This window comes from Pinus tabuliformis, chromosome 8, assembly GCF_031772625.1.
Source record: "Pinus tabuliformis cultivar Carrire ecotype Pingquan chromosome 8, CPIR1, whole genome shotgun sequence".
Taxonomy (NCBI): Eukaryota; Viridiplantae; Streptophyta; class Pinopsida; order Pinales; family Pinaceae; genus Pinus; species Pinus tabuliformis.
The window spans coordinates 750,687,714-750,831,892 of record NC_142294.1 but is presented as its reverse complement, the minus strand read 5'-3'; the positions used below and the strand labels follow the sequence as shown (position 1 = coordinate 750,831,892).

Sequence of the window (144,179 nt, the reverse complement as noted above, 5' to 3'; positions counted from 1 at the left end):
TGAATAGGGGAGTCATTTCTATCTTCTCAGAGGCTACAGCCTTGCGTTTCTTCCCCATTTTTCTCAACGCTCTTCTCTGTGGGTTTTTCCTAAAATGAATAAGAATAGCTATCGGACACTCAAAGATGAATGTAAAAAATGAAATAATGCAGATAACTTGTAAAGGTGGTAAAAGAAGCATTATTTGAACACACGAAACGAGATATCGTATCAAGCTGAATGGATTTTCACACATAAATGCAATTATTTCCCACTAATTCCCACTAATGATTCGTTATCCCTTAGCTTTATTTCTCATAAATGTTTGCGTCGTAAAACGGGATGAAAGCTTCTAGGGTGGCGAGCCACTGTACTGTGATGATAGTGATTGTGCAATTTGCGAAGCAATATCGCAAGATGTGCCTTTTAGCATTCCTACCTCCTGTTGTGTATCTGCGAGTTGCGAGATGCGAGTTGTCCATTAGTTGTTTCTCATATAGTTAATCACTAGGTTTATACTATGCAATAGACTTGACAGACTCAAAATATTTACTTTTAATATTCTAAGGTGTGGGTCCAGGCACCAATCGCATTTTGCAATATCGGTTGATGGTAAGTGCAAAGTGTTTGCTTGAATGCCCGAAATGTAATGCGATAAAAGTCAAAGTGCCATCACAGTTTCGCAACTCGCAAATTTCACTATATCATTTTTAAGAGAGAGTTCTTTATAAGTTGTGATATGTGATGCGAGACTTAAGCCTAAAAAATCTTAAGGACTTTTGTTTTCATCAGATTTTATGATAATTTAGACCATGGAGCCCTTATTTAATCATTTTTCTTGATTTTGGAGGTTTTTTAGAAAGGTCCTTTGGTGGGTTTTAGACATGCTATATATGAAAAGGTAAGTCTTTATTAGTTCCCAAAAAGGTTTTGATTGTTATCTTTGCTTTATTCAAAAAATAAAAGAAATGACTAAATGTTAAGTTTTGTTTTTTGGATGAAACTTTTTAAAGGGTCCCCATTTATAAATGTAATATTAACTACTATCATTAACAAATGGGGGGTTGTTGAATACCACAACACCTCCTCGTCTTGTAACTTTGCGGTTGGATATGGATGCCACTTCTCAAATTGGTCGAGAAGGATGGATGCCCTTATAGACAATATCCAGAATTCATTGACTAGAATTGACGTCATTCTAAATCGAAAAAGAGCACGAGATGATGCACGTGCTAATTTTGTATATAAAACAGATGAGTGGATACATAATATCAATATTGAGGATCTTAAAGCTTATGAAAAGGGTTGTCGTGATGGTTGGCAAGACCTAATTGCTCATGAGGAAAAGGGTGTGGGATTGGTATGTGTTAATGGTTAGGGTGGATATCTTAATGTAATGTAATATATGTGTTAATGTGGATTCACATACATTTTTTTAATTTTTTCAAATATAATCTAACAAAAATGCATAATATGTTCACCATTTGTAGTTAACTCATTTGTTGAATGAAAATTTTTATAATATCACGGTCCCAAGTTCAAGTTCCAACCAAGATATGTTGAGAGATGTTAGTTTTTTTTTTTAAGAGTTCATGTTGATACTGTTATTCTACTTTTACTATATGGGTATCGTAAGTACATATTTTTAAAGAAATAATTACATATATATAATTAAATGTTAACATATTTTGATTCCATCTTATGTTTTTGACATAACCCTACTCTCTTCCTACCTATTAGGATATGTGTCAAATATTCATTTGTCACAAGCATTAAATATTTCACTTTTGTTTTGTTATAAATTGAAGCAAGTTTCATTAGAAAATGAGATCTCCATATCACAGTTTCAAAATTTTCAAATTTTAGATTTGTGGAGACAGTTTCTTATCTCCAAGGACTTTAGCAATGGACTCGGAGATGGCGATAGGATCATCTAAACAATTTGAAAAAGTTGTTTAACAATTTTTTTAATATTGCAAGTTTATGAATTTTCATGTGCAATTTTAAATTTTTAATATATACATGTACATGTATTGTACAGGGCATCCATGAAGGATAAATGCAAGTGGAACAACATGAGGTATTGCATGGAATTTGAAACTTGGGTCAGTTACAGGAATTGAATCATCTAGACAATTTGAAGAAGTTGATACTTGATTTTTTTAATATTGCGAGTTTATTCATTTTAATGTGCAATTTTAAATTTTTAATATATTTACATGTACAGGGTATCCATGAGGGAACAATGCATGGCGAACACCACGAGGGGGCAATGGAGGGGGGACACCATGAGATATTGAATGGAATTGGAAACTTTTTATAAAAAAAAATTGATGATCTTACATTCTCATTTAATTTTAAAACATTAAAAATTAATCTTAAAGTACAAAATCTTATGTATATATGCAATTACATATGTTGTGTAGGGCACCCATGATTATGATGAGAGCACGAGGATGTTGATAGATCGTATATTTCCTCGAGATTCTCTTTGATGCAACTTTTTATTTGACAGTCTTTTTATATTATATTTACTTTTATCATGATATAAATTTTGGGCATATTTCAAGTAAAACTCTTTATTATGAATTGATCTCTTTGATGCATTTTTTTATTTAACAAATTTTTATTATATATATTTACTTTTATAATGATATAAATTTTGGACATATTTTAAATAGAACTCTTTATTATGATTTAATACATGCTAATTTTGGAGTTTATGTACATTTTGCATGATGATTCTTATAATTATGCATTATAAAACATGGTACAATTTGCATGATACATGGTTTGATGCTTACATGTTTTACATATTTAAGTTCATGAATATGTAGCAACGAAATTAAATTTACATTTAGTTGGTACATTTTGCATTATCATTCTTATAATGTTAGTAGATGATTCTTAAGTTTCGTTTAAAGTTGTTTTTTCAAGTTATTTAAAATGAATCTAGTAAAATTGTAAATTACAAAACATGGTACATTTTGCATTTGAATGAATCTTATAATTTGGTGTATATATCTAAAACAATCATAACTTAAAATTGCATTATAAAATATGGTATACATTTTGCATTCATGTATGTAAAGGGTACTATGGATGCTAGTTGATAGTTAATTTTTAATATAAAGTTGTTCATGCAAACATTTTATAAAATTACATAATAAAACATAGTACAATTTGCATGATGCATGGTTTGATACTTAAAGGTTTTACATATTTAAGTTCATGAATATGTAGCAATGAAAGTAAATTTTCATTTAGTTGGTACATTTTTCATTATTATTCTTATAATGTTAGCAGATGATTCTTACGTTTCGTTTAAAGTTGTTTTGTCAAGTTATTTAAAATGAATCTAGTAAAATTGAAAATTACAAAACATGTTACATCTTGCATTTGAATGAATCTTATAATTTGGTGTAGATGTCTAAAACAATCATAACTTAAAATTTCATTATAAAATATGGGATACATTTTACATTCATGTATAGAAAGGCTACTATGGATGTTGGTTTATAGTTAATTTTTAAAAGTAAGTTATTCATGCAAACATACTATAAAATTTCATTATAAAACATGGTACAATTTGCATGATGCATGGTTTTATGCTTATAAAGGTTTTACATGTATTTAAGTTCATGAATATGTAACAATGAAAGTAAATTTGTATTTAGTTGGTATATTTTGCATGATCATTCTTATAATGTTAGTAGATGATTCTTAGGTTTTGTTTAAAGATGTTTTGTCAAATTATTTAATGAATTTAGTAAAATTGCAAATTACAAAATATGGTACATTTTGCATTTGAATGAATCTTATAATTTTGTGTATTGTCTAAAACAATCATAACTTAAAATTGCATTGTAAACTATGGTATACATTTTGCTTTCATGTATGGAAATGCTACTATGGATGTCGATTGATAGTAAACTTGTAATATAAAGTTGTTCATGCAAACATACTATAAAATTGCATTATAAAACATGGTACGATTTGCTTAATGCATGGTTTGATGTTTTAAAAGGTTTTACATGTATTTAAGTTCATGAATATGTAGCACTGAAAGTAAAACTGCATTTAGTTGGTACATTTTGCATTATCATTATTATAATGCTAGTAGATGATTCTTAGGTTTCGTTTAAAGTTGTTTTGTCAAGCTATTTAAAATTAATCCATTAAAATTTCAAATTACAAAACATGGTACATTTTGCATTTGAATGAATCTTATAATTTGGTGTAGATATCTAAAAAAATCATAACTAAAATTTCATTATAAAATATGGTACACATTTTTCGTTTATGTATATAAAGGCTACTATGGATGTCGATTGATAGTTAACTTTTAATATAAAGTTGTTCACGCAAACATTTTATAAAATTGCATTATAAAATATGGTACAATTTGCATGATGCATGGTTTGACGCTTAAAAAGATTTTACATGTATTTAAGTTCACGAAAATGTAGCAGTGAAAGTAAATTGCATTTAGTTGGTACATTTTGCATGATCATTCTTATAATGTTAGTAAATGATTCTTAGGTTTTGTTTAAAGACGCTTTGTCAAGTTATTTAATGAATTTAGAAAAAATGCAAAGTACTAAACATGGTAAATTTTGCATTTGAATGAATCTTATAATGTTGTAGATGTCTAAAACAATCATAACTTAAAATTACATTATAAAATATGGTATAAATCTCACATACATGTATAGAAAGGCTACTATGGATGTTGGTTGATAGTTAACTTTCAATATAAAGTTGTTCATGAAAACATACTATAAAATTACTTTATAAAACATGGTACTAAGATAGTAATACAAATATTTAAAAGGATAAAAGGATGGTCCATAAGAAATAAAAATCAATGCAAAGATGATAGTTGTACAATCAACAACAAACAAGAAAATCGTGTTATGCTACATCCTTATGTTATAGTAGTATTTGGGAGATCTTTGAATTTCTTTTTAACTGAACAACAAAGTCATGCCATATTAATGAAAACAATTTTGTAATACTTAGTAATATCTAGAATGGACAACTTAAGAGTGCTAAAAAACAAAGGCTAACAATGTACTTGAACTTTAAGTTCTCGAAGATGAATACAAGGAGAAGAAATTGTTGGGCAGTTCAATTAAAAAAATTCTAAATGGAATGCTATCCTCAATGAAACGTTCATGGTCAGCTTTTGACATTCTCTATTTTTTAACTTTCAATTTTTTTTATTGAACTTCTATCAACTTTATGCGCATTGCGCACACCAAGTGACTATATTTACAACTTATGGCATCATGTTGATAGTCTTGAAAGTAAACATTACTCTCAATTTGATGAGTGTCTTGGAAAAATAACTTTTCACTATAATAGACCCTCTTTCATATATAAAATCATTAACATCATAGTCTTCCAATAACTTCATATTTCGTTCAGTGCACCGCATCAAATAATACTTGACATTTTCTATGTTGTTAATGGGTGCAACTACAACAAAAGCATCTCTTGCACAATAAAACAAGTGTAAATTCAAATCATAATTAAAAATAAATTAGTTATCAACATGGACTTGATTTTATTATCTATTTAGATCTATATTTTAACTATTTTCTAGATACTTATACACAATGATTTTAAAAACATAAAACACGCACACACACACACACACACACATATATATCCTTTGAAATCAATTGAAATGTTACCTTCTCTAACAAGATTAGAAACTCGATCACCTTTAGATAACACTATAATCTCCTCTCATTCCATTTTTTCGAAGCTTGCAACCAATATTTTCCCCTTTGTATTTAGTTATGCATGTTGCCAAGATTTTACATACATATTGTTTTCACAAACATCATTGAATTGTATCTCCTCTATGCAAACAGGACAAAAACAAAATTATTTTCTTTTATCAAATGCAAATGCATTTCGATACTCCTTTGTTTTAATTAAATACAATTTTCGAGTCTCTTTTATTGTTTTAGCTTCGTATGTAATGGATCTATCTACATCTTCGACTCTGATATGCCAAAAAAAACCTATAGTAAATTAAAACAAGAATTTAAATATGTTATTTAAAATACAATTTATATATCAAAGATAATCACCGTGATATTATTTAAACTATGTAATTTATAAATGCTTAAAATTAAAAAAAAATAATAAAAGTTATCATATATTAAAAAAATATACAAGTTAATGTATATATGTACATACCTACGTGAAACAAGATTGTGACGGATCCCCCGGATGCGGGTGATCGCTAGACATGTGGCACACAAGGCTCGTCCAAAGGGCAGGTGTCCGCCCGGACGAGCCAAGCATGACGGAAGGACACGCATTCATTCCACCACCCTGCAGCATTTAAGGAGGGGAGTAAAGAAGGTTGACAGAGGAGTCCTGTCGACATTCAAGGCGAGTCTTGAGAAGCGCATCATGGCGCTTCATAACAACATTCTCCCAGACATTCTTCCGCCATTCCTTCCTGCAACTGTTTCATTCTCGCCGGAGGTGACGGAGGTTCTGAACTTTGATTGTGAATGTGGGTGTGTTGCTGCGGAAGAGTGGGGCAATTGGCAAGCTCACAAGCATGCCAATTGCGCCTCTGAGAATTTGGTAACGCCTCTCTGTATGCGTCTTTCCTTAGCTCCTGCTCTGGCTTCGTTAGAAGGTGAGGGGACTCAGAGCTTCAGCTCGTATCCGCGTCCATTGTTAGGTCCTGTTCTGGCTTCGTTAGAAGGTGTGGAGGCACAGAGTCTCAGCTCTCAATCAAACATTAAGAAAGAGGGTCAAGGCTCTGCTGCCACTGCTCTCGGCAATTGGGAAACTCAGACCTGGTCTGGCAGTATTTCTAGGCCGACAACACTGTTTCACTGTGGAATTGAGCGCTCTGCTCATAAGACCAGCATGCATCGCACTCGGGGAAGAGGCAGCAGCGGCAGGGGTGGATATAGTGGCAGAGCCCCCTCGACTTCTTCCTCAATTGAGGAAACCTCTGAATGCAGAAGGCCGAGGGGTAGGCCCCCGGGCAGAGGCAGATTGGGGGAACCTCCTGTGCGCATGGATTGTGGGCACACGGAACACCCAATGGTGAGATACCGCCTCCCCTGCACCTTAGCCAATTCTACTTTCTTTGTGACTGTCTCTGTTGAGCATTGTAGCAATCCCTGGGAAGATGAGGACGACAACCCTCGGGCCAACCCTCCGCGTGTTCCTGGGATCGTTCCCATGGTGGATATGGAATTCCCTGCTGTTGAGATGATGCGGCCCTTACATGACCCGGGAGCGAGCCTGAGAGAGCCTGTTGGTGACTCAGGCGCTGGCCCAAGCGACCATGGAGCGCGCAACCTTGGCAAGGCTATCCTACAGCCTCCACGCTGCAAAGCAGAAGATGAGCCGCAGACCACTGACGAAGATTGACATGCCCAGCTCGCACTCCAGGTTCTACAGCAAGAATTTTTCTCAGTCTGCTTCCTATGCGGTTATATATGAGTCTGTCACTCTGTCTCTATGTAATTGTGTCGGTTTTATGTTATCTCTGTTCTGTGTCGATGTTCTGCAAGTGTTTATGTCCATGTGTCAGCTGCATGAATGTGGCCCTAAGTCTTTATCCATGTGTCCTCTGTCCATGTGTCCTATGCAATTCTGGCAAGAATTCTCAAGTGTCTACTGTCTGTCCACGGACAAATTTTACAGGGCCGCGGCCCCGTTGTAATTTTCACAATGTAACTCTGCTCTTGCTGTAATATAATAGTTTAGTATTACTTAGAAAAAAAAAAGATTGTGACGGATCCGCGATCGATTCCGGAGATGGCCTCGACTGTTTGCGCCTGCTGTTCCTTGGGCTCTCTAGAGGGTTTAGCGCATGGAGGATCCAGATCCATAGTCGATCGTCCGCCTCTACAATCCCTGGCTCAAACGAACCCGGATCAAAACGAACCCCCTGTCCGCCAAGATCTGACAGATACGGTTAACACCCTGAAGACGAAGATCGCCGACAATCTTTGGGTTGAAACAAGCGGTTCGAACGGCCACTCAGGATACCACCAGGACTCAGCTGACGAGAACAAGCTCGGCGGAGAAGCGGTCTTCTGCAATAATGGAACTCGCAGGATGGAAAATCGTAGTTTTTGTTCAAGGTATGGAAGAAAAACCCCTTTCATTGAATTTCAGAACGCTGCTCTGTCCATTATTGGCGTAGATCTGGGTTCCCTCCTACCATGGAGCTCGAATTTGGAGCCTTTCCCACCGATCCGTGGCATCCTGTACAGAGCATGCCCTGAACTAACAGATCTAGACCCTATTATGGCATATCGACCCCATTTTGTCCCGATCCAGGGGAATATGCGCAGATCGAGACCTGGGATCGTCAAACCAGATACCAACATGGCAGATCGGACCCATCGGACTCAAACCATATCAGATCTGGTCGCCCATCCATTGATATGGGACATGAAAAAGCCACAGAACAAAATCTCTGCATCAGATCCATCAATTACAAGAGTTGGAACTCCGGCAAGAGGATTCCAAGTATTTATAAAACTACCTGAAGGAAAATCGAAATTTATCTGGGTACAAAAATCGGATACTGTTAAGCAAGTGCAGGAAATGATCATGAAACAATTAGGATTCCCCATCAGATCACAAAATCTGATATATGAGGGCAGAGCTCTTCAAGATACTAAATATCTCTGGGAATATCAGATTGAACCCCTGTCAACAATCATACTCAATCTGAGATTGAGAGGGGGAGCATCTGTCAATGGCAGAAACAATAATAGAGCTGAAGGGAGTGGCACAGGTGCAGGGAAAAAACCAAGTAACACCTCCTTCAAAGACATCCTGCAAGGGAAAAACAAAGAAGGAACAACGCCAAATCAAACAGGGATGGTCGCCAGGCCATATATCGTGGAACAGCTGGATCATACCCCAGTATATAACATAGACACACCAGAAACAGAGGAGTACTGTAATATATATGAAAGGCAAGCAGTTATATGCAGATTTAACAGCTTTTGGCCCAAACCAGTTGATTTATTCCACTGGATCTTCACGAACTGGACCATGCAATGCGAAATACACCTCTGCTCCAAAGGATTCTTTATAGTAAACTTCTTATCAGCATCTGACAGGGACACAGTAATGCAGGAAGGACCATGGTTCTGGGGATCCACAGGACTTTTCATCACACCTTGGTTTCCAGAATTTGACGCAAATACAATGGTTGTTACAAAAATGCCAGTTTGGGTGCGTCTACACAACCTCCCAATACATCTCTGGACTGATCAAGTACTAGCTGGAATTGGAAATACCATCGGACGCTACATCAAATGGGACACACAGCGATTGGAGGAAAGAATTTACACATATGCTCGGATATGTGTAGAAGTAGACCTCAGCAAAGGCCTGCCAGACCAGATTCAGCTGAAGCATGGGCAGAGGAGCTGGACTCAAGGTTTAGACTTCGAAAATACTGCCTTCAGATGTCGAATATGTAGACAAACAGGACACCTACAAAGCACATGTCCATCAGCCAAAAAAGACAATCGAAGAAAGAAGAAAACAGAAAAACAAGTGAAGGGATGGCAATTCTCCTCACCTGATTCAGATGACGAGGAGGAAGAAGAGATGGAGACCACAAATCCCAAACAGCCCAGCCAGACGAACGAAGTACCAACAGCGGAAGACAAAAGACCACAGGAACAATCAGAAATAACACAGGCAAATACAATAGATACTATGGACATGAGCAGAAACAAGCGACATCACATATCAGATTCTTCAGACTCTGATAAAGAAAATCCACAACCTGTGGCTGAAACTGCACTGGCATTGATAAGTCCAACAGAACCACAGGGGGTTTGGAAAAAAGTTGAGAAGAAAAAGGGGCGAAAACTATGATTTTCCCCCACATGTACATAATCATATATGCATAACATGATATTTTCTTGCACTCGTACACCCTGCGCGGTGTTGACGGATCACTGCTTTCTTTTAAAAAAAAGCACCATTTTTTACGGATCACTGCTTACAGCATATGCCGATGGCATCTACAACATGTAATTTTTCAATATTAATGAAAGATTACGATTTTTCCAGTGGAAAAAAAAAATGTACATACCTACGTACCTCCCTTGGTGGGTTAGTCTCATGGCTTAGTGCAGAAATTCACCATTGAACAACCTGTCCAACAAAGACAAGTTGGTTTACAGAGTGGTCCATTTGATATATTTGAAGTGCTTGTTTTATACATGCCCCTGCACCATCATGTTCTCCTTTTCCATGACTAGTCTCAAAGAAATTCCAACAATGTTTAATGTTGGTTTTAATATGAAGACGACACAACCAAAAGAATGATCGTGAAGATTTGAATTGACCTATGCATCCATCTGACCATATCCAATGTTCATTGAATTTTATTCCATGACATTTCAATGAGTCATAAATCTTATCAAAGCAATGTTGTACAAAATGTGTATCATGTGTACGATCATCGTTGATATAAAAGTGATATTCTTTAATAACATGTCGATTCTCACCGGTGCTTTTTATATGATCAACATTTTGTTCAGCATGTCTATATAGAACATGGACAAGCATAGAGACTTGGTCAGAATGATAATATTCACTTTGTATTTCATTTTGTGCAACAAATGTGTAATTTTATACAAAATCACTTATTGACAAAATGGTCCCTAGTGGAAAAATTTCACGAGATTTTTTGAATTGTAGGTCCTACCATCAAGCTCTATGAGAATGCTTGGTGTATTTATAAATTTATGTCTCAAATTTCTTCAAAAACTCTATCACAGAAGTTTCTTCTTCTTATAAATCAATCATTTTAGCACTTGTACTACTATTTGAACCAATCGATGTATGGATATATTATTATCTCTTCCATTTCACTTTTATATTGGACATTGATTTATCATTCATATCAATAGGATATTTTCATGAAACAAAGTCAAACTTCCACAATGATCACATTTTTTTACCGCCAACGCATTTCTTTTGGTAAAATAATTCATGATTTTCTCTTCCACGTAGAATTTCCGATATGAAATCATGGATAATGGACGAAGGAGGTGAATTTTTCCAAATGTTTTACCAAAATTAAAGAAGGTGTCATAATATAATTAAAATTCCACATGATAATGACAACAACATCGCATACAATGATAGGTTTAACATACCATGGTTTTTGTTGCACAAAAGTACTAATTGAGACATTAATTCCACAAATCTCCTCTATGAACTTATTGAACAAATCTATCTTAGTGGTGTCCAAAATATCTTTTGCAAGTTCTTCATATTGATTTCATGTTATTCTTCGCCGCATCACATCCCTTACTTTTGGTGAAACACGTGAATTTTTCATCCAATATTCATATATTATTTTTTTAACATATTATCCGAGTCTATCTTTGTATGGTTTCCTACAAATAACTGTCCAACCAGCTAGCTCCTCGTTTGCATCTATTTACAATCGAAATTTCCTATGTTTGTGCAATGTTTTTCATGAGGTCCCTAATGTTTTTCATGAGGTCCCTAATGTTTTTGCTATATATTTTACCAAACGATTTTCTTCAGTACTTGAAGAAACCATTGCCATTTGTATTGCTCTACATGCATCTAGATCACTTTTTTTTCTAGATCTCCCAACTGATTTTAGAGCACTATTTATATTTTGAATCACATTTTCCTCCACCTCTTTATCTTTCGTTGATTTTTGAATACCCAACAGTGTTGTAGCTTCTTTTAATTTCTTTGATGTTAAGAGGCCTCTCAAAATTTGAGCTTGAACTATCACATTTTTATCTCTGAATAACTTATAAATAATGAGCTTAATATGATATCATATAACACGATCAACATTTTTATCTTCATATGTGTCATTGTCAACATTTTCTAACATCTCATCATCGATAATTATTTCATATGTACAAATGAGAATTTAATTGTCAACATTTTCTAACATCTCATCATCGATAATTATTTCATATGTACATATGAGAATTTAATGTAAATGGGTATAAATATACATTAAATAATTAAAATATATATATATATATATATATATATATATAATGAATGAAATTGAAACTAATAAATATGTATAATTTCAATAATACACATAACATATATATACATACCTAATGGTGATTCAACTTCTTCACTTGAATCTCTTTCAACATTATCAATCATTGGTTCATTATCTTTTTCACTTTGTCTTTCAACATTTTCAATCACATCATCAATGTTATGAGGAAAATCTCTCTCTGTTTACATTGCAAAATATTTTTCAAATTACTTCATCAAATAAAAATTAAATTTTACAATACATTATTAAATTTTAAATATAATTTATAATATCTACATTTACATCTATGCTTCAACTTCTTGTTGAGATTGATTTGCCCTTTCAATATTTAAGTGTTCTTCCTTCTTTCTTTTGTAATAGTTTCTCGAGTATTCTCTACGAGCCTCAATGTCTCTTATTCGATCATATTTTCTATTGCAATTTCTTTGATTTCCAATGATAATTCATGTAAATTTTTAAAATCAAACCCAAAAAAGTCAATTTCAAAATCCAATGAAAAAAACTCATTTTCAAAATCCAGCAAAAGAAATTATCTTTCTAAATTCAACCCAAAAAACTCACTTTTAAAATTCAGCCCAAAAGACATTCTTTCAAAATTCAGCCCTAAAATCTTTCAAAATTTAGCCAAAGACTTACTTTCAAAATTCAGCCCAAAAAACTCACTTTAAAAATTTAGCCCAAAAGACTTGTACTTCAAAAATTTAACCCAAATGAAGAATGTGAGTGCAAAAATAATGTTTCGGCCAAGTTTATTTATAGTGTTTGGCCGAAACAATTTTTTGGAGAACAGCACCATTTCAATTGTGCGACCAATGGAAAAATGGGCATAATTTTTCGGCCGAACTGTTAAAAAAAATCGATCGAAAAAATTTCCCGTTTATTTTAACGTCCATTTGCAGAAAACAAAATTTTGACCGAATATTTTTTTATTTGGCCAAAAACCTGGAAATTTGCAACAACTCAACTCTGATCACCTTTCTCGAACTTCGGAATGGTTAAACTCCATCAAATATGGTGAATTTACTTTCAGAACTAATACCAGCATTTGCAGAATTGAATCTATTTTGAGTAGATATAGCTTTTATGGAATTTCATTGATATTTGTTAATTTTAATTAATTTTCTAATAAAATGTGTGCAAAAAAATTCTGAAGGCCATAATGATTCAGTGGAATCAAAATTTTGCTTCTTCCAAAATACATTGTAAAAAAATATGAAAAATTTATAGTGCATTATGTTGGCCCATCTTCTTTAATGGGCAGTTTTTATATTTTTAGTTTTTGACGAATATGTTGAGAAACATGACGCTATGTTAAACATCTTCAAAATCTACAGTTTTTTCATATTAGTTCAATTCAAAAAATTCTAGTAATTATGATGTGCATCAGTTGGTTTTGTAAATATAACCATATCGAAGTAGAGATTGTCTAAATTGTTGCAACATTTTTTTGTTTCAAAAACTTCATGTTAACAAAGAATAGATTAGTGCCAAAAAACATGACTTTTTATGAATCCCTTGATTTTTAAAGAACACACAGTCAAACAATTGTTAAGTTGACATATCAAATGTGAATTAAAAATTTCTAAAAATAAGCAATAGAAAGCTAATAAAATTTCTGACAAGTTTCATTTTATTGTAAAATGAAATTCTAAATAAAAAAATTGCTTTGGCTTGCCGAAAGTTGAAGAACTTCTAAAAATGATATTTTTTCTCAAAAAATGGAAAAAAATGTAACTCAATTTCACATTTTCACCCATTATCTTACGTGTATATATTTGTACCCTATTAAATATCCTGTAGATTAATGTCAGATATTCGACGATAAATGAAATAATGGCGAACGACCGTCGGGATTAAAAAAACATTAACTTTCAGTAGTTTTTTTTATTTATCCGTAATGTTGGATTCCGCCATCGGATTTTCCGCCAATGTGTATTAGTGTTCTATCTACTTCTTTGAAAAAACTAGGCTTTTGTGCCAATTATATTGTGGTTTAGTCTATAAATTAGGTGACATCATGGAAAATGTTTTTGATTTTATTTTATTTTTGGTTTTTTTTCTCTGAAAAATTCAAAGTTTATTCCCTCTAGAATCTTGAATTGATGTCAAAAGGAATTAGGGATGGTATTTTTAGTGGGAAATATATATGAACTTACTCTAACATGCATGTTTATAAAAAATAAAAAATACAACTTTAGTCTTCAAAATCTAAAGAAGAAATTTTTGATAATGGAAGAAGATTAAATTTTCCTTGTGCTAAGAAACTTGGGGTGAGACCTCGTGATTGGACCCTTTGTCAAATTTTCTTGTCTACAAGATACAAGCCACCACTCTTTGTGATCCAAATCCAATTGATTTGAACACAAATTGGAGTAATTTTTCATTTTTGAAAGGAAGGGGCTTCAAAAAAATTGGACCATTGTTTAGTGTCCAAAGTTCAGTCTTGGAAAGAGTATATAAGCTTAGCTCCTAGATCGATTTGAGGGCTATTTTAGGACATGTCTCAATCTACTTCCAAATGCAAGGAAAAGATGGTAAAAAACCTATATACCCCTTCAATTTACAAAGATGAGAATTCATGTTGCTTATTAAGAATGAGTCGAGGAAAATTTATTATGAGGAAGAAAAGGGCCACAATGCAGTGGGCCAAAGTAATGTAATAACTCCCAAATAGACATCTCCAATATTGAGGGGAAGATTGCAAAATTGTTGGAAATACTAGTGGGATTTTTTAAAATGAAGAGAAAGAAACTTTAAATGTGTTGGAGCACCAAAAATCAAAATTATTAGAATACGAGGAAGCTAAATGGAGATTGAAGAGTAGGGCTCTATAGTTGGGACAAGGAGATCAACATATGAATTTCTTTCAAAATTTTGAGAAATGAATGAAGCACAAGAACACGAAATGGGAAATGCTAAAGGTTGGTGGCATCAAGGCTTTCACTTCACAAGAAATTGCATAGCTTGTAGTTAACCATTTCTCCTAGTTATGTTTAGTTCCAAACAAGGTAAACATAGCAAAAATCATTTGTACTATGAAATTATTTCCAAGATTAAGTAGATCAAGCAATAAATGATGATTTGTGTGCAAAAGCGTCAAAAGAGGAATTATTGGACTTTCAAATAGGCAAAATCTCAACACAATATGGTTGATCAATGGACTTTTTTAAGCATTATTATTTGAGTGGTCATAGAAGAATGTATTTGTAGTTGCGAAGGAATCAAGAGTCTCAAGTAATGTGGTAGGTAAATTTATTGCAATTTTATAGCACTTATTCCTGAAAAGGATTTGCAAAGATTCGTTGATGATTTCCATCATTCCTATGTGACTACATTAATAAGGTTATCACAAAGGTGATAGCTTGAAGACTCAAGCTAGTCCTCTCTAATGCAATATTTATGGAACAATTTGGGTTTCTAGAAAATAGGAAAATTCGTGATGTGGTGGGAGTATCCCAAGAAAGTTTACATTCAATTTAGACTAACAATATTTTTTTTCAATGGTTATAAAGATTAACTTTTCAAAGACTTGTGACAAGATTAGTTGGTTATTCCATATACTAATTTTAATTCATTCTATGTTTAGACTTTGTGATGGTTATTCCATATACTAATTTTAATTCATTCTATGTTTAGAATTTGTGATGTCAATTGGATGAAGGATGCTTGAGTTTATACTCTTTTTCTAACCTAGTTTATGGGTTTGCTAAAAAATTCTCCAAACCCATTTGAGCCCCTATGCAAGGGTGTCAATTATGCCCTCTTATGGTCCTTTTAGTAGCTAAAGGACCAACTAGGATCATTGAATCCTACAAGAGAAATGGGAAATTTAAAGAATAAAATTGGGTAGCAAAATCTCTTTCAGATGTTTTTTTTTTGTAGATGATGTCCTTTTACTTGGAGCTAGTTCTATTAGAGCAATTGTTTATATTAAATAAATAATTTCTCTCTTTTGGGAAGCTATAAGAATGGAAATAAATATATAAAAATATTTTATTTATTTTTAATGGTTTCTCTAATAAATGAATAATGGTTGTGGCCCAAATATTTCCTTTTCAAGTATTATAATTTAGCTAAGGCATCAATTGGTTGGGATTCACACTCAAATCCAAATAATGTGCCTGTAAGTATTGTGCTTTAGTGTATAAAAAAAAGTAGAGAGTGGAGTCTAAGGATGGTGTTCACATTGGTTATCTATGGGGGGTTAACTCGTAAATTTTGTATTGGAAGCCACCCCTATCTATTGGCATGATTTAAAATACATTCTAATTGGTATATTAGAGAAAAGAAGAAAATGTTTTAGTTTCATGTGGAAGAAAAGAAAATAAATAGAGATGTCACTAGTAAAATGGATAAGAATTGTAACAACAAAATTCATTGGATGTTAGGGATTAAAAATCATTCACAACCTTGGAAGAGCCTTGGCCATAATGAGCCTATGGATATTGATCAAGGTTCATGGTTTATGGCGGTAGCATATCGCAACCAAATATATTGATCCTTTGTCCATAGAAGAATGCAAAAGGCAGAGGTATAATTCCTATCCAATGCTTCAATCATGTGGGAAGCATTGGTGTTGGATTTCCCTCCATTAGGGAAATGAATGGCTTTAAAGATATGTAATGGTTAAAGTAGAAATAAAATGGTTGACCCCTAGATAGGGTGTAAAAATAAACACGTTCATTTTAAAGATATTAAAGAAAATATAAACCATTAGGGAATCATTGATATCATAAACACTACATCACAAGTAGAGACTTTATGGCATCACTGAAAGGAAACCATGGATTTAGCACTAGAAGGAGAGGTGAACAAGCAACGAAACGCATTAATATGAACACTAGAAGAAAATTAAAGGATGAATATGATTCATTGGCTTGGCCTTGTAACCCATCAAGTGATTGCTTTCCCAATATAGGTTACAAAGCCATGTTTCTCATTGATGATACAAACGAATATGGGTGGTGGAAGCCAATATGGAAGTTGAAAGGTCCATTAAAAGCAAGTTTTTATAATTTCTTGCTATGAGTAATAAGTTTTAACTTGGGATAAATTTTGAAAGAAAAACTGGCATTGTCACTAGTAGAAAATGAGAAATTAGTGACTAGGTGACTAAAAAAATTAGTCACCACAGCTTTTCCAAGTGAAATACTACCAAAAATGAGCAATCTTAAGTGACCCAACTAAAAACGACTAACATATATCACTAATTTAGTCGCAGTTTAAAATATATAACTAGCTAATAAGTAATACAACTAAAAATGACTAACATGAATGATTAATTTAGTCTATGAACAAAAATACGACTACCTAACAAGTACTACAATAATATGAATCAGTTGTTTATGTTAGTCATTTGAATTGTGTCAAACAATCTAAACCTACAAGTGATAGGGGATTGAAAGGTTGTTAAAAAGTGGCTGAAAGGTTATCCTTCTTTAAACACTTTTTCATCCTCACATGGTGTATAGGTGAGCCAACTTTGCATTATTTATCTCTAATAATTTGTAATTTTAAAAATATATTTTGTAATAATAAAAAAATCTTTTATGTATTTTTTAAAAATCTATTCATTGAATCTAATTGGATCTACTTTGAATTTGAAACTAATTTGAAGAAAAAAATTGATTTTTAAGATTATAATATCAAATAACAACTACTTTAATTTTATATTAACCGGCCTAGATCCATCTTAATGCTGGATCTATCAAGCACCGAGAGGGATCCAATCTCTCGAGGTGCAAACTTATTTTTTTAGTGTGAAACTTGGGGAAAGGTTTGCACCTTGAGAGATTGGATCCCTCTCGACACTTGATAGATCTGGGGTCGAGATGGATCCAGGTCGGTTATATAATACTATATAATATCTATATTTGTATTTGTGTCTCTTTGTTATTCCCTCTCTCTATCTCACCCCCAAACATAGACACTCTCCCTCTCCCTCTCTTCCCCTTCTCTCTCTCTCTCTCTCTTCCCATTCTCTCCCTCTCTATCTCTCTCATTCTCTCTATTTCCTCCCGCTCTCCTCTCTCCCTCACTTTCTCTCCATGGATCCCTTTTCACCCCTTCTCTCTCTCCACCTTTCTCCCTCTATGTTTTTCTTGTTCCCTCCCTCTCATGCCCCCTTCAATTCCATCTCTCTCTTCCTTCCTCTCTCATCCTTCTCTCCCACCTCCCTCTATCTCTCCCCCCTAATCACTCTCTCCCTCTCTCTCTCATGTACAACTCTATCACTATCTCCATTCCCCTTTCCTTCTCTATCTCCCCTCCATCTCTCTCCCTTCCCCTTCTCTCCCTATTTCTCTCTCTCCTCTTCTCTCTTTTCCCTCCTCTCCTCTCTCCCTCACTCTCTCTCCATCTCTCCCTTCTCACTCCCCCTCTCTCTCTCTCTATCCACCTCTATCTCTTTGTCTTTTTTCTTTCCTCCCTCTCTCTCCCCCTCCAACTCCATCTCTCTCTCTGTCTCTCCCTCTATCCTTCTCTCTCTTCCTTCCTTTCACTCCCTCTCTCCCCCTATCACTCTCTCTTTCTCTCTCTCTCTCTATGCCCTCCAAATTTTTCACTATCTCCCTCCCTCTCTCCTCACCCCCCAACCCCCAACTCTCCCTTAAATTTGATCACAATGTATTGTGTTTAATAAATTACATAAATTAAGAAAACTTAATTGGTTTTAAAATATTAAACGATATTTTGGATCAATCATGTCAAAGAAAATAGAATAATGAAAACTTTATAAAATCATGCACTATGTTTAATATATTATTGTTAGTCACTTTGTTTGCTGTCATCCCTTGGATCCTTAGCTAAGATGGATGTATGTTGGTTATATATATATATATATATATATATATATATATATATATATATATATATATATATATATATATATATAAAGAACCAGTATAGATCCATCTTAGCTTAATTTTATTAAAACCTTAATTTAATTTCTATAAGAATATTTTTAGTCGTGAGGAGAGAGGGTTTAGATATATCTCAAATTGTAACGTTATCCCTTTTAGGTTCAATTAAAAAAGTGTTATAAAATTAAATTAAAATAAAATATTTTTACTATGAAATAAGTTTTGGTTTTTTCGCGTGTATTTTGATAAGTTGTGGTATTGGCCCATGGTATTGTAACAAAGCCTATTTACAAGTTAATATCCATGGTAAAGTGAGAGTGAATATCCATGGTTAACAATCTTGTCATCTTGTTATAGAATATTTTGATTGTAAAAAAAGTTTTGATTTTTGGGCATCTGGCATTGATAAGCTATGGCATTGTAACAAAGCCTATTCACAAGCTCGTAACATCAATGGAAAAGTGGGGGTGAATATCCATGGTTAAGAATCTTGTCATATTGTTATAAAATGCTTTGATTGTGAAATAATTTATGTTTTTTTGGCATGTGGTATTGATAATCCATGGTATTGTAACAAAGCCTATTTTTTACAAGTTAATAATATATATGGTAATTTGGGGGTGAATATCCATGGTTAAGACTCTTGACATATTATTATAAAATATTTTGGTTGTCAAATAAGTTATGGTATTCACAAATTAATAACAAAATCAAAATATATATATATATATGTGTGTGTGTGTGTGTGTGTGTGAATTTTATTATTTTTTTTTTTTTTTTAAAGTCGGTTGCTATATATTGATTAAAAAAAGTGATAAGGCATAAAGCCGTACAAAATTTGCTTCAAGAGCATTGCATGTCCAAGGATAGAGCATGAGTTTCCTATCCCTGAGGTGATTTCTGAAAATTCTAACTACTAAAGAGCTAATACTACTATAGATCCGGACGAACTGATGACACAAAAATTTGCATTTGCAATACATAATTAGTCAATGGAAATATGACTGATATTTCTCGCTGTAGAGTCCTCGGGGTGCTGCTCTTCTTCCATTGGCTTCGCGCTTGAAGATGTTGATTTCTCCTTCTGCTTTGTTTCCAAAATTTCCCTTAGAATTACCAGCGACTCCTCGGCATGGATGCATCTGTTGTTGAGCCCGTTGAACTGCTCCTGTAGTGAGTGAACCCTGTGGAGAAACAAGTTCATTTCTGTACGGTATTTAGCGTGGAGATTTCTGAACTGCTCCTCGAATTTTGCTTCCACACTTCGAATCTGCTCAGCATGCCTAGCTTCCATATGTCGCACTTGATCTTCCAGAATGCGTTGTTGAGTTCTGACCTCATCGAATTCAGCTTGGAGGTCGCGGCAGTGAAAACATTGCTCAGAGCGAGCCATTGCAAAAGGGGGATAGGTTCTAGGAGGAACAGATTCACAAGGATGGACTGTTGATTCCTTCTGACTGCAAGAGGATAAGGGCCGGGTAATAGTGCGCAGTTTATTGGCAGAAAAAGAACAGAGAATCGATCCCGCCGCCTTCACTTTCAAAGAGAGGTAGATAGGAAAAATATGAGAGATAGCGCGCAGAACTGAAAGATAATTTCTTGAAGATATGGGAGATGAGCGCGGGTTCTTGGCAGAAGAAAGACAGAGGGGCGAGCCCACCGATCTGATTTTCAGAGAGAGGTGAATAGGAAGAATCTGAAATCTTGAAAATAGGGGATAAGAGCCGGAAAGATGCGAGCTGAGAGAGCAAAATGAGAGGCAGGGGGACGGCCAGCAAGGTAGTTGAGAGAGAAGAAGGGGATCTGGATCTCTAGGTTTCCCTTCAAAGCTTTCCCTGAAAAAGACCGAAGGATTGATTAGAGAAAAGTTATGCAAAGGATAGAGAGCCGATACCAGAACAAACGGTCTCCGTCGTGGCTGATCCTGAGCGCTTTCTCCACTTTCACGGGGCTGCTCTTGGTCGCAGTGTTGATAGACAATAAAGTGCCTTCCTAGACTCGAATTTATGGATCGGGTCCAGCTGCAGCAACCTGGATTCTTATCAGAGATCCGATCCTCTGTGATAATTAGATATTTTCCTATATCTTTAGGACGATTGTCTGCGGTAGCAGAATCATTCCTCCGTCCTTCACTATAATTATGAAATTTCCTTGGGATGTCAGCTGATCTGAGGGCCGTATTCTGAGTGTGATTGCTTGAGATTTTCGAAATTTGCCCAAAGGCTGTTTTTGCCATTCCCTTCACGCGCTTGCTGAATTTGCATGCTTGGGTTTTTCCGGAGTCGTCCTGGTTCATGGCAGAGGTTGGAAGAAGGCTCGTTGACTGTGCCTCAGTGTTCCTTCCTGTTGTCCAACTGCTTTATTAGCATGTTTATCCGCTTCCCCATTGTATGAGCGAAGGATATGGCAGAATCGGATTTTTTCAAAGTGATTGGTGAGGAGGCTGATGCGTTGAAGATGTTGTTGAAGACTACTGTTTGAGGATATCCTGTAATGGTTCATGTAGCCAATGATTATAGAGGAGTCTCCTAGAACAAGTGCATTTTTGATTCCCCTATTTTTTAGTTGCAGCAGTCCTTGATACAGAGCAAGAGCCTCGGCGTTATTATTTGTTTTTTCCCCTAAACTCCATTCGTAGCTGCATATTTCTTCTCCTGATTCGCCTAAAATAATACCTCCTGCACCTGCTGGTCCTGGGTTGGACTTGGAGGCTCCGTCAAAGAATAGGATTGGACAGTTATTACTCGTTAGCCATCTTTTGAATTCCTGAGATGGTAGCCTTATTTCCCATTCTTTGGTCTTATGATGGAGTTTCATGACTTTTCTCTGAGTTCTCTGATGTTGGCTTGGATTGCCTAGAATATGCCTGATCATGATTCGCTCTTCAATTGTATAATCAGTTGCTTTAATTGTTCCTGAGCATTTAACAGTCATCGTCTCCTGAGCCAGTAGGTGAGCGCTGCTACATGTTTCCCAGATGTTGCCTTCTTTATTTTGGAATATTTTCTTGTTTCTAGTGAGCCAGATTTTCCAGAGGAGGTTGTGGGGGATGATGTCCCAGGTTCTTTTAACAATCTTGCTTCGCTTGTCTTTCCAAGGACAATTCCTTCTCCAGTGTTGAATTGTCTCAGCAATGTTTTGCTGAGGATGCCAAGTTATGCTGCCCAGGTTGGCCATGATGGTCCAGCATTTCTTCGCAAAGGCACAATCAAGAAATAGGTGGTGGATGGTTTCCTCCTCGGAGCAGCAGTTAGGACAGATTGAGGGACCATGTATCCCTCTCTTTCTCAAATTTTCCGAGGTGAGAATTCTACCCTTGAGCAACAGCCAGATGAAGAATTTGACCTTTGGGATTGCCTCAGAATTCCAAATTATTCTCCAATGATTCCAGACCGGAGCCTGATAAGTATTATTGCAGAGGAATTGGTAACCGGATTTGATGGAGTAACCTGAACCCGTGGGATCCCATCTAAGCCCATCTAATGCTCCTTTTTTTATAGGGGCTCTGTTTTGAAGATTTTTAAGAAGGACTTGGAAGCTTGAATCCAAGTTTGGGGGAATATATGGGAATTCCCAGCTAAGCCAAGCACCGCTCTCAGCATCCCATTTTGAGATTTGGTCCAGCCTTTGAAGGCCTTTGCTATGAAGGTAAAGGATGATGGGAATGGCTTCTTCAAAAGTGTTTAATGGTTGGAGGCCCATGATTTTGTCAGTGGCATAATTGATACTGCTTCCACCCCCCGGGATCTTTGAGGTGTTTTGAATAAGAGTGGGGATTGCTTTCTTGCAAAGTTGCCAGATTTTGGTGGAATCTCTTATAGGAATATCAGATTCAAGAAGTCTTTGTCTATGGTCCGAAAGATATTTGCATTCAAAGACCTGTTTCCACCAGGCTTTTGGTTCACTTATAAGTCTCCAAGCCATTTTAATCCCAAAGGCGAGATTCAGAATCTTGGGCGTTCTGATTCCCAATCCACCTCTGTCTGGAGATTGAATTACACTTTTCCAGTTGACCAGATTGTATCTATTTTTTTCTTTTTTCCCTCCTTGCCATAAAAAATTGCGGAGTGCAACTTCTAGCTTGTTATGGAACGAAGCAGGAGCTTGGTAAAGAGTGAAGCGATATAAAGGTAAGGAGGAAATACCTGATTTAAGCAGGATAAGTCTGCCCGCTGGGTTAAGCCATTGGGTCCCCCATTGCTGAACCTTCCTTTTGACTTTGTCGATTATTTCATTCCAGGTGGACGCTTTGAGAGCACCCAAGGTGACCGGCATTCCAAGATAGGTGAAGTGATCCCAGTTTTCTTTATAGGCTACTCCAAAGATATTGGCAATATTGTGAGCTGTTTGATTAGAGATGTTCCATCCATAGATGCAGCTTTTCTGAAAGTTAACTTCTCCTCCAGAGCACTCCATAAATTGATCGAGGAGATTTTTGAAACGCCTTGCTATTGTGGTGGAGGCCCCGCCAATGAGCAGGGTATCATCAGCAAATTGTGAATGATTGATATTTTTGACTCCATTCCCAAACTTGATACCAGAGATGAGACCGACTCTTCGGTTGTAATCAAGGTTGCTGCTGAGGGATTCAGCCATCAAGATGAATAGATAGGGTGAGAGAGGGCAGCCTTGCCTTAGTCCTCTTGAAGATTGAAAAGCTTCACAAGGGCGACCATTTATGAGAGGCGAGATCCAGGGACCAGAGATGCAAGCGGCAATGGTGCTTATGAAGTCAGAATTAAAGCCCATTTTTCTCATGACAGCGTACAAGAAAGAGTGTCTTACTCGGTCAAAAGCGTTGGCTAAATCAAGCTTGAGGACGAAACCTTTCTCATGTCTAGAGGTGCTAGAGTGAATAGCTTCTTGAACCAAAGAGATGGAATCATGAATTTGCCTATTGGTCATGAAACCCCCCTGATTTTCAGATATGATGGAAGGAAGCAGAGGCTGGAGTCTAGCTGCTATGATTTTTGCAAAAATCTTATAAGAAGTGTTGCACAAGGAGATTGGTCTAAATCTAGAGAAGGAAGTGGGCCTGGTTTCCTTGGGAATGAGGGCAAGAAAAGTTGAATTTGTGAAACCTCCCATTTTCTTTTTTCTTTGGATTCCTTTCATCATTTTTACAAGATCTTTCTTTATCAAATGCCAATGGTCCCTGTAAAAATTAATAGTAAAGCCATCTGGACCTGGAGATTTGTCTGGTTGAAGAGTCCAGATAGCTTTTCTTATCTCTTCCTCAGTTATATCGCTGTTCATCCTCTCATTCTCCTCAGCAGAGATTTTCCCTGGGAGGTGCCGAAGAAAGGCCGTATAGTCCATGGCGCTTTGATTTTCAGTGAGAAGGCACTTGTAATGATGGAAGGCAGCTCTTTTAATAGCTTCCTGATCATCATGCTGGTTACCTTGACTATCTGTAATAGTAGTAACAATGTTCCTTGATTTTTTTACTGTAGCCTGCTTATGGAAGTATGCCGTATTTTTATCACCTTCCTTTAGCCATACTTCTCGCGACTTGAGCCTCCATTTGATTTCTTCCGCCCTCTTAATTTGAGTTAGCTGTCCCTGCACTTCCCATTCCTTACTTTTTAGTTGATTTGTGTATCCATGATCTTCTATTTGTTTGTGAATATCTTCCAAACTCTGCTGCATTTTTTCTTTTATTTTTTCTGGTTCTTGGTAACTGACTTTTGCCCAATCCTTAAGAGCTTTCCTAGTGTTTCGAATTTTGGTTTCCCAAATGTAGTTTGGAGAACCTTCCACGTGATTCTTCCAGGTATCTTCTATAATTGACTCGGCCTCGATGCTATCTCTCCACAATGGATTGTATCTGAAAGGGATTGGTCCCAAATTAGCGTGAGATTCCAACGTTAATAAAATGGGGAAATGATCTGAGGCTGTGGCGCTAAGAATTTTGGTGTGACCTGCTGCAAAGGAGGAAAGAAGGGTAACATTAACCAGAATTCTGTCCAGCCTTTCCATAATGTTACCTGGTCCCAGACGTCTATTGTTCCAAGTGTATTTTCTATTTTTAGGAATGATGTCCATCAATTCGTGTTCAGCCATGATAATTTCCAGCTGCCTTCTGAAAGGGTCGGGGTTGAAGGCGCCCCCCCTTTTCTCATTAGCATGGAGAATTAAATTAAGATCTCCAGCAAGGATAACATTTGAGTTCTGTTCCTTGTCTATTTCCTGCTTCAATTCATTCCAGCATTGTTCTTTTTCCCGGAATTGGTTGGGAATATAGACATTGTAAATAATTAAATCCCAACTTTCTTCCTTGTTGACGAGGTTGGTTCTGATCCAATTTGGATTGAGGACAGAGGATTTGCAATTCCATTGCTGCTTATTCCACATGGTGGTGATTCCTCCAGAGGCTCCTCTGGAATTACTACTGATCCTTGTAAAGGAATTTTGTGCTTCTATGATTAACTGCATATCAATCTGATTTTGCTTGGTTTCCTGAATTAGAACAATTTCAGGTCTTTCTGAATGAAGAAGGTCTCTTAGGGCGGCTGATTTAGAGGGGTGCCCCATACCCCTGTTGTTCCAAGATAAGAGCTTCGTCATAAAAAGTTCGAGCGAGGAGGTGCTCGCCTCTCAAATTCTTTAGCTGCTGTGTCTTTCTCTTGAGAACCTATAATGAAGGAGTCCATGGGGGTTTGTAACCCTAAAGCTATGTCCTTTTGCGTGCTTTCTTCCCGATGCTGCTTGGCTGATTTTCTGCCTGGTCCAGATTTCTTGAGGATATCACCGGATGCACCAAGGTCCTTGGAGGAACTTCTGGTAATTCTGATGGGCTGATGTCCGTGGGCTGGCTGAGATGGATTCGAGGCGATCAGAGGGGGATCAATACAGGTCAGCACTGGTTGATCAGGATGAGGGCCATCATCGGGCATTTTCGATTTGTTTTTGGATAAGTTCCTTTCCACTGATTGCGGGGGGGAAGCTTGGTGGGGGGAGGAGGGAGAGATTCTGGGGCCTTTGGGGGAGGGTGGGGGAGAAGGGAGATCCTCTGAAGCAAGGGATCCAAAGGGGTTGGAGGACGAGGGGAAGACAGGGGGGGAGGGAGGGGTTCCGGAGTGAGGCACCTCAGGCTCAGGGGGAGGGTTTGATTTCTTCTTTTTCCTTACTATTTCCCATGCTTCCTCATGAGTTCCAGAATTATTGATATTGGTTTCAGATTTAGATTTAGGACACCTATTAGCAAAATGACCGTACTCATGAAATACCTTACACTTGAAGGGAAGTTGTTCATAGTCCACCTGTTGAATATGCGTCCACTGGTCCACTCTGAGTTTAACAGCTTCTGGAAGACCTTTGCCCAAGTCTACCTCAACACAGATCCTCGCACATGCATACATATTTTCCTTTGGTTCAGATCTGTCCACATATTTACCTATTGCATTTCCAATCGCCCGAACAGTTTCATCAGCCCAGCAGTGAAGCGGCAGGTGCGGAAGGCGAACCCATACAGGGACTGCGTTGGGTACATCCATTTCTGGATCGAAATCCGGGGTCCAACGGTTGAGATAAAGGCCTCTTGTGTCCATGAAGTACGGCCCATTCCTGAAAATTAGATTGCGATCCTCCACTGATTCGAAGAGGAAGGTGAAAAAACCTCTTCCACAGAACCTTATGGCAATTTTCCCCTGGACCATGGCATTCCAATTTCTCTCCACCCAACGTTGGACGGTTCGAGGGGAGGGCCATAGCCCCGTAAACTGGCCAACCAATCCCCGATCGGCTAAGGCTACAGCCGATCTCCTTGGAAGAGAAAGAGGAAGAGGGATTTCCGGAATTTCATCAAGTTTTTTGATAAATTTAGAGGCAGAAGGACGGATCCTTTCAGAGTTGTTCTCAGGGACGAGAGAAGCAAAGGCTTTCTCAAAATCGGGTTGAGAAGAGGCATGATGGTCCATCGAGCTGGATCGCTCAGCAGGAGGTAAGAAAAGGAGGGGCAGGAGCCCCAGGAAAGAGAGGCGCAACAGAGGGCTGCCCTCAGGGTAGCTCGAGCAGCAAGAATCGGGCAGGAGGCCCAGGAAGCAGACCAGTGAGGGGGGCGCAGCAGGGGAAGCCCGTAAGGGCCTGCAAGCCCGGCAGCAGGGCTGCCAAGCTCGAACGGGGGCGGTCAAGGGTTACAGAGGCGGGGGAGCTCCATCTCCAGCGCGCGCGATACACAAATTCTACCCACCGTGAATTTTATTATTTTTATTAATTTAAATTTTTATTATTAATTGAGCTAATATTTAAATGTTTACATTCATCCCCCATATCCCTTTTAACTTCTTCTTCTTCTTTTTAATTTAGCCTCTAACACAAAAATAAAAATTTCTTATTAAAAAATAAATCATTTAACCCAATTACAATCTATATCTTTCATTTTTCTATTATAAATATTTCTTTTATTTTTTTCCATTATAGATATTTGTTTTCTTTTTCATTTCAAGTTTAGCGTTGGGTTCAAATAAAATGTTCACAAGTTACAACATCACATTTTAACACTGCATTTTGCTCTGGCTTGTTGATATCTGCATATTTATTTTCTTTTTCATTTAAATTTTAGCGTTGGGTTCAAATAAAATGTTCACAAGTTACGACTATCTTGATCTAGTTAGGAAGCATTTTGGCAAGGTTCAAATTCTCACAAATTTTGGGAGGTACGAACAACTTTCTGATAATGGGGTAATTGTTGGAAGGCCACTAAAGTCTAGACTATGTGGATATCTGGAGATAGATCTGCAGGGGTGGGATAAAGGCAGTTTGGATCGGACTTCGATGAATTCCTTTCTTGGAGGCTTCCTCCCTACGCTGGATCTCTCGCTCAAAACCCCAAATACATCACCCTTATGCAATTTTCTTGTTGTAATGGGCTTGAACAATTTATGTGTGGAGAGATGGGTCTCAGTTAGTATGAATATTCCCATTTTTATATATCACACTTTTGTAGTCACAGATATACGGTTAACTCTATGCCTTTATAAACGTTGGTCGACTCAACCATATCGAAGCAATGGGAACTCGGCTTGATTTGAACAGAGGTGGATTAAATAGGTGAAAATATGTGGAGTTCTAGTAAGCGCCCTGATTAAGGTTTCAGATTCCTGCTTTTCTATAGAGAAGAGGCCGCTTAGACACAAGGTAATAGATAAACTAGTTGTTTCCCATAGTGGATCTCTATTGCACCAAGGGAGTTGAGTTAAAGTATTCCTCTGTACAAAATTGGTATGACAGGGATGAGGAATGCAGAGGTGGGATTTATAATTTTATTACGAAAAGAGGTTTGTGCCATGGAGACAAATCAAGGATTTCGTAGACCTAAGTAGACATTGGTTCGACAATCACCTGCAATTACGCAATCGTTGTTTTGAAAGGCGATGATGAAATTGGAGAGTTATATTTTGTTGCCTTGACAAATAACTATCAATAGGGAGATACGAGGACAAAGATGATCCATATAGGGAAGAATTGCAAGAGTAGGATTGTTTCTAAAAGTATATCTACAAGCAAGTCAAGGAAATGCTCCAGAGGATTAGTGCAGGTGCAACCGAATTCTCAAAATGCAAGGAATTTTTCATAGTATGATTTGATGCTCATTGGTGACCAAGTAGCTGCAAATACTTATCCTTACATTTAGGTACAATTTGAGTTGCATTATAAAGTCTCTAATTTCATTTAATGATAGTCCTTCTTGTGTCATTGTCGCTCCTCAACTATTTTCTTCTCTAGCTGGATTGGAATGGGTTAAAAATCAAGCATATCATTGTGTAAAATAGACACTCACATGTCACTACATGTCATTGTGCATACTCTCTGTTTTTATAAAATTAGAAGTGAGCAATATGATGTGTGCACAACTAAAAATCCTAGAAGGCATGATGAACCCAGTCTTGGCATGGAAAACGAAACCAAGAATCATAAAATATCAATAAATTTGTGACACAAAGTAAAAAATACAATAAAATATCCCATGCCAACATAGTTCACTTAGTGCAAGCTACAACTAATATTTCATAATTTTCAGAGATGGTGGATGTCATCATAAAATGAAGACACCCTCAAGCAAAGTTATTGACTTGAGGATAAGATGGTCAGTGCAACTATTTACTTTAAATAGGCAAAATTTGGGTAATTAAAACAAGTTTGAAAATCACTAGAAACGCCACCCCACATCATTTTATTCCTAGTTGTGAAAGATAATATTGAATAAAATTATGAGTACTTCCATTTCAATTGACCGTACATAAAATAACAAATAAGGTTGATGCTTTTAAAATCTATATCCATCATTAAAAAAAAAGATATGACAAGGATGGCTCATAATTTTAAAATTTATATCCATCACCAATTATAATAAAAGAGTTAATGAGATGAGAAAAAGTTTGTCTTAATATAGCATGTAAACTTTATATTACTTACATATGCATATTGTATCTTATTGTACATATGTTAATTAACATATGTATAACTTCAGTCTCGGTAATTTTTTACATTTAAAATTGTCAAATATGTAGAAGTTACATTACACATAGCTTAGATGAGAAAAAGTTTGTCTTAATATAACATGTAAACTTCATGTTCTCATGCATATTATATCTTATTGTGCATATGTTAATTGTATAACTTCAGTCTGGGTAATTTTTTACATTTAAAATTGTCAAATATGTAGAAGTTACATTACATGTGGCTTAGATGAGAAAACGTTTGTCTTAATATAACATGTGAACTTCATATTACTTACATTTGATGCATATTATATCTTATTATGCATATGTTAATTGTATAACTTCAATGTGGGTAATTTTTTACATTTAAAACTATCAAATATGTAGAAGTTGAAAAAAATTGTCTTAATATAACATGTAAACTTCATATTACTTACAATTGATGGATATTGTATCTTATTGTGTATATGTTAATTGTATAGCTTCAGTCTGGGTAATTTTTTACATTTAAATTGTCAAATATGTATAAGTTACATTACACTTAGCTTAGATGAGAAAAAAAATGTCTTAATATAACAAATAAACTTCATATTACTTACAGCTCATGCATATTGTATCTTATTGTGCATATGTTAATCGTATAACTTCAGTGTGGGCAATTTTTTACATTTAAAATTGTCAAATATGTAGAATTTACTTTACTCGTAACATAGATCCGCACACAAATAAAATATCATACATGTGACAGGGGAATAGAAGTTACTTTACATGTAGCTTAGATCCACACACAAATAAAATATCAGAAATATGGCAGGGGAATGAGTAAACATTTTCACACTGGTTTAAAATTTCCCCTTGGTTGGTGAATAGAACCAATTCATAACTATTGCTATTTTTGGTGGAGTATTAAGTTATTAACCCAAGATAAATAAAAAAGGTTAGTCTCTTTAATGACTGAAAAAAGGCTATTTTGAATGTTATATAGAAGTTACATTTCAGGTAGCTATTTCTACCATGACGTAACTATAATATTCCAACTCCATTTTTTCACACTTTTCAACATTTTAAAGGTTTGTTTAGTTTAATGTGATTATGCAATTAAATAGTCGATATTGTTTAAGTCATCTCCTATTTGCAACTTCCTGAATTCTTAAGTGGGACCTTGGGTAGGTTTTTTTTATTACCATATATCATGTTTTAACTAGATGGTGTTTTATAATTCACGCAAGAGACTTTAGGAGAAATCTTGAATTACATGCTTGTTTCCATTATGCATCTAATATTTGCAACTTTTTCCAGGTGAAGAACCCAACAACCCATGTTGAACATGAAGCAAGTAACTCAAAAATTAGGGAAGATCATTTATTCTATTTCTAAAGGGGGATAGATCCAGAGAAGGCAGCGACAACTATCATAAATGGCTTTTGTCGAGTTTTATTTAATGAGATCCCACTAGAATTTGCTACTGAAGTAAATCAACTGACGATTTTGAAGCTTGAAGGTAGTGTTGAATAAGTATTGCAAGGTCTCTTTATAGCACTATCTATCTACATGATTCTAATGCCATGAGATTGTGTCTCAATAACACTATTGTCCAGTGTCAGGTGGTAGATGTAGATAACTTTCTCATGTCTTACAGGTAAATCGTATCATTATATTTTCAATGAAATCTTAGAATGTGTTCAAAGTTTGTCCTAGATAAAGAAATATGTATGTACTCTTTAATTTAACTATGTTGTAATAAGATCAAGAATAAAGTTTTCATTGCAAATAATTGGGATCTACCATGTAAGTTTTCTTTACTACATGAAATTCTTGATTTTCTAGATCCCAACTAGTTATGGTTGAATTTGTTTTTGTTGTAATGAGATTAAGAATAAAGTTGTCATTTCAATCACTGGAATCTACCATGTAAGATTTCTTCACTACATGAAATCGTTTATTTATTAGAGCCCAACTTACTAGGATTATGAAGAGTCCTCTTTCATGAGAATATATGAATGTTGTATTCTTGCTCAAAGAATTACAGATTACAGAAAGGTAGAAAATATATTAGATGCAACGGAAGGGTTTTGTTTTCAAATACGTGGAGGGAGTGTAAAATCATTTTCAGTTGCCTTCAAATATTTTGGAGCACCCACTAAAGTGTTTCCTTTTCCTCCTAGTTAATTATCTTTCTACTATCCCAATGCCTCTAGAATCCCTTCTCCAAAGTGATCTCTTAACCATCTTGGAAGGAAAGTGATTACTTGATTGGAACCCACAGATTACAATTTGATTATGGCCAAGGGACGAGAAAGCTTCATATTCGTCAATCTCTTCCGCAAGCTAAAAGCATATCGAACGATTGCCTTTCTATTTAATTAATACGAAAATCACTTCAATATTTGTTAGGATTTTGAGACCTGTTTCAATGAATTATTTTTTTTGAAAGTTGTGTTCTCAATTAAGGAAATTAAAGAAAAGGTGAAAATGATGCAATATAAGGATTTTCTGTTTTAGTGCCTAGAATGCCTTGCTAATGTGAAGGGCTTGGTATTTTCTTGACTTAAGATTAGTCACATTTGACTTCCTAGCATTCCTTTTAATATCATTTTTGTCGTGTTTATATTGTTATCCTTGAAGTTGGTGATCTACTATGTGTGTAATAGGAAGTATTAACTATTAAGCACTCTCAAAGGTGATATTGATGATGGCTCACTTTAAATGTCCCTACTTGACACTCTAGTATTAAATGATCATGCAAAGAAATTATTAATCAATATTAAAGGGAAGATGATTAACGTGCAGTTTTTCTTGGCTTGTCATATAATTACTACATTTTGGCCCCCAATAATATATTTGAGGCTACTTTTTGGTTGTTACTTGTGGAGCTTCCCTTTGGCTTAAAAACATCCAGGATAAATGTCCATTGCATTGGCATTGGAAATCATCAAATAGGACTTCACCAAAAGCAATAGAGGACATGGGAGCAATTGGTACAATGGGCAGATAACCACTACAGGAACACTGAGACGCCATAATTTCTTGTGTATTTAGATTCACTCGAAATTAACTTGTCATAAAAAAATACTTTTTTTCGAATATTTTCATGTATACAAAAATACTCAAAATACAATTTTAGACTAATTATTCAAACTAATAATTATCTGATAGTCATAATTTTATAATTAAATAGTATAATATGATTAATATTATAGGACACAACTATAGGGTCTAACTGTGAAGGAAATTGTGACAATATATGTACACTTCTCATTGTATTAGATTATCATCTCTTAGAGTGTGATATCCATCCAACGAAATATACTACCAAAGGCCATTGTGGGATTGAAATTTTTTCTTTCAATGGACCGTGGTGATATATTTTATTGTGCCTTAATGTTCTTCTTCCAAGGTTTTGACACTACTCACAGCTAGCACCTTCATTCAACCAAGTGAGGTACTCATCTTGGAAATTTGAATCATTTTGTCTCCACAATCCAATATGATGTTGGATCAATCTGATGATCCTAAAAACATATGTCATAATAGCTAGGAATTTTTACCGTGGGCAAAAGCATCTCCAATTTTAAGGAACATGACTCTTTTAGGACAAGAAATAAGGATATTTTTTACACTGATCTTTTTTTTTTCCATTTGTTTTCACAAGTTATCTACTATCTGATATTCTTAGCATGTAACTTAGTTGGTATGATTGTGCCTAAGCTTTTCTTGAAGGTTGAATACTAAGTTCCTAAGGTGTTATTTTCTATGGTAACATTTTATTTTCTTTGTTTATACAAGTCATCTAGACGCATAGTGGCCATTATCGTTCAACTAAAAACTATTTCCCAACAGAAGAAAATTTGTTTGCGTTTTTTACTTTTCTAGGGAAAAAAATGGCATTGACATTGATGATGTTGAGGTATATGTCGTATAAATCCTTTATAGTCTACTTTAGTTTATATTCCAATGTTCATTGTCCTTGGTGTATTATACTTTGCATTGTATCTTCTTTCATTTTCAGAAGATAAACTCAATATTGATGGTAAGAAGGAGGAATTTAAGAAAGAGAAAATAACAATGGAGTGAAAAATGCAGAAAGAGAGAGAAGAGAATCGGTCTAGTGATACCTTTAAAGCCAATATCTTGCATGAGATACACACATATAAACCGATGGTCAAGTCTTTAGAGTTGATGAATTCACCTGCAATGCCTTGACAAAATAATGATAATGCTTTGAAGTGATGAAACATTATTTCATGTGTAAATTGTAGCCCGACTAATATTAAGTTGAAAACTCGTATTGTAATACTTGAAATTTCATATAATATTTATAGTTGTATTTGATATTATTTAGTATTGTAATAAACATATGTAACTTTGTGTTTTCACATTAGATGAACATGTTCATTGTATGACATTTTTTTAGTTTAGTCGCAAAACCATACTAATTAAATTATGTTGATTAATAATGAACACATAAAATCAATCTAAAACTTCTAAATTAATAGTTTATATTGATTAATGATGAACACAAATAAAATGAATATATGACTAAATTAATTTTTTATAATAATTATTAATGAATGTAGATGAAATGAATATAGACTACTAAATTAGGTGTTTATATGATGAATATGAAACTACCAAAAAAAGATAAATGAATACTGCAAATGGTAAATTTGTGATTATAAATGATGATTAAATTTTGCATATATACAACTATTAGTAGCTAATTTACAGTATCTTATAACACGACCAAAAATTAGTCATATTTCTTTGGTCATTAATTGGTTTTAAACGATGACTACAATTTATATATATATGATTATTTGTAGCTAATTTACAGTATTTTATAACACGACCAACATTTTGGTTATATTTCTTTGGTCATTAATTGGATTTCTCAGATGATCATATAGTAATATATTTTGTTGTATATTTGGTCATTAATTATGACAATTAATAACCAAATTTATGACTAAATATACTATTAGATGATAAAATTGAGACAATCAATTAATGACTAAGCTACAAATGACTAAAAGTTGGTCGTGCTATAAGATACTATAAATTAGCTACTATTGGTCACCAACTGAAAAATGGTCGTTTATATGCAAATTTTAGTCCTTTTTTTAGTAACTAATTAGCCATTTTGTACTAGTGTGTCCAAGATTCTATTACCTATGTAAGATGGATGAAGAGACCATATGACATATTCTATTGCACTGTGCATTTGCAAAAGAAGTATGATAGGAGGTATACAATTTATCAAGAGTGGCATGCTAGATTGGAAACCCACTTAGTGAATGCTTCAAGAACTAGATGAGTGATATGGCTTTGGCGTAGTGTAAACTCTACCCATGTATTGTTGCATGGGAAATATGGATCGCAAAAAACATGGCTTCGTTGAAGATAAACCCTTCTTTCCTCTAATAAATATATATGTAGCAAGACCTAAAACAACCTTACATTATGAGGAATCGCAAAAGTTCTAGCCCCCTTATGGTAGAAAAGTAATGTGCTTAAGGTTCTTTTAATGTTGCCCAAGAAGGAAATCCAAGTCCATGAAATGTTGAGGGTGTCTTGTATTCAGGTAATGGATCAATGTTCTCTTTCAAGTTGTCATTGGGGAGTGGAACCAATAATTGTGTTGAAGTGCATGCAGTCCTAAACCCACTGAAAATGTTTATCAAAAAGGATATGAACAAGAAAGTCATGTGCCAATCCACGTTGGTCATTGAATGGGTTTTAAGAAATTGTTAAACCCTAAAATCCTCTCTCGAACCCCTATTAGAACAAATTTTCAATGTTGTTGAGTTCGAGGTAATAAGTTTCAAAGTCTATTATCAATACAATTATAATGTCGATGGGTTATCCAAAGCAAAGGTCTCAAGGAAAATATGGTTCCTAAAAAGAGGGGGAGGTTGAAGCAAGGGTATAATCCCCTACAAATCCTTGAAGATGATAGCCGATGGACCCATATGCTTTTCATTTTCATGTTCTTCTTCATATTTTTCCAATCAATTTTAAAAGCAAAATTCGTTTTGGGATATGATTCATGTTTTAAAGGATGATGGCACCTCTTTATTTTTGAAAAATGGTTAAGGCATTACGCTATGCTTTCATCATCTAAGCATTATTAGAGATCAATTAACCCCGATAGGTAGACCTTGTGGATTGTTTAATGGACCATTACTTTTTATTATTTAGTGCTTCGATAAATGCTAAATGTAGTTTGTTTTTTGATCTGAATAATATAAAGTTACAAATGTTTCCCTTGACAAGGAAATACACTCCTATACATGCATACAGATACACATTGTTGATGTTCATCTCACTCGTGAACCAACGACTAATTGGGTCGTATATACGTGAACTACACATATATTCTACACACACACACACACACATACATATATATGTATACTATGAAATTTTTATCTATTACAGTAATTAGAAATTATTTTTCTAACTGTAAATTTAATTATGTAGTTTATTTGCTATGGAAAACAATGAATAAAATCACAACTGAAATTTTCACAAAAAATATTGCGGAAAATAAAATATCGAGGACCGAGAAATTTTAGCACACACACAAGAATTTTGACATAGTTATTTTTGGACAATTGTCCCCAAAAAAACTCAATGCGGGAAAATCGATGCAACAAATGAGGGTTTTATTATTATTCTTCAACAGCAATTCTGAGTACAATAATTTAGATGCCCAACTGGCAATCTAATTTGAGGAAAATACTGGAAAAATTATTGTGAGAATTTTCTCTCACCCCACAGCTAATTTTTGCCTCCGAAATTACCTCCCTAGCCTTTGCGTTGAGCCTCCTACGTCACCCTCTGCGCAGTGCTTACACAGATCCTATGGGGATTTCGGCCTTCCTTCCTTTGCCTCTTCCTGGAACTGGAAAACTTCCTCCCAGAATGTTGCTACCCTCCTCTTCCACCTGCTACTCACCCTCTGGCTCTATCTTCTCTGTTGAATTACTTCCACTAAGAAAATTGAACTGTCTGGGCAACTGAGTATCTGCACTGGTGTATTCTCCATCACTACATCGATCTCCTCTTATTATCCATTGTTAGAGCACCAACGACCAAGATTAAAACTTAATCAATGGCTAGGATTATCTCTCGATCGATTCGTGTGAGTTTCTAGAAGATTCTCGTCTTGTCTCAATTAATAGTGATTAATTAAGCATATTCCCTAAGTTTAGAATTAGCAAACATTTTAAAATCAATTAATAATCTAATTGAGACACTTCTAAGTACAATTTCCAGGAACGATTTATGGGTTTTGGATATCTCATGTATTCTACCCTCTCCACTAAATTTAGTGACTAGAACACATTTGATGCTACAAAAACTAACACTCCCTCTTAGCGAAGAATGTGTTCTAGTGATGCACTCCCTACCACAACACATTGTCTCTGCATCATCTTCTGACACACAATTGATGTTTGGCCATATTTCCCACCAACCACTGCGCAACTCTGATATATGTTGCATCTATGTTGTTGTTGACACTAACATATTGTTTCTAGCATTGCATATGCACTGCAACTCCCTCTCATCTGTTGTTGTTGCTGCTGAGAATAATCCAAGGTAATCTACCTCTACTACTGAAACGGGTTCTCCACCATACCCATATATTCTCTAAAATAAACAAACTTATCTCTTCCTATAGCTTTCGTGGGTATATCTGCAACCCGCACTTCTGTGGGAACACACTGTAGATGGACTACTCCACGTTGTACACAATCTCTGATGAAATGACATCGAATATATGTGTTTCGACCTGACATGAAACATTGGATTCTAAAAGAGATTTATGTAACTCTGATCATCACAATAGACATTGGTTGCCTCCATCCTCGTCCTGAACAAACTCACTAGCAACTTCCGAAGCCATATAGCTTTGCACGTGGTTGTGTTTGCTGCGATATACTCTACTGCTGCAGAGCTCAATGCTACTGACTTATACTTCTTGTTACACTAAACCATCCCTGATCCAACACTGAAGTAGTACCCAACAGTACTTTCCCTGTCCACTGAACTTCCTGCCCAATCTGCATTTGTGAATCCATATAATCTGACTCATCTCCTTGAGTATATCTCAACCCATACTCGATTGTGCCATGCGCATACCTCATAATGTGTCTTGGTGTTGCCCAATGTACCCTCTTCAACTCTACCATGAACTAACTAAGAGTATTGACTGCAAAACAAATATATGGCCTAGTATTGACTAGATACATGAGAGACCCAATAAGTTGTCTATACAAGGTGGGGTCGACATCCTTGTCATTTGATGCATCTACATTCTTCTAGTTGGTGATCATGGGTGTAGACATGGGTTTGCAATCCTACATTCTGAACATCTTCAAAATATATGTAGTGTATCTTCCTTGCCCAAGGAATATCTCCCCATTCTTTTGCCACACTTCCAATCCTAGGAAATAGTGCATCAACCCGAAATTCTACATGTCAAACTCTGTTGCAAAATTCCTCTTGCAGTCGTCTATGAGCTCTAATGATCCTGTCAAGAAGAGATCATCCACATACAACATTAGGATGAATGGCTCACCCTCTACCATCAAATAGTAAAGGTTGGGATCTACGTCACTCTTAACGAATCCCATCTACTGCAAGTAGTTGTTAATCCTACCATACCATGCTTGGGAACCTACTTGACTTTGTATAGAGATTTCTTCAGTCTTCATACATGAGTGTGTATCTCATGAGTTTCGAAGCCCTCTAGTTGTTCTGTGTACACTTCTTCCTCTATCACCCCGTTCAAGAAGGTTGTCTTGATGCCCATCTGGTGGATCTATCATCTTAGCTGCTAGAGATATAACTGACTGGATAGAAGAGTATCTAAAAACTAGGCTCGAAGGTATCCTCATAATCTATCCCTTCTTTCTGTGCATACTCCTTTGCCACGAACCTAGCCTTCTATTTTTCCACACTGTCGTCTCCAACATATTTGATTTTGTAGATCCATCTAGAACCTACAATTGATCTATCTCCTAGCCTTAGCACTATCGTTCAGATATCATTTGTCCTGATAGGCCTATACTCTTCTACCATGGCATCTACCCATACTTACTGGTGTGCAGCCTCCTGAAAGCTGGAAGGTTCTGCAATCTTAGCCACCAATGCTTGGTACGTGTCAAGATGTCTGCGTTGTCTTTTGTTTGTCCTTTTGTTCCAATAAACTCCTTCGTATCTCTCAATGTCTGACAAACCTCTCTATTGGCTCGGCGACCAGTCATGGGCGGTTCATCCAGCTCCTCATCCTTCCTCTACTGCTCCATTTGTTGAGAAATCCTCGAATTTCCTGCACTTGAGAAAATATTAGTATTGGTTACAGTGCTCAATCCTTGTGATTGTCCTCCTGCTTGTCCCATTGGTTTCCCATGTGGCTAGACCAAAGGATCTTCTGCTGACTAATTATGATCACCTACAGGCATCTCACGAGATCTCCTGAAAGCTCAGTCCTCCATGAACTTCACGTCTTGCCTCACTACAATCTTCTTATTTCTAGGAATGTAGATCATGTATACCTTTGAGGTTTCGTTGCACCCAACGAAGAACACATTCACTATGGTTTGATCCAATTTGGTACGTTTCTCATCTAGCACGTGGCAATAAGCAATGCTCCCAAAAAATTATAAAGTGACTAACTTCTAGCTTCTTCCTTGTGAAGACTCCTTCTGGTGTTTTCTTCCCCGATGCTCTATGAGGAATCTTTTTCTGAATATATATTGTCATGTTACATGCCTCTGCCCATAGAAATCTGGGTAAATTCTGGTCATATAACATAGTCTTTGCAGCGCCAACAATGGCTCTGTTTTTTCATTCCACTACACCATTCTGTTGTGGATTATATGGAGTTTTCCATTCTCTCTTTATGCTTTCCTTCGCACAGAAATCTATGAAACCTTTATCAATATATTCTCCACCATTATCTGAGCGAAGGGCCTTGATATTCTTCCCTAACGCATTCTCCACAAGAGCATTAAACTCTCTAAAACGATTGAAGACCTCATCTTTGGTCTTCAAAAAGTAGATCCAGGTTTTCTTGGAATGGTCATCAATGAAGGTGATGAAATATTTGGCACCGTTGAGAACTTCAATAGACATCAGGCTACAAATATCTGAATGTATGAGTTCTAACACGCCATCAGCTTTGTTGTCACTTCTTGGAAATGTTGCCTTAGCATACTTCCAAGTACGCATCCTCTAAACACATCATCATGTTTCGCACCAAGTTCTAAAGCCCCTATTATCGTTTATCTGAGCATCCTGAGTGCTCCATGGTGTAGATGTCTCATTCTCGTATGCCATAATAACTCATTCAACTCCTTCCCACTGCTACTGTGACTGCTTATTAGTGTCATTGGAGAGTCAATCTATAATCGGTAAATATGTTACTTCGAACTCCAATTTGTCTTACCTTTTTATAACTTGGGTGTTTGACATACACTTTCTTCCCTATAAAATGAATATCATACCCCTTATCATGTAACTGGGATGTTGAAATCAGGTTCATACCCAATCCTGGCACATGCAATACATCTCTAGCATTGGTGCTTGCTCCTCACTCCCTCTAAAAATCTATGGTACCTCTCTCCACTATTGTACATTTCGTCATGTTTCCCATAGTAATCTGGAAATCCATCTGCTCCTCCTTGTAGCTAGAGAAATATTCTCTAACCCCTATCATGTGAGATGATGCTCCATTATTTATATACCAGACACCCTGTGAAGTTGATCCTGATAAGCGAGAAAATTCATCCTCCAACCTAGAAGACAAATTTGAAGTCTCATTAAAGTCACTTATGTCCATGGTTATGTTGAAGAATTTATGGTGTTATTCCTCTTTCACCTGACACTAGTTTTGCACTAGCAATCTGTTGCAAAACCTTTTACATCTTGGTAGAAATTCGCCCAACGAAATAACTGAGTTGCTCCCTTTGCCTCTGGAATCACTTAAACTAGAAGAATCAAATTTTTCTGCCCCTTTCTCAGGAAAATCTGACTTTCTCAAGCAACTTGGCCTCTTGGCAAAAAGATTGTGTTGCCCTTGGGAATTTCAGCGTATTGCCCTTGCTGAGCAACAAAATACCTTTTCTTCATTTCTGAGCTCTCCAACTAATCAAATGTGCTCTAATACCAAGTGAAATTTTTATCTACTGCAGTAACTGAAAATTATTCTTCTAACTGTAAATTTAATTATGCAGTTTATTTGCTACGACAAATAACAAATAAAATCACCACTGCAATTTTCACCATAAAAATACTGCGGAAAATAAAACACTGAAGACTGAGAAATTCTAGCACACACACAAGAATTTTGACACAGATATTTTGAACAACTATTCCCAGAAAAACCCAATGTGGGAAACCCAGTGCAGCAGATGAGGGTTTTATTATTATTCTTCGGCAACAATTCTGAGTACAATAATTTATATGCCAAACTGGCAATTTAATTTGAGGAAAACACTGGCAAAATTATTGTGAGAATTTTCTCACCCCACAGCTAATTTTTGCCTCTGAAAGTACCTCCCTAGCCTTTGCATTAAGCCTCTGCATCACCCTCTGCGTAGTGCTTATGCAGATATTGTGGGGTTTCGGCCTTCCTTCCTTTGCCTCTTCCTGGAACTTGAAAACTTCCTCCCGGAATGTTGCTACCCTCCTCTTCCACCTGCTACTCACCCTCTGACTCTATCTTCTCTGCTAAATTACTGGCACTAAAAAATCAAACTGCCTAGGCAAATAATTATCTTCACTGGTGTAGTCTCCATCACCACATCGATCTCCTCTTATAATCCACTGTTGAAACACCAACGACCAAGATTAAAACTCAATCAATGGCTAGGATTATATCTTGATTGATCCATGTGAGTTTCTATAAGATTATCACATTGTCTCAATTAATACTGAATAAATAACCATATTCCCTAAGTTTAAACTTAAGAAATATTTAAAAATTGATTAATATTCTAATTGAGAAACTTCTAGGCGAAATTTCCAAAAACGATTTCTGGGTTTTGGAGATCTCATGTATTCTAACCTCTCCACCAAATTTTGTGGCTAGAACACTTCTGGTGCTACAAAAACTAATATGTACAAAGCCCCAATAGTTAACTCTATTGGTTCAATCATTCCTACTAAGGTGTAATGTCGATGGAGGTCATGGGATCCTTTCCCGCCAATCACCATTAGGTTACAAGGTCACAGGATCTATTTTTAGGTAATGTTACGAGATTACCAAGCACTATTGCCACTAACAAATAACACTAGTCTCCAATTGGATAAACCAAGGAGGAGAGATGGAAAATGCACATACACAATTACACATGCATATATCAAACCAAATCCATTTAGTGCATCACAACTTGAGTGGGCCTAATGGTTAAAAACATATGTTTCATCCTAAAGTGTCACAAGTTCAAGCCCAGAGGGGAGAAGAGTATGTACACCTCTATAAACTTTACCAGTCAAATCATTGCACGGCAATAGCTCCCTTGTCCCACAATCAAGGGGGTCTCATACACCAATTTAATGTCTTCACCATTGCACACCAAACTATATCCATTTAGCATGTCATTACATCATAACAACAATAGCTCCTTGGTCCCACAATCAAGGGGGTCTCATACACCAATTTAATTTAATGTCTTCACCATTGCATACTAAACTAAATCCATTTAGCATGTCACTACATCATATATTTATCCAAGCGTTGCATTTGAGTGCAAGAAAACAAGTAGAACTTATTTATGTAAAATATTAAATAGAAGCCACATATTTGCATATGAAACCAAATCAAATCATAAGTTCTCATCAGTATTATGCTTAAGTACCAATATATATATATATATATATATATATATATATATATATATATAACTAATTAAGATGTACTTCTATTGTCTTTACCATTGCATAATGAACCAAATCCATCTAGCCCATCAATGCAATATTCAGTCCACCACTACATGTTGCAAATAAGTTCTAAGGCAAGTACTTATTTCTCCCAAATAAAAATACACAAATGCACTAGTTTCCTCATTCGAAATGTGTGTGAAAGGGTGAGAGAATTTATTTTGTCCATATTAAATGCAAAAAAAGAAAATAAAACAGATACAAGCATATATCACTAATCAACATAAGATTGTATTTTCTTTACCAACACATCCTAAATCAAAGCCATCAAGCTTATTGTTGCATTATTTGTTTCTCCACTACATATTACACTTAATCGCTAAGGTGATAATGATTGATTTATGGAGGAAAAAAATCACAAAACACATGCATATATATATAACAAATCAAAATTACATTGTATTGTTCTTACCATTGCATAGTAAACCAAAATCATCTACTATATAACTGCATTATTTGTTTCTCCACTCCATGTTGCATGAAGCGCCAAAATGGAAAGGAAGATTTATCTCATGTAAAATTTACAGTTTTTATAAATAAAAGTGAAAAGAACAGAAAAAACAAAATGAAAAAAACCTTATCAACCAAACTAAATCATAATTTCTCCTCAGTACTATGCGTAAGTGCCAACAGACATATATATCTAATTACGATATAATTAAATGGTCTTCGCGATTGCATAATGAACCAAATCCATCTAACTCATCAATGCAATACTCAATTCACCACTACATGTTGCAGATAAGTTCTAAAGCAAATACTTATTTCTCCAACAACAAAAAAAAAATACGCGAATGCACCAGCTTCCTCATTCTAAACGTTCAAATGTGAAATGATGAGAGAATTTATTTTTTCCATGGTAAATGCACAAAAATTATTACAAAAATTTACAGAAATGATTTGTAAAAAAACATATTCACATATATTCATACATACATATATCACTAATCAAAATAAGATTGTATTTTCTTTGCCAACGCCATCCTAAACCAAAGCCATCAAGCTTATTGTTGCATTATATGTTTCTCCGCTAAATATTACACTTAATTGCAAAGGTGAGAATCCTAAACCAAAGCCATCACACTTATTGTTGTATTATTTGTTTCTCCACTTTATATTACACTTAGTTGCAAAGGTAAGAATAATTTATTTATCAAGGAAAAATTTAGTAGAACACACACATATATAACAAATCAAAATTATATTGTATTATTCTTATCATCGGAAAAAAATCGCAAAACACATGGATGTGGATATATATATATATAACAAAACACATGGATATGGATATATATATATATAACAAATCAAAATTACATTGTATTATTTTTACGATTTCATACTAAACCAAAATCATCTAGTGTATCGCTGCATTATTTATTTCCCCACTCCACGTTCAATGAAACACCAAAAAAGCAAAGAGAATTTATCTCATATAAAATTTACATTTTTTAATAAAAAGAGAAAAAGAAAAGACAAAAACACATCAACTTCTTCATTCAATACACTCAAGTGAGAAAAAAATAAAAATAAAATAATTTGTTTCTACATAAAAGTAAAACCAAAAAATTAAGTTAAAATTAAGTTTGGATTCTCTTTTTCATTGCATACCAAACCAAATCCATTTAACTCATATCTACATTAGTTATCTCTCCCCTGCACATCGCAAAAACATTTTCTTACTACATTTCTCATCCATTTTTATAAATATATTTGTTATCTCTCCACTACACACTACAAAAAAAATTAAGTTTGGATTCTCTTTTTCATTGCATACCAAACCAAATCCATCTAACTCATATCTGCATTAGTTATCTCTCCCCTGCACATCGCAAAAACATTTTCTTACTACTTCATTTCTCATCCATTTTTATAAATATATTTGTTATCTCTCCACTACACACTGCAAAAAAAATTCTTAGTACTTCATTTCTCATCCATTTTTATAAATATATATTTTTTTTAATCACCAATAATTTCTGTTGTTATCATACATTACATGCCAATCTTATACTCTCTGCAACCTGAACCCATTCCTCGATATATCGTCATTCATCATTCCAATTTTTCTCATTGTTAGTACTATTTTACCCACTACTTTCAAGCCTTCAAGTGTTCATCATCTCCATGGCCACAATTGTATTGTAATTTACCTACAGTTGTTTCTAATACTTCCAATAAAGAGATATTAACAAAAGTAGCTTAATAAGTAGATAAATTCAATACTTACAATGAAAATTCTTAGTTCTTTTTCAAATACGATAGGAATTTTGGCCCAAGTTATAGTTCGAATTCACGTAGACATGAATTTTAACCATGAAACTTTATTTTGGTTGGTACATACCAAATCGTTGAAATTTCAAACAAATGAATAAATTCAAGGGTAACTTTGCCTCGCGCCAGAAGAATTAGCTCACCAAAACAATTGAATTTTGTCCATTTATCAACTCCCCAACTAATAATTACATGTAAATACTAAAACATTATATATAGCACTATATTCAATATTTACACATTATCACCATGGATCATAGCAACTGCCGTTGCTGTTACAGATTGCTCTTTAGTGCTATTTTCTCCGGCAATCAAAGTCCTTGCAACCAACAATGCTTTTCCATATTAGGGTTTTACATAAAGGATATGAATTAAGCCCAGCTTTCCAGCACAGCAATGCTATCTTCTTGCCTTCCCCTTTAGGAATTGCTAAGATACATGGATGTGATATAACCTTCAAAGAAGCGGCAGCCATTTTTTCCCTTATCAAAAAGGTCATTGTGTACATCCTGCTAAGCATTGTGTATTCTGCAACCATAAACTTGTTTAAGGAAATTTTTGACCTGAAGGTGGTCTTTAGGTTTTACCGCTGAAAGCCATCCAACACTTGACAGGAATTGAGCTCTATTGGCCGCGGTCCCCTTTCCCCACAATGATGCTGCAAAATTCAACCTTTAGTAAAACTTGAGCCATCCGCCATAGTGAAACATTTTTTGGTAGGAACAAGAAAATAATTACTCTAAGTGGCAATATTAAGCAATTTGATTTTCCTAAGTGATCACTAAAAGATCGCCAAGAGCAACTTCATGTTGGTTGGAGATTATGTGCTTCTTTCAAAAAATGAGTTCTAGCCATGCACGATCCATGGAAATTGAATTCATTTAACATATCTGGTTGGCACTGCTTTGTTGATCAAGCTTGCACCTCCATGAATCACTTTGATGTACATGTAAGAACCTTGGTTAGGATTACAATTTACAGTCAGGAAGGCACTAAACGTTTGGAATGTATGTATTGTTACTCCTTTGGACTTCATAAATCAGAAAAGGTTGGGTGGCAGTGTAGAGTTCCAACAGCCTCTAAATGGTATTATGGTTTCATGAGATGTACTGGAGGAGCTTGTAGATAAATTTCAGAAATCCACATGTCCAGTTAAAATTCTCTCGAAACAGCCTTCCATATCATAAAAATAGAAAATAAGTGAGCAAAAAGTGTATCAAACATCATACTGTTCAAACTGTCAACTGTACCTTCCAAGTATCATACTTGCCTAAGGTTGCAGAAAGGCAAGCTACCATTTGAAATTGATGCCCTGAAACATTCTACTTTGCTCCGCTACAATTACTGTGCAATCAAATGTGGGAATTTTGGAAAAAAAAATTCCCTAAAGAACCAAATAAGTTGGGTTGACTGACTGTATAGAAGATTATTTTGCTGGAATAGACTAGAAGTTAGATTCTTCATAACCAGTGAAGAAAGGATTTCCCTATAATAGCCAAACTTAAATTTGACTATTTGATGCCACAGTCTGAAAGGATACAGTGCATTTAACCTGCAATAACTGGAACTTCAGCTGTATTACAACTTAGATATGAGAAGGAAAATAGAATATGAATCATGAGGCAACTATTGGACAGAACACAACGGAACTATAAATATAAACCAAGGGCAATCGGGGAACAGAAATGGCACAAGAAATAGAACATGTCAAGGGAAAAAAAATTAGTTTATGTTACTCTATGGAACAATAATGCTGACAGCTACATAATTTCCATTTGGCTTTGCCATTTGAGTGCTAGCACTGCCAAAACTTCAGTTCAATTATTCGTACATGGAATAAATTCCATCCTCAAAGACACATTTATGTGTTTGATTTCCTTCTCTTTGCCTACGTGATTCATAAGAGAAAAACTCTTGGACATAAAAGGAACAATAACTACAAACCAAGATGGCAATTGGGAAACAGAAACTGACTGACACAAGCAATGGAACATGTCAATAGACAAAAATTAGTTTATGTGACTATTGAACAATAATGCTGACTGCTATATAATTTCCATTTGGCTTTCCCATTTGAGTGCTAGCACTGCCAAAACTTCAGTTGTTTAGTTACTTGTACATGGAATAAATTCCATCCTCGGAGAAGCACACATTTATGCATTTGAACGCCTTCTTTTTGCATCTCGGTCACCCAGATGCAAGCCAATAGAAATGTCCTCGCTGGAACCATCTTTCCCATCCCTAAGTGCAGATAGGTTCTCACACTTTGGACTTTTGGCCTGCTCTGGATGGCCCAGTGATCTATGAAAATCCTTCATAAATTGGTGCTCAACACTTGTTGAAGGCTCAGCCAATCTTGTCATGAACTCTGACTGCCTAAATATTGGGGTCACCTCAGCTCCACTCTGGAGACCCAAATGCTGTGTATGAAAGCTGGACATGTCATCATTATCAAACTGCATAAGTGGACATGCCTCTTCTGTTTTCTCCTTTTCAGCCAAAGTCAAGGGACCAATTCTGTACCCTCTTGGAGACGACTCCCCAACGGTTGAATCAATGGCCACTGCTGATGACCACCGCTTTTGTTCCTCAACAGCTTCTGCAATAGTAGAAGCAGTAAATGGTTATTCAGGGGGCCTCTACAAGTCCGAACCTTTAATCAAAGCATCTTAAAGTATATGAAAAATTATTTGTAATCATAAGGTCCAACCTTGCATTCAGAAACAAAATCGCATTGCCCTGCCCTATAAAGATGAATCACTGGCAAGCAAAGAAATGTAGAGGATGTGTGTTTCATCATCATCCAGGGTGAAAGAAAAAATGCTTTGTTCAAATTACGGATAACAAAGAAAATATAATATCAATCATTTCGTCAAATCTGTAAACTCCTCCATTTCAAACATGAAAATAATTAGAGAATTACTTGAGCTATGAAATGCCTCTAAATATCTCTCAAAATATGCAAACCCATTGCGGCATTTGAAATGCATTCATACCTCATGCTTTCTTAATTACCTATCCAATACATACACATTCGCATTCTTAAGCTTAACCCACAACACATATTATTTTTAAAAAAAATAGAAAAGCATCAAACATCAATCATAAGATATCTCAAGACATCTCCCTAATCCCAACTGAACAACCTATTATAATTAAAAACCCAGTTCAAGTAGGATACAAACTTTTGCTGCCTCTACTAGCAGCCAAGATATAAGTAATGCAAATACATCGCCCTGAGTCCTGACTCTCATAAGGCATGATTCAAGAAACTACGCTTGTGGTTCAAATTTAAACATAATGCACAATACAATCACCCTTTTTCTACTTTGGAAAACTGCCAATAAAAAATAAAACCAGCATAGAGCAATAAAAGCATAACATTATAATTTCCTTCAAATATGTGCAATGCTTGTCAAAAAAGTAATAAATCTCCTGAGAAAACAGAAACCAGGGACCAGTTCAGACCTCGAAGACCTCCAGCACCAGTGATCAGGTCAAGCTGAAGTAAGTCCAGCAGACGGCCAAGATCAACACCACTCGTCCAGTTTTCAGGACCAGAACCATTCTTCAGTTTCAATCGCCCACGGTTTGCTGTGCCACCCCATATAATTCCAACTGGCCTTGGCTTCTCACCACTTTCCTCAGTAACTAGTATAAGGCTTCCACTATCACCTTCTAGATCAAAAGCTTGTTTATTCTCTCCTACAACGAGGAAGTCCGTAAAAAAGCAGATGCCTTTTTCATCATTGTATTCAAGTGCATATGCCATTATAGTTCCTCTTGTCAACCCAGAACTTCTTCCTACTTTCACCACTTGCTTACCAATGAGGCTCCCAACAGGAGCCTGTAGGTCAACCAACATGACTTCACCCATGTCTCCAACACCTTTCACTGTAGTTGTAACATTGGAAACATCAAAGCTATCTGCAAAAGGTATGAAAGCCCCATCTGCTCGCACAAATGTTTCTGTTTCAAAACAAACCAAGTTAGAACTAGAAGAACATGTTTTCTAAAAGTAGTTAAGGTGTACACCATGAATGAGATTCTGAAGTTCTGGAGATAACCTGGATTCATGCCAGCGAAAATGCCATACCACAGATCGTCTGTGATGAATGATGTTGCCCTCTCAACAGCACCTAAGTAGACACCAGGACCAAGGTTTGGTGGCAATGGATGAAACATCTTCTGGTTGGGATAGTCTAAATCAACTGCTACATGACGGTTTGTCAAGAATCCAACCTGACGAGAGCCAGTTCGACTTTTAACTATGGCTCCCAATGTTCCATATGTTTCTTGGCTTGCAACCTGTAACAAGGTTTAGAAGAAGGAAATGAGAGCTGTTAACAACAACAAATTAAATAAAAACTTATCACGGCCTAACATGCAAAGTTGCAAACAAATAGGCAGAAATCACAAGCAAAATACATAGAAAACCATCGGAAATAGCCTCTGCCTGATAATAAACAATAACAATAGGAAAAATCCTTTGCCTGATATAACAATAGGAAATAGCATCAAGCTAATAAGTGTGAGATGCGTAGATAGGAAATATAACTAAAATTGATAGAGAAGCATTTGCTTTAAAGTTTAATCTATATCATAAAGAGTAAAAATGCCAAATTTTCAGTTACTGTTCAGCAAAAGCAATTTACAGAAGAAAGCAGTTCAGCATTTCAAAGGTGTCGAGTACATGGTACAGTTAAAGCATCAAATAAAACATAATGTCAAACTAAGATGAGTGATGAAATCTCAAATTTCGGTGGTGACTATACACATATGACAGCTGAAGAAAACGCTGCATATTTTACTACAACTCACAAAACTAAAGCAACATGAATGTATCAAGTATTCAATCTGACAATATCTGCATTGAGAAGCCATCAACACAAGCATTAAGACAACAACTCAATAACCTACAAAAAAAGTGATCCATTATACTCGGACCTTGGATAGCATATCTGGGATTAAAAGTGATGGGGAACAAAATTGTGATAAATTTGCAACCGGGAAAAGCATCTGCTACAAGAAATCTTAGTGGTTAAGATTTTTCATTGTGCTGCCTTTTTTCTGATAAAAAGATTGCCAATTATAAAGTTCTGGATCAGATCTATAGGCCACTGAGCACAGAAATCCTTAATTCCCACCATAAAACAGCACACTGTTGCAAAAACAAAGACATACTAGTGCATGCTAACCACACACTAAATTTAAAATTGGTACATCAAAACACACTTATCACAAGATAAATACCTCCTTGTCTTAAAGGCTTTCCACCCAAAACTACTACAGTCCAATACCAAAACCCACTACCCAAAAGTTACCTTATAAGCTAGCATTCATAGCCACCATGTGGCTAGACCCTGCACAGACTCCCCTAATATTGGTTTCCTTTCCTTCTCCATTCAAATTGGATTATACTTGTCAAAAACAGTTACAGAGGCATCACCCAGGACCCAGCTACAACCAGGAATAAAAAATGTCAATGTGTATTCCCTGCACCCAAGCCTTCGGTACAACACACCAGCAAATAAAAACTATGGGCAATTATACCTATTTGGCATTTGAATTTGCAGGAAGTTTATTCCGATGTCGACCAAATTCTCACAGATATCTTGCACTCTTTCTTCTCTTTCTTTCATGTTGATTATGAATTTCATGTCTTGTTTTGTTATATGGTTTGTGTAGCCTAGAGTACTCCAGCAGCTTTGTTTTCCCTGATTGTACTTGCAAGTCCTATTGTCATATTTTTGGTCATTTGTTAGACATTAACAAATTACCATATTTTATATTGAATACAAGTATGCCTGTATAAAAAGATCATCCACAGAACAACGCACTATAAAGACATGACAGAGCTAGGACAACAATTCCATGATCCCACCCAGGGAGTATTGACATGAACGACTCTCCCTTCAATAATGACTCTACTTGAGACCTCTTTTTCTGGTTGGATCTCCTCACTAATGAGTACTAAATGCAACAATTCCATATCATATTCCATCATAATCATTAACCAATAGGACCTCTGATCTTATTGGCCCACAATGATAGCTAAAAAATAACATAAATGACCCTATATCTCTGTAGTGCCACACCCGCATCAGGATAGAGGACAGCCTTCAAAGCAAGAGTAAAACGCAACTCCATTAACAACAAAGCATAGAACTGCTACTGATCTTGTTGCATGTTGGTGATAATGACCATCACAGTGATCATACCCCTCTTTTGGAGAACCCTGCAGCTTGATTTGTTTGCACTTATGCAAAGTCATAGACACATAGTTGACAATTTTGTCTGTCTTTGTATTTTATCATGGCTTGGTGTCATACCTGTAACACATTAGTTTCTAAATACAGTAAAACGAAGTGTCTCCTTTCCTGCAAAACAGAAATCTGACACGAGCACCAAAAGAACCAGACCTGTTACATCACAAAATCACTTGGAAACCAACTCACTCAATATGCTCATTAGCTTCAAATCTAGAAGTTATAAGGAAAAATGCTGAAAATTCAACAAAAACACGAGCAAGAAACCTTCGAAAGACTCAAATCACTACCATATCCTTTTCAGGGTTTTACTGATGAACTTACAACAATGAAAAAAATGCAAATTGCAAAATCTGAAAAACCCTAGGAGGTCCCATTCAAAATCGCCCTTTAGCAATCAACAGTCCAAATCAAATCTCAAACAAAGATCACTTCGATAATTCTCCTTAATTAATTGCCCAATAGCCCATAGGGTGGACAAGTCTCCAAGATTTTGAGTTGCTCCCTGAACTCTCTTTAACTGGTACCTAATAGTTTATGGGATGAATAAGTCTCCAAGAATTAGACAGCTCAATATGAATCTCAATAGCTACAATCAAAACAATAACTCAACACTAGAAAAAAGACACGCAAAAGGCATCTGTTATCTTATTGGCTATGCCTTTTGCACTCTGCCCTTTGTGATTCCACTCTGCTTCTTATATGCTGGTTAATTTCCATTCTGGATATGCTTCTTATTGGCATAAGAATATACACTGATGGATATGATGCATAATTGTAGCCATAACAATGACTATATAAGGAGGAAGGTGCAATATCCCTTACGCATGGAATTTATATTTTCAGTGGGATTTTATTAAAGCGCTGCATATACATTCTTAGAAAGCAGGGAATGTTAGTGTGCTGAGAGAAAGAAGGCAGAACAAAATCTCTGTTATTTGATTGGTATTTGTTTAGACACACGCTTGAAGGAAGTCTAATAATGTTTGCAGAGAACAGAGAAATTCCTTTTGCAACAAGCATTCATGTTGATGAGATGGATAGGCTATAGGCCCACCGTTTACAGATCAATAACTAGTTACAGGGCTTGTTAGGTCCCACACTGACAACGTCAGTGGCCAGGGACAAACCCAACCTATACGGCCTGTTGACAGGAAAGGAGATCACGAGAAACAGTGAGCCTTGAGTTCACCCTGGGATGGAATAATATTACTTGAAAAAAATTCTGTGACCTTACTGGATCCATGATGTCTTCCCTAATCTAAAATACCTAGGAGCTAGGCCTTCAGGACCATGGTATTAGTTCTATGCACTCATGTTGGGAGACTGATTCATGACAATGCATATTGTTTTTATTTGTTGCAGCAAACTGTGGAACTATTAAAATTTATTTAACATTGGAAAAACATTGCAATGGGGCTTGTGAGGATTATATTTGTAATTTTTTATGGAGCATTTATTGATGTGAGGGCATATGGTTATTCTGTGCCACTCCCATAAAGTGTACTTAATTATTATGGAATTTTAACGGTTCCATTCCTCTCCCATCAGTGATAGGGGTAGGATCTCTTATGGATAGAACTTCTAGGAATTTGTATTGATATGCTTTGGTATGACTAATAGTAATCATACTAGCTTAGTGAATTAAACAGTCATTATTTTCACCCTTGAGATAAAGGTTTGGTTTGGGAGGCCTTTTTGTTGTTGGTTGATTCTTATCACTTGGGTTTAGTTATCGCCCTGGTATGATGGTGAGCCAGCGCTCTGAGGCTTGATCTATGAGAGAAGGGCCAGGATTTGAGCAGAAGCATTGGCTTCCTGATCTCTATTGGACCGAGTGTTGGTCACTAATGCAATACTGGCTCAATTCTTCAGCACAAGGGGTACCCATTGACTTGTGAATATGAAGACAAGGTAGTGCACTGTTTTCCTCTTGCAAAGCATGGGTGGCTGGTTGCAGTTCACAGCTGACACAAAAAAGGAGGATAGCACTTCATTAACTCTGACATCAACCATGAAGGCAGACAGAAGATTATTTATTGTACATTATGTTTATGTTATAAATGCTAAAAATGCAGATATTGAGTTATAGCTTAAAGCCTTGATTGACATGTTAATTTAACATTAAAAAATTATCAGTGATTTCTATGCCTTTGATTTTGCAATCAGTTGTCAGGTGAGCCTATAGCTACATCAATGTTGTCACAATAACATACCAATTCGATAATGCACAATTACTCAAGACATCCCACAATCAACTTGCATACTGGTTCCAGTACCAACAGTTGAGGCAATGTTAGTTGAGGGAATATTCTTTCTTCTCCTGCCCATAAATTCTGTGGACAAGAGAAGGTCACCAAATCATTCCCCTCTTCTAGAAGTTTATCGAACTTGGACATTAGGAGAATATTTGTTCAGAGCTCCAAGCAGCCTTCCTCAGACCAATCAACTCCTCTTTAATTCAACGCACTTTCCAAATGACATTGTCAGAGCACAATATTGGTGACTTCATAATGATGAATTAGCATAGAGGCTCCCGCTTGGGTTCAGACACTAACTAAAGATCACTGTCTTCAATGTTCCACTCATGGTTTGGTTGACTCTCTCTATTGTGGCATCTATTGCTCTCTTTCCCTTCCTCCCAAGGTGGTATGTCAAAATCAATCTCGAGGGTTCACCTATCATAGATATTCATATAACCCCATGTTTATTTATTATTATGACAACTGACTTTTGCAGATTTTTTTTGAGTAGATAAAAGCCTTATGTTAAACTCAACAACCCTTTTTTGAAGCATTATAGGGGTCTGTAATTGCACCAAAATAGGCAAGAGACTTTCTCTCAGTATCCATCACAAGGTGACACAGCTTCACTTGATATAGGCATATATGCTTGGAATCTAAATTTCCCAGCTAACACATTATTCTGAGGGATTTCATATATTGTTTTACCAGCCATTCGCTTAAAGCTAATTCTCAAACTCTGTACATGAGTTTAATCGCAATGGACAAAACAGAGATCCTAATCAAGAATTCAACAAAGTTGTAGCACACATTTCTGTTTGGGCCTATGGAAATGTAATGATGTTTCATGTTAGGCCCTCAGATTTGCTAGCATAATCTTCTGGCTATTAAATACTAATTTCTTACCATGTATGAGTATGGGTCCAATGTCCATGTATGCAACATCACAGGTAATTTCTTCATATCTCCATAAAGCAGATTAAAACATCCATATAAATTGAACTTAGAGGCCAAGCAAATGTGTGCATAGAAACAGGCCTTTTAAATAACTTTGTAGAGAAATTGAGACCTGATGCAACAAGTGTTACCAAGAGGACTCCTAAGTCGGCATAGAAGATTTATGAAAATTGAAATTAAAATTTGATTTTTTATTGGGCTTCATGTAGGCTCAAAAAGGACAAGTCCGCCCAGGTTATGAAGGGACGTGTACCTTGGGGTAAATGCACCTAATCAACTTGTATATATATATATATGACATGACACTTCATTTGATCACTCACTTATCACATCTTATAACAGCCATACATGGGAGCAGATAGAAGACGAATTTTACTGAAGTTTGGACTTGGATTTTTAGCACAGATTTCTAAAAAATTGGGATTGTATACCTTGCTAAAGAATAATTTCTCCTAGAAGAAGAGTTGCTGGGTTTTCTCCCAAGTTTGGGTTTCCCAGGGAAAATTTGTTCTCTATTGTGCATGGCTATCTCATTACAATCTTTATTGTTTCTGCAGTATTTATTGTTGAAATTTTGTGTATAATTGTTCAATGATATCAGTAGCATGAGATAAACTGTTTGAAGGTCATTAGATAGTAATTATCAGATCAGAAGAATGGTTTCTACTGTGCTTATTGTAGAATATTCAACAAATATATAAGAATATAACAAATGATTAAAGGAGTAATTCCCTTAACAATATGCAAAAAAACTTGAAGGAATTCCTTTCAAACGATATGCAAAAGAACCAACTATTTCATTTAGAAAATCATTGCTTATTTACTCCCAAAGATCCAATTTGCTAATATTTGTTCACTTGGTATATGTTTGTCAAACCGGGGTTCTTACATAGCTAGACAAAATTATGGTATATAATGATGATGGATTCAGAGTTAACTTCACAAATTCTTGGTGATAAAGCTATATTGTCTCTCTAATAATGTGTTTTGCCAAGGTTTGGGGGCTAGGGAATAGGGAGAGGGGGATGGCGCAAGATGATCTTCCCCAAATTAGAAAAATATAGAAAATATAAAAAGAGGAGTAATATTATTAATGATTATCACAAATTTGAAATTCAAATTGGTGAATCATTGTTTATCTCCTAAATCAAGATGAAAAGGCACTGATATACTTACATAGTTGTTTGAAATTTAAAGGATGTTTTGAACTTATTTATAGAAAATATTAAAAAGTAGTTTTATTAAAGATTATCACAAAATTAAAATAAATGCAATGCAACATCCAATGATCTGAAATTCAAATGGATGAATCATTGCATTTCTCATAGATCAAGATGAAAAGGCAATGATATACTTACATAGTCACTTGAAATTTATAAGGCTGTTTTAAATTTATTTTCTTAGATGCATCATAAATGATACAAACAATGCAAACAAGAGATGTAAATCCTCAGATACAAAATGAACACTTAAATCTTTGGGTGGGAGTGAGAGGCTTTTAAAAGTGCAACATGCCCTATTTTATTTGAAAACAAATCTTTTGTTTACTTTATGGGGGGTTTGTTTGTTAAATTGACAACTAGGGCCAAACTCCATGTGGGTCTACTTAATTATGGCAGCTGATATTTTTCTTGGATTCCTCTTGTCAAGAGGTGTAGGATTGATCTAAAGATCATCGGATTCCGATATGCATTCATGGAGATATGAATTTATTTGTGTTATGTGACAATTGGTCAAGGTCGGCCAGCAACCAAATTACCCCCTCTTGTCCTCCAGGTTTTAATATAAATAGAAGAGGTCTTCAAGTCATTTGCACACACGGATTTTGAAAACAACGGGAAGGAGGAGCGATGGAGGCGTTTTATGGATCTAGGGTTTCAGAGGAGAGCTTCTGCGCCGCCGCGGCCCCAAAAGAACTGCTTTGCTATGGATCGGCAAGACGCCTGGCCGCTGGAAACTCTGATCCCGCTGGCTTCTTCTGGTCCGGGGCCGGATCTGCTGAGGAAAGGGTTTTTTACGGTTCGAACCAAAGGAATCTGCGACCGGTGTGTTTCACCTCTGTCAGGTTGCAGATAGATTATCTCAGGGCGACACCAGAAATCGTTTGCCCGGAGTTTTGCACCCCAAAACAGCAGGTTCTTCCCTGGTCTCTTCTGGATACGCTCGCCTACGTGAATGCTATACATTGGCATGGCAGAGAGGCAGTTCCCAAGCCCCATCTTGATGCGCTGTGGAGTCGATCTCCCGTCCTAGGGCGGATTTTAATTGGTAGAGTTGTAGATCAAGCATGGGGCGGGAGTAGGGATCTGGTGCCGCGGTGCGTGGAGTCTATTAAGCTTTTTACAGCGCAGATCTGGGCTCTTACCACCTCGACGCTGCGTTGTAACAGAGGGCTCGACGAGCATATTATGCAAATAAGCGACAGCCCAAACAGGAGCATAGCAGAAGTTTCAGGGGGTAAAGAATCCAAGCTAGCCCTCAAGGACCCAGAACAGGATCGAACCCAAATTTTCATCAGAACCCTGTCAGGAAAAACTATCTGCAAGCAAATCTGGACAGGACAGCTGATAAAGAATATAAAGGATGAAATACAAGCAGATTTGGGCATCCCATCAAATCTGATAAGCCTGATACATGCAGGTAAAATCCTGCAGGAAAATTCTACAGTACAGCACTATGGCATTGGTCGAGACTCAACCATCATTATAAACACAAGGTTGAGAGGAGGAAGCTCTGGTTCAGGCCCTAAAGGCATTGGTTCTTTTAAAGATGCTGTCAAAGGGAAGGGGGAAGTCAAAAACAAGCCATCACCATCTCCAGATCTTCCTGGTCCCTACATTGTGGAGCAAAGATCACAGACTCCTGCTCTGCAAATCGACTTGCCTGAGGTAAAAAAATTTCACTCTGATCTTGCTTCACTGGCTGTCATATGCAGATTCAACGGGTTTTGGCCTAAAACAGATGCTTTAAGACAATGGATCTTCTCCACATGGACCTCAAATTGTGATATCCATTTGTGCTCCAAGGGTTTCTTTATTGTAAAATTCGACTCGGTTAAGGAAAAAGATTTTGCCCTCCATGAGGGGCCATGGTTCTGGGGCAATGCTGGACTCTTCATGACCCCCTGGTTCCCGGGATTTGACCCCTCCACTATGGTGGTTTCCAAAATGCCGGTTTGGGTCAGGCTCCACAATCTACCATTACATTTCTGGTTTCCTAACGTTTTTGCAGCGATAGGGAATGCCATAGGTTCATTCATCAAGCATGATGTGGAAAGAATAGAAAGATGCATTCATACTTTCGCCAGAATCTGTGTGGAGGTTGATCTCAGTGAAGGGCTTCCTGACAATATAATTCTGATCCATAACAACTCTCAGTGGAAACAGCCTCTTGATTATGAAAACACGGCCTTCAGATGTCGAGGCTGTCAGCAAACAGGACATCTACATAATAACTGTCCGCAAAATAAAAGAGAAAACAGAAGGAATAAGAAACAAGTGCACAAACCAAGAGGCTGGCAATGCACAGTGAATCCAGAAGAAGAAATAGAGGATGAGGGGGAGCTTAACGCCCCACCTGAACAACATGATGATCCTATTGGGGAGAATACCGCGGCAGCGACCCCAACGGCAAACAATCAGGAACATCTGTTCTCAGATTCCGGAAAAATTACTACATCAACAAACAAGAGCACAAAGAATCACCAAAATCAGGCAGAGATGACAAGCATGGATCCAAGCATGGGAGGCATCAAACGGCATCACCATTCAGATACTTCAGACTCAGACAAAGAAACAGGGACTCAGAATGCAGAAACACAGTTAGTCATTGCTTCAATCGAGCCCACACAAGGAGAGTGGCGCAAGGTTGAAAAGAAAAAGGGGAGAAAAGCTTGAAGCGTGAGACTTTCAGCTTTTTTTTGCCCTTTCTTTCTCTCTCCTCTCTTTCTCTTTTCCTATTCTTTGTGCACGTTAGTCTTCTAACGTTGCGTGGGGTGCGAAAGCACTCGGGCCCATGTGGCAGCTTACGGAATGCTTCAATGCATCTGCTTTGTGTAACTTTTCATTAATTTTTTAATAAAAGGTTACCGTTTTTTTCCTTGGAAAAAAGTCATTTGCACACACTCATTCTTGTGATCTCTCTCTTCATTCTGTTTTGGGTTTGATGAAGGAGAGACCTAGAGGGAGTGTTCTAGGCTCTATGCTGCCCTAATGATGCCCTAAATCTAATACGCAGTCATGAAGGCTAAACGCTGTCATGGAAGGATGCCCTAGACTCTAACACAGTCATGGAAGGAGCCCAAACACAGTCAGGGAAGAAGGCTTCCTTAACACAGCTAGGAAGTGACCTAAACGCAGGTCTAATGCTGCTGTTCTTGTCACCTAGAACGCAGTCAGTGAGGGTTTCGTAGGCAGAAAAAAGAGGCAGGTATTCGCTGTAAAGAGGGGAACTTTACAAGCCCTAACCACAGTCTTATCAAGTGTCACAAGCTGGTGCCCTAGACGCAGTCTTCTATCCGCAATCTTTGAAGAGACTAGGCCGCAGTTTAAGGAGGGTTTTTATGTGCCCTAACTGCTGTCAGTACAAGCCCTAACCGCAGGCATAGAGTTAGCTCTTATATGCTGTCCAAAGGGTCCTCAATCCGCTGTCCTAAGGAGAGGTCTACTCACTGTTACAAGAGACCCTCAAACGCAGCAATAGGAAGACCCAGATCTGCACCACAGAGAGGTTTCTATTCAGGGTTTGACTGCTACCTCGGATGGGTACCCAGGTTAGTCTCATGGTGATCAACGCATGACAGAAGGACGCAAGGAGGTCTGTGCTTGTATCATTCTCGGCATACCTGTAAATTAAAGACGTAGTCAAGATAGTCCTCGGATGGACGGAGCAGAAAAGAGGCACTGTATTAATATGAATTCTGGGTTAGATTCATTCTTGACATAGTCACAATTTCTGTGATATCAATCTCAGCATTTCTGTGTATAGAGCTTTATCTCACAGTATATGGATCTGCCTCCTTGCTATATTAATATGTATATCAGTGATATCACAACAGGTCTCGGTATATATATGTGTGTGTGTGTGTGTATCTGTGCTCCTTCATGGTTTGTGTGCAATGAGAGGAAATAGTATCACATGCATTGGTGATGTTTTGAAGACACTCTCTTCAGCGTTGCTATGTGCTAGGCCGCAGGCCATAGCACCATAGCTAAGACTACCTTGGGGCTGCTGTCTTAGGATTGTTTGGAGTTTGTTCAGATCAGCCATTCAGCACAGTGATGGGTGCAGCATGGTGTTGGATGCAACTTGGATGGGTGCTGCATGGTGTTGGATGCAGCTTGGATGCATGCAGCATGGTGTTGGATGCAGCTTGGATGGATGCAGCACAGTGATGGGTGCAGCATGGTGATGGAATCACCTTGGAGAATCAGTTGAAGCAGTATGCCTTCACCTGAGTTCAGATCTGCTACCTCATGTGTCATCTTCTTAGAGAAGATCTCTGCTCTTATTTTGACAAGTCAAAATGTTGACTTCTGATGTATATGTACTATCTCTCTCTCTGCTGAACTATTGAAGAATATAAGAAGAATTGATCAAGGGTTTCCCCACATTGGGGTTTGTCCCTGGCTGGCGCCACAACTTGTTTCCTCGTCTTGGCTTGTTTTCTGATGTTTATGTTTAATGTTCTATCTGCACTTTACTATCATGCTGATGTGATTGCTAATCTGGAATTGATATTGAGATAAATGAAAAATTGAAGTAAATTGCTCTCAACATAGAACATACCTAAAATTAACATGGTATCGAAGTAGAGGCGAAGACAAATCCCAAGCAACAGTGAAAGAGCAATCACCTAAGACAGTTGGAAAGGACGAAAAGGCTCCATGAGTTCCTCAGTAAAGGATAAAATCCCTAAGCCTCTATAAATTGCACCAGCTACAAAGAACAAGTACACCAAGGGTGGAAGGAAAGGAAAATGCCTTGCGTGCAATAAATTTGGCCATTATGCGAAGGAGTGTCTGAATAGAAGGGACACATCACTTGATGATGATAACAATCATTCCAGGGGCATCCTCAATGATCGAAGGAATGACAGGTACAATGGAAAAGGAAAAAGGAATGCAGGTCATCAAGGAAATGGCCAACTCTTCAAGAAACAAAGGATCTCCAAGTATGAAGAATCAAATGTTGTTTCGGATAAGCAAGAGTATCACCTTATATCAGCCCTCTTCACTACCTCTCCTCCAAACACTTTGGAAAAGTGGTATATTTATAGTGGTGCTTCAAGGCACTTCAACGGACACAGGGAAGCGCTCTCTAATCTAATAGAGAAGGAAACAATCATGAAGATTATTCTTGGAGTCAATGCCACCTATCCCAGAAAGGGTGTAGGGAATGTTACTCCTCAATTGAATGAAAGTAACACGACATTTACAAGAAGTTCTTTATGTACCTGATCTCAAGAAAACCTGGTGTCCATTTCGGCAATGGAAGACGAAGGTTTCAAGGTGGCATTCATCAATGGAAAGGTATGTATTTGAAAAAGGGGTTTTTACTCTTGAAGTTCAGGGTTGGCAATTTGTATCAACTTGTTGAAAGTCCAATGTTGACCATTTCAGTTGACACATCTTTTTTATAGCACCTGAGGTTTGCTCATAATGGGGCCCTACCCGATGTGAGTCATGTGGTGATAGGAATGCCTGAACTCAAGAAGAGCATAGAGGTACATGTCCGAGATGTACCGAAGAAAAACTTACAAGGGGACCATTCCCCTCATGTAGCAAGTCCACAGATTTGGAACAACCTGAGGGGTTTGAGATTCATGATCAGGAATCTCATGTATGCATATTGAAGAAATCTCTCTATGATTTAGAGAAAACACCCCAGGCTTGATATGAGAGGATTGATAGCTCGCTGATAAAGCTAAGATTCACTAGGAGTGAAACCGATCCAAACATGTTCTTGAAGGTTGTGGATGATAGACCTCTCATACTAGCACCTTGTGAGGACGACCTCTTTCTAACAAGTGCAAACCCTCTCATTTGCAAAAGTAAGAGGGAGTTGGATTCTGGGTTTGGAATGGTGAACTGCAAGCCCGTGACTACCTTGATGAACTTTAAGAAGTTATGCAGTAATGATGTCGGACATGATTTGGGAAATGCCTCTGAGTTTCATAAACTCATACTAGCATTAATGTTCTTGGTGAACTCTCGTCCGGATATATGTTTTGCATGTTGAGCTCATATATGGTTGAGCCTCATTGGATTGGTGCCAAGAATCTTTTGAGATATCTTTGGGGCACAATCTCTCATGGATTGAGATACACTGTTGGAAATATAAGGTTGGGTGATTTTTCGAATGCTGACTGGGCAGACAATGTGGAGGATTGCAAGAGCACTTCTAGGTGTTGGTTCTCTTCGGGTTCCGCTTCGATATCCTGGATGAGCAGGAAGCAGAAGTTGGTTGCTTTGAGCACCGATGAGGCCAGATACATAAGCTACAAGTATGATCTCGCGTGAAGTTGTCTGGTTGTGGAAGCTCTTCAATGAGCTGTTTGGACACATATTGGATATCATCGTGATCTTTTGTGACAACCAAAGGGGCATTCAATTGTTGAGGAATCCCGTGTTCTATGGTCGCTCCAAGCATATAGACATCAGGTACCACTTTATCTGGAATGTGGTACAACGGGGAACAAGAAGGCTCCATCACTCTGGGACTGATGTGCAGGTCACCAATATTTAGATGAAGCCCCTGGGAAAGGTCAAATTCTTGACTTTCCGAGAACGACTAGGAATCATGGAGAGACTCTCTCCTGAAGGTCCAGCGTAATATGGACATTGAGCTCTAGGAGCTCCGGGGGGGTTGGGGGTACTTCTTGGAGCGATGAGCAACCATAGGGTGAGTGGTTCAGCCTTCCCTAGTGATCTGCCATGTAGGCAAGATGAGTGGTTCATCCTTCTCCTACCGAGATATCATCATAGGGTGAGTGGTTCAACCTTCCCCTAGTGATTTGTTGTGTACAGGGTGAGTGGTTCAGCGTTCCCCTAGAATACCCCTGGCGACATGTAGGCAAAATGAGTGTTTCATCCTTCTCCTGCTAAGACATCCTACCCATGCATTATGGGACTCATGGGAAATACCTCTCATCTGGCCAATGAGTAGGGAAATGAGGATAGGGACCATAGTAGTATCGATGGACGCATCGTGTTACTACCGTACTCCCTATGCTAGGATGATATTGATCTGGGATCAATTGGAACTGACTTCAGGTCAATAAGAGTGATATAACTCACTCTCTTTTGGAACTGATTTCGGATCAGTAAGAGTGGTGTGATACGCTCTCTTTAATTGGAACTGACTTCAGATCAATAAGAGTGGTATGAGACACTCTCTTTTATGTGGGACTGACTTCGAGTCAGTAGAGGATGGTATGATACATTCTCGATCACTTCTTCTTCTTCAGTTCAGAAGAGAAGAGCAGAGCAATGCAGGGCACTGATAGTTGAAATAGTATGGATTAGCAGATGGAGTTCTCCCTAGTTGAGAGTGAGTGTTAAAATTGGTAACTAGGGCCAAACTCCATGTGGGTCTACTTATTTATGGCAATTGATATTTTTCTTGGATTCCTCTCGTCGAGAGGTGTAGGATTGATCTAAAGATCATCCGATTCCGATATGTATTCATGGAGATATGACTTTATTTGTGTTCTGTGACAATTCGTCAAAGGTCGGCCAGCAACCAAATTACCCCCTCTTGTCCTCCACGTTTTAGTATAAATAGAAGAGGTACTCAAGTCATTTGCACACACTCATTCTTGTGATCTCTCTCTTCATTCTATTTTGGGTTTGATGAAGGAGAGATCTAAAGGGAGTGTTATAGGCTCTATGTTGCCCTAATGATGCCCTAAATCTAATATGCAGTCATGAAGGCTAAACGATGTCACAGAAAGAGCCCAAACGCAGTCAGGGAAGAAGGCTTCCTTAACACAGCTAGGAAGTGACCAAAACGCAGGTCTAATGTTGTTGTTCTTGTCACCTAGAACACAGTCAATGAGGGCTTCATAAGCAGCAAAAGGAGGCAGGTATTCGCTGGAAAGAAGGGACCTTGACAAGCCCTAACCGCAGTCTTATCAAGTGTCACAAGTTGGTGCCCTAGACGCAGTCTTCTATCCGCAATATTTGACGAGACTAGGCCGCAATTTAAGGAGGATTTTTATGTGCCCTAACTACTGTCAGTACAAGCCCTAACCACAGGCATAGCGTTAGCTCTTATACGATGTCCAAGGGGTCCTCAATCCGCTGTCCTAAGGAGAGGTCTACTCGTTGTTACAAGAGACCCTCAAACGCAACAATAGGAAGACCCATATCCGCACCACAGAGAGGTTTCTATTCAGGGTTTGACTGCTACGTCGGATGGGTACCCAAGTTAGTCTCATGGTGATCAACGCATGATAGAAGGACGCAAGGAGCTATGTGCTTGTATCATTCTCGGCATACTTGTAAATTAAAGACGTAGTCAAGATAGTCCTCAGATGGATGGCACAGAAAAGAGGCATTGTATTAATATGAATTCTGGGTTAGATTCATTCTTCACATAGTCACAATTTATGTGATATCAATCTCAGCATTTTTGTGTATACAGCATTATCTCACAGTATGTGGATCGCCTCCTTGCTATATTAATATGTATATCAGTGATATCACAACAAGTCTCGGTACATATATATATATATATGCTCCTTCATGGTTTGTGTGCAATGAGAGGAAATAGTATCACATGCATTGGTGATGTTTTGAAGACACTCTCTTCAACGTTGCTATGTGCTAGGCCGTAGGCCATAGCACCATAGCTAAGACTACCATGGGGTTGTTGTCTTAGGATTGTTTGGAGTTCGTTCAGATCAGCCATTCAACACAGTGATGTGTGCAGCATGGTGTCGCATATAGCTTGGATGGATGCAGCACAGTGATGGGTGCAGCATGGTGATGGAATCACCTTGGAGAATCAGTTGAAGCAGTATGCCTTCACCTGAGTTCAGACCTGCTACCTCATGTGTCATCTTCTTAGAGAAGATCTCTGCTCTTATTTTGACGAGTCAAAATTTTGACTTCTGATGTATATGGACTATCTCTCTCTCTGTTGAACCATTGAAGAATATAAAAATAATTGATCAAGGGTTTCCCCACATTGGGGTTTGTCCCTGGCTGACACCACATCTTGTGTCCTCTTGTCTTGGCTTGTTTTCTGATGTTTATGTTTAATGTTCTATCTGCACTTTACTATCATGCTGATGTGATTGCTAATATGGACTTGTTATTGAGATAAATGAAAAATTGAAGTAAATTGCTCTCAGCATAGAACTTACCTAAAATTAACATTGTTAAACCACATAGGGAATGCACTGGAAACCCTTATTGAATTCAAGACATCCATGAGATAGCACCCTCCTCGACAATGAACATCCCCAAGGCCTATCTTCTCCTTTAAACACAAGCATCTTGACTTCAAGGAATGCATATTATACCACTGGGGATGCATCCCCAAGAAACATTGCTCTAAACATGAATGCATCATGTTCTAGCCACAAATGTTCAATAGCAAACTAATCATTCCACCTACAAACTAAATGTCTATTGCTTTCAAAACATGGGATGAAACTTCCATGGAAATAATGAAAATGGACTACACCCCCATTTACTTGCAAAGGAGAAGACATGAAATAAATCATTTGCCAATTCACCAAACTATTTATATGTAGAGAGAGTGAACCTACTTCAGTCTTTTCATTCCCTTCATATTCAATGTGATAGTCTCCTTACAACTTAGGTTTAGAGGGAAGGTAATTATCTTTTGGTAAGATCTCTTCCCTCTTAAACACCTAAAAATCAATTATCTTGGCAACATCTCTTCCCTCTTAAACACCTAAAAAGCAATCTCAATCAATAAATGGAATGTTAGGGGAAGCAAACAAACCAAAATTGGTCTCAATCTCAACAAACCAACACAACTAGGGACAGTCTAACATGCCATCATGCATCTCAATTTTCCTAATTCAATGCAAAACCTCCTAAATCTTGGTTGACCAAAAAAGCAAGCCATACTACAACTAGTGTTTTAAAATCAGCTGAACTAAAACTGATATTGAATTTAACCTTAATTTCTAACAAACCAATGCCTGAATTGGTTCCATGCCAAACTAGACAGTTTGGTATGAAACTGATCAAATAAGCTTGCTCAACTGATTCCAACTTCAGCCAATTTGGGTCCACAGGAGTCATCTAATGAGGTGGAGGAATTGCCCGGACGGCCAAAAGTGGCCGGAATCCGGGTAAATAAAATTCAAAAAATCTTGTAGAGGCAGTGTTTGAATCATGTTTTTGATTGTGGAAATGGATTCAACACCATCAAAAACATCTAGGGCACCTAAAATTTTGAAGTTTAACAACTATAACTTGGATTTACAAAAATCCTTGCCAGATTTTCCCTAAATATGACCCGAATTTCCATAACTTTCCAGGCAACTCCTCCGCCTCGTTAGACTATGCAAAAAATAGGAACAAAAGCTAGAACCACCAGACCTTAAAACAGCATTATATGAGGGAAACCCCCCATTTCCTTCACAGCTCTATTTCCCTATAGATGAGAATCCCATTCCCAACAACGGACGATATTGATGATTGATCATAATGATCATCAACTCACTTGAATATAGTCTCGCAGAAAATTTGACTTTTTTTGACATAGAAGATATCAAAAATCATATTCCCTCCTCAAAGCCAAGAAGGTTATCTTTTCTTAGTTTTTGTATCAAGGTCTAACTAGTAACTTATTTTTTAAAAGCCAAGAGGTTTCATTAATTAATCCTCGTATTGCAAGAAACCTGATATCTTTAGCCTAACATAGTTGTATCCATGGTCTCTGAAATTGAAAACAATGGATTTGCAAGCTTGCCAAAGTCTTTTTCCATATACAATTTTAGATAGCCCTCCTTTTTTATTTTCTCTGTATTTGAACCTTTTGCTTAGTACACTCCATAGTGCCCTACTAATAAAAAACAACTATTAAAGGCTCCCTCAAGGTCTTACATAAGATGGACTCCACCATCTAAGGGACAATCAAGATCAGATTTGATGAAGCCTGAAGGCTAATCATGGTAAGGTAGAAGCAAGGAAAGTCATATAAGACGACAATGTTAACATCTGTCATGCTACACTCAAAAAGTAGGAAATCAACAAAAATCAAGCTAAGTTCAAGAAATTAATTACTCAACATTGCCAATAGACAAACCTAGTTTACAGATAGTTATGCATTCTGCTATTATGTTTTAAGGGAGCAATATTAACCAGTGTTTTCAAAAATGGCCGGCTCGGAACCGACTCGGCCGAGTTGGTCCGAGCCAGACCCCCCAGCGATGACCCGGCCTAGGAAACAGTTCGGCCAGCCGGGTTAATACCGAGCCAGCCAGGTTGTCTAACAACTCGGCCGGCTCGCCCAAGTCCATAATAACTCGGCCGCGCACTGGGCTCTTAACACACTCCTAATATATACAATATGTGCATAGATGGCCGGTTAACAGAGCACAGCAGGTCCTTGGCATGCTATGAGCAGTGCAGCTTTTTCTTTGTCCTACATATTGCTGCAATATTCTTTGTCCAAGCATGGTGGGCATCCAGGAAGTTGTCCAACAACTTCTCATGAGCACTCTTTCAGTCTTTTACTTGACATTCCATTCTCTGTTTTCAGTTTTCAAACTTGTGAAAACAGTTTTATCATGTGTTGTTTGTCAATAAGATACATTTTAGGTGACTTTCGACTGAATTCTGATCTCAAAAAGGCCAGGATAAATAGATTGTCATTTCAACATGGTACTTTTACAGCCTTCAAAAACATGATAAAAAGTACACGGATAAATATAAACCCCCACTGTTCCACATATAATTAATAGGAAAAAAGTATGATAGAAGGATTATATGAATATCGATTAGTAGCTAAAAGTGGCTAATGGGATTGTGAAGGTACATTATAATACTACATCTATTTCAGATTCAGCATAGAAGTTAACAGATTAGTGCCTAAATCAGCTATGAGATGATGAAGGATTAGTGCCTAAATCAGCCCAAGCCATCAGTCTTCCTAAAGAGTACATACTAATCTCCCAAGATTCACTCCAGAATAACTGCAATCTATGGAGAATAATTATCAAAAATAAACAAGCATGAAGCATAGCAGTATAGCACCATAGATCATGCTTTGGAATTCAACTTATAGTATCTTTAAATTTGCAATGATTGATTCAATCTAGTTGAACATAATCAACCATTCCCTTGCATTATTGTGACACTTGGAATCTCTGAACGCAATGCAATACAAGAATCAAAGGACATGGCAAGTCTGTGGTTATTAGTCAAATTATGATTAGTTGCTTGTTTAAAGTTTAGTACAGTGCACTGGGTGCCATTTTGATATAATGGATATATTCATGAGCCTACTTTGATCATATGTTGTCTTTTATCTATATTCTAATGTTGTGTGTTTGGAAACATGAATGAAAATCTTTAAAATTATGTTTTTTTGTAAAAAAAATAAATATTTAATGTATTTTTTACAACGACTGAGTCATTGAAATCAAGCCGACCGACTCGATACCAAGTCAGAGTCGGAGTCGGAGTCGAACCTCGGCCGAGTCCGAGTCCGAGTTTTAAAACATTGATATTAACATGGCAAACCTAGTTTACAAAACTTTATGCATTTGGCTACGATGTTTTTAAGGGAGCAATGTCAGAACCATTTGACCAACCAGATCTCACTTACTTCCATAAAGAAATTTTTTCTTGAGGAACTGAAGTTTTGGAAAAATGAGTCTAAGGCACCTAAACTTGAGGGAGAAAAGCAAAGATTGATGATAGGTTGACAAAAACAAGATACCAAAAAGTGTCATCTTGGATAGAAACTTAAAATTTATTAAAAGCACCCAAAGTGTTATGACATCAACATCAAGGATATATCCTGCAGGAAGAGAAAAGTTAAATTCAAGGAAACTTCCGAACAAAAGGCTTGTCAACTTAACAACTGTTAGAGAAAAATGAGATATTGACAAATCTAGGCCAATTAAAAGAATTTGTAGACTAAATTGGCTCATGGCATGGACTAGAAACACAACCGTCCATAAAAATTCTATCGAATAAACGAAAATGATAGAATTACTCAATTACTGACTTGCGGATTTAAACTTGGTTTTAAAATGAGGTGAGGCTTCAGGACAGTCGAGTACATAGATAATCTGACTATCTTGTTTTCTTGGACAAAATGGAAGCCTTCAATTTATATTTATGTGAACCTAGATCCAATCAAGTTCACCCCAACCAAGAAGAAATTCAAAGCATGTAGGGATAAAGATGCAAAAAGACTTGATAGATTCATTGTATCTGAATCAACAATTGAAAGGACAGAAAAGTTAAGAACATGGGCTAATGATGAGGGGGGGAGTATCAAACCATGTGCCCACCTTCCTTTCATTTGATAAGGACCTAACAAAAACCCGAGCCCCTTTTAAGTTTAATTCTCACTTGCTGCAGAATGAAGAATTTTCAAATATAGTTAAGATAGAATGGAGAAGGCTTGATCCCCACACTAAGGAGACTGCTACGTACCAATTTTACTCAAATCTCCAAAAAGTAAAAGGTGAAACTGTGGATTGGCAAAGAAGAAATTCAACACCTCTCAAAAGGCTATTATAGAGGTCGGAGATAAGATATCAGAGTTGTTTGGTAAAACTCTGACTGGTATACTTTCAGAGGATAGAAAGGCATAACTAAAGTCCCTAGAACCTAGAAATAGGTACTTGTTGGAATGGAAAAAGGCCAAGTGGAGTTTAAAGAGTAGAGTTGTTTTGTTACCACAAGGTGAGGAATATACAAACAAAATTCAAGATTATGCCAAGAGGAGAAAAATCAGAAATGAAATCTGGGGGATGCCCAAGTCCAATAGCAGAAAAAGCTACAAAGCTCAAAGAAATAGGAAGAATGGGTTTAAATTATTCCAATCAACTATTCACAACTCTGAATAGACCCAACTTAGCAAAAATTGTTAAACTGGCAAAACTCTTCCCAAGATTTGTTGACCAAGAAGGAAATGAATATTTATGTACTGAGATATCAAAGGAAGAGTTAAAATGCTAGTCATTTCCTTTCAAGAGGATAAGAACACAAGCCCTGATAGGTAATCAATTGACTTCTAAGCTTTTTATCAGTCACTAAAGAAGATATCTTAGCAATAGTGGAGGAATCTAGAACCTTTGGAAAGATACTTTGGACAATGAACCCAAAAAACAAAACCTTACCTCCTTCAATAATCTTCCGCCTATTTCTCTATTGTAACTCTATTTACAAAATCATATTTGAAGTATAAGCACAATGCTCAAAGTAATTTTATCTAATGCCATTAAGCCTAAGAAGATTCCCTCAACGGTGATCAAGATTCATCTGTCCAAAGTTTCTGATCAGGTAAATTGGTTGTTTCTAAGGCTGATTTTAATCCACATATGGCTCAATATTTCTTTCATTAACTGGATTGAACACTGCTTGACCTCATCTTCCTTCGTTGTTCTGAGAGGTGGTTCAACTTCAAATTTTTTTAAAACCGACAAAGAGGGCAATGATGTACATTGTCTCCTAAATTGTTGTTATCATTTGTTGAAGGTCTGAGTAAGCTCATTGATTGTTACAAACAAAATGGAAGATCGAAAGGAGTGCAGATTTGTAGTCTTATTTTTATCACATATTATATTTGTCGATGATGCCCATACTTGTGGTTCTAGAACTATCAGAGACACAAAATCATTGAAGGAAGTTTTGGACATTTATTATACAGACACAAGTATTGAAATAAACTCAACAAAGTCCTCTCTCTCTCTCTCTCTCTCTCTCTCTCTCTTGCGTTTGAATGAGATGTATATAAGAAGGATAAAATAAACAATGCCTTCCACGAGATGGGTTTTAATAAGGGTTTAAAGTGTTTTTTTTGGTAACTGCAGTCGGTATTCAAGCCTACCTAAATTAAAAGAGGGAAACTAAAATTAAAATTTGAATTTAAATGCTCAAGTCAGCCCCAAAAGATCAGGTTGGCCCAGCTAAAGGATGTGCCACTTGGGCAACCCTAAATCACCATATATTGACACTCGACATCATCACTTGGAGATGAATTCAGATCACAAAAATATAATCTGTTCTCTATTCACACGTGTGAAGGAGACAGAGGAGAAGAAGTTTTGACCAGCATTGACCACTCTTTGACCAAATTTCTGAGGTGTTTCACCAAAGTTTTCTGAGGCACAGTTTGACCAATTTCTGAGGCAGAAGACCAAAGTTTTCTGAGGCTTTGACCAAGCTGTTCTTAGTTTCACCGGGTTTTCTGAGGCTTTGACCAAGTCTGTAATGAGCAGTTTGACCGAGTTGCTGCGCTGACCAGGTTTTACCTGTGATCTGTTTGACCTAATTTGACTTGTGAATATCAGATTGTAACTTTGCTGAACTGAAGAATTTCTCCTAGAAAAGATTGCTGGGTTTTCTCCAGAGTTTGGGTGTCCTAGGTGAAAATTTTGTCTCTTTATGTGCTTGGCTCTCTCTTTATGATCTTACTGTCATTATTGCATTACCGTTGAGATTTTCTATATATAATTGTTTAACGATGAATGTAACATAGGTAAATTTGTTTAAGAAATCATTGGAAAGTAATTATCAGATTAGAAGATCAGAATTCTCCTAGAAAATCAACATGGTATCAGAGCCTAGGTGAAAGAGAAGCCATTAAAGACTACAAGAAAGCCAAGTTTCTGTGATAAAAGGGACTGATAAAGAGATCCAAACCCTAGAGAAGGCTGGTATCTGCGATCAAGTCTGATCAGCCCTAAAAGAAGAATCTAAAGAAGACCGAGACATCCCTTCTGGAGCAAGCTTGGGGTATTTATTGGCAATCTGATAAAGGACACTTTTAACCTCAGGCCTGATTGAGCTCTACATTGAAAATTGTTAAGATTTTTGAGCCTACTTCTATCTTTTGTGTGGCATTGCTGGGCAGAATTTCATCCCTTCTGAGGCCCCATTAAAAGTCTGTCTGAGGCCCTAAACAAAGTCATTTCAAGACTCTGTTTCAAGGGAGATCCAAGACAACTCTCTGAGGCCTGTTTTGGCCCTCTCTGAGGCAGCTCGCTCACCCTTGTAACAGTCTTCCTGAGGCAGTATATGACTTGTTTCTAATGAGAGAAGAATGTTGAGAAATCTAGGGCAAGTTACTTAGGGCTTCTTATTAATTCGATTTCTCCTTTACTTGACAATTTCTTGTGATTAGTTATTACCTTGACAATTTCTTGTGATTAGTTTTTACACAAGATGTAGGCACTCGACCAGGGAAAAACCCCTATGAAGGCGAAAACCTAGTAAAACTCTTCCACTAGTAGATTCAAATCAAATTTGAAACAACCAGGACCCAAGACTAAGACAAATCACCTCCTTCACTCCATCAAGTCATCCTTCCATGAATAAGTCACACTTTCACATATCACGTCAAGAATAATATCATGTTGACTCGGGTTTCGGTCCCTCTATTCCTTATTCTACAATTTCTCGGTCTCCTGCACCTTTTCAGTCCTGTAGTATTTCAAAACCTGCATTTGAGGCATAAGAATACTGACTTCAGACCTTCACTTGGCTTTCTTTTCTTCTTGACATAGTATATGTTCTCCTTCTAGCATTTTTTGTCCTTCATATATACTTCTTAACTGCAGATCGAATCACATGTATGTATATTTTAATAGTTCGAATACATAGTATATGTTCTCCTTCTAGCATTTTTCGTCCTTCATATACTTCTTAACTGCAGATCGAATCACGTGTATGTACATTTTAGTAGGTCGAATGTATGAGTATAAATAGTAGTTCGAAGCTTCCCTTTTTGAGGCTGACATATCTTCTTTTGAGGCCGACTTGAAGGAGACTAGATCGACTTGATGGAGGGACAATACATTATTTTTAACATAATAATATTTTTCTTTCTTGATACAAAGATCCCATGAAGGGTCTAGAATAGAATAATGATGACAATGAGTCGAGACATAATCCCAAAAGCCTACAATGGAGGCTTGACCTATTGACTACTAATCCAAGCACAAAACCCATGCTTTAATAAGTCAATTTATTTTAATAAAAAAATATTTTTCTTTCTTTTGACAAATACATTACATCATGGCTCAAGTACAATTATGAAGACCGACACTAGTTACATTCTTCAACACTCCATCTTAACTAAGGAGGAATTCATAATAAGATATAGACAGAGGTACATGAAAGATCTCAAATGATATGTTCTACAAAGAGTCACAGCACACGTAGTTCTACAGATTAGATGCTTGACCAGGGTATTCTAATCGAGTGGAACTAAGGTGTGTTCCAAGCTTCATCCACTCTAGGTACCATCGGGCTTTAGCTCTAACACCAACCCAAGGATCTAGGAGTGTATCCATGGTCAGAGCTCCAAGACCAATGCCACCCTCCCAACTTCGAGATCTAGATGTCATCACATGTCGACCAAATGTCCTCCCAAGCATCTTGTCACCCCAAGAAGCTTCATCTCTCCCTATAAACTAAATTAGATATGTCCATCAGTTCCAGCATGCTTCAAAATGTTCAACCCTTTTATGGAGAGATTAACCTGTACAATCACAATCCCAATTAGCAATAAACTTTCAAATATATACACAAATTAACAAGGTATTGTGGTTAGGACTAACTGCCTTAAGTCGAGTACATGGACACGGATAGCGAGAATGGTGGATTGGATAACCATCTTGGACAAAAATTCTTAAGTCATGTATTGTGGCTAAGACTAACCGCCTTAAGTCAAGTACATTGAACCTGTGGAAGAATGGTCTAGAGGACTAACATTTCCTTGTGACAAGTAAAAAATGGTCCTGTGGAGGACATACTCTAGTGAACCTAGGTGGAGTATGCCTCAGAGAGGCAGTGTGGTGTCCTACTGAATGCCTCCCAGCATTGTGCCTTGATCTAGTGGAGAGATAGAGCTTACTTGTCAAGGCCTTGGTAATTTGACAATGTTGGTTATTGTTAGAAAATCATAAAGGCAGTAAAGATTTTCTTGTTCTTGATAATTACTTGTGATGTTTCTTATTATTACGATTCTTTATATCTTATTTCTTTAGTTCATTAAGCAATTACCAAAAGCAGCAGCACATAAAACAATAGACACCAAATCTAGGCACATGCCAAGGCAAAACCCCCAAACCCCCCTTGAGGGGAAAACCCAGTCAAGATAATTCTTCCTTTCAATAGTATTCTTTGAGACTCTTCACCCTAGACCAAGACCAGACCTTCCCTCCACACCAAGTCAGCCTCCCAGAATTTCGACCTCTTCCCAGCAACTTCGACTATGTAGCAACTTACGGCAACTGGCAGCTTCTAGCAACAATGAAACTTGGAAGACTTTGATCTCCCAATCCAGGACACAAAACAAAGAGAGAGACACACCAAAATTTCGATTTTCCTGGTCTCCTTAGACTTTCCCATGTTGAAGAATCTAGGGCAGAGTAGTGTAGTGTGATTCTTCGTTACTTGATAACTATTTGTGGAGTATTTTTACTTTTCCTTATTAGCTCATTCTTCTTCTTCTACTTATTTTCATATGTGTGTACTTCATCAAACTGCTACCAAAACATAAAAACAAGAACACAAGATGTTGGCTCTCTGCCAAGGCCAAAATCTTCTCTTGAGAGGAAAACCCCTTAGTGAATTTCTCTTATTGAAGCTTCTATTAATCAATGCCAAACCCTAGGCCCCTAACAAAGAAATCCTCCAAGCACAAGTCAAGCCCTTTCTCCTTTCTACACTTTGTTCCCTAGCACTTCCTTCTTCTGACACTTTGTTCCCTGGCACTTCCTTCTTTTGACACTTTGTTCCCCGGCACTTCGTCCTCCTCCTTCCGGCACTTCATTCTTCTTTCAACTTGTTAGTAAACCTTGTTGCACTTGCTCTAGAGGAGAAACCTTTGATGAGACCCTTTTCCTATGATGGTTCCTTTCTTCTCTTCACCAATCAACTAACTTGTATGACTGTAATGGGAGGGTTGTTATGACAGCAGAGGCAACCTCCTTTTCCCTCACATGTGTGACTATAATGGGCCTTAGAACAACCCTCTTACCTTCGCTTTTCTTCCTTGATCCTTCGCTTGAGAGAGTGGTCTTGTAGGCTTGGTTTGAACCCTAAACAATGAGATATGGTGAGTTGTTAGTGATTGTTGTCATAACCACAGGCAGCCTTCCTTATCCTCGCACGTGTGGCTGTAGCTGCCCTAGAAACGGTCTCCTTAACTTCGGTTGTATACCCTTCTTCCTCGCTGCCCTTGGAGACCCTATAGACTTCCCTTTAACTTCCTTTCTCGGCTTATCTCCTCGCTGATTTCAGAGCTTGAATGAATGCATTGTATTGGAGTGGACAACCTCTATAAATAGAGGATTGTCCCTCCATTTAGGCCAACTAGTCAACTGTTTGTAGGCCGACTTTGAGGACTGCTCTTATGCTTCAGATTTCTTCTTTTTAGGATGTTGTAGCTTGGAGGATGCTTGTGACTTTGCTTGGAGGTATTCTCTTGACCATAATACATATACATACAAGGTATAACATGCCCTTAAGGTCTTCAACTTATTATTTTGACTATTTGACTCACCTATAGCACTTTAAATAGTGCTAGACCTATTTCAATGAGCAAGTAACTCATTGGCATATATTATAAAAATAGTATTTCTTTTCTTGAATAAATACAAATATCAGAAGTACATTTATGAAGACTGAACATAGTTACATTTCCTTCAACACCCCAAACTCGCATTCACTTTGGCTTCCTGGCAACAGACTTCGCACCTTTTCCCAGCTATAAGAGAACTTCGCACCTCTACCCAGCAACAAGAGATTTTTGCACCTCTTCCCAGCTACAAGAGAATTTGAACTTGTGAGAGAATGATGCTCCAAAAGAATTCGATGAGCTTCCTTTTATAGGCTTCTTGTGGGGTCAAATAGTGTCCTTAGGCTGACTTGATCTTCTTTCAGGCCAACATGGTGTGGAGGTTACATAATTCATATTTGAGTCAATACTTAACCTTTTTACACGATTCAAAAGCCCAAGAAGGGTCTCTTTAAATGTACAATAACTCTATAGACTTAGAATAAATCCTAGAAGTCCTCAATGGGGACTTTGACTTAAAACATGGTGACCCAAGCATGAAACCCATGCTTTAATAAGTCACAATAATAATAAAATAAAATTATTTTCCTTATTCTCTTGACAAGTACATTACATGATGACACAAGTACATTAATGAAGACCGAACATGGTTATATTTTCCAACATTCCCTCTTAACTAAGGAGGTATTCATAATGTACAAATACAATGGAAGATCTCAAACTATATGAACCATGAAGATCTTTAGGCACCACAATGCCATGCACTAGATTCCTCACCAGGGAAATCTATCTAAACAGTCACTCAACAGTTTACGCACCACAATGCCATGGACTAGATTCCTTACCGAGGCAATCTATCCAAGTGGGACTAAGATGGACTCAAGCTTTCAAGTTTCAACCCCTCGGGTTTACTTGCTAACCAAAAACAGAGCTCAATAATTGATCTGATAATCACCCTATGAATGACCTCAGTTAAAGATTTATTGAACAAAGGTATTACGGACTCGTGTTGGTGTGTGTGTCTATGTTATTTAGGCAACGGATCGATCAGATTGCAAATACACAGACACTTGAAATGGAAAAACAACAAAGAAATACAGTAAGCAAATACAAGAACACAAGAAATTAATAAGGAGTTCACCCTATCCTCCAGGGCTACATCTCCGATCCAGCTTTCAGTGGTGGCCTTATTTTATTGTGTCTTAAGCAAAGAATTACAATGCAGGAGCTCAATATGAGTCCCCTGGAACAGATTTGCTTGGCAGGGTGGTTCTTGGATTCCCCAAGCCACTGGAGTGCACAGACTCTTTTCCTACCAGCTCTTCGACCTCTCTAGTCTGACAGATCCTCTCGTGGATGGCTTGAATCTCTCAAGCTCTCTGGTGCTCGACGCTGCCTTTGGTCAGCTCGGCCCTCTGTCTTCTTACTGCTTTTCTTTGCTTCACTGTCTTCTTTGCTTCTCTGTCTTCTGTCTTTGGTTCTTCCTCTTCGGTGTGTCTTCTATTCTTTGTTCATGGCTTTAAGGCCATTCGAGCCCATGGCTGTTCAGTTCCTCTTCCACCTCCATCGAATCGCCTTCTGCAGTTGCGCTTGGAGTTCCCTGTTCGGCGTCATCATCAGGCTCACAGGGAGTGGCCACATGTCCTCCTGTAAACTGCGCCAGCCTGCTTTGTCGATTCAATTCTTCGGTTACATCGTGGAATGAGTCTTCCGCCACCATGGCAGTCAAATCGGACGTCAAATCTTTACAAATTGCGGCTTGATCCCCCGTCGATTCCACTTTCTCGTCGGGCGCGATCTCAGCCGTTAGATCTGGGGCCTCCAGATCCGACACCATACACACGTTTTGCACGGTTGACTTGCTCGACCGTTAGCGCGCGATCAGCGGCGGTCGATCGCTAGGTGGGATCGCGCCAATTTCGCCAATTCCGCTTACTGCTCAAGGAGCCCCTGATCAATACCATTGGTTTCGGAGCAGGTCCCGCCTTTTAGCATTTAGCCTTTTCGCCTTTTGTCCTTCGGTTCTCCGACTCTCCATGCGACCAAGCGCTCGGGGCTTCTCCATTTTGAGGGTTTTCGCCCATCGAATCAAAAACTCCCTCTGTTTCCCAATCTGGGCCTCTCAGGAGCTAATTTTGCCTCCCGCGCAGTCTCCATGGGCCTCAGTCAGCGCTCTTTCACCGAGGTCCTCGTTGTTCCACGTTGGCTGCCAACTGCCACTGGTTCAGAGGTGTTTTTTGATCGATGTTCTAGATTATTTGACGTCTGTCCCGACCTGATACAGTCATGGCCCTTTTGATTATTCTTCATGAATCCAATTCAGATCAATAATCAACACCAACTTTCCAACTTCGGGACCCAGACATCAACACAAAATGCTAGCCAAATGTCTTCCCGGGCAATGCTTCACTCGCAAAGCCTCGGCACCCCTTGATCCAGCAGATCACGAATGACCAATCTCTCCCAATCAAATTGATTGGTAACCAGCATGCTATCAAATCCTTCGAGAGATTCCCTTGTACAAACACAACCCCAATCAATAATATACTTTCACATGTACACAATCAAATACAAACCTCCTGGCTCTTTCAAACAACTTGATGTTGCTTCTCAACATTACATATCCTCCGAAATTCGTTCTTCATTTAACACCAAGCTATGCCCTCCCTCTCAACCAGAAAGCATCTCATTATCCGGACTCCCTCTTAATCTTAGGAAGTTCTCTTCTATTCATGCTTTCTTAGGGAGATCAACTTCTTCTTTTTGTCATCGGAGAATCTTTCGTGGCTTCCAACCATATCAGAGTTATCATTATCCTCATCATGTTTATCACATCAATGAGCATCTTCACCAAGTTGAAGATTGTGTACCTACACAACTTAAATAGAAAGTACAACCAAATCTACAGAAGCATGATGTTAGCCATATCAGAATCACAGAAGCATTTCATCTTTATACATATCAGATACCCAAACTCAATTACAAACAAGAGACATATACTCTTCAACATCTTGCTAGGGACTTTTGTCACACACCCTAGACTACTTCATAACACTTCTCATTCCATCTAGGGTTTCAATGTTTCTTCCAAAGGTATGACATACCTTCCTTCAACATATAGAAAACCCTAGAAACAATTCACACAAATATAGATCTACAAAGCATCTAACAACCTTTCAAAATACATATGTTAGACTTCTCACTAGGGATTCATACAAATCCTAGATTTCATACAAAAGAATCAATCAAAGTCAATCACAGCTTAGTCATTAACCTGACCAGCTTCCACTAGGGTTAGTTCCAACCCCTAGATTTTCAATCAACCATCAATCAGTCACTAACATGACCAACTACCACTAGGGTTAGTTGCAAACCCTAGATTTCCAATCAATCATCAATCTCAACCAAAAATTCAAATTTCAACAATCTTTCACAAATCTCAAATTATCATATAGTCATCATATATCAGAGATTTCTACTTCGACTAAGGTTTAACTCCAAAACCCTAGAATTCCAATTTCACAATCTCAGCAATCTTACACAAATCTCAAATCATCATATTTCATAGATTTTACTTTGACTAAGGTTCAACTCCAAAACCCTAGAATTCTATTTTCACAATCTCAACAATCATTCAATACACAGATCTCAGATTGTTATATTACATACATTAGACAATGTCAATACTAGGATTTAACTGCAAAACCTTAGATTTTTATTTTCCAACAATCATTTAAATAAATTTCATATTGTTATATCACATATACTAGACAATTTAACTTCACCAAGGTTTAGCTATAAAACCCTAGATTTCCAAATATCATCATCCTAAAATCTCAAACAAGGATTTCCATTGAATCCTAAGACTTATGACCATTGATAACCAAGTCAACACACACATCTAGGAATTCATAATCATTCATAATCACATCATATGTCCAACAATATTAATACACGTGACCTAGACCAAGCTAGGGATTCAATCAAAAGGACATATCTATATATGCCAAGATTTCATCATGCAAATACATTTCATATCATGTTAGTCAAACCCAACTTCATAATGATCAATAAGGGTTAGCTATACAAACTAGTTTAGACTCGGGTTTGATCAGACAAACAAACACATAACAAGGAAATCATTTCTAAAAAAATATAAGGGTCTTGCTCACACATTCTACCAAACCCTAAAGAGTTAGGGTTTCAATGTAGAAACATAGCAAACCCAACAATCACCAAAACTTCAAAGGTTCAGGGTTTTAGATCTTATCATTCCACCCTAACAAGGTAGATTTTCCTGATCATACCAAAATCCTAAACATGACATCATCAATAAAAACTTCAAACATCATTTCACAATACCCTGAATCACCTTAGGGTTTCATACATTCACAAAAGCATACCCTTTGGTTAGGGTTTTCCAAAACTTGTCTAGGGTTCTACAAAATCAGTTAAGAGTGGGGTGGGTAGATTTATCAAGAGATGAATCACCCAAACAAGAATCACTAAGATTCAATATAGCTTAGACATAGCAATGTTAGTAATAGATCATCAAATGAATAATCCTTTCAATCATTGTATTTAGAGCATACCTTTGTTTCTTGACTAACCTTATCTTAAGAGGTCCTCCTTCTTGCAAATGTTTTCCCTAATCAAGACAATATAGGGAGAAAGGTGATTGGTATTTAATATAATCAAAACTAAATGAGTACATGAATCCAAAACTGAAAAGACATGAAATACTTATCTTTGGGAGTTGTCGGGGGCTCCCTCCAAAGCTGGAGGGATACCTACAAAACAATGAAAAATGTGTTTTCCAAAATATGTTAAAAACCTATAAATTCTAAAACATATAAAACAAAATATATAAAGCTACAAGCAAATGACTTAGTAGTGTAAGTCCCTAACGTCGTGTTCTTCAAGCTTAACTTTCTTTGAGTCTCCTTCTACAGCAAGGTTGGCTTGATCCCTTCCTCTCCTCTTAGTCTTTGGATTCTCGAGACAGTCACATTTGTAGTGACCCTTCAAATGACATTGATAGCACTCTATCTTGGACATGTCATCTTTCTTCCTTAGTCCCTTCTATCTCTTTCCTTTATGATGAGCAACATAAGCATTTGATACTATTCAGGATTGGTAACCATAGAGATCCTTAGTTGTTCTTACTATAGGTGGTCCATAATTCTTCAAAGGTGGGACCTACCTTCCAACTGTTGAGACCTGCAGCAAATGCCCCCCAAGAGGGTGGCAATCCTAATAGAGTAGTCATCACAAGTTCTTTGTCCAAAACGATCTCATCAATGGCTAAGAGATCATCCCTAAGTCTAGCTATCTTCACAAAGAAGGTTCCCACAGTATCTTCTTTAGTCATCTTCGTAGTCCTCGGTGCATTCTTCAAACTTGCTACTTGTCCAATGTTCTTAATAGTAAATAGCTTCAACAAGGCTTCATACATTTCTTGAGCATGATCGATGTTAGCTATGAAAGGGACAAGATTGTCTTTTATCCCTTCTACCATCAGAGTCATGGCCACCAATTCTAATTCTCGGCATTTTGCTTTGTCAGCATCACTAGCCTCTTCTGTAGGCTTCTTTACATTTCCTCTTACCAAGTCCAGCACCTTGTTCTTTTCGAGGATTAGGTCAATCATCTTCTTCCAAAACCTAAAGTAAGAGACTCCTTCAAGTTTGTTCTCACCCTTTATTAAGTTAGACATCTTCCTTGAAATAGTAACTACGAATGGATCAAGTGCTTAAGACTGTCTTTTCCTTCCTTCTTCACCAAAGCTCTGATACCATGTTAGAAAATTAGAAAGGCAGTAAAGATTTTCTTGTTCTTGATAATTACTTATGATGTTTCTTATTATTACGATTCTTTATATCTTATTTCTTTAGTTCATCAAGCAATTACCAAAAGCAACAGCACATAAAACAAGAGACTCCAAATGTAGCCACATGCTGGGGCAAACCCCCCCTCAAGGGCAAAACCCAGTCAAGACAATTCTTCCTTTCAATAGTATTCTATGAGACTCTTCACCCTAGACCAAGACCAGACCTTCCTTCCACACCAAGTCAGCCTCCCAGAATTTCGACCTCTTCCCAACAACTTTGACTATGCAGCAACTTACAACAATTGGCAGCTTCTGACAACAGTGAAACTTGGAAGACTTCGATCTCCCAATCCAGGACATGAAACAGAGTGAGAGAAGCACCAAAATTTGGATTTTCCTTGTCTCCTTAGACTTCCCCAAACTCGCATTCACTTTGGCCTCACGACAACAGACTTCACACTTTTTCCCAACTACAAGAGAACTTCGCACTTCTACCCAGCAACAAGAGATATTCGCACTTCTTCCCAACTATAACTGAATTCGAACCTGTGAGAGAATGATGCTCCAAAAGAATTCAATGAGCTTCCTTTTATAAGCCTCTTGTGGGGTCAAATAGGGTCCTTAGGCCGACTTGATTCAAAAGCCCAAGAAGGGTCTCTTTAAATGTACAATAACTCTATAGACTTAGAATAAATCCTAGAAGTCCTCAATGGGGACTTTAATCTAAAACATGGTGACCCAAGCATGAAATCCATGCTTTAATAAGTCACAATAATAATAATAATAAAATTATTTTCTTTATTCTTTTGACAAGTACATTACATGATGACTCAAGTACATTAATGAAGACCAAACATAGTTATATTTTCCAACTGTTATGATGATGTTATCATCAATGATGCTTTATCAATCTGTATCCTTTCTTATATATATATTTCAACTTGAGAATATCCTGATGAGTCATTATGAATACCTCCCTAGTTAAGAGGGAGTGTTGAAATTGTAACTTGGTTCAGTCTTCATGATATATATTATCATTATAATTTTTTAAAAGAGTCAAAAAGAATTTGTTTAAGCCAAAAGAAAAATTATTTTTGTCATGTCCCATTTGGACATTGAAAAAAAAAGCTCTTTTAAAGTATATTTGTGTCCTATTGTCATAACAAGAGTAATTAGGGTTTTGATCCATAAAACCATTCACAAGGCGACAGGTACTTATCTCAAGCGCACTTGGTTTTCACGGCCCAATCAACCTTAACAAGGTCAAGCACCACTCCAAGTAGAATATCGATGAAATACCAACTCCCTCTTCATCAAAAGAGGGTCTTTAGCAAACAACTCTAATACCATGTATAAATTTCTGCAATATTTGAATTCTAATGCAAAACAAAAATTCCACCTCCCAAACAAGTTTTTGAAATCTAGTCCCCTATCAACTTCAACCTTAGTACTAATCTAAAATATTAATTTACAATAGTAAATAACAAAAAAGTTTTGTCTCACTTCAACCCAACACACTAGGCAATTGTTGATCACTTTTTTCTAAAAGGTGAAAAGAACCAACATTGAGAGAAAATCTTGTGGGGAACAATAAAAACTCTCACCATTTTTATGGAGGTGGTACTCCCCTCTTTATATATGGAATATTCTTTGTATGACATTAAATGAATGTAATAGGTGAGTGCTAAACAGCAAACCCCAACAAATCTTCCAATAAAGCTCTCATTTAGCAAATTCACTTGTTAAGCACATCATCTTACTTTTAGAAGGAAAAGGGAATCAATAGAACTACAAAATATTTTATCTACAGGATTTGCTTTCAATAAATATTTTGCCTTCCTCCTAAAATAATGTGAATCCAGAATCAGCTAACTTTGCAAGATGAAAAGAAAATAAAATGGATAGGTCATCAAATAACTTTAAAGGACTACTTCATTAATATCAAAGGAGTTTGTTGGGGAGGTAGGAGCGACAGGGGTTATCTTTCACCCTGACGAAGAAAAGGAGATTCAATTTGCCTAGGAATCAAGAATATCAACAAAAAATCAAGTTGAATATCTAGCATTGTGGCAAGGCTTGGAATTGGCTTTCTCTAAGGGACTTCGTCAATTGATGGTCTTTGGCAACTCAAAGATTGTGATCCAACAAATAATTAAAATTAGAGGAAAATATGAGCAAATCCCTACATCTATACTGCATCGAATCAAATTAGTAGTGGATAAATTTGATTTGATTGAATTTTTTCATGTCAAAAGAAATCTCAACATGGTGGTTGATTCTTTGGCTAACTAACCAAGAGGTGCTTTTAGAACAAGGATCGATAAAGATTGATGATGGAGGTTTAATAACAAAAGAAATACCATGATGATTTGAATTAAATTTCTTGTGCCTTTGATATTCATGCACATTATACATAGAATAAGGAGTCAAGTTTTATCATCTCGACTAGCCTTGCATTACTATGAAACCTCACTAATAGTAAGATTGTGGCGGCCTCTAGCTATCATGGAGAGTTGTGCCTATGTGGCCACTTGGGTAGTGAACATCATACTCCATTGGGCAAAGGACGGATGGAGAAGGAGCGATGTGATTATTAAAGCCATTCGAGCCAGCTGTTGAGGAATCCTTAGGGCAGCTAATTAAAATGATTTATCTTGACTTAATAGGTGCTTGTGATGTTCTTTTACTTCTTTAATTAGATTCTTCTTTTTCTTATCATTATTATGTTCTTTATCATCAAACAACCATCAAAGTCATGAAGATCATTAAAGACAAATGGACACCAGATGTAGGCATTCAGCGAGGGAAAAACCCCTCCTAGGGCAAAACCCAAAAGTTCTTCTCTTCTTTAGAAACAAATCAAATGAGACAACCTTGACCCTTTGACCCTAAGTCACCAGATTCGGCGAACAAAATCGTTGAAGTTCGAAATTCGCCGAATTTCAAAGGAAAACGAATTTAATCGTTCGAGTTCGCCGAATTTTATGGCGAACTCGAACTTAATCACGAATTCGAATTTTTTGGCGAATAAAATCGTTGAAGTTCGTTTGCAGTTCGAAAAAATTCGTTTAGGGTTGAAAAAAATTCGTTGAAGTTCGTTTTTTACACGCATTTTACCAAATGAACAGTCTGCGGGTTTCATTGTTTGTCAGGTTTCATTGTTCGCTAATCGCAACTTCGCCGGAGGGTTTCATTGTCTGCAGTCCAGTCACCAGTGTACAAGTCATTGTTGCCAGTTGGGAAAGTTTCTGCCGGGAGTCTTCACTGATAGTCTGATACATTACAATTTACACCGAGCGGCTGTTAATAATTTCCAGTTTGCTGAAACTTGAAGAAACAGATTTTGGTGTTTACCAGGCTTGATGTTTATGTTGGCTAGCCAAGACTTTGGTGTGACGTTTTCAATGCATCTTTATGTGGAACTACATTTTGTCAAATTTACCATGAATTGTTTGTTTAATTTCACAATGTTGCTGCCAGCTGGAGACGTGTAAATCTTGTTTGGATTTTCCCAAAAGTCTGAGCTTTCTAAAATGCCTTTTTCACCCTGCCCAGTTCTGCTTTCAACATGATGAATACTGGAGAAGTTCACTATTGCTTGGGCAGATGAATGGAAAGAAATATGAGCTCTCATTTGTTTTATTATTTCATATCAATCAGCAGGCATATGTAAAAAGCACAATCAAGAGGTTTGGAATGTATAATTGGAAACCTGTTACTACGTTTATGGAAGTAAGATTAAAACTAACGTGTAAGATGTGCCACCAAAATGCTGAAGAGAAGCACAAAATGTTAGTGATTGCTTGTCAATCTATAGCCAATAGCCTCATGTATGTTATGGCTTGTAACTTCTGCCACAATCTCCTGAGGCACTGTTATTTTCAGATGAACATGGAGAATCATTACATTTAAGCATTGAACTGCTGCTGTTTTTTTAGAAACTTTTTTGGGTGTCAAATGTTAATGCATTCATTCATCTTGGAATTATGTAACTTCCAGTCATAGACTTAATGTTCAATTTAGTTGTTTTATGATTTCATAAGAAGAATACTATTATACTACATCACTGTCATATGAAAATTCTAAACTGTTATGCCAACAATCCTTTTGAAAATGCTCAACTTTTCTAGCCTCTGTTCTCTTGCTAAGCCAAAAATTTATTTGAATTTGACTTTAAATTGATTTTATATATATATATATATATATATATATATATAAACTTTACTTGAAATTGAATACATGGAAAGGGGCGATCCCTGAGCTCTGGCGATCGGCGAAAATGGAGATAACCTAACCCTACTCTCGACCCTGGTTCATGGCACTAGCCTTTGCCCCATGGCGGTTATCAGATACTAGCACATGGAACACGGGTCTCTGAACAGCGCGGGCCCTTAGTGCGGACAGCATCCCAGGATTCCAGGCACCTGGTTTACCCTAGGGTTTTTCACTTTCCCGGCGATTCTTCACGAGCTGGTTTTACCGTTTCAACTGACTTTCGGTTCCCTGGTCGGCGGGTCTTGGGGGTCACTATTTGTCGGGTTGCTATGGTAGAGGAGGACCTCGTGGACTACGAGGAGGACCCCATGCCAAATCAAGATATCTGGGCATATAATAACCGACCTGCCATGGAACCCTGGGGAAGAGAACAAGCATCTGCGACAGTTGCCTCCAGTCTGCAACCCCACCTGCCGCGCTCAGGGAAGAAGAATAATACGGATGTCAACCTGGCGGACCTTCCGGTTCTTGAATGTCCGCCTCTCTCGCCGGCCACACTTCATCTTTTGGGTTCCTGTCTGCAGACCTCTCCATCTTTCGATTCACCTCTTCAGACCGCTGCACAGCCCACTCTGTCGTCGCCTCCACCTCCCGTTCAACCCCTGAACCCATCATCTATTTCTCTGACGCCGGCAAACCCTCACGGTCTTATGCGTACACCCCGTCCCACTTTTCACCCCGGCTCTAGCAGCTTGAACCCCCGCTCCCCTATCCGCTCGGGCTGCTTCAGCTCCCCGCTGCTACCTGCTCGTTCGGCTGGGTCTGCACAGCATAGTACATCCGACCCGTGTCGTAAACTCCTCAAGGACTTCCCCATCGGCAAGCGCTCTGAAAAACAAAAAAAAGGGAGGTGCCTTCGTGCCATAGACTCTGATATCAACCTAACTTTCGGAGAGGACGTCCAGATGGCGGATGCAATTGACACTGCTCGAAAGGTCCTGGTCGGCAGGGTTCGTGGTCGAACATATTCTGTGGAAAGGTTAAAGCAATGGACGGAGGAGATTTGGGGATCACTGCTTAAGGAATTACCAGCTATCAGGGTCCTAGCTAGAGGATGGTTTGCATTACATTTTCACCGACCGGAATACACCCAATGGATCCTATCCCAATTCTGGCATATAGAATTGGCTCCTGTTCTGCTGAAACGCTGGGATCCACTTTTTGATCCGGAGCGAGAACAATTGGGCGCTGGGCCCATCTGGGTTCGTCTACCAGGCTTGCCCATGCAATTCTGGACTCCACAAGTTTTCAAGCGCATTGGAGATGCGCTGGGCACCTATCTTGAGCATGATAAATCCTATGAGCATACCGGCATTATGACCATGGCTCGGATCCTTGTACATCTTGACACCAGGGATGGGCTGGAGGAGAAAATCACCCTGCATCGCAGACATTTTTCGCGCAAGCAGCTGTTGGATTATGAAGGTGTTCCATTCCGATGCCGTCGATGTCATAAAGTCGGCCATCTGTACAAGGACTGCCCTCTTCTTTCTGGAGTGACCTCGGAAAATACTAAAGGCAATAAACAACAGACATCAGTGGAACAAAACAGAGGGGATATCAATCAAGGAGAAGGAGAACTAACGCATAATGTGGCCCCTGCGAATGCGGAACCTGAAGGCAGCAAGAAGACGAACAACAGAAGGAAGGCTTCATCGACTCCCGCACCTCCTCGCACCCGGTCCAAGACAGCGGAGGCTGCATCATCCACCCCGGGTAATGAATCTCTCCCCATGACCTCTGCTATTTTATCAGAAGTTATGTTATCTGTTATGCACTCCTCATTGCAGTCAACACCTATTGATCCGGGCCCTATTCCTTCTATTCTCTGCACCATTGCTCCCCCCCCCTACCTTCGCCACCACCCCCTCCTCTCATAGGATGGACACTGCCCTCCCCTATCCATCCTCCTCCCCCACTGGCTCTGGATCGCACCCTTACCACCTCAGACCTCGGGTCCGAACCAGACTTCTGGGACTCGGTTCTTCCCCTGGCCGATACTCTAACCATAAACCCAAAAGAGGACGTCCATCAAAGATTAACTCAGCCATACAAAATGCAGTGGCAGATGTCGCCCGAGGGCGCCAATGCACAATCGAACGGGCACTTAGAGCAATTGAGCCCTTGGCCACTGGTTCTCCATGATTTGGCTCTCCTTCAATTGTAGGGGATTAGCCAACCCCAAAAAGAGATTGGCTCTCAAGAGACTGATACATGAATCCAGATGTGACATTCTTTTCCTTCAGGAGACCCTTTGCACCTCGGAACTGGCTGTGAGATCCCTTCATGCCCTACTACCAGGATGGTTATTTCAAGGTATGGACGCAAATGGACGCTCTGGGGGTCTCGCCATCGGCATAAATCCTAAAAAGGTCAAGCCATTATACTCTTGGGGCGGTAGGGGTTTTATGGGTATGGACATCTTCATGGGAGATATTGGTTTCCCTATTCGCATTATCAATATATATGGCCCGAATCAGAATCGTCTGGCCTTCTGGCAAAATTTTTTGGGAAGCAACCTCATCACTAGTGCCACCATCTTGGGCGGTGATTTCAATTTCTCCCTGGGTGTCGGGGAATCCTGGGGACATCATGCTCAACTTGATCCCATATCTGAACAGATGAGCATGTTAATAGATTCGCACAGGCTTGTTGATTTTCCAATGAACAAGAAAGTCCCCACCTGGCACAACAGGAGAACTGGGGAGGCAGCTTTGGGAAGGCGATTAGACAGATTCCTGGTACATGAGGACCTGATTCAAAAACTTCCCCTGTACAGACAATGGGTAAGCTCGGGTGGCCTATCTGACCACCTTCCCATCCTCCTACAGGTCAGTGGAGAAAAAAACAAGCCCCGATCCCCATTCAAATTTTTTGCGGGGTACTTACAAGATCTGGATTTTATTAATATGGTCACGGATTACTGGAGATCACAACCACCTCTAAGAGCTCAGAGAAAGGCAGTGGATTTCTGCGACAGACTCAATGACCTCAAGAAATTGACTGAGAACTGGGCAAAGAGGAAACGACTGAGAGATGAACAGCTTCTTTTGGATACAGAGACTCAGATTGCACAATTGACGGATGAAAAGGGGACTGGTTACTTATCTGAGGAATCAAAAACCCTCTTGTACAATTTGGAAGTTCAAAAAATCAAGATCCTGCAAGAAAAGGAGGAACTATGGAGGTTAAAAAGTAGAGCCATTTGGCTTAAAGAGGGGGATCGTAATACCAAATATTTCCATAACCTTGCAAACGGCAGAAAGGCCTCAAACACTATCTGGCAGCTGCCGTATGAACCGGATGGATGGGCTACATCACACCAGCAACTTGCCAGATTGGGTGTATCTCATTTCAAAAGGCAATTTACTGCCCCGACTGCCATAAATCTTCCAGATATCATTAATCTGGCTGGTCACTTCCCCAGATTTGTTGAACAGGAGGAGCATGAGGAACTTACACAGCCAGTCACCATGCAGGAATTGGAAAGTACTCTCAAATGGTTCAAAAAAGATAAGAGCCCCGGTCCGGATGGATGGCCGGTGGAGTTCTATCTGGCCTTTTATGAATTACTGGGGGAGGATCTGTTGGAAGTCATTGAAGAAAGCAGGATCACCGGGCACATTCACCCCCCTATGAACTTCACCTATATAGCCCTGATCCCTAAATCAGATGCCCCATCGTCCTATAATGACTTTCGACCTATTTCCTTATGTAACTGCCTCTACAAAATCATATCCAAGATCATAGCTAACCGTATCAAGCCCATCCTATCTACTCACATCTCCGCAGAACAATTTGCTTTCCTCCATCACCACCACATACAAGAGGCCATTGGCACTGCCCAGGAAGCTCTACACTCCATAAAGTATAAAAGCCTAAAAGGTATATCCCTCAAGATTGATCTAGCAAAAGCCTTTGATAAAGTAAATTGGCTCTACTTGAAGATGATCCTCACTCATTTGGGCTTCCCCCTTGAACTTATCGACTGGATTATGGGATGTATCACCTCCGTCTCCTTCGCCATACTCATCAATGGCTCAGCCTCAACACGATTCAACATCAGCAGAGGAATCAGACAAGGATGTCCTTTATCCCCACTTCTCTTCCTCATTGTTATGGAAGGGCTTAGCAGGCTCATTGCATCAGCCAAAAGGAGTGGGAATATCAGCGGCCTCAAAATCATGGAGCACTATTTCCTCACCCATCTTCTCTTTGTAGATGATATCCTTATTTTCATTAATGGGAGTGTCCGGGATTCCACAGCACTAAATGAAATTCTACAGCTCTTCTGTAGTGCTACGGGCATGGAGATCAACAGGGGGAAATCTACTATCTCTCTCGCAGGGTGTACAAATCAGGAAACTCATCTTGCAAATCAGAATTTCCCCTTCCAGGAAACAAACATGCTAGAAGGCATCAAATATTTGGGTTTTAGACTAAAACCAGATGGTTACAAGATTGAGAACTGGACTTGGCTCATCACAAAAATTGAAAAGAGGATAAACTGTTGGCACAATAGGCTTCTATCAAAAGCTGGCAGACTTATGCTGATAAAAACAGTCCTTGAAGCCACACCTGTATACTGGATGTCTCTATCCTGGATACCCAGAGGAATACTTCACAGAATACAACAATCATGTAACAGATTTCTATGGAATGGCAACAAAAAAGGAAAGATCTTCGCCTGGGTAAGATGGTCCAAGATTACTACACCAAAAAAATGGGGGGGGGGCCTAAAATCACTCCCGGAATTTGCGCAAGCATTGGCAGCTAAACAGGGTTGGATATTACTAAAACAAAACAGTCTCTGGGCGGAAGTCATACACCACAAGTATATCTGGCCTCTGACCATCACTGACTGGATCCGGCGGCCAAATTGGAATAGACAGGGTATATCAGTGATTTGGAAGGCCATTCTGAATGCCATGCCTCTTATCAGGGATAGCCTCCTATGGCGCATTGGCAATGGCTCATCTGTGCGCATTGGCATAGACCCATGGCCAGGTTCAGGGAATGCCCACAACTTACCAGAAGGACTGGTCCGCCATCTTAACAACAGAGGTATAAAATATCTCTCTCAGATTGGCGACCAACAGCACTCCACTATATACTCTCAAGCATGGTTAACTGATCGGCAATGGAACCTGACATATGAGTGGAATGAAGACTGGAAATCATACATACAGGCCTTAATCGAATCCCATATTCGATTAAGGGAGGAGGAGGATGAGCTCATATGGGCCATATCAAAAACTGGACTATACTCGCCAAAATTAGGATACAACAAATTGATCGAAGCAAAAAATCCGGACAGTCACAGAAGCTGGTGGTCTGCTATCTGGCAATTGCAGGCCCAGCCACGAACCAGACTACTTATGTGGAATATTCTAGCGAACAAAATCCCCACGGGATCCAATCTCATGAAAAGGGCTTTCGCAGGCCCATCCTGGTGTGTATTATGTAAGAAAGAGGAAGAAACCGCCGTCCATCTATTCCTCACCTGTTCGACCACCAGGGAAATATGGACACAGGTCATTCAGACTCTAAACATCAACGCGGACTGGCAGGGGGTGGACATTCAAGCGGCGTGGGAGCAGTGGTGGACAACAGTGGCGACAGAAAAGCCCCGGAACCTCCCCCTCTTGGTGGCCTGGAACATATGGAACAGGAGGAATGCGATCATATTTGAAAACTGTACAGTAATTTGGAGCCTCCTTCCCCCCATCATATGTGCGGCATATGCAGAATTACCAACTGTGACCAAACAGCTTCAGCCCAAGAACATCAACCCAGAACGCATAAACAAAGATGTGTCGTGGGCATACTTTGACGGGGCGGCCCAGCGGCAAGGATGTGGTGGTGGCATCCTGTTTCATCTAACAGACTCACACTACTATCAGATGAGATTGGGTCTGGGACCCGGAACAAACAACCATGCTGAACTGATGACCCTGCGACATCTTATATATTTTGCCATGACCAAAAACTGCCAGCAAATTCAAATTTTTGGTGATTCAAAGACTGTGGTTGATTGGTTTAACAACAAATCCATTTGTCATGCATATTCTTTGAAACATATCTTGGAAGAAATTGTTTTTTTCAAAACACATTTTGACCAGATATCTGTTTCTCATATCTACAGGGAAAGAAATGCAATTGCTGACCGGCTTTCGAAAGAAGCGGCGGATCGTCCTCTAGGAGATTGGCTGATCGAGGAAATCACTCCCACAGGGACGCACAGATTTTATCACAGACCATATATAGAAGGACCTCTACAGTGAGGCAATGGCCTCTTTTCTGAAAATTTTGGAACTTAAAATTTTTGCATATAATCTTGTAATTACCACAGTATATTTCAGCATGATATTATGTACAGTTTTTATGCACCTCATATGATGGACAGTACCTATCTCAGTATCCCAATGGGAACCTATGTATTTATTTTTTGTTATTTTGATCAGTGGGGACAACTCACACTACAGCATATGCCCATGGGCATCAACAGCATGTAATTTCTTATCAATAGAAATTATGAATTTTCTTCTTCGGAAAAAAAAAATATATATATATATATATATATAATATATATACATTTTCTTTCGAATTTCTATATGTAGAACTTTATTGACAAAATTTTAGTTGCCGAACTTTATTCGAATTTCATGGTCGCCGAACTCGAAGTCGAACACGAACCTGGTGACTCAGCTTTGACCAAGACATAGACACCCTCTAATCCACCAAGTCAACCTCCCATGTAGAAAGGTCAAACTTCAAGAGTCAACATAGATCATCCTTCCAAATACTAAGTCAGATAGGGTCTTGGCCCTCTCTGCAATTTCTGAACTTAGGCCTACCACAGATCAGTCTTGTGATAACCCTAACCCACAAGTGTGAAAGAAAAATTTTGAATTTCAACTTCCTTTCCTTGTCTAGTGTCACTCCTTCCTTCGCTCTAATTTTCCCTCCTTGTAAAAGCTTCTTCACTCTTCTTTTCTACTCTTCAAACTTTAGATCAAATTCCTTGATGATGCCACTTCAAATACGTCGAATGCATGGCTATTTATAGTTGTTTGAAGCTCCTTTTGAGGTCGACTTGAACAGTGGGCAAGTCGACTTAATGGTGGAGAAGTAGATGACCCAATTACATCAAAATAATTTCATATCTTTGTTATAAAATGCCCAATAAGGGTCTAAACCATAAAGCAAGGGCATAGACTCATGACTCAAGCCTGGAAGCCTTCAATGGAGGCTTCGACCTAGAAATAAAATAATAAAGCATGAAACCCATGCATATAAATAAATTTTCTTTTACAATTTTATTTTTTCTTTCTTTTGACATATACATTACATCATGACTCAAATACAATTATGAAGACCGATACTAGTTACATTCCTCAACACAAGGTTCTCAGCCTTGCATTTGAAATTCAGTTTGCATGTGTGCATTCCATGCTCACATTGAAATTCGCCTTTGATTGCAATTTTTCCATTATGGCCTTTACACATTTGGTTTCTGTGAACAAAGTCGGCATTAATGGCGAATCTAGTGAGATCATTTCATCGACAGTACTTATAAATCATTGGGGAGAGCATGGAAACAAAGAATTTGCAATTAGAGCCTTAATTTGTCAAAGTCTATCAACAAGTTTGGTGCAATTTCAAAATTATGGAGTGTAATTTCAAGGATGCAGAGGAAGAGTTCGGCCTTACACTTGTCAAAATGGCAAGTGCTCTGGAGTTCGTCATTTCTTTGATATCTAGGCATGCAAAGATGATTTTGGCCAAATCTCGGGCCTTGAATGAACTGCTAACCCAAAGATTGGGACTTTTGGAAATCAAAATGGACCCTCTTCAGTTGGCGAATGAAACATTGGAATTTCGAGTGGAAAATTTGGTACAAGTTGAGGTAGTGAATATCGTTATGGCTCATGATAGAGCAATCGAGGACAACATGGAGCAACTCGGGAATTCTAAACAGCAGGAGGAGAGTAGCCTTGATCTTGTCGACGACCAGGAAGCCACCCCCTCTCAGCTCGAAACGGAAGAAAACGAAGTCCAGGTCGCTATTGCTAAGTAGTGTCTCATCCAATTTCTAGTTTTTTTTACGTTATGCAAATATGCAGTTTTTGTTGGTGTGTTTTGGAGAATGTATGGAGAAAATCAATTCAAACTAGTAATTTGTAGTTCAGGGATGAATTGTGATAGTTTTATATGGAGTTTTTGGACAGTAGCAGCAGAATGTCTAGATTATGATGTACAAGGCTCTGGTCGTCAAACCAAGCTTTTATAATGCAATACATAATCATTCCTCTAAAAAAAACCAAATATATATATATATCAAAAGAGTTTGTAAAGCATTATGCCCAAGAATCCATTGATACATTAACCACACAAATTCATAGAAGCAAGATGACACATGAATAGTTCTTTATGTAAAAAATTAATACTAATATCCCACATGTAACAAGTTTGACAATGTCTAAAACAAGAAAGATGAAATAGCCTCAACAAGATCTCAAAGAGAATTAGATAAACTAAAATAATACTACATTTGCTTTCAAAAAACAAGGATTTTGCTTCTCTAGACCTAGAATATCATGGAAAATGCTTCGAAGAATACAAAATGTTGATCAATCCTAAATCCTCGTATTGTAAAGCACACATGGAAAACTTCTGGGAAAGAAGTAGATAGAAGAAAAGATGAGGGAGGAAGTCAAGAAGGCTAATTCACAAATTTTTGGAAGGCAAAACTTGCCTCTAGCAAACTCTTTGTTTTTTTCTAAACACTCGAATGTGCTTCACAACTATTTTTATAATCTTCACTTCATCCTCTTGAAACTGCTTTACGATTAAAGTTTTCCCCCTTTGTGCTACGAATTAAAATCCCTTTGATAAATATGAACTTTGATGATCGTCCCTACAAATAGGGCCCAATTTAGACATTTAGAAATTCCTTTTCATAAATCATTTTTTAGAAATAAAACACTACCAAGCCAAAAATAAGCATTGTTGTATTTCAATATCCAAGGCATGATAGCTATCATTTCAAAAATCATTTCCATGGTTGTTCTTCATGTCTTTAGCTTTCCAACGAGCTCTCTTTTGCTCAATTTGAACATCAAGAACTTAAGATATGGCATTCAGAAGATAAGGACTCAACAACCATTAATCTATTCTCCATGTGAATCTTGGCCTTTAATTTGCAAATCCACCCTATTTATCCAACATGCATTGTGGGAAGCTACTCAACGTGTTTATAAAGAAATGGTCTCCCATGTATTGTGTATGATATATAAAGAGCTATGGAACCTTGCGTAGCTTGCGCATAGTGTAGCTTTGGTCACCGCCTCATCACCCAACCATCATGTTAAGTCACTACCTAGTTATCCATGTCCAACCCATACCTTCCAAGTGTCACCCAAGTATAGGTCCCCTACATTGCCATGTGTCATTAGGAGGTGGCACGTGAAGTGTGCCAAAGAGAAGCGGGAAAGCTTAGGATATAACAATGCATAGATTTAAAAATGAGGAATGCATTGAAAATATTGTTAGTGTGGAAATAATGCAAAGAGGTGAAAGTCAATAAAATGACTATGTATAAATGCACAAGTTAAAATAATGAAAATATTCCAAGTGTTAAGGATAATGCAAGTTTGTGGGTTGCGGGGGTGGAGGTAAAGTAATATGGAAGATTATAATGTGGGCTCCTACATTCATGAAAAACGACTATGGAAAATGGTAAAAATCCATGAAAAATACTAACTATAAAATGGTATTGCAGAGGTAAAAATCCATACAAGTTGTTAAGTATGGTAAGTCATGATGGTGCAATTTGGGTGCCATAGAGTGAAATTTAAGGATTTTGGAAATGCAGCGGCAATTTGAGTGATGCGGAATTGCAAGTGCAATTTAAGTAATGCAAAATTGTGGGTGCAATTTGAGTAATGCAAAATTGTGGAAGACAATGGGGTGAAATGAAGAGAGATCTCATGCATCCGCAATAAATAAAACAGCCAAGTAAAGAAAGAGGTGTAGAAGGAGTAATCCCAAAAATGGTGAAGTAAACATATCAAGTAAATGACTAAGTAAAAAGGACGTAAGGTAAGTAATTTCAAGGTAGAGTAATTACGCATGAAAATACTATAGTCAAAAATCCATAAAATGGACAAGGAAATTGGACGAAATGAAATGGATAATGAAATAAATTGGAAAAAAAAGGATAATTGGTAATGGATAAAAATGGATGTGAGGAAAATCATGATATCTCGAGCATATAAGCTCTGTTTTTATTCTTTAAAATGTTGGACAAAGCTAACACATAGGACTATCCAATGAGAGATGTTCACAACAAATTTCCTTTCTTTTGGTATATGTTATATATTGTTGAATAGAGAAATCAATGTACACATATCCAACAACAACATATCAAAAGATCATCTATTTTTTCTTCAAAATTTACAAAACCTACAACTTACATAAGTGCATAAATGAACTATGATGCACATTAAGACCTCGTATGTGTTTAGAGCCATCCAACAAATCTCAATCTCCATTTGAAAGCTCCTTTAGCGTATTCATGTGTCCTCCCCATCAAATTAGGCTCATAAGAACATGTGCTTTGATACCAATTGAAAGACATAATAAAGAACAAAAAAAATCAAGAAATGGAAAAAACGCACAAAGCCAAATCATCATTAATTGCTAGTCATATGAGAGAATAAAATCAATAGCACAATATACATAACAACCAAATAATGATCGCATAACTAAGTATATGACACTTGTGATAAAGAATATATCCCAAGGTAAACATGAGTTGGCCTAGAACTTAGGACTAGGAGACAAATTTCTAATAACACTCCCTCTTCCACAGTGGTCCATTATCCAAGTGTCTTCATTACAAATGCTCCTCCTACAATTGTGTGAAACCTACACTCATGTGCCCAATGTTGCTCTCACATTTGCCCATGTAAAACTCCAATGCTCCTCCTAAGAATATGTTTCTATGTCCATCACCAAGCTCCATAAAGTATGCTCCTCAACCCAAGCAACCCCAAGTCAAGTGTTCAACATCCAAGTTGTGTATCACATGGTCCCAAGCTCCAAGGGCTAAGTGCGCTCCCCTGAGTGTCGAATGCTCCTCCTCTAAGGCGGGTACCTAACCTAATCAACCAACCAAGAACCCAATTGCGTGCACCCACTGGCATAGTCCTCACAACAATCAAGGTAACCACCTACTAGGTAAGAGTGCCATGCCAATGGTCTAACCTGTAGAAAATTAATCACCTGCACCCTTTTGCCAGTTTTCAAATTTTGCTAATGTTTTTCAAGCCCAACCCACATGTTTTAACATGTTGATATAAAATTTCTAAGCATTCATTTGAAACATAAAAGAGCACTTCTAATTTTCAGCTAATACAATGAACAATAACCAAGCACACACATAAGTTTGACACAATTATTTTGGTCAACTTGACCTTGGAAAAACCCCACAGTTGGGGAGAACTAGTTCTGAAAGGAGGCTTTTATTTTGCTTCTTAAAGGAATTTATTACAACTGAGAAAGGTTAACTTATCTCCCTTGATTTGTTTGTTGTAGGCAATGTGAGAATCCAAGAAGAATAGAGTCATCACACAATCCTTTACATAAACTGATACTTGCTCCCATTCATGTGTTTGTCCTTTGAGCCAATGCCTCAAATTTTGGGCCTAATATTAGTTGAAGTCCTCCTAGAAGTATGAACCTTAACCCCTAATCAACACCTCCTACTTCAGCATTGATATACCTCTGATAATTCATTATTAGTCTAAAGATTTTGGGATTGCTCACCCAAATTTTCGACCTAGTTTTTCCCTTGAAATTTAGGCCAGAACTTGGCCTAAACTCTATAATAAAACTCAGTCTGAATGAACTCTGATATACAATGAAAATCAGCCTAGAAACTCAGGATAAATACCATAGCAAACTCTGGGGAGGAAGGAGCTAGAGGGTTATCTTTCACCTCGATGAAGAAAAAGAGACTCAATTAGCCTGGTGTTTAGGAATCGCAAAAAAAAATCAGGCGAAGCATCTTGTGTTGTGGCAAGATTTGGGAATGGCCTTCTCTAAAGGGCTTCGACAATTGTCAATTTTTGGAGACTCCAAAATAGTAATTCAACAAGTTATAAATTGTTGAAGAAATAGTGATCCGACCCTTCCTCCTATATTACACCAAATTAAGTTGTTGGTGGACAAATTTGACTCAATTGATTTCTACCACATTAGAAGAACTCTTAATGGAGTAGTTGATTCCTTGGCCAACCAAGGCGTTCAGTTAAATCACAGAGAAATATTATTTGATGAACGAAATAAAACTATCAAACCAATCACTTAATGATTTTGAGTCCCATCATTAAATCTCTTATGTTGAGGCGTATTAAACATAGAATATGGTTATGGACTAAGGCATTAAACTCTTTGATGGATAATCAAGACTTCATAAATGAAAGCATGTGGAGGCTCTTGGTAAACTTGGAGAATCGCATCATGAAGGACATTTGGGAAGGCAGCGTCACCTTGGGAAGGACATTGGACAAATGGAGCGAGGATAATTTTAAATGTAGTTCAGTTCAAATGTGTGATCTATCAATCTACGAGGTTGGATTTCAGTCTGGCGGTGCATCCCTCTCCGAATTTGCTTGGACTGCTTCACATTTCATAATGGCTTATGCATCTCAAGCTATGGCGCCACAAGTAATCTTTAATGCGGCTTGGAGCGGAACCAAGGCAAGTGGGGAAGGTGAGTTAGTTTTTATAGGTTGCCGAGGAGAGACCAGCAATGATGAGCGAGAAATTAGAGCAGTTATTTATCGAATTTGTCATCATCTTCGGAACAATTTAGAGGCTATGGAGCACAATCTGAGGGATGGCGAGGAGGATCTTGGTTTGGCTCTTGCCAGAATGGCGCAAGCTTGACTTTGTTATCTCTTTGATCATGCGCCATGCAAAGATAATCACAGCTGAAGCCAAGGTGCAAAATGAGCTTGTGACTTGGCGTATGGGGATATTGTAATGTACTTGTCAAAATAATAGCGAAAAGACTTCTTATTTTATTATTATGACTTATTAAAGCATGGGTTTCATGGTTGGGTCATCATGTTTTAGGTCAAAGTCCCCATTGAAGATTTCTAGGATTTATTATGAGTTAATAGAGTCATTATACTTTTAAAGAGACCCTTCTTGCGCTTTTGAATCATGTAAAAAAGTTAAGTATTGAGTCAAATATGAATTATGTTGTCTCCACACCAAGTCAGCCTCAAAGAGGGCTATTCGACCTCACCAAAGGACTACAAATGAAGCAGTGTGAATTCCAATTGAAGCACTCTCTCACCTTGAAGCTCGAAAAAGTACGAAATAGAAGGAAGAAAAACAAGGCGAGTTTGGTCTAGGAGAAGGGAAAGAAGAAGATCGAAATTTTGGTGCATCTATCTCTCTCTCTCTCGTGCCCTAGTTTTGAAGATCGAAGTTCTCTTGTTGATGTCGTAGTCAGTTGTCGTATGTTGTTGCTACCAAATCAAAGTATAGGTCAAAGTTGTTGATGCTAGGTGTTGCTGCCTCAGGAAGTTAGTTGTATTGGGCCAAAATTGAACTTCCTATGTGAAGATCGAAGTCTTTCAGTGAAGAACGAAGTCTCCAAAGCAAGGTCGAAGTTGTTGGGTTGAAGGAAGTGCTACTACTGTTGTTGTTGCTGCGAGGACAAGTATGATCATCTGCAAGTGAAGAGGAAGGTTGACTTGGTGTCGAGGAAAGTTTGTGTCAAGGTCTAGAGTCTTGGAATATCTTCAGAAAACTATTGAAGGAAGAATTATTGATTGGGTTTTCCCCTAGAGAGGGATTTTGCCCTGGCTGTGAGCCTATATTTGGTGTCCATTGTTTTATGTGCTTTTGCTTTGGTAATTGCTTGATGAACTAAAAGAAAGAAGATATAAAGAAAACTAATAAGAAGTCAAGAACATCACAAGTAATTATCAAGTATAAGAAAATATTTCTGCCTTTTTTATTTTCTAACATGGTATCAGAGCTTTGGTGAAGAAAGAAGAAAAAGGTAGTCTCAAGCACTTGATCAAGGAATCATTCAAAATGATTATTCGAGTGAAGAAGTCTACTATCTTCAAAGACAATGTCTAACACAATCAAGGGAGAGAACAAACTTGAAGGAGCCTCAAACTATAGGTCTTGAAAAAGAGGATTGACCTCATCCTTCAAAAGAATAAGGTACTAGACTTGTTCAAAGGAAAAGCAAAGAAAACTACAGATGACTCCAGCGATGCTGACAAAGTAATTACAATTGGTGGCCATGACTCTAATGGTAGAAGGAATGAAGAACAACCTTATCCCATTTATAGCCAATATCAATCATGCTTAGGAAATGTATGAACCCTTGTCAAAGTTATTGACTATTAAGAACATTGGTCAAGTAGCAAGCTTGAAGAATGAACTAAGGACCACAAAGATGACTAAAGAAGACACAATGGCCTCCTTCTTTGTGAAGATAGCAAGAATCAGAGATGATCTTTCAGCCATTAATGAAATTGTTCTGGATCAAGAACTCATGATCACTGCTCTATTAGGATTGCCACCTACTTGGGGTGCATTTGTTGCAGGACTTAACAGTTGGAAGGAAGCTCCCACTTTTGAAGAACTGTGGACTACCTGCAGTCAAGAAGAATTAAGGATCTCACTAGTTTCCAATCCTAGAGGAGTTTCAAATGCCTACACTGCTCAACAAAAAGGAAAGAAATCAAAAGGACCAAGGAAGAAAGTAGACATGTCCAAGGTAGAATGCTATCAATGTCATAATAAGGGTCACTACAGGAGCGACTATCCCGACAATCCAAAGAATAAGAAGAGAGATAGAGATCATGCTAACATTGTTGAAGAAGAAGATCCAAAGAAAGCCAAACCCAAAGTATCTGACATAAAGAACTTACACTACTAAGTCCTTTGCTTGTACCCTTAGATATATTATTTTATATTTTTGATGTTTTAGAGTTTATAGGTTTTTAACATGTTTTTGGAAAAGATATTTTTCTTTTGTTTTTATAAGTTTATAGGTATACTATCCCGACAATCCAAAGAATAAGAAGAGAGACACAAATCATGCTAACATTGTTGAAGAAGAAAATCCAAAGAAAGCCAAACCCGAAGTATCTAACATAAATGACTTACACTACTAAGTCCTTTGCTTGTAGCCTTAGATATCTTATTTTATATTTTTGATGTTTTAGAATTTATAGGTTTTTAACATGTTTTTGGAAAAGACATTTTTCTTTTGTTTTTATAAGTTTATAGGTATCCCTCAAGCTTTGGAGGGAGCCCCCAACATCTCCCAAAGATAAGTATCTCATTTCCTTTCAGTTTTTGGTTTCATGTACTTATTTAAGTTTTGATTATATTAAATACTAATCACCATTCTCCCTCTATTGTCTTGATTAGGAAAACATCTGTTGTATCCTCAAGGAGTATGAAAGGGAGCCACCTAAGACAAGATTTGTCAAGAAACAAAGGTATGCCTTAAACTACAAAACATTGATTCCTTTATATTAAATGTTTATTCATTTGACAATCTATTACTAACATTGTTATGTCTAGCTATATTGAATCATAATGATTCTTATTCTGGGTGATTCATCACTTGATAAATCTACCCCACTAATATTCTAACTAATTTTATAGAACCCTAGATAGGTTCTTTAAAAACCCTAACCTAAGGGTGTGCTAATGTAAATGTCTGAAACCCTAAACTGCTTAAGGTTATTGAGAAATGTTATTTGAAGTTTTATTAGTGATGTTAAGTTTGGGATTTTGGGATGAACAGGAAAACCTAACTTGTTAGGATTGAATGATAAAGTCTAAAATCCTGAACCTTTAAAGTAGTGGTAATTTTGGGTGTGTTATGTTCTCATATTGAAACACTAACTTATTAGGGTTTGGTCGAATGTGTAAGCAAGGCCCTTATAATATCTTAGAAATGATTTCCTTGGAATGTGTGTTTGTCTGATCAAACCCTAGTCCAATCAAGTTTGTTGTATGTCTAACTCTTATTGATATTTGTAAAGTTGGGTTTGACTAACACATGATATGAAATGCCTATGCATGATGATGAAATCCTATATCTAAGAGTTGACATGCTTATCGGTGATCATAAATCCTAGGGTTTGGAACTACGCCCTAGTCAAAGTTTGTTTCTCTAGGATGATACTATTTGAGAAATTCTAGGGTTTTAGAGTTAAACCCTATTAGAAGTGAAGATCTTTGATGTATGATGACAATGTGATAGTTTGAGGTTTGTGTAAGATTGTTGAAAACTGAATTTTAGTTGTGATTGATGTTTGATTGAAAAATCTAGGGTTTGCAACTAACCCTAGTGGAAGTTGGTCATGTTGATGACTAAGTTGTGATTGGTTTTGATTGATTAATTCTCTTGTATGAAATCTAGGATTTGTATGAAACCCTAGTGGGAAGTCTAACATATGAATTCTGAAAGTTGTTAGATGCCTTGTAGATCTATATTTGTTTGAATTGTTTCTAGGGTTTGCTATATGTTGTAGTAGGGTATGTCATACCTTTGGAAGAAACATTGAAACCCTAGATGTAATGAAAGTTGTTATGAAGTAGTCTAGGGTTTATGACAAAGTCCCTAGCAAGATGTTGAAGAGTATATGTCTCTTGTTTATAATTAAGTTTGGGTATCTAATATATATAAAGTTGAAATGCTTCCATAATTCTAATATGGCTAACTTCATGCTTCTATAGATTTGGTTGTACTTGTTATCTAAGTTGTGTAGGTACACAATCTTCAATATGGTGAAGATGTTCGTTGATGTGATAAGCATGATGTGGATGATGATAACTCTGATGAAATTATTGGAAGCCACAAAAGATTCTCTGGTGTCGAAGAAAAGAAGTTGATCTCCCTAGGTTAAGACAGAGCCTGAATAAGAGAGATCTCCATGAGATTAAGAGGGAGCTTGGATAAAGCGAAGCTCCCTGGTTGAGAGGGTGGGCATAGCATAGTTTTGATTGGAGAATGAATTTTGAAGGATATGTTGTTGCATGTGAAGTAGGAAAGGAAAGTGTATGATTAAAGAATCTTCTGTTAAAGATTCCGTTGATAGTCCTATTGTGTTGGCAAGCAACATTTTTTGTCTGAAAAACCCCGAAGGTTTGTATTTGATTATGTACATGTGAAAGTATATTATTGATTGGGATTGTGTTCGTACAAGTGAATCTCTCAAAGTTTTTGATAGCATGCTGGTTACCAATCAATTTGATTGGGAGAGATTGGTTATCCTTGATCTGCTGAATCAAGGAGTGTTGAGGCTTTGTCAGTGAAGCATTGCCTGGGAGGACATTAGGCCGACACTTTGTGTTGATGTCTAGGTCCCGAAATTGGAAAGGTGCCTTGATCTGCTGGATCAAGGAGTGTTGAGGCTTTGTGAGTGAAGCATTGCCTGGGAGGACATTTGGCCGACACTTTGTTGATGTCTAGGTCCCAAAATTGGAAAGGTGGTGTTGGTCATAGAGTTTTGTTTTGGATATACACCTGGAACCTGGGTTGATGGCTAGCCAGTAAACCTAATGGTGCCTAGAGAGGTTGAAAGCTTGAGTCCATCTTATTCCCACTTGGATAGATTGCCCTGGTCAGGAATCTAGTCCATGGCATTGTGGTGCCTAAACTGTTGAGAGACCAATGGATAGATTTCCCTCGTCCGAAATCTAGTCCATGGCATTGCGGTGCCTAAAAGTTCTCCATGGTTCATATAGTTGAGATCTTCCTTGTACTTGTATATGATGAATACCTCCCTAGTTAAGAGGGAGTGTTGGAAAATGTAACTAGATTCGGTCTTCATATATGTATTTGAGTCATCTTGTAATGTACTTGTCAAAAGAATAAAGAAAAGATTTATTATTATTATTATTATGACTTATTAAAGCAAGTGTTTCATGCTTGGGTCATAATATTTTAGGTCAAATTCCCCATTGAGGACTTCTAGGATTTATTCTGAGTTAACAGAGTCATTGTACTTTTAAAGAGACCCTTCTTGGGCTTTTGAATCATGTAAAAAGTTTAAGTATTGAGTCAAATATGAATTATGTTGTCTCCACACCAAGTCAGCCTCAAAGAGGGCTATTCGACCTCACCAAAGGACTATAAATGAAGCAGTTTGAATTCCATTTGAAGCACTCTCTCACAAGTACCTAGTACATCTCCACATTAAAAGTACTTTAGCCCCCTTGATATTAATAAACTCATAATAACACTTAGACGAAAGGTGATTAATGTGTCTCCCTAGGGCAAAAGGAGAAATGCCTAGGAAACACCTCCTTGGTACCATTTTCAACACTCCCTCTTACCGAGGCAAGTGTTTCTCACCACTCCCATCATGTCTCTAAAGAATACATTCTTGCCCCTTGGCAATGACTTGGTGAGAATGTCTACTACCTATTCATCAGTAGATATATACTCAAGCTTCACAGCTCTTCTCTAAACCTACTCTCTAATGAAGTGGTATTTGATCTCAATATGCTTTGATCGGTCATTAAATATTGGATTCTGAGAGAGTTTGATACAACTATGATTATCACAGTATATCGTAGTTGGTCTCAGCCTCTGACCAAATAAACCAAATAGCATCTTGCAAAGCCACAATGCCTCGTAACCTGCTTGAGTAACTACTATATACTCTGCCTCTACGCTGCTCAATGCCATTGGCCTCTATTTCCTACCAAACCATGACACAACTATTGAGCCCAACGAGAAACAACACCCGGAAGTACTAATCCTGTCATTAGCACTACCAACCCAATCTGAGTGTATGCAACCAATCAATCTGACTCCATCACACCTGACATAGTCCAGACCATAATCCACCGTGCATTGTAGGTACCTCAATGCATGTTTCAAAGCCACCCAATGCACTCTCTTGGGCTCCATCATAAACTGACTCAAAGTGTTGATTGCGGAATAGATATTTGGCCTAGTGTTGACCAAATACATCAATGAACCAATCTATTGATGATACAAGGTGGGGTTCACCAACTCGGAATCTAAACCATGCAGTTGCTTCCAATTGGTTGGTGATCATAGGAGTAGCCATAGGCCTGCAACCCTCAATACGGAATCTCCTCAATATATCACTTGCATACCTGCCCTATCTAATGAAGATATGCCCATCCTCCTGCCAAACCTCCAACCCCAAAAAGTAATGCATCAACCCCATATCGATCATATCAAACTCTGAAGCAAGATCTCTCTTGCAGTGTTGGATGAGTTTGTCCTCTCCTGTAATAAACAAGTCATCCACATACAAAACCAGAATGAGTGGATCGTCACCAACCATAATGAAATAGAGGTTTGGATCTGCATCACTCTTCTAGAAACCCATATGCTGCAAGTAGGCATCTATCCTCTTGTACCATGCCCTCGGTGCCTGCTTCAGACAAGGCTTTCTTAAGCCTACACACATGAGACTCCCTCCCATGCACCTCAAAGCCTTGTGGCTACTCAATGTACACCTCCTCCTGTATAATACCATTGAGAAAGGTGGTCTTCACATCCATCTGGTGAATCCTCCAACCCATCTCAGTTGTTATAGATATCACTGCTCTAATGGAAGTCTAACGAGCAATCGACACAAAGGTCTCCTCATAGTCAACTCCCTCTATCTGTGAGAACCCTCACCACAAACCAAGCTTTGAACTTCTCCACGCTACCAAAACCCTCATGCCACAAACCAAGCTTTGAACTTCTCCACGCTGCCAGAACCCTCACGCCACAAACCAAGCTTTGAACTTCTCTACATTGCCATCCGCAACATGTTTGATCTTGTAAAACCACCTGGAAGTCACCACTGACTTCCCCTCAAGTCGCGGCACTACCTCCCAAACATCATTCTTCATGATGGAAGCATACTCCTCCACCATGGCATCCTTCCAAATCTGCTAACTGGCAGCCTCCTCAAAACTAATCGACTTTGTCTCCACAACATCTACCACAAAGCCACCCAACCTCTCTAGTGGTCTGCTCTCCCTCATTGACCACTTGGGTTTCCCCACTGCCTCATGGGCTTCCTTCAGGGTCTCCTGAAGTCATCTTGGATTTATCTTCCCTATAGTAGTCGCCTGTAGTGGTATGGGAAAATCCTCAATTGGTGCCTCTCCTCCTTACAAGGAAGGTTTTGCTATGACCAATGGAGATCCTAGACTCTAATATCCTACACCTGACGATCCTACACCAAGTGATCCTACACCCAGTGTAGGATCACTTGCTAAGGAGCCTGCAACTCTACTCGATCAACCTCCCAAGACTTCCTCAAGGGCCCTACCTCCTCAAATATCACATCTCGCCTCAAGACAACTTTCCTAAGTGCAGGAATGTATATACACTAGGCCTTGTTGATCTCGTTGTAACCCACAAGAATACCCTTCTCTACAATAGGTTCCAACTTTGCCCTCTTCTCCTCAAGGACATAACAATATGTAAGGTACCCAAAGATCCCGATGTGCCCAACTTTCAGCTTCTTGCCAGTAAACACCTCCTCAGGGGTCTTGCTCCCCAAGACTCTATGTGACCTCCTGTTCTGCAAATATACTACAGTGTTACATGCCTCAACCCACAAGAAGAAAAGTAAACTCTAATCATGCAAAATTGCTCTAGTTGCACCCAATATGACCCTATTCTTCCTCTCAGCCACCCCATTCTGTTGAGGGTTATAAGGCACTATGAACTCCCTCTTGATACAAGCACTCCTACAGAACTCCTTCATCTCTGTGGAGGTATACTCACCCACATTATCTAATCTCAGTACCTTGATCTTCCTCCCTGTTTGGTTCTCTACAAGAGCCTTAAACTCTTGTAACCTCTTGAAGACCTCATCCTTGGTCTTTAGAAAGAAAATCCAAGTCTTCCTGGAGTGGTCATCAATGAAGGTCATATAGTACTCACTTCCAGTCAATGATACATGAGGCATAGGACCACAAACATCAGTGTGCCAAATCAAGGATACCTACAGCTCTATTGTCACTGCTCAAGAAAGTTGTTTTGGTGTACTTTCCCAAAGCACACCCCCTATATGCATCATGATGCTATGTGTTGAAGTCAGACAAACATGTAACCATCTCTCGCAACTTCCTAAAAGCTCCATGGTGCAAGTGTGCCATCCTCCTGTGCCACAGCTCACTGTTGCTTGTATGCGCCACCAAGGCTCTAATAAGCTAAAACATAGGCATGTAAAGTCTACCACTATAGACTCCAATCAAAAGTAGACTTGATATTGGATCCTCTGGGATATATCAATACTTGTCCCTTTTGGAACAACACTTCATAACCCTTGTCCTCCAAGATAAAGACTACTATCAAGCTCATATAGTACTCACTTTCAGTCAATGATACAGAGGCATAGGACCACAAACATCAGTGTGCCAAATCAAGGATACCTACAGCTTTATTGTCACTGCTCAAGAAAGTTGGTTTGGTGTACTTTCCCAAAGCACACTCCCTGCATGCATCATGATGCTCTGTGTAAGTCAGACAAACATGTAACCATCTCTCGCAACTTCCTAAAAGCTCCATGGTGCAAGTGGGCCATCCTCCTGTGCCATAGCTCACACAACTCACAGTTGCTTGTCTGCGCCACCAAGGCTCTAATAAGCTAAAACATAGGCATGTAAAGTCTACCACTGTAGACTCCAATCACAAGCAAACTTGATATTGGATCCTCTGGGATATATCAATACTTGTCCCTTTTGGAACAACACCTCGTAACCCTTGTCCTCCAAGATAAAGACTACTATCAAGCTCTTCTTCAGCCCTGAAAGATAAAGAACATTTGTCACCTTCAAAAGAGGCAATGACTCCCTCTGAAATGATATTATCCTCACTCTTGCTACTCTGACCTTGGAGTTATCTCCAAAGACAACCTCCAAGTCAATGTCATCCCCTAAGAGACTCAAGAAGTGCTCTCTCACTTCGGTCATATCAAACCATGCATGGGAAGATGTAACATGAGTGGCTAAACTCACCACCAAGGCAAACTCATCCACCTTTATTAATAAGGCAAACTTTGTGTCAAATCTAGAAGTGAAATCGTCCACCTAAGTTGAAGTTGCAACTCCTTGCTTCTTCTTGTTCTTCTTGTTGGGACAATGAACAACATAATGACCCATCTTCCCACAAGCAAAACGTTTCACTTTGCTCATGTCCTTTTCCTTCGCCTTATGCTTCCCCTTCTTCTTTGCTCCACTAGAAGACCCCTTCTTGGCCTTCTTCTTGCCCTTCACTGCAAGGGCGACATTCTCTTCCTCACCTCCCCCACCACTCTTGCTGCCTACCTTAGCACTCCTCCTGACCTCCTCCTAGATGAAATCGTCCCACATCCTCCTCCAATCTAGAAAGTGCTCTTTGGCCACAATGCCTTGTACAAATCCATCCCATTTCTCAGTGAATCCATCTAATGCAATCCTAACCAACTGCTTCTCAGGGATAGCCTCTAGCATAACTGCCAACTCATCCTTAACCTGTGAGATCCTAGTGAAGTATGACATCACACTATCAGTCTTGATCATCTTGATGTTTCTTAGCCTTTGCCTCAACACCATCTTCTTATTCTCATTGGAACTCTGGTCTAATGTGACCAAGGACTCCCACATCTAGTAGACAAATCTCATCTCTGACACATGAGGGAATAAATGGTCCTCCATGGCATCTACAAGGATCCTTTTAGCCTTCACATTTTTCTTGTTGAATTCTGCTAATTGAGTAGCATCAGTAGGAGGTTGTATATGAGCCTCCACAATGTCCCATACTTCAACTTCCTCCAGTAAAAGCATCATTCTCTCCTTCCAATGGCAAAAATTATCAGCCATTGCCAATCTGCCCTCTACCCTCAACCCTGTTGCCATGACCCTCACACCAACAAAATAGAGCAAAACCTAATACTAGGCAATCTCCTCCCTCTTTAACCAACCCTTCTTTGGGTTTCTGATTGAGGTTAAATGGCTGTTGTTCACTGAATATGCAGAAGTAATGCTTGTTGGTCTTTGTATCAGCTGATGCAAAACTTTCAAATCTGACTGCTCTCAAGCTCTGATACCATGTAGAGAATTAATGACCTGCACCCTTTTCCAGTTTTCAAATTTGGCTAGTGTTTTTCAAGCCCAACCCACATGTTTTGACATGCTGATATAAAATTTCTAAGCATTCATTTGAAACATAAAAGAGTGCTTCTACTTTTCAGAAAATACAATGAACAATAACCAAGCACACACATAAATTTGACACAATTATTTTGGTCAACTTGACCCTGGAAAAACCCCACAGCTGGGGAAAACCAGTTCCAAAAGGAGGCTTTTATTTTGATTCTTAAAGGAATTTATTACAGCTGACAAAGGTTAAGTTATCTCCCTTGATTTGTTTGTTGTAGGCACTGTGAGAATCCAAGAAGAAAAGACACATCACACAGTCCTTTACACAGATTGATACTTGCTCCCATTCATGTGCTTGTCCTCTGAGCCAATGCCTCGAATTTTGGGTTTGATATTAGCTGAAGTCCTCCTGGAAGTCTGACCCTTAACCTCTAATCAACACGTCCTACTTATGCGTTGTTATACCTCTGATATTTCGTTGTTAGTCTGAAGATTTTGGGTCTGCCCGCCCAAATTTTCAGCCTAGTTTTTCTCCTGAAGTTTAGGCCAGAACTCTGTAATAAAACTCAGGTTGAATGAAGTCTAATAGACAGCGAAAAATCTGCCTAGGAACTCAGGATAAATACCACAGCAAACTCGTTCAAACTGTTGGAGCAAAATTTCTGGAAATTTATGCTAGCTATCTCTGCTGCTAGTTCGAACTGGTAGTCCCTCAAAGGATTTGAACCATCCTTCCTTAACTCAGCAATTTCTCCTCCCTTTGCTCAAATCTCTTCTCCTCTCAATCTTCTCGTGAGAATAATGAGCCTCTTTCTCCTTTTTCCTCCCTTTCGTCTTCCCCGTAAGATGGGAACCCTATCCCTAAGATCTAATGGTTGAGATTTAATCTCAAACCGTTTAGATCAAGGATGGAGATTACTCCCCTATTTGAACCCTCCTCATGTGGTCCCCTTTTCTATTAATTAGGCTCCTAGTACTTTTAATGTTTTAGTACCATGGTCATTTTTTCTCATAAAGTGATTTTTAGAACATAAGGCACTTTAATAATAAGTGTACTTTAGTACTTTACACAAAAAGTCATTTTTAAAATACAAGTGACTTTAATAACTTAAAGTACCTAGTACATCTCCACACACAAAAGGACTTTAGCCCCCTTGACATTAATAAACTCATAATATCACTTAGACAAAAGGTGATTAATGTGTCTCCCTAGGCCAAGAGGGGATATGCCTAGGAAAAACCTCCTTGGTACCATTTTCAACATAACCATGGTCAAGCATCCACACAAACTAAGCCATCCATATGTCCATGAAGCGTCAAGGGGCTAGGAGGGCTCTCCTATCAAGGTGAAAATACTTTTGGTGTAACCCCAAAAGCTAAGACCAATATCTATAATTTTATAGCTTATCAAAATGTATCTCCCAAAACTATTATTTTCGTTACTGAAAGCAATAATCCAACTTGTGAAAGGCTTAGCTCTCAGGTATAGAATCAAGAGAACCTTTAGCTAAACTTTCAATTCATTTGGATAGATGGTTACAAAAATGTTGTGCACTGACATCAAGCTCCCAAAAATCCCTAGATGTTGAAATTTTCCACAAGTTCTAGTAAAATTTGGATCTTTTTTCTTACTTATTTTATTGGCTATAAATATTCACAACGGATCTTATGTCCATAAAGGAATTTAAGGATGTTGGAATAGAGTTTGATCATAGCTCAGTGCTATAACAAGTACCATATATTAGAGTTTGATCATAGGTCAGTGCTATAACAAGTACCATATATTCTGCAACCATGACTTTTTATAGGACGATCCAAATATAGTGTGATTCGATTCATTAGAAAGTTCAAGCTTTCACATGTTAAATTTTTTGGGAATTGGCATGGAACTCTAGAAGTCACAGTACATACAAGGTTAGCCTCTAACCCAGTCCATAAGAAGGCTTAAAAATGGTAGGGAATCTTAAATTGTGCAATTTCGAGCACTAAATGCTTCCCAGGAGCATTGCACTTAGTGAAACACGGTTTATAAAGAAATTATGATCGTGGAAAGTAAATTAGGTCTGGTGCAAGTCTTGTGATTTTCATAGAGTAGATACCTTAGTCACAACTAAGTGAAAAAATAAATTGATTGTAATGTTGATTTGTAAGTAGAGGTGAGGCCAGGTCAAGAAACAATCAATTTCTTGTTTTAAAGGAAGGGGGAGGGAAAGAGAGAGAGAAATAAAAAGAATTATTAAAAAAAATTATAATTTTAATATGTTAAGAACAATAATTTGACTAACATTTAATTATTGTTAAGCATTAATTTTTTAAATAATTAGTATTGATAAGATCACCTTTTATGTTGTCTTGTGAATTTCGGCAAGTTTCCAATCAGCCCCAAACCTTGTCCCTCTATCGTCAAAACTTGATGGAACATTGAAATATATTTAATGAAACACACAAGAACAAACCTAATCATTTGATGCACAAAAGCTAGTCACATCATACATGTGAGCATGCAATCGAGAGGGGGCAACATATATTCAAAGACACTTTGGAATAGAAACTTAAGTCAATGCTAATCAACAAAGAACCTACAAGGATCCATCAAGTCACACCCCACAGCTTATGAATCATATAGCATATGCACTTGGAAGCATCTTAGACTTGATATCTATTGCCATGTGCTTGTGTGATTGTTTGCTAACTCTTTCACCTCCCATTTTCCCTCGCAAATGCTGAGTAAGCAATTGGGCATTGTAGTCTCCAGAAAAGCTGTTGTGCCAGCTTGTTGGTTTCAAAATGTCAACTACATAAAAAATGTAAACAAAAACTTCAACTACCACTCAACAACTAGTCTCGTATATTCACATAAACTGCATATAAGCATTCAATATGCGACATGAGTTCTGCAACCTGTACAAATTGACAGATTAAAAAAATTACAATATCTTATCCAGCTATTTAGCTTTCTCACATTCTAATTACAGTACAAAATGCACACGAGATAATACCTGTGAACCAGACCCAATGGTTTGATCACTTCCCCGCAAACCTTCTACAAGCTCCGTATACAACTGTTCCTTTGGTGTTGCTGCCGGTGCACCATAATATGAGAATTCAACAACATCAACATCACACCAAACACCACCAGGCCCCTGTGTAAACCATATCTGATGCATTAGTAGCACATTAAAGCAAACTATAGAATTTTCAGCCATTGCCACAAACAACCATAACACTGAAACCCCTCTCTTTCTGTGACAATATACATACCCTTGTATATTATGATTCACTTAAGCCGATTTACACAATTTTAAATGTACTGTAAGGTCGGCCAGCAAAGTCCTCGAACAAAAGCATGGTTTCTATATGACCTCACTATACAACTGAAAAAATAAATACTTTTCTACATTTTCAAGATAACAAATTTATTTGCATCCTTTCTGGGAGATTCTTATTGCTGCTTTTGTTTTTGTATCAGCCTAGACAGAAAGAAAAGAAACACGTCAAATATAAAAAAAGATAAGTGCACAAACTGGAACAATAATTTCAATCTAGATCTTAAGCAAGTCCCATTGCATTCTAATAGTACAAACATTTTGCCTCGGAGTCTTCTTATGTTCTTTCGGCATTTGTGAAGCTTGCCAACAGGCTTTTCTGTGCACCATATTTTAGCTCAATGAAAATTTCTAAAACCGCATAAATCCTTGTTGGAATTGGAAATCTCCATTACCAATGACAATAAGTCATATGTTTCAGATGCAATTAACAAATGCAACAACCTATTGCCTATGAGGAAAATGGGCGCTGTACAAGCTAGAGTGGAGAGAGCATGTGTGACAGGTAAAAGTTCAATATTGACAGCTTCCATGTTTAAACTAGGTGCTACTACATTACTCTTCCTAAACAGCACTATGTTTATATCTGTTTAAACTCACACAATCAATTCAACAATTATTGAAAATAAGTTTGCATCTACTTAGTATACAAGCATAATAAGTGAAACTAGGGATAATATTGTATAGCCATCTCACTATCTTAAAAATTCTTTGAAATGCCAAAGCATACAGTGTTTATATTTAAAATAGATAATACATTCTCCATTACAATGAGAACAAGAAGAAATCAGATAACAAAACAAAATCAGCTCTCAAACACAGACATAAAATGAGGCATTAAATAAACAGATGAGCGTACTTTCATGACCATCAATTACCAGATAAGCAGCTTAAATAGATAGACAGGGGACCATACTTTCATGACCATTGATAACTAGATAAGCAACCTAAATAGATAGAGAGGGGACCATACTTACATGACCATCAATAACTAGATAAGCAGCCTAAATAGATAGACAGGGGACTGTACTTTCATGACCATCAATAACTACATAAGCAACCCAAATCGATAGACAGGGGACCATATATTCATGACCATCAATAACTAGATAAGCAGCCTAAATAGATAGGCAGCGGAGTGCACATTCATGACCATCAATAACTAGATAAAAAGCCTAAATAAATAGACAAAGGAGTGTACTTTCATGACCCCATCAATAACTAGATAAGCATCCTAAATAAATTGATCAAATAACATGACTCAAAGAAACCTACAATACCCCCAGACAAATTCAAGGTCTGTAGACTAAAGCACCATAACAACACCCCAATTGCAAATAATTGAACAAAATGAAAAGATTGATTTGGAAATACAACAATTTCATTTCAACTCGGATCTGGAGCATGCATTCATCTTAATGAACTTGGAACAGTAGGTCAGGAACTTGTAGGGCATCCTAGGCTTTGACAGAATTCAGTTGCCTTGATTAAATGTGCACAAATAGATGGAGCAGCTAAAAAGGCAGAAATTCACACAGAGAAACATCCAGAAAATCTGCATAAACTAAAAAAATCGGCAGGAAAGGACATTACAGTGAGAAATAAATTGTTGAAATGTGATATTTCACAAATTCCATGAAGATTTCATTTTTCAAGAAAGAGAAATCAATTCTTGGCACCTACAAAGGTCTATAGATCACACCTCAAGAACAGAAGGTAGCCTCTGGACATCAAGAAGCCATTGCTTATGCACCTTTCTAGCCACAAACACAAGAATAGCAGGAATTTTTGTCAGCACCCCCTGTCTAATGCGAAAACCAATTGCAGTCCCAAGGCTATAACGGCGCAGTATTTTGCTGTGAAATGCTCGGATTGTCATCAAATCAAGCAATGTGGTAGCTTGATGTCCGCTTGGTAAGTGCTCCAGTGTTTCTGAATCTACTTCTTTCTGAACGCCACCAAAATAAGCTGCCCTCTCCTCAGCAGTACCGTTAAGCCGGTTTGATGGTGGCCAAAGAAAGTAAGCTGCACTACTTTCAGAATGCTGTCCACCTGATGCAAATGCCTGAAGAGGGGGGCTGTCCGAACGTGGATGACGGCCAGAATTACCGGTCACAGTCTGTTCACGATCCAAGGCTGACTCTTCTGATTGCATCGATCCTGAGTAACGCCTGCCTAGTCGTAAAGCTCTCGTGACATCCATCTCCTCACTGGGCCTACATGCAACTGTTTTTTAAGCATCTTATTGATTTTCATTGCAACTGGAGAAAACATAGATTGCATAAACAACCATGTGAATGACTCAAAAAAAAGGCAATGTAATTAAACCAGGATAAAAAGTGATTTTCAAACAAGCTTTTAGCTGTAAGTATGTAACATTAAGCACCGAGAAGCCCTGACATAGCTTTTCCCAAATGCATACTATCTAACCTCCCACAATATAAAAACAAACTTATAAAACAATGAAATGATACGAGCTGCTACAATTTTACAGTCCATTATTTGTTTCCAATCGATGAGTATCAAAGGCTAAACCATATTCTGCATAGGGAAAAAAAGAATATTGACTTTGGAATTCTACACTGTAACAGTAGATTTACGCTTCTGAAGAGTTTCCATGCATGTCATTGGATTAAAGCAATGTCTCCTGTGGACTAAACACAGAATATGGCAACATATGACAAATTCCCTCTACTTACGACTAGGGCATCATGCTACTGGAGAAACTGGCAAACAAGGCAGGAGCTTTATTTTGATAAAGAACAAAGAATTATCAGGGGCGTACAATGTGGATGTAAAACACACGACCACTAGACTTGGATACATATTGACATTGAAAAGACACCAGAATAAAAGGCGATCAGTGTTTTATATCGGTGACCTGCAACTAGGGCCAGACCAAGATATGATTTTGCTGAGCCGAACCGACCTAATATGAAATCTAAGTTGAAATATGATGAAAAGTACTACTCACCGATCCCAATAGGACTGCTGCTGCTCCTGAGCTTTGAACCTGAGCTTCTTCTCCTGAGACATGGGAAGTTCGGTGGCCTCGGTATTTTCCTCCCCAACTTCTTCCTTGACCCCAACCACCACCTCACTAGCCAACAGCGCAGAACCTACTGGATCCCCTACCTCTTCTGAGTGAGCGGGTAGCAACTGCAGCGGCTCATCCACCATCTCCAAATACGGTTAAAAACCTCCAAATCTACACAAACTACCGCTATAACAGTAGACCTATAGCACATAATGCAGTACTTACTGTACTCGACTCAGCCGAGAACCATGGATTTGTATTGAGAAAGCAAAAACAAATAAAAACTAGAAATACCCACCGCTACCATCGCTATAAAATATGTATAAGATGGCAATATACAAAAGCAGAAGCTGGTGTTATCGGCATTTTAAACCCAACCCAGTGACACAAACTGATTTGGGCATTCTTTTCCCAATAACCCAACAATGAAACACACTCGGATATGCTTTTTTTAATGACCCTATAATGGAATAGATTTGGGTATAATTTCTACAGTGGCCCAGGAATGAAAACGAACTTGGGTATGAGCCCAAAAAATGAAAACTGAACTTGGGTATGATTCTTCACATCAGCTCAGCAATGTAAGCCGATTCGGATTTCATTTTCTGCACAGAATATTTCGTTCTGAGCAGAGACAATATACCTGAGAACCCAAACCGAATCCACCCAACATCATATGCTAGTTTTCCGCAATATATGTTTCGCCGGTGCTAATACTAGTGCTGCGCTCCATCCCACTACTATTCCTCTGTCTCTTTCATTTCATCATAGCTCTACCAGGCCCACCCACTGACATCCCCTTCTTAAACCTCATTCAAAACCTCCCTTGGACAACATCTACCTCCGCTAAATATATCGTTCTTCCGCCAAATTTGGCTCAAATTTTCACAGCAAAATACTTCAAGCAACTTGGCTCTTGTGATCCTGAGGTATTCAAGCAATCAGAAGCCGCGCGCAATGTGAGAGAAACGCAGCTTGAAAAGTCGTAAAAAAGGACCCCGGAAAACTTAAAAGTGCCATCTTTGGAGACTCCACCCACACAGAGCAAACGGTGTGCAGGGCCCTCAAAATGGTCGCAATCAGGTGCCCATTGTCCATTGCCCCCCTTCGGATATTTTGCCGTCCCAAGATTCTCAGACCCTTTCCGTCGCTTTCCCCATTTTACACTCGGGGTAAATGCGTGCAGCGCTCTTTTTTCACTTTTTTACCGGCATTCACGGCTTCCGCCCTTCCGGTCATCGTGCCGTCACGGTGGGTATTGAAAAAAATAAAGGTAAATTGCGGCTCCGTCAGTTGACGCAAAACGGTGACGGACTTTGCAACTTGGCCGACAACGTCAACAATTGAAATCGCGTGGGTTTCTATTTCTTTTTCCTCTTTTTTGGTTTTCGGAAAATCGGATGACCTTTCGAGACGAATATTCTTTTTGGCTATAATTGTTTTTCTTGGTATTTGTTTGTGTGTTAAGAAAATTAACCAGAGTTTAATCCCCCTTAACCAGAGTTTAGGGAAGATAATTCCAAATCTTTGGTCTGGTTTAGGGACGGATGGTTCTATTGGTTTAGCCTGACTATCATTTATTTAATTAATTAATAGGTGCGTGTATTGTGTTATTTTATTTAATGATATATGGAAAATTTAATTTATGATTATGATTAAGTTAAATATTAAATTAGTATATGAGATTTTTTCTCTAAGATAAAAAATTATTTGAATATAAAAATAATAAATAAAATAAAACTATTTAATTTATTATTATATAATAATAAATTAAATAAAATTTTAAAATATATTATTTGACTTTGACCTGTAAAAATAGTTTGTCATGAATTGCAATTTGTGGGGTTGAAGTCTTCATTTGTGTGATGGAAGGGGTGAATTCATTGTTTTGTGGACTCTAAATATAGAATGAATTTTATAATTATAAAAATAAATTAAATAAGTACTTAACAAATATTTTTAAAATCAAAAATGGTTTAATATAATTTAACATTTTTGAAATTTTATTTTATTATGATTTTAATTTTTATATTTTTCAAACAATATAAGAATTTTATATTTTTAAATGACTTTTATAAAAGTACAATTATATAAAAGAATGATGTTTTTAAAGATTTGATTATATTTTATTTTTTTATTAAAAAAATTATAATTTCTCTATTATGATTTGAATTTTATAGTTTTAAATTAATATTTAAAATCATTTATATGATTGATTCAAGTCTTATCTTGTAATGATTGTTATTTTGCATAATATAATGTAATGTGATAACTTATATTTTTCTGCTATAATTTTTTATGCAATTGTAATATCTAATAATATTTTTAGATTTTTTATTGTTAATTTTTATTGGAAACCACAAAAAATTAACATTCTTGAAAATAAGTCATTAAATAACATATTTAAGATCAATTATTAACCACCACAATTTAAGCAAGTATTTGCATAAAAATAAAAATAACATATTTATCATCAATTATTAACCGCCATAATTTAAACAAGTATTTGCTTAAAAATAAATACACTTACCCGGAGTTGTTACTACCCACCATTTTAAATGTGCAAACTTAATAAGTAGGAGAATGTAAATGTGTAGACTTAATAAGTAGGAGTAAAAATGTAAATGTGCAGAATTTTTAGTGGTTACAACTCACCAAAATTTATGCCAGTCTTTGTTCCTTAATGGACAATTGATTTTTCAATTTCATATATCAATTTGCAATTTTTTGAAATCTTATTAATCATTAATTAATTAAATTGTAACTTAATTATTTTATAATATTTAAATTACTTTTATAATAAATATTATTAATTAACAAATTCAGAATTTATCGATAATCTAATTTATTATTTACAAGGTTTAAAATATTATTATTCAAATTAAATAACTTTATTCATAAACAAATACAATATAGCAACCAACCGACCATGTTAAAAAAAAGAGTGAAAATTGATTCAAATCATAATTAGACACTTAAAAAATTAATATAAATTCATTTAATTATTATATAATTTTTTTGAAATAAAAAACACTTATTTAAATTACCTATATATTTATTGTTTATTACAAATTTTATTTTAAGCCCATAAAAATTACCTACTTATTTATATTATCTATATATTTATTGTTTATTATAAATTTTAGTTTAAGCCCATGAAAACGAAATGAATTTTATAATATATATATATATATATATATATTTCATTTCAATAGGAAATTAGTAAAAAATATTAATAATAAATTTAAATGATTATGAATTCAAACAACAAATAACTAAGTAAATAAAGCAACTTCATTTTTAATATTTATATTTTTTTAAAGAATATATTCAACTTATCTTTCATAAATATATCTAAAAATAACAACTACCCTTTAAAATATATCTATTTATATTTTATAACCAAAAAAAATGTAAAATCTTCTAGACAACTTTCTCAACAAAAACATTATCACTACAATAAAACAATATTATTATCACTCTATAGGATTGGATTCTCTACCACCACAATGCATAATTATAATTAACAAAATACCTGGATTTACCAATAACCTTCTCAACAAAAACATTATCACTACAATAAAACAATATTATTATCACTCTATAGGATTGGATTCTCTACCACCATAGTGCAGAATTATAATTAACAAAATACCTTGATTTACCAATCAATAAAACCTAAATTCACTAAATCTAAACCTTAACACTAACTTGAATTCAATATTTTACATGCTCTTGAGAAATCAAAATTCAAAATTCATTAAAATTTATTTTTTTATATAATTAAATTTAATAATTGACCAACTATATATATATAATGCGTCTTTTCATTTTTATAATATTATTAAGTTTTTAATTAAAATAGGTAAAGGTATATGGGTTTCTTCATGGTTTATCTCTAATTCATGTTTATAATCTAAATGCATTTAAATGTTTTAATAATTATATGACTCTAAGATCATCTTTAGCTCTCTAATTGTTGACTCTCCTCCAAAACTATTAAATTAAAAATTTTAACTTAGTCTTCATCTAAATATTTGACATTTTCAAAATTTGACTTGAGTCAATTTTAACATCTTAAAAATAATTTTTCAAAATTAATTGGTTAAAAATATTAAGGGTCTCTACATTGGTTTTTCTATTTAATCTGGTGGCATGATCTGATTCTCTATCTTATCCTCACAATAAACCACACTAGATAGTTACCTAACTACATAATCATATAACTGAATTATTGTAATATAATTTCTCAAAAAAATAACACATTAAAAATATTTAGAAAAAAAATAAAACTCTTTCTAAATTCCAACCTTTAAGTTTTTTCATGTTCAAACAAAAAGTAAACAAATTAGCCATATTCAAATTAAAGGAAAGAAAAATGTTATAAATCAATGAGCACAAACTAATATCCCATGTCTCTTAATATTTCCCCGGCCTTTAAATGAGTTATATTAATTATATTTTATAAAATTTCAAATATTTTTTTGGAAAATGGTACCTTTAAATTTAATAGATATGTTTTAAAGGTAATATAATTAAGAAGATTTCATTTTAGTTTCAATTTACCATTTAATTTATGCCTTATTTTAATGTAGTGATACACTGTAAATACATAAAAAAAATAATACACAATTTTCCATACAAGCTAAAAATAATAATAATATAATATTTTATATTTCTATAATATTCTTGAATTTTTAAACACATATTTAATCAATAACATTAATTTAAATAAACAATAATATAATACTCTACTTTTTTTAATATCAATAGTAATTTTGTGTTTGAATTCATTGGTATTTCACTTTTTTTAATCTAACTTTAAGATTTTGAAGGCTCTTTAACACCACTTTATTAAAAGTGAACATGTTTATTAGTAAAATTAACGCTTATCATTTTCATGTTTTTTAAAACCTTCATCCACATATAGAAAATATTGTAAACAGTGTATTGAATAAATACCACCTCTATGGTCAAGAAAAAGGGATCCATTCTTCCTTAATATATAAAATATTGCAAGGGATAAGTTTGTCACAAAGTCAATATGTCAAAATATACAAAAGAGAGAAAAAACAAAAAGGTAAAAGACAAGAAGTTTATAGGGCATCTTCGCCTCCTAAGAGGCTATGCTTTTTCGAATGCACGGTGATTTATGATTCATCTATTAATATTTTATTGTATGAGAAAAAAATGGTGATATCATTATTTCGCTGAGTGATTTTGATTTAAAATTTATTGTTTTTTTAAGTAAAATATATTAATTTTTAAATGGAGATATAAGAAAAGTTGAGTAGTTTAAATTGACTGGTCATTAAGGAAATCTGACCAAATCCAAGAAAAAAAAGACAAGCTAATTAGAGATTGAAAATACAAAATACTTACTCTGTTGTTCAGGGCTTTGAGGCCATAAATGGTCTTTGGGTATTTCGAAGGTTTTTTCTTCCTTTTTCCTTACAAATGTTAATCCATCCTGAGAAGTTATCAGGATCATATGATGTGAAGACAATGGCTACATTTCCTTGAGGCATTTCCATTTCTGGAGGGTCTGCAACAATGGTTGCTTCCTTATCACTTTTCGAGTGATCTAATTCATGAAGACGTTTATGCCCGCTCGTGGACGAAGCCAAGATCATGGTTGTATCTCTTTCTTCTCCATTCAGGGGATTTGAATGAGAGTGGGGAGATGGCAAAGGAGGAGGAGGGACCCTAGAGTTTATGGGATGAAATGTCACTACGTGGGGCTAAGTTGAGGTTGAAGGAATATATTTGGATGCATGTGTTTTTTGTTGTTGCATGTTGTCTTGCTTGCTAAGGAATTCTTAGATCCTTATGGGTCTTTTGGGTCTTGTTATCCTCAATTATTTTCCTTAGATTAAGGGGGGTAAGAATGCCCTTGAGAAGAAGGGCAAATATTTTCAAGATGACATGGTTATTAACAAGATCTATAGTGGAAAGTTATGTTTTTGTAATCTATCATCTGTGGAAAGGTTATGCCATTCCAATTAATGAGGATCCTATCAGGCCACCCTTTGATGAGATCTATTTTGACACTTCTGTGCAAAGGTTACAATACCCCTCTCAAGCTTGTTTGTATCTATCTTAATAAAACAACCTAGTGAGTTTCCTACAAAAGCTAAGATATCCAAAGTTAACAAATGAATGGGCATATTAGGAAGTCTTACCCAAAATGGAGTGGCCAAAGTTATCATGGATAAAGGGTTGAATTTAGGAAACCATGGTTGAAAGGAGAGCCCAGAGTGGCCCCAAAACCAAGGTCCTTGATAAAAAACTCTTTGACAATCCTCTCAATTTTTGACGTAAACCACACAAAAGCCCTTTGAACATAAATACAAATTCATATTCAGGGACCAGGGTTTATGCATCCATTCCCGAAGCATAGAAGTTAATGGTTAGAGCCCATTAAAATGGAAAATTATGGCATTCCAATCATAGGCAAAGCAAAAAATATCATATTGGCAGTCATCCACCTCTAGATTTGGAATATTTTATGCCCGTTCTACAGTGAAGGTTGGCCCTAAGAGATCTTTGGGAGTCAGTTGCGAGAGTCCTGGCTTTAGAGCATCCTTAAAGGATCATGAATGAGAGGAAGAGGATGTACCCAACCTTTGGCTCCTTCATTCAATATTGAGACTAAGAGGATTAAGGTGTTCTTGGCTATACCATAATCTTTAAATGAAAGCCCTTCCTGAAGTTGCCTACCCCCATGTAGGAGTCGCGTTGAGACCGAAGGGATTCTTGATAGACCTTGAATTCTAGTGACTTTCACCTACAAATAGAGGGTATCCCCTTAGAGCGGTCTCACAAAGATCGAAAAGCTTGAGTGATCTAAAGAGATGGCATCACCTTGGAGGAGGGTAGAACCATGGTGCAAAAGAAATTCCCCATGGTTTAACAAATCTACAATGATGACATCAGAATAATGGAGCTTCAAATGAAAGGAAGAATCTTGAAACCGAAAATTCCCCATAGAGAAAATGGTGTCTGAAGCCTTTAGGATAGTTTTTGAGATTTAATTTAAATTGAATTTGTTATTATAACAATTATAGATATATTAACCCCAAGGGTTAGCTCAATTGGTCGAGTTCCCGTCGCTAAAGCACCTCGCTAATGGGAGGCCACAAGTTCAATTCTCCTCGACACCCTTGGGGTTAGGCTCTGTTAATAAGTCGATGAGATGTGATCCCTTCAGGTGGATCTACCCAAATATTTTCTCGGAAAAATTTAAAAAAATAATAATAATAAATAAATAAATAAATAAAAATATATATATATATATACATACATATATGTAAATAAAAATATAATACATTGTAAATGATTCTCTTATCAGTTTCAAAATGCAATGCTGAGGGATGTTTTTAAATCCATTTAGTAATTTTGCAAGATTATAAAATATTATTATAATTTTTAATGGATATTATTCTTCATTTAGTTAAAAAAATGTAAAGTGTTTATAATATACGAATTTCCTTACCTGGAATGTTTGGTATATTGTTTGGTATATTGTTTAGTATATAAATGAATAATATAAACTTGTTTTAAAAAATTATATTTATATATATATATATTTTTTATTTTTTATTTTAAATCCAATAAAACCTATATTTATAACTAAATCACGTTAAGAACTATATTTATAAATAAATCATCTTAAGTTCCACTCTTATGTGCTATTACTAAATTGTAACAAATTTATATAAAAAAATATAAATAAGAGTATTTAGTACCTTCAAGTATTTCTATAGGAATGTAAATATATACATACTTCCTCCAACATTTCAATTTAATTGATTAAAAACTTAAATCCATAAATAAAGATATTGAGTTCTATCTTTAAATTACCCTGTGAAATCATGATTCCCAACTCCATATATATATATAAATTAATTAATTTTATATATATGATAGATATTATATATTTATATATATTTATATATATTTATATATATATATATAATATTTTTAAATCATATTATTATTAAAAATAAATGATTAATCAAAATTATGTAAATAAATTAAAAGTTTCAAATTTCATTTTTTCGAAAATAGTTCAATTATATCTATAAGTTTAATTATTTCTAGTTTTGATGGTTATTGTCATATCCACAAAAAAAAAAAAAACAAAAAATCTCAATTTACCCATACATTACTATTTTGTTCCATTACAACAGCAGTAGATTTGTTTTTATATGTATTTGTCATATGTATAGTTATAATCAGACATTGGATATTTGGCAAGACTATGAGAAATTACATTTATATGGATATTAACCCTTCTGACATTACTAGAGGGTCGAACCTTCGCGAAGGTGAGATGGTGATTAAACACATTTTCCCTTTTGAATTGCCAACAAAAAACTATATTAAAAGTATTTTAGATTGTTTGGATAGTGGAGGCCAGTCGACATTTAATCCTCTATTGGCTGGCATGTACTTGACTCACCTTTGCACACCACTTTGACTATTGTTCATCATTGATCTTACCTCTCATGAATCCAACGACACTGGTTGTTCCTTGGTGGTTAAGGGTAACCATCGGGGTTTGCCTGCGTTCCTTCCAGTCATTTCCATGGGTCACGCTTGGAGGTTTCTTCTCTGCAAAACCCTGCATTTTCTAGGGTTTCATTCAACCATACAACAATTTAGCCATGACTTTCCACCTTTCTCAACATGTATACATTTGGCTTCTCGACTAATATACCAACCTCTTTGGGGACATGACAACGTATTTGGGTTCATCCACAACTCTTTCTTTTCTTTGTTGTCATCTGGCCAAATTTACAGACCTTGACCAAGCAGCCTTACCCTTCCTTGGTCTGCAGATACAAGTTCCAGCCTCGCCGCTCGCGCAAACTGGAGATAAGTCAAGGTATGAGGTTTTTTTTTGTTTAATTGCTATATAGCTTGTTGACTTCATTTTTTTTTCCAAAACTTAGGTTGCATAAACATTTTTGAGATTTTTTATTTACCAGACTCTCTGTCATTGTCTGTAGAACTGCTTCTGACGTTTATAACTATGGTGAACACGAGTCAACTTATGGGGGAATCGGGTCTCTCTAAGGAAATTGGAGCAACAACATGGCGGAAGTTTTTAGGTGCTTCCTACAATAGGCTAAAGTAAGGGTTATATCTCGTGTCCCATCGAGGGTTTATTTTATGAGTTGTTGCATAGGATAGCAGTAATCCCATTGTGAAGATGCTTTAATTATGGTTTATTGTTTCATAAGTTAATCCGCTCCACCACATAGCGCAAATATTGTAGTTACAAATGGGATTGGCATGGCTTGGGTCATGCGACTATTTTCGTTTGAATCTGGTTACACCATTTTAAGAAGTGAGAGTTGTTTATTATTCTTGCAAGGGTTTAACCCTTAACTCCTTTCTGTGAATAATTACTACACTATGTTAATTTGTTCCAAGACTTTAATTAGGGTGTCATTCTTTGTCGTCGTCCTCCTGGAGGAGGCGTTGGTTTTCTTGATAATGGAAATTTACATTTATTGCGTGTTCTCTATTTAGTTCATTTATTGTAAATGTACTGTCAGACTTTTCAAATATTTTCTTTGAAATGTATTATCACTCTTTTCAATTATTTTCTTTGAAAAGTTACAACAGTGACAATCATGCCATTGTTTTCTATATGAAATTGGTCGATTGTGTTTTGGACTTAATTTAGCCTCTGCACATGCATATTTTCTTTAAAAAGGTTTCCCATTCGACAAGGTCCAGTTCATCTTCTAGTTAGGTTTACTGTAATTCTTTCAGCCACACTTAAATTGAGGATTTTCCCTTTTGGAGGGTCCAGTTCTCTAATTTTCAGATTTGATAGTAGAGTTTTCCAGCTTAGAACCGCCCTAGTTGTCCCACATCGGTCTGGCCAACAGGTAAATCTAGGTATAACCTACAGTCAAACCTTAAGTCACATGCAAACAGTACTTCATGGTCGAATATATTCAGGGTGGTTCTTTAATAAGACAATACTTCAGGATTAATGATACACTTTCAGATTTATTGTTATTTACTGTTACACTTATGTATTTATTATTACTCTTTAGATTTAATATTACACTTCAGATTTCTCATAATGAGAGCCAAGAGCACCTACAAATACACATTGCCATTTACACAACGAAAGTGGTCAACCATTCAATAGGGACATGGTGTTAACCTTAACTTTTCCTCCTATTAGAGTGAGGTATTGCAAGCACAAAGTATTGTATCTCTGAAATTTCTTTAACGAATTCTATCTACCAAGTTTCTGGTATTTCATTTCACTGTGAGCATGAACTTTTCATTAATGCAAGATATCAATAGTCAAATATTTACTTAGAATTCAACCTCTCTATTTTCTTCTAAACCTTAGACCACCTTTCGCAAGTTAACATCTCTTACTTTATAGAATTTAAATGAACTTTGATTCAATGTTCAAAACAACTTTCTAATAGCATACTAAGAACAAACAGTTTGTACAATAAGCACTTATTTGTTATGTATATGTTCCAAAAATTTACGAACAAGACCTTTCCACCCGTCTAATGAGGAAATGGAAATTACGTCCAAGACCTCCCCCGTGCTTCTTTGTTCCAGTATAGTTCTCAAGTAGCAGTTACTTGATTCATTGGCATCAAGACTTAATTAGTCCATCCTAGAATCTCTCAGATCAGATCTGAAATTAAGAGTTTTTTTCCACTGGCTCTTGTCCATCTCTAGAAACCCCCCCCCCTAATGGTAGCGTCCTGCCTTTCCATTTTTCCTCTCCTCTTCCTCTGCCTGAGTTATGTCCCACTCTTAGCAAGAAAAGGAGGGATAACTACTTTAACTGTTAACTTTATGGTAAAAGGAGAATTACTCGGGTCCCCTCCGTAAATTCTAGGACCCAGCATAAAATGTTATTCATTACTACCATAATTTATTCAACTTTCAACCACTACTTCTACTAATCAATTATCAAGTTCACTTATTTACTAAAGTAGTTATTAAATATTTACATTCACTTGAGGGTGTCACATCTCCCCCCCCCCCCCTTGAGTGGAATATCATCTCGGGTGTCCATCTCTCTTGTTGCCTTTGGAAACAACTCGGGATATGCCTCCTGCATAAATTCTTTATTTTCCCATGTGGCTTCCTTCGGGCTAAAGTATTTCCATTATACTTTAACTTGGATGATAGCTCACTTTTGTAGAATTATTTCCCTCTGGTCGAGTATACGCAGAGGTTCTACCATAAACTCTTTTTCTGGTTCGACCTGCACGTCTTTCCAATTTATAATATGTCTGGAATCATAAACATATTTCTTTAAAAGCGACACATGAAACACATTATGAACCCGTATATGACTGGGTAAATAAAGCTAATATGCCATAGGTCCTATCCTTTCCAAAATTTGGAAAGGTCCATAATAACGGGGCGCGAGCTTTGCACAACTTCCCTACCTAAGGGAACTTATTTTTGGTTTAACTCACACATAAACATGTTCGCCCACTTGAAATTCCCGGTAAGTTCTTTTTTTATGAGAATAAACCTTTTGTCTACCTTGGGCAACTTTTAAATTTTGTCAAACTCTTTTTACTGTATTTTCCATTTCTTCTAACATGTCGGGTCCTAAGATTAGTATATTATCGGGACTATTCCAGTTAGAGGGTACCCTACAACTTTTCCCATATAGTACTTCATAAGAGCTCATTTTTAACCATTCATGATAGTCGTTATTATAAGAAAACTCCACCAAATGTAAGTATTCTTCCCACTTACTAGGTTGTTGCATCACATACATATGCAACATATCCTCAACGACTTGATTTACTTGCTCAGTTTGCCTATCTATCTGGGGATGGTAAGCAATACTGTAATGGATTTGAGTAACCAATCTAATGAAGAGTGTTTTCCAGAAGTCATAGGTAAACTTTACATCCCGATCTAAGATAATAATTTTAGGCATACCATGTAGTCTAAATATCTTCCCCATGAATACATCTGCCACCTGAGATGTTTGATAGGTAGACTTAACAAGAATGAAATGAGCCACTTTGCTTAGTTTATCTACTACTACCATTATAGATTCATTTTGTTTCTTGGATTTTGGTAACCCGTTATGAAATCCAGAGTAATTATATCCCACTTCCATTCATGAATGGGTAAAGGATGCAATAAACCAGCAGGGTGCTGATGTTCAACTTTAACCTGCTGACATTCTAAGCACTTTGCCAAGTATTCCGCAATGTCTTTCCTCATACCAGGCTAATAATAACCTTTTTTAATTGCAGAAACATTTTTTGATACCCCGTATGAGCAGTATAGGGACTTTTGTGGAATTCATCCAATATAAATTGTTTCATTGATAGTTGATTAGGGGCATACATTATTCCTCTAAAGATTAGCAAAATATCATTATTGATACCATATTCAATTTGTTTACCAAAATTTTGTGCAATTTTAGCTTGCTGCTAAAGATATTCATATTTCGGATCTTTCAGGGCAGCTTCCTTAATCTATTCAGAAAAATTAAACTCCACTCGACTATATGAAATCTCATATACATGATGCAGCCTTCTACTTAATGCATCGGCCACACGATTTTCCTTTCCTTTAAGATGTTTGATTTCAAAGTCAAAATCACTCAAGAATGCAGTCCACCTAGCGATACGTGCATTCAAGTTGGGTTGCTTAAAGAAATTGGTTAAACTGTTGTGAATCGTCATCAACATAAATCTTTTCCCCAACAAATAGTGTCGCCACACCTTCAAAGCATGGACTATAGTTGTTAGCTCCAAGTCATAGGCAGAGTACCTTTTCTCATGTTCCTTTAACTTATGAGATTCGTAAGCAATCACCTTATCTTCTTGCATTAAGACTCCCCCTACACATTCCTGGCACGCATCCATACAAACTGGGAATTCCTTTTCTAGACCTGCAACTTTCAACATGGGAGCGATACTAAGCAAATGTTTCATATTTTCAAAACTTTGTTGACATTCTTCTAACCACCTGAAAAACTTCCCTTTCTTTTGTAAGGAGGTGATCGGGTAAGCAACTTATAGAACCCCTTTATAAATCGACGATAATATTTGGCCATACCCATAAAGGAGTGTATATATGCTACATTTGTTGGAACAGGCCATTCCATAATGGTTTTGATTTTCTCTAGGTCTACAACTATACCTTCAAATGAGATAATGTGTTCTAAATAATGGATTTGATCTTTGTAGAAGTCACATTTACTAAATTTAGCACAAAGTTGATTTTTCTCTCAAAGTTTGCAACACTACTCGAAGGTGCTCTTGATGTTCTTCCATGTTCCTAGAATATATCAGGATATCATCAATAAAAATGAAAGCAAACTTATCTAGGAAAGGGTGAAAATTTCCATTCATCATACTCATGAATGTTGTCAGGGTGTTGGTCAGTCTAAATGGTAGTACATAGAACTCGTAGTGTCCATAGCGTGTTCTAAACGTTGCTTTATATATATCTTCATATTTAATTCGCATCTGGTGATATCCAAATCGTAGATTGATTTTTGAAAACACGATACCACCCTTAACTTGATATAACAGATCATCAATTATGGGCAACATGTACTTATTTTTAACCGTTAACTTATTCAGTTGCATGTAGTCTATACACAGGTGAAGAGTTCCATCATTTTTCCTCACAAACAAAACTGGAGCTCCCCAAGGGGACACACTGAGACGAATATAACCTTTGTCTAATAGCTCTAGGAGCTGCATTTTTTATTTTGGCAATTGAGGAACACTCATCCTCTAAGGGGCTTTAGAGACTAAAGTGTCTCTAGAAATGAGTTCTATAGTAAAATCAATGTTCCTTTTGGGTGGAAATCTTAGAATTTCTTCCGGGAAGACATCTTTAAATTCTTGGATGACATGTATCTTTTCTAGGGTAGATATCTTATCCTTAGAATTGGCGTAGCCCACCTAAACAACATAGATTTGATAGCCCTTATGAATGCACTTTCCTAGTTGATGGGCCGAAGTGGGGCGTAGCTTAGCTTCTCTTCTAACACCCTGAATTTATTTTTTTACACCCTCATCCATAAGAAAATTAATTGTTTTATCTTTACAATTTACTAAAGTCCAATGTTGTTCCAGCCAATCCATGCCTATTAGTACATCATAGGAGCCTAGCGGCAACATATTTAAATTTGCCTTAACTTGTTTCCCAACTATATCTATTATGCAATCCTCTACTTTTGCAATTACTCTTCTTTTAGCTCCTGTGGCTAACTGTACTAGCCAAGGATTTATGAATTTCACACTTTTTATATGACATAAATCAACTATTTTTTGGCTGATATTGTAACAACCTTGGTTAAAAATCCATGTAAAAATATATAAGACCACGGTCATGGGACATGTATTCCAAGTTGAATGGTGGGGAAAACATCCTAGTGGGTGTTCATTCATTTTATTATGGCTAAGGAAATTGGCAAAGGCAATGGTGAAGGCTTTGGAAAGGCAAAGTGGCATTTTGGCACATTTATTTATGAAAATAATGGAAATTAGGAGAAAAGGAAGGTGAAAGGTCATAGGTTGCATATGAAGAGGAAATTGAAGGAAAATAACAGAAAATGAAGAAAATAGAGGCCTCATTGATAAAAAGGCTTTTGAGGATCAATGGACAGGCTTGGTCGTGTAACCTTTTGTCAATTTAGTGTTGGAGCTCTCTCATTATTCTCCCTCTCTCTCATACTCTTGGATACTTAGAGTTTTCTTGGAGCACTCTTGGAGAGTGTGGCATACTTGGAGTTTTGGAGCAAGAAGGCAAAGGAAGAGAAGGAAAGCGTAAGACGACATCGGGATCAACAACTACAGTGGATTTGGCTTGCAGGTACCGAGTTTCATGTATGTTTTCCTCACTAGTTTTGGCATGCATGGCATATGCATGTGGTTTATTGGTCATGATCTATCATTGGCGTGGAGGATTGCTTGGATTCAGAGAGGATTAGCCTAGCCTTGCCATTTCCTAGATAACCATGGTGTTGTGGGTTCATTTCTTTGTCTTTCTGGTTCGTTCCCTTGTTTCCTTTAACTTGGGTTGAGTGATTAGTTCTTGGAGCCTTGTAACAACTTGGGTTGAGTTACTAGTCCTGGAAGCCTTGGTTGGACAAATGATTTGGAAGCCCTTGGTGGGTTGAGTTACTAGTCTTGGAAGCCTTGGTTGGACAAACTCTTTGGAAGCTCAACGACATATATGGGTTGAGTTACTAGTCTTGGAACCCTTGGTTGGAACAAACACTCTAGAAGCCCTGGAAGGCTTGGATAGAGACAAAATTGATGATGGTTTTGTGATGTCCGACTGTGAAGTGGAATAACTATTGGTGGGTTGAGGTGGATGGCCTATGGAAGCCCTGGATGGTTTTGGATTGATGTGTTCTATGAGATCCCACATTCATGCTTGGAATATGGCATGGGAGTGAATGAATGAAGAGAGATTTGACTCAACCATTCTACAGTTGGGTGGAACGTGGTAGTCCCATACCAGGTTGGCTTTTTCATGATTAATATGAGGTTATTTCTCCTTGTTATCTCATGAGTATTATACTAGTTTATATGTGGATCATGTCGTTGTAATTTCATTGATATTTCTGTTGCTATTGTGGTGGTTATGTATATGTTTTATAACTGTAGCTATGTATGGCTCTCATCATGTTTTTACTTGTATATGAATGAACAATGTATCTATGACCTAATAGATCATAATGCATCAAATGATATGAGGGAACAATGTTTCATAGCGAATCTCAGATAAGTATGAGACCCCTATGCTTAGACCTGTTGTTTACACTTGTGGATTACATATTCGTGATATGTTTAACAAAATGTCTGTCATGGCTAGCAGGGGTCCAATCAAGGTCTTATTCAATAATTGCATTAATATTGTTATTTCCTTGTTATCTTACTATTATGAAGGTGTCATTCAATTATGGGTAGTGCCCTGGGCTTTGGGCTTGAAAATGTGGCTTAAATCATGAGGACGTTGGCACATAATTGAGAAAAATAGTCCCTGGACACTGGCTTGCAGGCCTATGAGAGTGTCCAGAGGTCCCTAGATGCTGGCATGCCCATAGCATGAGAGGTTCCAGAGGTCAAGTGGTCCAAAATATCAGTGGGACCCAGGGGTTGGTTGGAAGAAGGGTTGGATTGGTTCTTGAGGGCCCTAAAGTTGATGTTGAATGTTTGTATGGTGTGTTTCCGTCGATTCCACTTCCTTAATGTGACTTAGGAGGTTGAATCATATCATAATGGCCTCTCGTCGCATGTTTACCTTGGTTGGTCAGTTGCTTGGGTAGATGTGGGAGGAGGGTGTCACAGAGTGGTATCAGAGTGAGTTACACTCTCTTTGGGTCATATCTTATACCACAAAGTGGTATCAGAACACGGTTCACCCGTCGGACTGGATGGGTTGTGTGTTGGTCATGCATTCATGTCAATTGCATATGTGTTGATTATGCTTGTAGTCCACGTGCTTGTTGCATTTGCATGGTCTTGATCATGGTTGTAGTGATGTCGCCATGTGAACGTTGATGGTGTTGTTGTTGGAGTGTGTTTGGCAGAAATGCATGTCGGTTGTATATGAATTGTTATGCATGTCAATGTTTATATGCATGCATTGTCATGATGAAGGTTGTTGTGCATGAGGTCATTGTATGCAATTAGGTCATCATGTTGATTTTGGTATGTTATGATGCTAATGTGTTGGTTGAGATAGAGCAGGAGATGTAGATCATTAAAGTGAAGTTGCAGCATTGGACCTCGAGGCAAGAGCAATGTCTTCATATAGGTTTGCATGTTTAGCATGCAGGTATGTTAGTCAATGGATTGTTGTATGCATTAGGGTTATATACATTAGGTTTATGTACATGTCTATTGATGTTATGGTTACATGTATGATAGAGGATAGTTGATTAGTGTAGTCATATGCACACGTGTTAGATAGTCATGGATGATAGTAACTTGTGGTTGTATGCATTGCTCTTATTGTTTTATGTTAGATAACTTGATGATTATGTTATATGTTGTTGATGAACACGATATATAACTTGTTGTTATATGATAGTTAGCTTGATGATTAGGTTATATGTTGTTGATGAGCATGATATATAATTTGTTGTTGTTATATGCTAGTAACTTGAGGATTAGGGTTATTACATTAAGATCTTTATGTTATATGTATCATACTAAGTTGGATTGGTCTATGTGAATGGTATGGCTTATGACATTCAAGTATGAGTTAATATGTTGTGATATTATATTAATCTAGATTGGTTGTGCAGATGTGATTATTATGTATGAATGATAAATGTTTATGAGCTTATGATGTAGACATGTTAGCTAGTGACTATTGTGGCTATCATGATCTTATTTATGGCTGAGTTGTTATGTTGTGAAATTATATCGCGCTAATATGGATTTATTGTGCAGACAAGATCGCCTCCCCTAAGATACATTAAGGCATGAACTTGTTTATGTCATCTATTTTGTGCTTGATTATTTGATTATGACGTCTATTTGGTGTTTGAGTGCTTGGTGTCTATTGTTCTAGTTGATTTATTTAACATGGTATGTTTGCAAGTTGGTTGAATGTTTGATGAATTGCATAATATGAGTATGTGTTCAAATGATATTGTTTTAAGATGATTGTACTAATACATATGTGTTGAGACAGTTGATATGTACTTGAGTGTAGTAGGTGATAGTTGTAGCATTATGTATAATGACTATGAGTTGACTATGTATTATGACATGATTGTTAGTCTTGGTAAAGGTTGATTTCAAACTGATAGATATGATTTTCTTGATATTTGGAACATGTGGTTCACATGTGTGAGCAGTTGTAGGGCAACATGCTTGGTATTAGCATGACAAGGTAACGATTGATGTGATTATATAACTAACAGTTGGGTGTTGTGACAATACATAGTAAGCTTCAATTACAACAAGGTAAAAAGGTAAAGAAAGGAATTGGGTGAGAATTCCTTTGGCTATGTTTGGAAACCCTAATTCCAAACAAATGAGTGATTTCCATACAGGAAGTCTTCTTAACCTTAATCTTGTCTCACAATATGTGGATATGTGCTAGATTCATGAACTTGTATTTGACAGGTATATTAGCTAGTCTCTAGTTACAGGTGGATCTGTCAAGGAATTGGAGTTCCTTGAGCGATGGCATGGACGTGTTCAGTTACAAGGCAATGTTCTTGGCACAACAAGGTAAGGTAGCTAGTATATTGTTATGTTTATTTATGCAATGGCAATTATGTTTTCATGGCAATATGATGCAGGGGATTGCATGGCAAAAGAGATTTCCATGAAATCTTGAAAAAGGCTCGGGAACCATGGAGATTGAGTCATGGCGTAGGTTGTCAATCTTGTGCTTTTGGTATTTTGGTTATTTGTTGTGCTTGATTGTGGTTTTGTTTACATCTTGTGCATGGCCATGCCACTTTGTTTGCGGTGTCGTATTGTTATTTGTTTTCATGATTTTATTCTTGTTTGTTTCTTGTCTTTCCTTTTATGTTTTGATTCTTGGGAATCGGTTTGGGAAAGAGGGAAGTTACTGGAGCTTAGAGAGAGTTGAATGAAACCTAACAGGAAATGTAAGACTAAAATGAAGTCAGTTCATCTATAAGGGAAGTTGAAAGCAAGAGTATGACAGCCAGTTGGACTAGTTGGGTCCATTGGTGTAAATGGACGATGGCAAGACAATCATGGGAAAGGTAATCAAGAAAGGTAAGGTGAATGGATTTGAGGTGTCATATGCCTTGACTATGTTGGGAATTGTTGTTCTCAATGTTGCGCATGTGTTGCATGCATAAAGGGAGTTCTCTTAACCTTGACCTTATGATATCTAGTAATTATGTTGTGACCATGATTATGCTGATGTTTATATATGTATACATGTATGTATGTATGTATGTATGTGTGTCGTTGACTGACTAGATCATTATTATTTTATGTTGATGTTTATATGTATACATGGATATGTATGCACATCGTGTTTGATAGGATCATGATTGTTTATGTTAATGTTTATATATATGTGTGTATGTATGTGTCTATGTCATTGTCTAACATGGTTGTCAAGGATCATTCTTGTGGAGGAATGATTGCTTATGTAGGTGAATGGCATGACGAGGTTCTTGGTATTATGGGAATCAATCGGGGAAAGTAGTTATGACAAATATATGAGGTTAGTATCATGTGGATATGAATTGATATTGTATGCTTGTATTATGCCTATGTCTATGTTATGATAGGTATTACTGAATGATACATCACCGAAATGAAAACAATGTGCTTTGTGACATGCTAGGATAAGCATGGATGGCGGGGAGACACTGGAAGCAAGGTTGCTTGGTAGAGGTAGTGTGGTTTTGTTATGAAACCAGCTCAAGAAAAGATAGAAAAGATAAATCCACGCCTTAGAATTCAGCCTCTTCGAGGGGGCAACCTCCTTTACATTACATAAATGAACAATTCTTGGATGATACAAATGACAAAACCTCCTTTCTATATATAGGAGTCTAAGGAGTCACAATATAATCCAGCCGACCTAACAATAATAATATAAAGCCACAAAAATAACAATAGAGGGATTCTATGGGGCACAGAAATAACAATATGGGGGTAATAGGGGCACAACAATATAAATAGGGGTATAACTACAATAGTAATGGGGTAATCACTAGTATTATAGGGACCCAACATGCCCCTCTCCTTCAAAAAAGTGTTGTCCTCAACGCTTGAGTAGTTCTGGATACTTCTGCATAAAATTCTCATCCTCCCATGTGGAATCTTCAGCGGATAAGTTCTTCCACTTGATAAGATACTCTGAAATTGATCGATTTCGTAGCTGTCGAGTTCTTGTTTCTGTGACTGCTTCCGGTTCCAATATAATTTTTCCTTCCTCGTCAAGTTCTGGCAATATTGTTTGAATTGGGAGCTTGTCACCTATAACCTTCTTTAAACATGAAACATGGAAAACTGGGTGCAATCGAGAAGCTGCAGGAAGCTCCAATTTGTATGCCATAGTACCAATCTTTTGCAACACCTTGTACGGACCATAATACTTTGGTGATAATTTATTATCCTTCTTAGCTTGCTTTAGGGACATTTGCTTATATGGTTGTAGCCGTAGGAATACCCAATCACCTACATCAAAACTTCTTTCACTGCGATGTTGATCTGCCTGTTGTTTCATTCTATTTTGTGCCAACACGAGGTTATCCTTTAAGAGTTGGAGGACTTGTTGTTGATGTTCGATGTGATGTTCCACTGCCTGAACCTTAGAATTTTCTCTTAAATATGATGTGATGGATGGTGGTTGATACCCATAAAGTGCCATAAATGGGGTCATTTTTGTTGCTGTATGGAAGGAAGTGTTATACCACCATTCAGCCAGAGGCAACCATTTGACCCATTGTGTCTGTTTATCAGATACAAAGCAACGAAGATATCCTTCCAAACATTTGTTTACTATCTCAGTTTGCCCATCAGATTGAGGATGATAAGATGAGCTATGAGCTAACTGAGTACCAAGACAAGAAAATAATTCTGTCCAAAAATTTCCAGTGAAAATGGGATCTCTGTCACTTACAATAATCTTTGGGTTTCCATGTAGCTTTTGAACTGTTTCCATAAATGCAGTAGAAACTGTACTGGCTTTAAATGGATGTGATAATGCACAAAAGTGTGCATACTTGGTAAGTCTGTCAACTACCACCATGATGACACTCTTTCCCTCAGACTTGGGTAAACCTGTGATAAAATCCATTGAAACCTCCTCCCAACGTTGGCTTGGAATGGATAAAGGTTGTAATAGACCCGGTGTCTTAATTGTTTCAACTTTATTTTGTTGGCAAACCAAACATTCCGCCACAAACTTTTGAATATCTGATTTAAGGCCATCCCAAAAAAATTCCTTCTTAACCCTGTGGTAAGTTTTTAAAAATCCTGAGTGCCCTCCTAAGGGAGAAGTGTGCAATTCCATAAGAATCTTTTGTTTTAGCTGGGAATTCTTACAGAGGTATAAGCGATCTTTGTACCATAACGAATCATTTTGCCAGCTAAATGTATCAGAAGTACTGGAATCTTGTTGTAGCTTTCGAATAAGTGCCCACACTTCTTCGTCATTCTTCCATTCCTCCCTTGCTTCGTTTATCCAATCTGGTTGGATAATAGAAATGGCACACAACAATGCTTCCACATCCTCATCCTTTCTTGAGAGTGCATCTGCCACCACATTTTGCTTCCCTTTTTTGTAGATGATTTCAAAGTCATAACCCAACATCTTTGTGACCCACTTTTGTTGCTCTTCAGAGGATAATCTTTGTTCTAAAAAGTATTTAAGGCTATCATGATCCGTTTTTACCTTGAAGTGTCTTCCCATTAGGTAGGGTCGCCATTTCTTAAGTGCATGGAGTATTGCCAACATTTCCTTCTCATAAATAGCTTTGCTTAAAAACTTTCCCTTGATTGGACGACTTTCAAAAGCAATGGGTCTTTCATCTTGCATTAGAACAGCACCAATTCCATTTCCTGAAGCATCACATTCCACAATAAAGGTTTTTGTGAAGTCCGGTGTAGCTAAGACCGGTGCTTGGCACATTGCCTCTTTAAGATGTTCAAAGGCCTTTGTTGCTTCCGAAGTCCATGAAAATGAATCTTTCTTCAATAATGTTGTTAGAGGTGCTGCTATTCTCCCATAATTCTTAACAAACTTGCGATAATACCCTGTCAACCCAAGAAATCCTCGCAGATGCTTTATGGATGTGGGGATTTTCCATTCCTTAATGGCTTTAATTTTGCTAGGGTCTACCTTAACTCCTTCATGAGATACAATATGACCCAAATATTCCACCTCCTGGACTCCAAAGAAACATTTGGATCTTTTTGCATATAATTGTTTCTCCTCCAATAGTTGTAGCACCCTGTCAACATGTTCAACATGATCCTTCCAAGACTTGCTGTAGATTAGTATATCATCAAAAAATACTAACACAAATTTTCTAAGGAATGGTTTGAAAATTGAATTCATCAAACCTTGAAATGTTGAAGGTGCATTGGTAAGGCCAAAAGGCATGACCAAAAATTCATAATGACCCTCATGAGTTCTAAATGCTGTTTTCGGAATGTCTTCAATCTTCATTCTGATTTGATGATATCCCGAACGAAGATCCAACTTGGTGAAGTAAATTGATCCATGCAATTCATCCAGTAATTCATCAATGACAGGAATGGGGAACTTATCTTTAATAGTGAGCTTGTTGAGCTCCCTATAATCTGGACACATGCGCCATGATCCATCCTTCTTGTGCACCAATACTACTGGAGCTGAGAAAGAACTTTGACTCGGTTGAATTATACCAGCCTCTAGCATTTCTGCAACCATACGTTCAATTTCACTTTTTTGGACATAGGGATATCTGTACGGCCTGATGTTTGGAGGAACACTTCCTGGAATCAGATGAATAGCATGATCATGATCACGCATAGGTGGGAGACCTTTGGGAGTCTCAAATACCTTGGAATGATTGTCCAGGACTTTTTGGAGATCTGGAGAAATAGATGATTCCAATGTGGAAACATCTAGCGAACATAATTGTGCAATTACACCTCTTTGCTCCTTTTTTAGAAGCTTTGTCATGCCATTAGAGCTGATTATCTTTCCTGGTTTCCCTGCAATACCCCTTAATTCAACTTCCTTTCCTTCCACAGAAAATTTCATGAAAAGTTCTTGAAAATTAAAAGCTATTGTACCCAAGGATTGTAGCCATTGGACTCCTAGTACAACATCAGCACCTCCCATTGGAATGGAAAGCATTGGGCTAGTCAATACATATTCTCCCATGGATAGCTTGATATTATGGCACTTTCCAGAACAATTTATTGTTCCTCCATTTGCAATCATCACTTGACACTCTGGTGCTGGATATAGGAAGCAATTCAATTCTTTTGCTACCCTACAATGAATAAAATTGTGGGTGCTTCCTGAATCAATCAACACTATTACCTTTTTCTTCTTGATTTGTCCTTCTATCTTGATGGTTTGAGGAGTGGTAATTCCCGCCAATGCATTACAAGATATGGTCGGATTTATTTGTTCTTCATCTAGGCTTTGTTCCTGGAATATATCCTCTTCTTTTGACCTTTCTTGCTCCTTTTCTTCTTCCTCTTCACAATCTATGTAGAATAATTTCTTCTCAGCACACTTATGACCTTTTGTGTATTTGCTATCACAATTGTAACAAAGCCCTTTTGCTCTTTTTTCTTCCAATTGTTGTGGTGTCAACCTTGTAGGTTGTGGAAGACTATGGGCAACAACACTTCCGTCTTTATAGTTGTGAGTGGTATGCTTCCTAGTTGCCATAATTTTGCTTTCCATTTTTCTTGCTAACCTGAATGCCTTCTCTAATGAATCAGGTTCCCAAAGGCGCACATCATGTTGGATATTATCCTTTAAAGACCCTATGAACACATCAATCCTATGCTCCTCTGGAATATCTTTTACCCTTATGTTCAATTTTTGGAACTCCTCAATGTGCTCCATTATTGAACCCTTTTGTTTGAGACTTATCAATTGGCTAAAAAAAGTGTTGCTTTTTGTATCCTCATAATGTGCTATCAATTCTTCCGTAAAAATTGCCCAAGTGATAAATTGTTTACGAGAACAAAGCCATTGATACCATACAAACTGATTTGGTTCCAAATATAAAGTTGCCATACGTACCTTTTGTGTGTTTTGCACATTATTGAGATCGAAGAATTGCTCCATCTGTAATATCCATGTGGCGGGATCCTTGCCATCAAACTTCCTCATATCGATTTTTGGAACATGGTGAGTCTTCGATCCAACATTAGAGTCTATGGAATCATGATTAACATTTCTTTTGTTCTCATCATGAGTTTCCTTTACTACCTTTTCACCATTAGTGACCCTTTCTTGTAGCAACTTCTTCAATTCATCCATCTTATCATCCATGCCATCAATTTTAGCGTCCATGCCATTCACCTTAGCTTCCATGCCATCCATCTTAGCTTCCATGCCCTTTATCTTAGATTCCACGCCATTTACCTTAGATTCCACGCCATTTATCTTAGATTCCACGCCACTTATCTTAGCTTCTGTTAGCTTTTGTGAGCGTGACATTTGTTGCACTTGTTCTTGTAATTTTGATATATCATGTAGCATTTCTTCCTCTTCTTCATGAGTCATGCTAGAGCTTTCAGGTTCCTTACTAGGTGTTTGCATTTTCTTTCCTCGGGGCATCAGTTACCGATAATAATGCTTTACTATGCCCTTTGAATTCCGTTAAACCAAGCTTACACAAAAATTTAAAAAAAACTACACACCTTTTTTCACTTTATAGAAGCCTGATATTGAATCTGATGTATCTCTGTAATTTCGGATCATCCAATTCTGAAATTGCTACCTGTAGTAGCCTTCTGCGTCCTCTTTCCAATGCCACAAGTCTGAGCCAAATTGGATTCTCCAAGGAAGAGTTATGTGAAATCTCCCACAGTGACTTGCTTTTAGACTGGTTCAGTAGAGCGAACTTGTACGACGTGCCACGAGTCACTGTTTCAACCTTTGAATCTGAAACACACATACAAGAAACTACAGTCCGTCCTCTTTCTGTACCTTTTTACGAAATTTCAATCCGATCCTCAGAGAGAGAGTTATGACGATTTTCCCCAGGTCACCTGTTTTGAATGTAATTCAGGAGTCTGCAAAAAGACCAACTTCCTCAGATCATATCTCCGAAAATATCGCGCGAAAAGCTCTGAAATTTGGACCCAAGGTTCAGCGCCAATTCTTCTCAAATGGGTTTTTTTTTGTGACTTCTGAAACGTCACAGAAAAAAAGTTATAGCGAAAATGCCACGATGACCTGTTTGGAGCAGCGAAACCCTAGAATCCAAAGCTCTGATACCAAATGTTATGAAACCAGCTCAAGAAAAGATAGAAAAGATAGATCCACGCCTTAGAATTCAGCCTCTTCGAGGGGGAAACCTCCTTTACATTACATAAATGAACAATTCTTGGATGATACAAATGACAAAACCTCCTTTCTATATATAGGAGTCTAAGGAGTCACAATATAATCCAGCCGACCTAACAATAATAATATAAAGCCACAAAAATAACAATAGAGGGATTCTATGGGGCACAGAAATAACAATATGGGGGTAATAGGGGCACAACAATATAAATAGGGGGTATAACTACAATAGTAATGGGGTAATCACTAGTATTATAGGGACCCAACAGGTTTTGGATGTGTGGTAATATTGTTGTGCAAATGTTGTATATGTTGTACGTGTTGCATATGTGATGTTGTGTGCATGCAGTGTTGTGTATATATAGTGTGTACATGTTGATTTTGCAATGTTATGTACAGGGTGGTACAAATAGTGTTGTGTGAATATTACATATGCAATGTTGGGTATAGATGGTGCTATGTACATGTTGAATATGCGGTGTTGTGTGTATATGGTGTTGTGCACATGTTGGATATGCAGTGCTCGGTACATAGGGTGCTATGTACATGTTGTATATGCAGTGCTATGTACATATGGTGTTGTGTGCATGTTGTACATATGATACTATGTACATATGGCGTTGTGTGCATGATTGTACAACTGGTGCTGTGAGCATGTGGTGCCATGTACATGTTGGACATGTTGGTGTTGTGTGCATGTGGTGTTGTGTACATGTCGTGCATGTGATGTTGTGTACATGTGGTGTCATGTACATGTCGTGCATGTGGTTCTGTGTACATGTGGTATTGTATACACGTTGTACATGTGGTACGATGTATATGTGGTGTTGTGTACACGTCGTGCAGGTGGTGTCGTGTACATGTGATGTTGTGCACACGTTGTGCAGATGGTGCTATGTACATGTGGTATTGTGTATGTGTTGTACACAAGGTACTGGTGTCCATGTGGTATTGTATGCATGTCGTACATGTTGTGTTTCATGCATGCGGTACTATGTATGTGCATTGTGTAGTCATGGTATCATGACATGCGTATTCATTATGTTGTACTATGTGTACATATATGTATTGTGTGGTGTTGTACATCGGGTACAGATGTATGTATTATGTTCTACATCGGGTGTAGGTGTATGTATTGTGTGCTGGTGTACACTGGATGTAGGAGTACATATTTAGTTGTGTTGTACACGGGGTGTAAGTGTATATGTGGTATGTCAAGTGTAGGTGCATGGTATTGTATCTCATGTGTGGTTGTATGTGTGTGATGCACATTATGTGTATGTGCAAATGGTCGAGGAGAAGGCATTGAGTTTTTGTTGGGTGTGGAAACCAATCCGGTGTGTGTATAGAATAAGGACAAAGGTAGAAGCTAAGGATCAACTAAAGGATAAGTTTCAATATTTTAATTCAATTTAGTTATGCATGTTATTTATGGTTATAGTCTATGATGATTACATGTGATCTATGATTTTGGTTTACGATGGTTACATGTGATTTATGATTTTGGGTTATTGATCCGGATTTAAATAAGAACACAACAAATTATAGAGATAACCATAAATACAGAGATGCAACAACAATAATACTTCATTTCATTAATGTAAAATGCTGAAATATGCTTACAAACAGAAATGGAAATAAACCAACTAGGGCGATGGTAGTTTATCACTGAGAAGAGATGTGGTAGCTACATGCCTCTGAACTGTCTTACAATGAGGCTTGAAGGCCTATTTACTGTTGAGAAACAACGGAAAACCCTAAACCTCCAAAAACCTAGCCCTAGGAGATGAAGCGCCAAACTATGGGCCCCGTTTGGGTAAATTGGTACACCAACTTCCCGGGGTCGTAACTTTGGCATACGATCTTCATTTGACGTGCTCAATACCTCGTTAGAAAGATCTATCGGAGGACTACAACTTTGGGATGAACAACATTGATTCGTGGACCCATGTTTCTCCCAGTTTTCCCAAAAAAACGTCGTTTAGGACCTCAAAATGGCTCCGGAAGTTCAAGATCCGAAAAACAGCAAAAAATAGTAAACTATGGTACAATTAAGGAAACTGAAAAACTGAAAGAGATAGTTGTGGGGGTAAGTGGGATAGGTGGGTGGCCACCAACATCCACCTGGATCATTCCTCCCCCCTTAGGAAGCAATGGTCTCCATTGCGTTGAGTTCCTCCATGAGATGATGAAACTTCTGCTGAACTTGGTCCCTAGTGAGCTGTTCTACAACCCTTGATGTGTCCCATAATGGTGGGAAGCATGTTCAAGAGCGGTCCACATTGAACACTCGGTGCAAGCGAAGGAATGGGGGACTTCTGTGCTCTAAATCTTTGTTTCCCACAACCTTGGTAATGATGTAAGGACCATATCGGAGTGGTCTGAGCTTCTTATGGGCTCTTGTAAGGCGTTCTTTCTGCAGATGCAACAAGAATTTGTCACCCACTTGAAACTTGTGTGGTACCTGATGCTGATCATGTCGATACTTGTACTTGACATTTTCCAGAATGGAGCAGTGATATATCGACTTGTTGGGTAGAGGTGCTCTAGGAGTTAGATTGAATGAATGCTTGACTTGACAGTGCAACGATACCCCTGTGGGTGAGGAGAAGATGTTCCTGTATTCTTTCATGACTGTATCCCTCTGCTACTGCTGCTGCGTGGAGGAACCCTTCGCAAGGGTCATGGATGTGGCGATAATCTTCCCCTTACTTTGGGAGTGAACCAGTCAGAAAATGAATTTCCTAGTCTGGGAGATGAGCTTGCTGCATTTATTAGCAGTGATCAAAGAGGTGGCGGTAGGCGGGGCTACCTCTGGTATCCTGTATAATGAATTACCCAAAGAAATAATAATAGCGTGAGGCCTTGACTCATACGCAGCATGTCGCCTCCATAAGTATGGTTGGCCTAATAGTACATCACAAGCATCAAGAGGTGCAACATCGCACAATACCTCGTTTGTGAAGGGCTTGATGCTATAGGGAAGGCGACACTGTTGGCGGACTCGAAGATCTCATCCTTGGCGAAGCCACCCGATACTGTACAGTTGCGGGTGTGGTGTAGTCGATAGGCCCAACCGCATCACGACCTCTACTGAAATGAGGTTCTTTTGGCTACCACTGTTGAAAATGAATTGCAGTGGCGAACCCTTCACCCACATCTATGAGTGGAAACGACGCTCCTCCTCCTCTGGATCTTCGGGCTCATTCTTTTGGACCTTGGCGATGGAAACTATGGCGCTGGGCTCCGCATCAATGATTTGCTTCCCTTTATCATTCCCCTTGTTGGGTTTTGACTCAGGGTCGGAACATGCATCTGATTATGAATCCTTGAACTCGGCCACCAGCGACTGCTTGGTCTGACACTCACTTGTGTTATGAGTGGGGCTCTTATGGAACTCACACCACTTTCCTATGTCCTTCTTTGACTTCGTGGTGTTGTTCTTTTCTTGCGGCTTCTACGGGTTGTCTTGGGTCACCCCACCTTAACTTTGTCCTCTGTTCTTCGGATTCGCAGATCCAAAGTCTCGCTTCTTTTGCTTAAACTTCTGCTCGATCTTAATAGCGTATCAGTACACCTTGCTGAGCGAGGAGATGTCCAGGAACTCCCTCTTGTCCTGGATGTACTTGTGTAGGAAGCCATGGTATTTGAGTACCAAATGCAACTCATAATCCTTGATACCAAACTTTGTGTGAAGGGTATGAAAAATATTGGTGAACTCTGGCACATCTTGGTCCCTTCTCTGCTGTAGCGTGGTCCACTTTATGTATTTATCCTCATAGCTTTTGGCAGGGTAGTCCACTTTATGTATTTATCCTTAATGGCATCCCGAAACGGATTCCAAGTGGGTGCGGCTGAAAACAGTGAGCCCGTACTTTCATCCTTTTGCTTGCAGTAGGTTTCCCACCAGTCCTTGACGTGGGGGGTTGCTTTGAGAAGAGCGAAAGTAATCTTTTCTCGGCTGGAAAAATCATGAACAAAAAACTACCCCTCTAGCAGATTTAACCATTTATCTACGCCACCTGCATCTATCTGACCCTCGAATATGGGGATTTCAAAGTTAACTTGTACCTTAAAGGGTGTGGCGTTTCCAGAGTAGCTACTGGAAGTAGATGCATTGCCCATGGGTAGCCGTTAAAGGATCTGGGCAAATTTTTCCATCATCACGTTCCTTTGTTGCTTGAGGGCTTCTTCGAGCAAGATTTTGATAGGATCTCTTACCCCTCGTCTTTCTTTTCATCCGCCATGGGAGGCCGTCAGGATTTGTGAGGCTGGTCTAGCAAGGGTTCGACCAGTTCAATCCCTAACACCTTATATCCGGACCTCGTTGGGGACATGCAAAGAAAAATAGAGAAAGAGCAGACCGCTCTAATACCACTGATCCAGATTTAAACAGGAACACAACAAATTATAGAGATAACCATAAATACAGAGATGCAACAGAAATAATACTTCATTTCATTAATGTAAAATACTGAAATATGCTTACAAACAGAAATGGAAATAAACCAGCTAAGGCGATGGTGGCTTATCTCTAAGAAGAGATGTGGCGACTATATGCCTCTGAACTGTCTTACAATGATGCTCGAAGGCCTATTTATTGTTGAGAAACAATGGAAAATCCTAAACATCCAAAAACCTAACCCTAGGAGATGAAGCGCTA

At 37.4% G+C, this 144,179-nt stretch overlaps 1 protein-coding gene across 3 annotated transcripts; it reads right to left on the bottom strand.

Moving 5' to 3' along the window:
* Positions 1-46,316: 46,316 nt before the first annotated feature.
* Positions 46,317-115,548, bottom strand: LOC149237762 (protein NARROW LEAF 1-like). Of its 3 annotated transcripts, none has more exons than XM_089372786.1 (6): positions 114,416-115,548; positions 113,144-113,657; positions 111,115-111,258; positions 48,671-48,911; positions 48,072-48,572; positions 46,317-47,202 (listed from the first exon to the last, which is right to left on the bottom strand). In XM_089372786.1, exons 1-6 carry the CDS (start codon positions 114,619-114,621, stop codon positions 46,757-46,759), a joined length of 2,052 nt encoding a protein of 683 aa, XP_089228912.1. In that variant the 5' UTR covers positions 114,622-115,548; the 3' UTR covers positions 46,317-46,756. The 3 variants fall into 3 exon arrangements, with proteins under 3 accessions (XP_089228912.1, XP_089228913.1, XP_089228914.1); XM_089372787.1 differs by having other exon boundaries at positions 113,144-113,651; XM_089372788.1 differs by having other exon boundaries at positions 113,144-113,667; positions 114,416-114,547.
* Between the last annotated feature and the right edge of the window lie 28,631 nt (positions 115,549-144,179).

Coding starts and splice junctions, on each gene's coding strand:
- LOC149237762 (XM_089372786.1), bottom strand. CDS start 114,621: ATGGTGGATGAGCCGCTGCAGTTGCTACCCGCTCACTCAGAAGAGGTA. Junction 113,658..114,415: donor CAGCAGTCCTATTGGGATCG/GTGAGTAGTACT, acceptor AGTTGCATGTAG/GCCCAGTGAGGAGATGGATG. Junction 48,573..48,670: donor TTTCGCTGGCATGAATCCAG/GTTATCTCCAGA, acceptor GTTTTGAAACAG/AAACATTTGTGCGAGCAGAT.